The 127,524-nt window shown below is 38.0% G+C and overlaps 9 protein-coding genes across 19 annotated transcripts; 3 read left to right on the top strand and 6 right to left on the bottom strand.

Annotated features, from left to right (window-relative positions):
* Window positions 1-8,111: 8,111 nt before the first annotated feature.
* Window positions 8,112-21,161, bottom strand: gjd1a (gap junction protein delta 1a). The gene is made up of 2 exons (XM_079872617.1): window positions 20,200-21,161; window positions 8,112-10,139 (listed from the first exon to the last, which is right to left on the bottom strand). The coding sequence occupies exons 1-2, from the start codon at window positions 20,268-20,270 to the stop codon at window positions 9,311-9,313; spliced, it is 900 nt and encodes a 299-aa protein (XP_079728743.1). The 5' UTR covers window positions 20,271-21,161; the 3' UTR covers window positions 8,112-9,310.
* A 12,136-nt stretch (window positions 21,162-33,297) lies between these two features.
* On the top strand, window positions 33,298-35,811 carry h3f3c (H3 histone, family 3C). Its single transcript, XM_079871799.1, has 4 exons — window positions 33,298-33,409; window positions 34,301-34,444; window positions 34,532-34,685; window positions 34,833-35,811. Exons 2-4 carry the CDS (start codon window positions 34,317-34,319, stop codon window positions 34,959-34,961), a joined length of 411 nt encoding a protein of 136 aa, XP_079727925.1. The 5' UTR covers window positions 33,298-33,409; window positions 34,301-34,316; the 3' UTR covers window positions 34,962-35,811.
* Window positions 35,812-40,980: 5,169 nt separating this feature from the next.
* Window positions 40,981-44,556, bottom strand: crx (cone-rod homeobox). Its single transcript, XM_079872574.1, has 3 exons — window positions 43,982-44,556; window positions 42,937-43,088; window positions 40,981-42,553 (listed from the first exon to the last, which is right to left on the bottom strand). Exons 1-3 carry the CDS (start codon window positions 44,076-44,078, stop codon window positions 41,957-41,959), a joined length of 846 nt encoding a protein of 281 aa, XP_079728700.1. The 5' UTR covers window positions 44,079-44,556; the 3' UTR covers window positions 40,981-41,956.
* Window positions 44,557-48,509: 3,953 nt separating this feature from the next.
* Window positions 48,510-54,068, top strand: kptn (kaptin (actin binding protein)). Its single transcript, XM_079872576.1, has 12 exons — window positions 48,510-49,137; window positions 49,222-49,304; window positions 49,452-49,536; window positions 49,665-49,719; window positions 49,865-49,943; window positions 50,048-50,121; window positions 50,225-50,331; window positions 50,428-50,523; window positions 51,822-51,885; window positions 51,967-52,102; window positions 52,253-52,426; window positions 52,522-54,068. Exons 1-12 carry the CDS (start codon window positions 48,927-48,929, stop codon window positions 52,681-52,683), a joined length of 1,326 nt encoding a protein of 441 aa, XP_079728702.1. The 5' UTR covers window positions 48,510-48,926; the 3' UTR covers window positions 52,684-54,068.
* A 293-nt stretch (window positions 54,069-54,361) lies between these two features.
* Window positions 54,362-69,054, bottom strand: hnrnpl (heterogeneous nuclear ribonucleoprotein L). The gene is made up of 14 exons (XM_079872575.1): window positions 68,926-69,054; window positions 67,870-67,988; window positions 64,905-65,142; window positions 64,677-64,762; window positions 64,422-64,518; window positions 63,804-63,876; window positions 59,633-59,668; window positions 59,318-59,386; window positions 58,900-59,171; window positions 57,243-57,364; window positions 56,807-57,008; window positions 56,497-56,554; window positions 56,266-56,361; window positions 54,362-54,619 (listed from the first exon to the last, which is right to left on the bottom strand). Exons 1-14 carry the CDS (start codon window positions 69,007-69,009, stop codon window positions 54,561-54,563), a joined length of 1,611 nt encoding a protein of 536 aa, XP_079728701.1. The 5' UTR covers window positions 69,010-69,054; the 3' UTR covers window positions 54,362-54,560.
* Window positions 69,055-72,351: 3,297 nt separating this feature from the next.
* On the bottom strand, window positions 72,352-76,452 carry srsf7a (serine and arginine rich splicing factor 7a). 3 transcript variants are annotated; one of them, XM_079870429.1, is made up of 9 exons: window positions 76,341-76,452; window positions 76,146-76,229; window positions 74,711-74,935; window positions 74,166-74,345; window positions 74,012-74,080; window positions 73,886-73,924; window positions 73,157-73,276; window positions 72,961-73,053; window positions 72,352-72,857 (listed from the first exon to the last, which is right to left on the bottom strand). In XM_079870429.1, exons 3-9 carry the CDS (start codon window positions 74,926-74,928, stop codon window positions 72,806-72,808), a joined length of 771 nt encoding a protein of 256 aa, XP_079726555.1. In that variant the 5' UTR covers window positions 74,929-74,935; window positions 76,146-76,229; window positions 76,341-76,452; the 3' UTR covers window positions 72,352-72,805. The 3 variants fall into 3 exon arrangements, with proteins under 3 accessions (XP_079726555.1, XP_079726556.1, XP_079726557.1); XM_079870430.1 differs by having other exon boundaries at window positions 76,146-76,258; window positions 76,341-76,444; XM_079870431.1 differs by lacking the exon at window positions 76,341-76,452 and having other exon boundaries at window positions 72,365-72,857; window positions 76,010-76,167.
* A 769-nt stretch (window positions 76,453-77,221) lies between these two features.
* Window positions 77,222-106,692, bottom strand: slc8a2a (solute carrier family 8 member 2a). Of its 9 annotated transcripts, none has more exons than XM_079870871.1 (15): window positions 106,505-106,568; window positions 98,800-98,960; window positions 88,975-89,302; window positions 87,906-88,043; window positions 87,157-87,384; window positions 86,721-86,975; window positions 85,131-85,574; window positions 84,195-84,544; window positions 80,913-81,016; window positions 80,373-80,390; window positions 80,119-80,231; window positions 79,940-80,005; window positions 79,337-79,436; window positions 78,936-79,205; window positions 77,222-78,146 (listed from the first exon to the last, which is right to left on the bottom strand). In XM_079870871.1, exons 3-15 carry the CDS (start codon window positions 89,272-89,274, stop codon window positions 77,770-77,772), a joined length of 2,763 nt encoding a protein of 920 aa, XP_079726997.1. In that variant the 5' UTR covers window positions 89,275-89,302; window positions 98,800-98,960; window positions 106,505-106,568; the 3' UTR covers window positions 77,222-77,769. The 9 variants fall into 9 exon arrangements, with proteins under 9 accessions (XP_079726997.1, XP_079727000.1, XP_079726996.1 ...); XM_079870874.1 differs by having other exon boundaries at window positions 79,967-80,005; window positions 98,800-98,974; window positions 106,505-106,555; XM_079870870.1 differs by having other exon boundaries at window positions 98,800-98,974; window positions 106,505-106,555.
* Window positions 106,693-107,285: 593 nt separating this feature from the next.
* Window positions 107,286-110,323, bottom strand: nccrp1 (P1, F-box associated domain containing). The gene is made up of 6 exons (XM_079870881.1): window positions 110,013-110,323; window positions 108,990-109,076; window positions 108,658-108,754; window positions 108,225-108,320; window positions 107,695-107,833; window positions 107,286-107,610 (listed from the first exon to the last, which is right to left on the bottom strand). The coding sequence occupies exons 1-6, from the start codon at window positions 110,155-110,157 to the stop codon at window positions 107,461-107,463; spliced, it is 714 nt and encodes a 237-aa protein (XP_079727007.1). The 5' UTR covers window positions 110,158-110,323; the 3' UTR covers window positions 107,286-107,460.
* A 9,978-nt stretch (window positions 110,324-120,301) lies between these two features.
* On the top strand, window positions 120,302-124,855 carry ckma (creatine kinase, muscle a). The gene is made up of 8 exons (XM_079870886.1): window positions 120,302-120,617; window positions 121,976-122,184; window positions 122,313-122,467; window positions 122,684-122,816; window positions 123,098-123,269; window positions 123,844-123,967; window positions 124,057-124,246; window positions 124,355-124,855. Exons 2-8 carry the CDS (start codon window positions 121,992-121,994, stop codon window positions 124,531-124,533), a joined length of 1,146 nt encoding a protein of 381 aa, XP_079727012.1. The 5' UTR covers window positions 120,302-120,617; window positions 121,976-121,991; the 3' UTR covers window positions 124,534-124,855.
* Window positions 124,856-127,524: the final 2,669 nt, after the last annotated feature.

The raw sequence follows: 127,524 nt of genomic DNA on the forward strand, positions 1-127,524 counted from the left end.
ACAAATTGTAATGTTAGGTGCACTTAATTGCAATTAATTACAGAAAACAGTTCAATTAATTCATGCTTTTTTTATTGATCAACAGCCCTTACAATGAAAGAAAATCTACATATTATCTCTGTGTATATGTATTGGATGGGTGTTTCTCAGTATTAAGTGTTTCAAAGTTTATCTCACAGATCTTTCATTCTTAGCCTGCCTGTTCTGGCCATTCAAAAATGTGTGTTTGTGTGTATAGATGGAAAAAAACTGTGTAAAACCAGGATGCAGAACTCATTGATTGTGAATGTCTGATTTGCGTGTGAGTGAGAGATGAGTAGAGAGAGAGATGGGACAGTTCAGGTATTATCCTGTACTGTTCAAATTTGCTCAGGATGCCGATTATTAAAATGGAAGCGAGGCTCTGAAGGAGAATCCCTCACGGGTGGGGTTGAGCTTTGATGGGGGGCTGATGGTGAATGCTGAGCTGCAGACCAGATCTGCTGCCACTGCACTTTTCTCTGGTCATTCCTCAAGACACACACACACACACACCCACCCACCCACCGCTTTACACCCAGACTATAAGAGGCTCCTAATCTCAGTAACACTCTCAGTAATGTATTAACTCTGAACCAGCACTGCAGAGTGCTGCACTGCGCTATATCAACATTCCCACATACATGAAAGAACAACTTGTAAAAAAAAAAAAAAAAAAAAAAACCTTCCCAGCCCTGTAACTAAAGGGAATTGTAGACTGCACTAAAGGACCCCTTGCCTGGAGTGAAGTTTTATGGTATTTAAAAAGAATATTTTAAACAGCTTGGTTTGTTAACACTATAAAAAAGCCTCTGGACTTGGAACGATGTGCTAGCTTGTGAATGTTGAGTAGAGGAAAGATATGTAGAGCTCAGCCCACACAGACAGAGTCCATCACAACACTGCAGAGGAGACCCGAAAAGTTCATTTTGATAAACACCCTCTATTCAGGAAAACAGCAATCGTTGTTTTATCATCCAGGTGTGTGTACGATCAAATACTCATCACGTATGTTGCTTTCCAGTCGAATATTATTTTGTACAAAAGCTGCATTAGCTGCTTTATATGGTTAATGTTTAGTAAACGTGCAAAGCTCATAATAATCCGTGTGAGATAAGGTGAGCTGTATCTGCATTATGTAACTCTATTCCAGCTGCTGTTATACCTGACTGCTCCCATTCTCTTATTCACAAAGACGTCGCCATCTTGAGCTCTCTCTGTTTCTTCCTTGCTTTGCTTTCTTAAGTACACACTATTCGTTAGTGGGGATGTTCTATTGACTTCAGTTGTTTTGATACTGAGCCAGTGATATTTGCTCCCGACTAGGGGTGTCCGATATTGACAAAGATTTAGATCTTGACATTTTCTTTGTTGATAATGATATTTTGCTTAGTGTGTTTTTGTGCTGGTACCTTGGATGATTTTGGCTGGTCGTGGACAGCAAAGACTGAATCTTTTCATATTCTTCATTTTCTGCGCTGTGGTCAGTTCACAGCAGTGACAGAAAATAACTTTTCCCTTATGGACCGATATTTACTGCCTTAAATTGATTTCCAGGGCCATTTTTAACTTTTATATGTGCTTTTCTTTCTAACCTTATTAAATATGTTAACTCGTATTTGTAATTGTAACTCACAGCATAACATAACACATAACACAACATAATACATAACACACACACCTATTCCCTACTTGTGAACCACACACAAATCTTTATAAAATTTATTAATTTGATCTATTCCATACCCAGCATTTCAAGCATTTGCATTTGTTAAATTATGGCTCCTCTTTTTATTTTCTACCCCTGGAACCTTAATGAGACTTTAATTTATCTTAATGTTCATTAAAACAGTTGGTATCACTTTATTTCTATAGTCCACTGTAGACATTCTACTCACAAAAAGCAACTACATGTCAATTGGATTATTAGTAGACTGTCTGCCTAATATCTACTTAGCAACTACAGCTCAACTTATTCTACCAACCCTAACAGAAGAGTCTACTAAAGCTCTAATGAGAGTAGTAGTTGACATAGTTGTAAATGAATGAGAGTTAGTTGACATGTAATTGTGCAAAGTTGATAGTTGACAAAGTTGACAAAATAAAGTTTAACCAAATAGTTGATTTAAATCATTAGAAATATCATGAAACGTATATCCAGTGTACTATATATCTTCTCCACTAACCAACTGCAGTACCTACACATACTAATTTTATGCTAACCTTTATGGACCCTTTAGTCCTCAATAGAAGCTAAATGATAAAAAATAAACACATTACTCTGTTTCTGACAGGATGATTATAACTAAGGTCCCCTGAGATTAGAAGTGACCTAATTAAGACTGATAATGAGCTAAACATGACTAGTATCAACTTGACATGACTAGTCCACTCTTCAAAAACTTACCAATCACATCACTGCTCACAGAACTCGTGTTAGAAACTCTCCACGTGTTACCTTGCAGTGACCTTGCTCGGTTTATCGGTTTATGTTTGTTTGCAGTTGCACCTGCCAATAGGGCATCCATGTGCAGGTTATTCGGCACCATTGATAAATCAATCTAGCACTGAACAGCTAAGCCACTCTAGTCACCTTATTCTCACATAAGAGCAGGGGCCACATTTTAGGCTTGAATTAGCCATACAAATATGGTATCTTATGCTGCTTGATGTTACAAACTGGTATTATTTTGATTTATTATCATAATCATAAACACACTGGTTTGTAGCACAAATAGTTTTACCACTTACTGCACTTTATATTTATTTACATAGTGGCTAATGAATCAGTCTCGATGGGCCTCATCACTTATTTAATCCCAAATAAGGCTTTCATTGCATACTATAACTTCTAGATGATAAAGACTTTCATTTTGATTTAATGGGTTTTTTAAATGAATATGTATGTGGTGTTTGCGCGCGTGTGTGTGTTGTTGATGGATGTATAGTCTTCGCCTCAAGATCCCTTTCTGAATGTCAGGCATCTTTACTGTCTCTATCTATCATCTCTCTCTAAGTCAATCTCTCTCCAGCTCTCTCTTTATCATTCACATGAGTCATGTAAGGAACGTAACGTCTGGTTCTGCTGCTCAAGTACAGCTGGGCTGAGACTTTGCCACTCTTGCTAAATATTTTATGCTGTTTGCTATTATACACCAGCCTGAACACACTTTCATCACTCTGTTGTTCTTTTACCAGAGAATAAATATTTCTGGTGTTTGCATTCTGAAGGTTCTAATGTGTGTGGTAGAAAGGGATTGTGCTTATACTTCAGACTGAGATTCAGGAAACCATCTCAAGAGGACACTGGCAGTCAGAGGGAAAATCATGAGAAGTCTAGATTGCTTAAAGCACTGTACCTGTGAAGCTGAAGTGACAGTGTGTTAAGCGCTCTTGTGTGTGTATGCATGACTGTGCGGTTTTGTCTGGGAGTTGAAGCGCAGCAGATTAGCTGTGAGCACTTAGGTCTGCTTTCTTCCTCTGATGTGATTCTTTCTGATTCCCTTTCTTTTTCTTTCTTCCTTCATCTCTCTCTCTCTCTCTCTGTCTCTGGCGAATCTCCTCTTCTCAGATCACTTAGAAAGAAATTCTTTTTTAATAGTTTGCATCTAAATGTGGAAAAGACCGCATTGTATGTGTGTGTGTGTTTGTACTCTTATGTATGAGTATAAATATACTTATCGATTTCAATATATTGATTTATCATTTTACTGTGGTTCTCAGTGCATTGATGTTTTCATTAATGGATTTTTTTAGATTAATTTCATTACGGTTAAAGCCGAACATTATACTCTTCATCATATTGACATGAGTGAACCTCTTCCCCAGGTTTAACAATGTTTAGTTATTTGTATATCATTAATGGACAATGTTATATTATTATTATTATTATTATTGTTGTTGTTGTTGTTGTTAACATTTAATATTTGTTAAATACTCAACTCTCTCTCTCATAACTATATTATTATTAAAATTAATTGTCACTTATCACCGCGTGTGTTTTGCACTGGTTCATAATATATTGTATATTATAATTAAAGAGTTTTTGTCAGAAAGCATCAGGAAATCCCAAAGCAAAATGACATTGATGATCAAGTCTCCATTGCTCCTTCTGCTTACTGTTGCTTTACTGCTTTTCAGTTAAAGACCAAAATAGATTTTGCTTCACTGTCAAAGGTCAGCAGGATCAATGGTCAGATAGGTTCATGTTTTGCTGTGCATCTTTTATTCTCACTTGTTTAGCAGGCAAATGCACATACCACTCTCTCCATTTCATTTACAGCAGCACACGCCTTACTCTTTCACTCTCTCAGTAGGAGTTCATTTTTAATGCTGAGTCATTTGGTGTGTACAGGAGGATGTGATTGCAGTATCACTGTTGTAGTGTAAATAATAGATGTTTCTGGTATTATTGAAACTCTAAGTGTTACTCAGCACAACTTGGTGCTCACAGCAGCATGCATGTCTTGGTAAGGGTGTTAGTCACCAAAAAAAGAACCTGATGTCGTCAGTGTTGATGCAAAGTAGATTTTATACTAAGAAAACACAGCTTGAAATGAATTTAACAACTATTTATATAAAAGGATTTCAATGACTACACATTGCAGAGTTTATTTTTTGGGATCTGGATTTTGTTTTACAGTTACAAACCAGATTTAAAGAAGAGTTCTGTTAGAATGTGTGTTTGATTCAGGTTGTGGGGACCAAAGGAGGAAAACAGCTTAATAAACACAATAAATAATGCCGAAATGAAAGTAACAAAGGCTCTGTTTACACCTGGTATTAAGATGCGTTTTGGTCGATCGGATCACAAGTAGACGAGGGAGACACATACCCGTTTACACCTGGTTCTCGCATGTTCAACACGTTCTCACTCCCAACTCGTCACATATGGACACTACCGTAAATACTAGTTTCCTAGTTAAAAAATTGGACATTGACGCCCTCTCAAGTCAAAATTTGGATGCAACGAGCTCGTAATCACGACTTTAGAAGTGAAGAAGGAAATTTCCAAATAGCATGTGAAGGCAGCATAAGAACGTGTTGCTGGTTTTTTAATCCGTCTTTTTTGTCCACTTTCAACCACTTCTGTCCTGTTTTCTTCTTCAAGGGGAGGGTCTATGGGCGGGTAAATTAATGTTGTTGTTTTTTTTAGATCTTTTGATGTAATGGACAAAAATAATCTCAAGCTATTTACATACACGTCAACTGCTTTGAGTGCATGTTAGAAAACAGGAATGGTGAGAGAACATTGTGCTTGGTACATTTTTCATCTTCAAACCAAACTTGGGTCTTAGTTTAAATCCTGTTTGTCTAGCGTGCTTCCCATAATAATTACACGTTAGGTCAGTAGGCGGAAAGCAGACAATCTTTTGTGGCTGTTCACACTGTCAGTCCAAATCCGATTATTTGTGTATCCGATCGGCATCTGATCTAAAATTATTGACGTCCACATTGTGTTTCGCAACTGTTCAGATCCGATTTGTGTGTCCATGCAGCTTTTTCGTTTTCCAAAATATCTGCATTGGTTTCTATGGCAATGACATTGTTGGTTGGCATTAAGCAAAAATAACAACAACAACAACCTCAACATGGAGGGGTTTGCAATACAGATGTTGTCTTATTTACAACATGACAATGTGTAGCCGCCGTGCTGGACTACTGTGTCTTCTGAGGCAGCGGCAGAACCGTAGGAGGTTGGTATGAGCAGCTTTATTCCGTACTGTTGTCTCTGTCAAACCATGTCTCCATTAGGCTGTATTGTCATTTTCTGCTCGTCCAGGACTTTGCAAAAACATAACCTTGTTTCTGCAGCGACTTTTAGCATGTTTTTCTATAGCAACGTCTTACGTGGCGTGAGAAAGTCACTTAAACCACGCGAAATCTGTTCAATGAGATTTGAATAGAATTTCAAACCACATATGAATATGGCTCGAAACAGATTTGTAAAAAAAATTATTTCTTGTGATTTAGACTGACAGTCTGAACGTAGCCTATAGCAATCCGGTCGAATGCGTTTTCGACTAGGCCTACCTTATGGAATTGGTCGAAAGTGGACAGACCCTGTTTACACCCGTGTACTTCTTTAACCTACGTTGTGAGGACCAAATGTCCCCACAAAGATAGTCAAACCTGAGATCACCTACATTGTGGGGAGTCAGCGGTCCCCACGAGGGAAATGGATTAATAAACATATGCTTATTTGAAAATATAAAAGCAGAAAGTTTTCTGTGATGGGTAGGGTTAGTGTAGAGGATAGAAAATACAGTTTGTACAGTATAAAAAAATTGTCTATTGAGGGTCCCCACAAAGATACCGAAACTGTGCGTGTGTGTGCGTGTGTGTGTGTGTGTGTGTGTGTGTGTGTGTGTGTGTGTGTGTGTGTGTGTGTGTGTGTGTGTGTGTGTGTGTGTGTGTGTGTACATGTTTTTCTATCCCGGTGGGGACTTCAACCTGAATGCACACAGACTCATGGGGACTTGTGTCACAGTGGGGACCTATAGAGGTCCCCATGGGTACACAAGCTTATAAATCATACAGAATGAGTTATTTTTGGAAATGTAAAAATGCAGAAAGTTTTCTGTGATGGGTAGGTTTAGGGGTAGGGTTAGTGTAAGGAGATTAAGTCCATTAACCATTAAGTCTATGGAGAGTCCCCACAAAGATAGTGAACCAGACGTGTGTGTGTGTGTGTGTGTGTGTGTGTGTGTGTGTGTGTGTGTGTGAGAGTGAGTGTGTATGTGTGTGTGTGTGTGTGTGTGTGTGTGTGTGTGTGTGTGTGTGTGTGTGTGTGTGTGTGTGTGCGCGTGTGTGTGTGTGTGTGTGTGTGTGTGTGTGTGTGTGTGTGTGTGTGTGTGTGTGTGTGTGTGTGTGTGTGTGTGTGCGTGCATAATGCATAATATGACCAAAGCCTTAACTTTTTGTGGACGTCAATAATGATCAAATGATATGAGAAAAGATAGAAAAGAAAGGAATATAGGTATATCTATATTTATATATCTATTATCTATCTATATTAGCCTTCAGATTTTAATTTCATTTCATTAGAATTCTGAGAATGGCTACAATCGCCTAAAAGGAAAAACTATAAATATGATAGAATACCCATTTCCAAACATTAATTTAACAGTATTAATGATTTAAATAACTTTGAGGACAGCACTGATCCTGAATAAAACACAGTTGGAGTGCAGGATCATTTGTATTCCATGTATGAATAGAGATGCCAGCAGCACATACAATAGGAGCTATACTTAGCTTGTTTAACAGCTCTGACTCATTCCACATTAGTTAGTAACCATTACACTGTCTTACCTACACTCATTTTCATTTCATTTCGAATGTCTTAATTTAGCAGCTACTCTCTTTATGGTTAATGATTCAAGATCATGTTTGGCTATTCATGGCTAACACTCACTAGGTTTCTATCCAACAATCAAAATTAAGAAATCCTAAATGAAAAAGCTAGAAATGTGCATAAACTCGGAGGGGGGTTTTCTCATGTCAAAATGCACATTGAGCTGATGGAAAAATGTGTTTTTGACTGTTTGGCCATGTGTTTCTGCTGTTTCTTACAACAAAGATGGGTGACAGAAGAGGGTCCTTCAAGTATTGTGTGTAGTTGATAAAGACATGTAATGTTGCACATTTCAGAAATTCTGTTAAAACTGTGAAACATTTGGATGGAAACTCAACTAGTATCAGCCTATTTAGTGTGTGATGATTTTCCAACTGGGTCAAGGTAAAACACACACACACACACACACACACACACACACACACACACACACTTCCTCTCTGTGGTTAAGAGAACATCTAGGCTATGCAGGTGAGCAGTGCTGTGTATTGGTTTGAGAGAGTCTGTGATTTATGCTTTCACTGCCTTCATCCCTGCAGTGATTGCAGTCTGGTTAAAAACCCTCCAACAACATGCTCACTTGGATGGAAATTCATGTATATCCACACACAAACAAGTAAAGAAGAACTCTTTATGCTACTATATTTCATTGATTTTTTTAATAGTTTATTCATTTATTTTTATGACATATATTTATTTATAATTTATATATATATATATCTATATATTATTGCTGCACTGGAGCCGTACTCAGTATAGACTCTCTCTGTCATTCCCATAGAGCTATAGATCTCCTCCCGCATGCTTCAGAATACACCTCAAAAATACTGGGTGCAAAAAAGAAACAGTCTGTTTCTATACACAGCTCGTAACACTATCTAGCCATTCTAATGATGCATCGTAACATGCCTTTGTCTGGAAATGCCCATAGTATAAAATCACAATTTTTCCTGTCCATTGCAGAACAAATGCAGATAAATAACACAATTATTGTTTTTTCTTTCTTTCTGTTTTTTTTTTTTTTTTCTTTTTCTTCTTTTTTCTTTTTGGCAATCAATTCCTTTTAAATAATGGCAAAAGCTACACTTCAATGTGTTAAATACATGGATGTTGCGATATCAGTATTCTAAGATATATACAGTAATGATTCGGGGGTTGGTGAAACAAAGGAATTTGGACTGGGGACTGTGGTGTGTCAATGTTGATTTTTGCGTCTCTTTTAGCTCCCAGCAAACGTGGGGGTGGCTTATCAGAAGATGAATGTTCGTTTTCTCTTCTTGCCTTGTATACTTAATAGCTATATCTATAAAACTATGCAGAAAGAAAGAAATGAAAGAAAGCAAGTGGGGGAGAGGCATAGAGGAGTCTGTGCTGAGGTAAATTTTTATACTCTTTTGTTTGTCCTCCTTTTTTCTCTTTCTGGCTGTTCAAAACATGAGGGATGTCTCAGCGTTGACCCTGGAGAAAACTGTTCATATTTTACAATGCTTCTGAGTCACATGCTGAGCAGTCCTCTTGCTTTATCCCTCCACCTCTTTTGACAGCAAGCAATTAAATTTTGTTTCTTAAATTTCTCTTTTTCTGTTGGAAGACTTTTGTTGTTCAGCGGGGCTCAGGGATATCAGTATGTGTGTGTGTGTGTGTGTGTGTGTTTGCGGTGTAAATGTGTTTGTGTACCAAGTATGAGCCCTTGTTCTGTTCCCCAGCATTCATCATTAAAGTCTGAAAAAGCAGTATTCTCCATAAAGTTTAGAATCCTAAATCTGATTTTCTACAGTCCTCACTGGTTCATTTGCTTTTTTATTTTCACCGTACCCCTCTCTCACCCTGTCCGATCTATGCATAAAATTAGCAGTGTCAAGTATGCAGCACAGGGCGTGGCCGTCGCCTCATCAGCCACACCCAACCTCGTCTAAGCCCCTCCCCTATTCGCTGTCAGACATAGGCTGATTCGCTAGACTGGGTGCGGCCCAGGTTGGGCACAGATGAGAGGTGGGACACATCCTTTTTCCGGATCTCACAAATGGACTTTCTGCGAGCCTGGACGCCACGGATTGCCGCCTTAATCTTCCGCCAGCCCAGATGGTTGAGCTCGGCCAAGTTTAGGACCACGCAGATCCCGCTAACAGCGAACATAAACACCAGGAAAACTGTCTTCTCCGTGGGACGTGACACGTAGCATTCGACCTCCTTCACGCAGGGGTAGCGATCGCACTCAAACATGGCGGGAACATTGAATCCGTACAGGAAGTACTGGCCGGCAAGAAAGCCAATTTCCAGAACGTTCCGGAACACCACCTGTATGACGTAGAAACGGGAGATGCCCTCCTGTTGACGCATCTTGGCACTTTTGGAGTACGTGACCCCCTGCGGAATGTTGGGGATGTCTTTCAAATCCAGACATTCACGGTCGTCTTTACTTTCCGGGTGCACCAGGATACCGTTGATGTTGCGGAGCTTGCGGTTGTGTCCATGTCCGTGGTCGATGTAAGGGCCGTGCAGGAGGGTGTAACTGCGATCTTTGTGCTTGGCAGACTGGTGCACTGAGTAAGTGATGAAACAGAGGCTGGGCGTGCACACCAAGATGATCTGGAAAACCCAGTAACGGATATGGGAGATGGGGAAGGCTTTATCGTAGCAGGCCTGGTTGCAACCTGGTTGCAGCGTGTTACAAATAAACATAATCTGTTCGTCCTCATACACCTTCTCTCCCACTATACCCACGATCAGGATCCGGAATATCACCACTACTGTCAGCAGGATCCTTTGGGGGAGAGAAAGGAAGAGACACAAAGAGGCAAGGAAGAGGAAGGCAGTGATAGAGACAGGATTGAAGAGAGGAAGGAAGAAAAAGCGAGAAGAAAAAAGGATTAGAGTTTATTTCATTTTGAGGAGGACTGACAAACAACACATTGTTAAATTGCTTTTTCCCCTCTATCTCACAAATGCAGACACATGTGCACAAAATGACAAAATAGTGAGTAATTGATGTAAGAAGCAGAGGTAAACAGGCATTTAGCCCCCTTTCTAAATGACCTGATATACTGATTTAAAGCTGAAATGTTTAATTTTTTTCTATTTCAGCTTAATATGAAACAAAAACTTTAAACCATTCCTATATTCCTAATAAAAAAACATTTTACGTAAACACGTTTACACAAAAAATACCAGCCCGACATTGTTACACTAGTTTAACCAGTGGCGTGAGATTGGGGGCGGGACTATCTGTTTGTACAACCAATTGAGGATGAGTAACCTGTCTGAAAAAAAAAGTCATTAGGTGTGAAATTCATGCAGTGCTTTTGAATTCAAGCAGTGCATGTCGATTTGAAATTTTGTCCGACTTGAGAGAGTGCTGACGCCACGGTCAGACTCACCGGTAACAACAATGGCATTTGATGAACACAATGAATTCTTAACAGTACACCGCATCTTCTTAACAGTAAAAACTCTTGTGTGATCTTTTCATGTGATTTTAATGTTATATTGTGTAGGGAATGTCAAAATAACAATATAGACCCTTCTTAATCTATATTTAAATAGTAGCCTATTGGCTTATGTTTAACTTTTTTCTTGTACATAGGCACTGTATTAAGCCCTACAGAAAGTACTAAATGAAAAGTGTTTCTTTTGAAACTTGTTAATGTCTGTTATTTGACAAATACTACATTGTATCCACTTCGTCTGCAATAAAGCAAGCAAACACATGCGAGCATCGCTACAGGATGCAGAAAAGTGTCCAAATTGACGGCTGCAGTCGAAGTAGAACACACCTAATGTTTTTGGTGCTAAATGCTAGTGTCCCAGAAATGGCAAATTTCATCTTTAAGAATGTACTGAAATATACACATCTGAAAATATCTGTGTAGGCCATTCAAGAACACCTTTCATGTTTCAACATTCATTCACGTGTGTGTGTGTGCAGGCATATGTTCCCTGATGATGATGATAACTGGGGCATACTGCATCAAGGCCAGCAGAGTTTGTGTTGGGACGACTGTGCATGTTTGCATTTATATCCCCACCTCTGCTCTCTAATCAGATTTTTGCAAGTTTAAATCTGTACTCAGTGGAAAAATAAATGGAGATTCATACAAACACACACACACACAAATCTAGACAAAAGCACAGACTCATTTGATCTTTGTGATCAATGTGCTTGATCAAAGTTCAGACACCAGTCCCACAATCACACATGCAGGAATGTGACATACTGTAACACACAGTGTGAGTGTCCTGATGAGAAACACCTTGAAGCTTTACGCATAGCCGGGTCTCCTGTCAGTGTGCCATTTAGAGCGAAACATCTCCATCCTTCTGTCTCACGCACACTCTCTCTCTCTCTCAACAGATGCAGCTTGAGCACACAAATGTTCCTCAGTCTGTCTAGCTCTCATCCTTGCACACACCTATACACACACACACACACACACACACTTGTGCTGAGACCGTCCTTCACTCACAATAACCTTGCTCTAGAACCAGCCGCGACGTTATTCCATTGCAGGCTGGTCTCAATTCATGAGGACATACATTTTCTTACACACATCGTGAGAGCTAGTATTTTGCATTCAGTATTTTATAAGACTTTTAATGATGAAGTACTTCTTTGAGGCCCGATCGACTGTGTTAAGCTATTACCCTGCAACAATGGCATATAGCCCTCAGTCCAAGTCCCTCAGCTTATTTTTAGCATATTGGATGGTGTAGTTTAGTGGTTGAAGATCTGGGCTAGTAAGAAAAAGGTTGCATGGGGCGATACTTGAATTATAACCAGTATGTGTCCTTGAGCAGGTTTCAGACTGTCCTTGTAACTTAAAATTGTGCCATTCTTGTAGAAACGATGTGGACTAGCCTTGTTTTTGTGGAGATAAATAAATAAGTATGAATATTTTACATTGTTGTGATTCAGTTGGCATATTAAGATGTAAGATACAACACTAATGTTTAAAAGTTTGGGGTCGCTAATGTTTTTGAAAGAAGTCTAAAAATGACTGTTTTCAATTGTAATATTTTAAATGTGATGTCAAAGCTGAATTTTCAGCATCATTACTCCAGTTTTCAGTGTAACATGATCCTTCAGAAATCATTCTGATATGCTGATTTGGTGCTCAAGAAACATTTCTTGTTATCATCAATTTAAGTTGTTCAGCTTAATATTTTTGTGTAAATGCAATAGAGTTTTTTCGTGATTCTTTGATGAATAGAAAGTTCAAAAGAACAGCATTTATTTGAAATAACATTTTTGTAACATTTTAACATTGTAACATTTTGCTGTCATTTTTTGATCAACTCAATGCATCCCTGCTGAAAAAAATGACTAACTCCCCGTGACCCCAAACTCTTGAATGGTACTGTATTTTACAAGACTTCCATGGCACACTCAAGAAAGAGAGTGATTAAGGCAAACAGGTTTTGCTTTCTAGCCTTAAGCGCAGGTTCCCCCTCCTGGACTTAGTTAATTATAATGTGGAGTTGGAGGGGTGAAGGATTTCCTGATAAATTTTCAGTGTTACTTTAGCATGCTATTTATACATTATTAGCATTGTGTTGACTCAATGCTAAAAGTTAATATATAGAGCACAATAGACCGGCTTTGATATTTGTGTATATTTCAATACTCTGACATTTAATTAGATGAAAAGTCAGTCATTTAATGCCATATACTTTTTTTTTTCTTCAAATCAAGGTTTATAATGTTGTGATTGGTCCTGGAGGTGGTCTTAGAATTCTTCTTCTGAATTTTTTTGTAGAGAAAATGAATGCGAAAAGAATAATGAGAAATCATTTGTGCTCTAAATCAGAAAGGCTAATGTTAGCTCAGTGCTGTGAAGTTAGCAGTGGTTTTAATGGACATATGGTGAACATTTGCGCTGCGGTAAGTAGGACAGTTATGACTCTTGATCAAACTCAATGACAATTTACTGTAGTATAACAGCAAGACATTTTTTTTCCCGGTTCAAACGGCAGATGGTGTTACCTTTATATAACACTTATAATAATTAGAGTATAATACAAAAAAATCGAACGTAAATGTATCAATGGCTAACAGCCCTGGTGGGTCTTTAAATTAGCAGCACATCCCCCACTCCCTGCTGCCGTTACTATAGCAACCACATAGTGAACCACTCAGCACTCTGCACCGTACCAGAGAAGAGAGAGAGACCGATAAGGAGGGAGGGAGGAATGATTGATGGAATATTGGGAAAGAGAGCAAGTAGGCATACCAAGGGCACAGGGCAGGGACAAACCTGCATACCAAGAAAGAGGAAAAATGAGTGTGGAAGTGGAGGATGCTGAAAAACACATAGGGACTGAGAAAGTGAGACATCTCAAGGTGAACTAAAGAGAGAGAAAGAAAGAGCTTGGATAGGATGAGAAAAGGAAGGAGGGAAGAGGACACAGACAGATGGGCTGAGGCAGACTTGAGGAGCAACTAGACAAATAGACAGATACGGAGAGACAGATGGAGAGAGGCGACTGAGAGCATGCACCGAGAAACACAGCATATTTATGAAATAAAACATGAAGGACTCATTTACAGCACCTGGTGTGTGTGTGTGTGTGTGTGTGTGTGTGTGTACAGTAACACGCATATTGTGTGTAGTGTGTCAGTTTGCAGCAGAGTAATTTACAGTGAATGGAGCGTGTGTGTGTACAGTACGTTCAGACATAAAACTGTCAAGCTTTCTGTGCTTTTGTTGTTTCTGAAGTCACACAAACCTTTAAACACATTATTTTTTAAGCCATATATGCGTTTCTCATTTTAATTACAAAAAGTTTTTTTTGTCTTGTTTTCCAGTACAATCTAAACATTCTTGGCATTTACTTGAGATGCAACATGAAATATTAAGTGTTTTTGAAAAAAGTTGCCAGCCACCGCCAGCATTTTTGACCATTTTCATGAAAGTTTCAGAATATTTTGTTGTATGAATATCTCAATATGCAATATATCATAAGAAAGAACAGAAAAAATGTTTTATTCTAGCTTAATGCATTCTTTTTTTATCAACACTGTAATGTGGGTAAATAAATGAGAAAATCGCATTTTTGTCAAAGACTACATCCAGATCGGATTTAGAACGATGAAAAATACGGAATAGGAAAATCACTTTTTGCAGTGCGTATATGCAAACACACAAGAGGACACACCTGCAGATATAACAAGAATAAGCATTCTCTTTCCCAAATAAGCCTAGACACACACAAACAGAGTTTTATTTGGGTGAAATAACACTCCAAATGTTTTGTATTTATTTTTATGTATCGGAAGAACAAGGGAAATGTACTAAAACTAACAGTAACAGGTTATCAATTATTCATGAACTCCGAGAGCTTTTCAGTGATTTTCAGCTCACATTCTCTTTCCATCTAGTATCTTCTCTCTTTCCCCACACATCAAAACACACATTTGCTCTTCAAATAAACATTGTCCCTGGTAAGAAAGCATTTAAAACAGCCATGTATACAGCTGGGCCTGTGTCACGTCCCAGTCCCCCTGCCTCTCCACAGATAGAGCTCTGATGTGCCTAATATGGGTGTGAAACGTTTATGATTTTCAGTTAATCACACACATATAGAGACAAACACATATGGCTGTGTATTTAAAATTGTTATCAAAATGAGGGCATCATTCTTTCATTTTTATATAAAAGCTACCTGTTACTGTAACCCTAGCCCTACTCTTTTAATTTAATTAATTTAAATTTTTTTTTTAATTTAATTAAATAAAAAAAAATTTAATTTAATTAAAAATTCTGGGATTAAAAAAAAACCTTATGAATTGATTTTCCAAATCATGGTGTCCTCAAATGTCCTCAAAGAGAGGTTTTATCATATTTACATACCTCATGTAAACACACGTGTCTCCAAAGGATAGCTAAATAAACCACACACACACACACACACACACACTTATTCAAACATAGAAAACGAGGACACCAGGACAGATATGTGTTTGCAAATGACTACCACTCTAGAGATTTACCTTATGCTCTCTATCTCTTCCACTAACTCTCTCACTTTCTCCTCCTCTGTGTCAATAAAGACTTCCTACTTCAGACATGATACAACTAGTGATGCCCTACATCCTGAGTGAAAAAATTAAAGAAGACAAGGAATGAAGAACACAAAATCATAAATTCCCGAGAGACAAAACCAGCTAAATAGATGAAAGGATGAGAAAATGTAGGGTAATGTTAGCTGTGCGTGTGGACTATGACTTCAGAAAAACAATTTGTTCACAGACTTAATCAAAGCATTCTGATCTACACACTCAGAGAGTGTGTGTGTGTGTGTGGGGGGGGGGGGGGTACCATAAGAGAGAAAGAAGGGCTGCGCAGTGATAGTTTTCACTTTTAAATAGTGTTACCGTAGCTCGATCAGTAGAGTGTGCTGCTAGAAACAGCAACGCCATTAAATTCCCAGGGAATGTATGAATTTTTGGGTAACACTTTAGCACACTGTTCTGTCATTAATGTATAACTACACAGGAATAAATGAGCAACACGATGTTGACATTCTATAATAACAAGAAATTCTAAATAACGAATTAGTAACTCAGTTGAACTATAATTTACAGGTTCATAATTAATGATAATAATAATGATGTATGCTTAATTCTAAAGTGAAGATCATGGAGACCAACTATGACTGAAGTATCAAACCCTTCAGAAGGAATTACTAATTATTTGTATTCTAAAGTGAAAAACATAATGACTGAAGTCATTGTAAGCTTTTGAGATTTTTGTAAGGTTAAAAATAGTAGTTACTGATTAGCTAGTGAATAGTAACTAGAATTTTAATATTGTGTTTTTCATTTGTTAGTTATTCATTAATGACGGAAAATCCTAGTGTTACCGTGTATCAACTGCTTTACATTTTAATATACTGTAAAATGCAATTTATTCCTGTGATGCAAAGCTGAATTTTCAGCAGCATTACTCCAGTATTCAGTGTCACGTGATCCTTCAGAAATCAGAGAAATCATTCTAATATGCTGATTTGGTGCTCAAGAAACATCACATTGACATAATAATTATCAATTTTGAAAACAGTTGTGCTGCATAGTGGAATTTGCAATGGTGTTTGTTTTTTCATGATTCTTTGATGAATAAAAACTTTAAAAGAACAGCATGTATATGAAATAGATTTTTTGTTTACTTTGTTTTCTTTACTGTCACTTTTGATTTAACGTGTCCTTGCAGAATAAAAGTTTTTTTTGTTTTTTTTTACTTATTGACCCCAAGCTTTTAAATTGTACACTGTAAAAAGTGAACAGTTGGATCAACTTAAAAAAATTACTTCAATTGGTAACACCTAAAGAATTAAAGTTTTCTCAACTTAAATTATTGAAAACTTTTTTAGGTGTTACCAATTGAAGTAATTTTTTTAAGTTGATCCAACTGTTCACTTTTTACAGTGTATTATATGTACACAAATACTAAAATTTTTCATTTAGGAATGGGGCTAATGATATTGCTAAGTAATTAATGTATGAGCTAATGTTAATGTTGGAGATATGGGGCTTGTTTATTTCCCTCTCTCTCTAGCACTGCAATAAAGATTGAGTGATATGAGCACGCTCTACTTCCATCTCACAGGTGCCACTTAATCATCTGCATTAGCACAGGAGGTGTGTGCGTGTGTGTGTGTGTGTGTGTGTGTGTGTGTGTGTGTGTGTGTGTGGCAAGAGATTATGAAAGACTGAGAGATTGATGATTCTATATTTAATCTGTGAAAGAATATAGTAGATTTCAGCACAGATATAGCCGCTGACTATAGGGATGTGTTATGGTATATGCAAGGAGAAGTGTGTGGTTCAGGTACTCTCTACGACTACATAGTGATTGTTTGTACAATCATGTCTGTGTAATTTCCCCATAAAACATGAAAAAACAACGTGTGTGTGTGTGCGTATGTGTGTGTGTGCTGACCCAAATGTTGTCCTGACCAAACAGTAAATGGAGAACGGTATAGATTACAGTGTTGTTGTGACCATTCGAAAATATTGACTGGTTGAAACTACAACAGATCATCTATCAATTGCAAGCACAGACATACAACCGTACATACAAGTGTTTTTGCTAGGATCAGATCAGTTCCATTTAGACTCCCTGCAAGAAAGAGAATAGTGTGTGTGTGTGTGTGTGTGTGTGTGTGTGTGTGTGTGTGTGTGTGTGTGTGTGTGTGTGTGTGTGTGTGTGTGTGTGTGTGTGTGTGTGTGTGTGTGTGTGTGTGTGTGTGTGTGTGATCATAAAGCCTGGGACTGAACTTGGCTGAGCTGCGGTGTGTTTGTCTTTATGTGTGTTCTGAGGGAGGGAGGGATTGCAGCAGCTGATGAATGATAGTAGAGGATTTATTCATCTGTTCATTCATTTATTCATTCTGTCGCTATGATTCCGGCCTCAAGTGCTTGATCAGACCTCAAAGGAACAGAGAGAAGAATACGCAGATTACCTCACACTGAGAGACACATACATCAGTAGCACGTGTTTTCAACAACACAACACTGCCATGCAGATTCCAAAACAGCTCCAGTATGTGAAAAATAAGTGATTTTGTGTGCATTTGCATCAATCTATTTGTGTGTAAGTGGGTCAGGTTTTGCCTACATTGTGTAGATCAAATGTCCCCCACATGTAAACAGCAAGAACAGAAATCCTCTTCATTTTGAGAGCACTCTTAGATGAAAAGGTTCTGTATAGAGCCTTAAAGGGTTCTGTCAGGTGATTCATTGAACCTTTTAGAGGTTCCCGTTATGAGATTATTTTATAAATGTGGTTTTAATTCATTTTGTTTCTAATTTTAACTACATTTTATGAACTAATCAGCTTGTAAACTGTATCACTAGAAAAAAAAATTAAATACCTGGTTAAACATGATTATGCACAAGTATTATGCAATCATTTTAGACATTTCTCCTTAGGTAGAGCCTTTTTGGCATAAAGGTTCTTTAAAATTGAGTCAAAAACCCTAGAGTGCCAAAAATGGCTTAATAAACCCACTATATAATGTTGTGATGAAAATTAAAACATCCGTAAAGGTGAGTTAGGTTTAAGGCTAAAGGATAGAAAACATAAAAAAAAAAAAAATAAGTCAATAGAAAGTTCCCATCATGATGATGAGAATAACAAATGGCTATATGTCTTTGTGTGAGTGTTTGCATTTCCCTCACATAAAGTGTTACATAATATATTAAACAGTTAGCTAACCTCAAGACAACCCCACATTAAGGATTCATTAAATGAAGGCAAGTCTGCGTCCCAGTATGTGTCAGAGGTTTTGTGATCGATAGATGTGAAGTGATTGACTGCTGGTTAAAGCAGTGCTGGACTGATGGAAGTTTATTACATCACCTGAGGTGAAATCAGTATTCTTTTACAGGCTGAAGTTTCATTAAATGAAAAACACCTAAAGTCATCTCTTGAGACGCTAACACATTTGAAAAAAAATAAATAAAATACTGAGTAAAAAAGCACAATATTGAAAATTACTTATTTACTGATTACTTGAAACTTCAAAAACTATGAAGTTAATACATAACAGAAATTGATGTTGACAGCCCAGATGGAGTAAAGTGTCTGTTTATATATCCTTGTGTTGTAATTGACTAGATTATATGAACGTTCTTCTCAAAACCGCAGAATGTTATTTTCAGTATGTATGCGTAGAAATGAAATATATAAGCTTGAGCGTGTGCTGCCCACTAACATGCCCTCTGTGCCACAACCCACACACACACATCCTCTCACAGACGGGAGAAGGACGTGCCCTTGATTTGGGGCTACCTGCAGTTAAGGTTAATGAGCACAGCAGAGAGTAGTGCTTACTCAATTATGACACACACACACACACACACAAAGGTGCACACACTTTAGGCTACCAATCTCAACATGCCTTCATGACACACGATTAGTGTAGGTGGGTGCGTGTTTATGTGTTAATGGGAGTGTAATATTCTTCCTAAACATTTTTAATATGCTTAATATCAACCATTCATTTTCAGGAGCCATAATTGTAATTTCAATTAATAGCAAATCTCTTGGTCTGAGTCTTTAAGGCCCATAATGCAGCCTATTGATTACTGACCATTTACTTTGCATCAAAGAGAGAGACGGAGAGGAATGCATAGGCTGCAGTCTAAAATCTTATTTCTCTAAGAAGTCTATGATGCTCACCAATGATGCATTTATGCGATCAAACATACAGTAAAACAATAATATTGTAAAACATTATTACAATTTATAATAACTGTTTTATATGGTAATGTATTTTAAAATGTGATTTTTGCTTTGTGATGCAAAGCTGTATTTTCAGCATCATTTCTCCCGTCCTCACATGATCTTTCGGAAATCATTCTAATATGCTGATTTAGTGCTCAATAAACATTTCTTATTATTATCAACGTTGAAAACAGTATTTGTGTGAAAACTGTGTTACATTTTTTTTCTATGATGAATATAAAGTCCAAAAGAACAGCAATTATTTGAAATACATTTTTTTGTAACAATGTAAAAGTCTTTACTGTCACTTTTGATTTGATCAATTTAATGCATCTTTGCTGATTGAAAGAATTTTGATAGATAGATAGATAGATAGATAGATTACCTCATGTTAATTTATACATCTTGTTAAAATGTTTACAAAATGTGTTTGTACAAATTTCCATTCACCTAGATTGACCTAATGCATTTACTAATCTAAACTATTTGAACCTTAATATATAAAGTGTTATCAGCGTATTTGAATTGCACACTCCCGAGTCGCCACACATGCACACAGTCCTTCTGTGAGGGGTGTGTGTGCTGCACTACAGCTCTTACCTGCCGATCATAGTAGAGTGCTGCTGTACCGCAGCCTCCAGCAATCTCTCCAGTATAGTCCACTCGCCCATGATGCCGTGCTTTTTGCTCTCACTCCACCTCTGACCTTCAGGTATTGTCCCGACCTCTGCCCTCGGCAACTCTTCCAGTGTCCCCCTGTTGACCTTTGAACGGATATCTCGGGCTCCTCTTGAAAGCCGCAGCTGTGTGCGTCCGTCCGTGCGACCGTCCGTGTGTGTGTGTGTGTGTGTCAGGGTAGCGCTCTAGTGCGGAGATGAGCTAGTGTAGCATCTGCAGCAGAAAATCTGATGATGCTGAGACACAGAGACTTCAACCATACTGCATCTCTCAGTCGCACACACACACACTGTCCACATTCACTGCTTTTTCTCTCTTCTCAGGGTGTAGAACCCCCTACCTGCTCTTGCATCTCACCCTGTGCTACAAATACACACTCTCTATACACCTGTCTGACCTTTTCTACCCTTTCCTCCACATGCACACTCACACACACTCACTCACTTGACGGTCACTGCAGACTCTCTTTTCCCATTCGTTGAGCTGAACGCTAAAGGAACACACATGCAGGAGCAGACGGATGAAGATGCAGCTCTCTGAATCTCATAGCAACGCCTGAGCGCACCTTCACACACACACACACACACACACACTATCGCCTGTGCTCCAGTGTGTGGCGGCGGCAGCAGCAGCAGCAGACGAGGATCGTCAAGGTTATGTCCGGTTGAGTGATGAGCTCGTGGTCATGTCTGCGGCTCAATCTTCCTCAAACCTCAGCCTCTCCTCTCTCTCTCTCTCTCTCTCTCTCTCTCTCCACACCTTCCCCGTTCCTTTCGTCTTTGTGCTGCACTGCTGTTGCTGCTGATGATACCTTTCCCTCTGCTCCTCCTCCTCCTCCTCCTCTCTCTCTCTTTCCCTCTGTCACATGCCATAAGCATGCCACCCACCCTCCCTCCATCCCGGACCTGCTCTCCTCTCCCCTCCTCCCCTCTTCTTTCTCTTGTTCTCCTCTGCTCTGCTGACTGTTTCACTTGTGCTGCTGTTCAGGTTATCTGTGCTGCAGGAGGCAAACAGGTTTTAACCTTCTCTTATTCTGTCCCACAGCATGTACACATTAATAATAATGACACTTCTGCACTTTCAGGAACCTTTTTGATTATTTTGGCTTGTATTTACTGTAGTGTCAGACTATTAATGGGGAATTGTGATTCTGCGGTGCCTAACCCCATCTCTCGCATTCTATTATTTTGGTCAGCTCTTCTTTTCTTACCGTCATCTATCCAAGCCCAAACGGGTATCAGGCTTTAGAATGTTTGCTGAAAAAACTATTTTGAAGCACATTTTAGATTAACCAACAACATGTAATTAAAGTAAGGGAAAATGTATTGCAAAATGTATTTGAGTTGCAAAGCTGTATGTTACAGGTTTAGCTACAAAAAAATATACAAAACAATTAGATGAGCAACAAGATGAGCACTACGACAACATTACAGTAGTAGTCCTTTGAGGGAATTTTCACTACAATCAATAACTGAGACGCAAGATGACAACAGTTGTGTTTGTGTGAAACAGAACAGAGCACTGTGTGATACGAAAAAAAACAAGAACGTAGTGCCTTTTTCAGGTATCCGGAAGAGCGGTTTGTATATACACCATTGCCATGGACAAAGCAGAATATTTGGAAACATCTGACCGCTGAATGCTGGGATTGACCAGTCAGAACGCAGCATTTCAATTAACATTATTTTAACATCATATAGTATTATACAATATATTATTTTACATCACTGAATCAACACATAAAAAATAGCTCCTTAGGGACAGTTCAACCAAAAATGAAAATCATGTCATTATTTACTCACCCTCATGACTTTCTCTCTTCATTTTGAAGAATGTTGGTAACTAAACAGTTTTGATAACTTCCATTTAATGAACAAAATATGCTGAGACATTTCTCAAAATATCTTCTTTTATGTTCCACAGAAGACAGAAAGACATACAGGTTTGGAACGACATGAGGGTGAGTAAATGAAGGTTTAAGTTAAACATCGCAGGCCATCACTTTTTACAATGTAAAGTGATAGCTTTTTTATTTTATATAATAGGGGGAAAACGGCATGTTCTAAATAAAGGTATTATCCGATTTCTGAAGCGTGCACCCACATATTTAAAAGACTGGCTCCATCACAACCTGTCATGCACTTATATTTCATTCAGTTCATTTTCTTATGTCTCCCATCTCTTTCCTCATTCCTTGCACTGTCCATCAGTGCGGCCACATGACTCTGAGTGCTGCATTTATTTGATTAATATTTTGGGTTGATTCCCTCCCCCCTCCCCTCCTCCTGCACATTCCATCATTTCACCTCCGCCATGTGACTCAGAGACTAGGGGTGTGAAAACGGAAAAAGGGAAAGAAAACGATTTACAACCAACATTTAAAGGCTTGGTGTCCAATCAATTTTGATAGAGCACCTACTTTAACTGCAATTTAAATTATTGTGTTTTTGTTCGGCTCTTACCTACTGTGTGATGATGACTGATGCAGTTATACTGTGTGTAGGCATGTGCGTGTCAGTGTCATGGTAACATTGTGTATAATTACATTAGTCTTGTACTGCACAGAGAGAGGAGAGGAGTTGGCTATCCACATAAGCAAGCAGCTATTAACCTTTCCCGCACACTCACTGCCTGAGTAACTCCTAAATGAAATAGTTAATCACAGAACAGCGATGTCATTATCAGGGGGCATTATGGGTAAGGACACACTGACTTTGGCTATGTCAGCTGTTTATACTCTCATAATGCACGCGCGCACATGAACACTCAAGATGTCAACTGTGGAGGTGGAGGAGGGATGGTTTTTGCTTCATGGTTAAACTGTCTGGACTGCTGTTTGAGGGAATGCACACTTTTGGAAATTGTGGTTTTGTCAGGTTTCTGGCGATGTGTTGGCTTGAAGGCAAGAGGCACAGGTGTGTCATTTGTGACCTAGAAAAGCTATTTCTCTTTTGCTCTCTTTCAGACACACATACAATTAAATTACATAAACATGAGTGAACATGAGGGTATTCAATCTGGACTCACGCCTGCTCACACTCACGCCTGCTCACACTCACGCCTGCTCAAACAAACATGAGAAACAAACATGAGTTTAATTGAATTATAATAAATCTATCTATCTATCTATCTATCTATCTATCTATCTATCTATCTATCTATCTATCTATCTATCTATCTGTCTGTCTATCTGTCTCTGTCTATCTGTCTATCTATCTGTCTGTCTATCTATCTATCTGTCTATCTGTCTATCTATCTCTCTGTCTATCTGTCCGTCTGTCTGTCTGTCTTAAGGGTCAGTAAGTTTTTTTTAAAGGAATTAATATTTTTATTCTGCAATGATGTCCATGCGACTGTCTGTGTGTGTCTGTGTGTGTGTGTGTGTGTGTGTGTGTGTGTGTGTGTGTGTGTGTGTGTGTGTGTCAGAGTAGCGCTCTAGTGCGGAGATGAGCTAGTGTAGCATCTGCAGCAGAAAATCTGATGATGCTGAGACACAGAGACTTCAACCATACTGCATCTCTCAGTCTCACACACACACACTGTCCACATTCACTGATTTATCCCTCTTCTCAGGGTGTAGGACATCAGAGACCCGAGTTCTAGTCCCGGCTCTGACAGAAACACCAAGCCATCATGAACCCAGAGACGCACAGCATGCAATATCTCTTGGCTCAGCATGAGTCCTCAGTCCAACGTCATGAAGCAGTGCTAGTCCAACAGGAAGCCTTGATGGTTAAGCATTCCCAGTTACTGTCTGATGTCATGACCTCTGTCCGTCAGATCTTTGAACGGCTGCCTTCTACCAAGCTACTGCTTCGACTGCCGCTTCTGTACCACTTCCGGGTCCTCAAATTTCAGTTTCCCATGCAGAAACTCGCCTACCTCCACCACAACGATTCTCGGGAGACCCCAGTGCTTGTTGTGGATTCCTCAATCAGTGTTCCCTCACATTTGAGCTACAACCATCGTCCTTCCCTTCAGACAGGGCCAAGATTGCATATGTCATCACTCTTCTTTCTGGTAAGGCCCTCTCCTGGGCAACAGCTGTTTGGAAGGCCCAGAGCCCCTTCTTCTCAAGTTTTTCTGCATTTGAAGAGGAATTCAAGCGGGTCTTTGATCATCCAATCAGCAGCTGAGAGGCGTCTAAATGACTGCTGTCCCTCCAGCAAGGTAGTCGCACTGCTGCAGAATATGCCATCCATTTTCGCACTATTTCAGCCGGGAGTGGTTGTAACGATGAATCTCTCATGGTGTGCTTCCAGAACGGTCTTTCTGAGGCACTCAAAGATGACCTTGCAACACGAGAGCCTACCCATGATATTGAGACCCTCATTGACCTAGCGGTCCGGCTGGATAATCATCTGAGGGAGAGGAATCTGAGTTGCACGTTTGTTTTTACACCTCATCCCAAGGATTTCCAGAAACGATGCAATTGGGTGGTACTCGGATCTCCCATCAGAACGTGACCGCCGCATGAGGGAGTGGTGTTGCCTATACTGTGGACTGCCTGGACATTTCCATTCTTCCTGCCCAGAGCTCTAGGGAAATGCTTGGTCCCGTACAGGCAAGGAAGGACTGTAACGGGAATTACTCGCATTGCCCCACCTTCCAATTCAGGATTGATTCTCCCCATCACACTTGCTTGGGGAAATCATAAGCATCAACTTAAAGCCTTGGTGGATTCAGGTGCAGCCATGAACTTTATAGACTTATCTCTTGCTAGGAGTCTGCAGATCCCCTCTGACTCACTCGATACCCTTCTGTCAGTTACTGCACTGGATGGAAGACCTCTGGGCCCCGGGAAGGTAACCCTTCTTACCGTTCCCCTTCACCTCTCTATTTGTCAAGGGTTAGGTTTAGGAATTGTCATTCCATCTGATACAATCTCCAGAGTTCCCTGTGATCCTCGGCCACCCCTGGATTCTTCACCATAAACCCCATCTTGACTGGTCCACTGGCGCTATCCTCAGTTGGGGTCCCACTTGCCCTGTCACCTGTTTGATCCCGAGTTCCCCTGACCCCATTCTCGAATCTCAAGAACCCCTAGACCAGGGGTGCCCAATCCTGCTCCTGTCGATCAACTGTCCTGCACAGTTCATCTCCAACCCTAATCAAACACACCTGAAGCAACCAATTAATGTCTTCAGGATCACTTGAAAATTAAAGTCAGGTGTGTTTGATTAGGGGATGAACTGTGCAGGACAGTCGATCGGCAGGAGCAGGATTGGGCACCCCTGCCCTAGACCTATCTCAAATCCCTACTCAGTACCACCACCTCAAGGCAGTTTTCAGTAAAAGGAAAGCCATCTTTAATTTGTTAATAATTTGTTACATTTATATAGCGCTTTATCTGAGACCTCAAAGCGCTTTACATAGAAGGGGGGAATCTCTTCAACCACCACCGATGTGCAGCATCCACCTGGATGATGCGACGGCAGCCATATTGCGCCAGAACGCCCACCACACACCAGCTTATTGGTGGAGAGGAGACAGTGATGAAGCCAATCAGTATATGGGGATGATTAGGAGGCCATGATGGACAGAGGCCAAGGGGCAAATTTGGCCAGGATGCCGGGGTTATACCCCTACTCTTTTTCGAAGGGCATCCTGGGATTTTTAATGACCACAGAGAGTCAGGACCTCGATTTAACGTCTCATCCGAAGGACGGTGCTCTTTTGGCAGTATAGTGTCCCCGTCACTACACTGGGGCATTAGGACCCACACAGACCACAGGGTGAGCACCCCCTGCTGGCCTCACTGACACCTCTTCCAGCAGCAACCTGGTTTTTCTCAGGAGGTCTCCCATCCAGGTACTGACCAGGCTCAGCCCTGCTTAGCTTCAGTGGGCAACCAGTCTTGGGCTACAGGGTGATATGGCTGCTGGCAGGGTGATCTTTACCACCACACCACCCTTATGACTGTGCCATTGAGCTGCCCCCAGGTACCTGTCCCCCCAGAGGCCGCATCTTCTCCTTGTCTTCTCCCAAACGTGCAGCTATGGACAATTACACTGAGGAGGCCCTCAGCAGGGATCATTTGTCGGTCCACTTCCCCTGCGGGTGCTGGTTTTTTCTTTGTGGGTAAAAAGGCTGGAGGCCTTCGACCCTGCATCGATTATTGAGGCCTCAGCAAAATCACTATCCGGAACCGTTACCCATTGCCGCTTATGGCAACAGCTTTTTCGCCAACTTTTACCGCAAATTAATTTCAAACTTCAGCTCTGTGGTGGCTCCCCATCAGCTCTCACTAAAGGGAATAATGCTGGGTTATTGCTGGATTCCTGAAGCAGAGTTGGCTTTTAATGAACTCAAACTCTGCTTTACTTCAGCTCTCATTCTCACTCTCCCAGACCCAGACAAACTCTTCGTTGTGGAGGTGGACACTTCGGATGTGGGTGTTGGAGCAGTGCTATCCCAGTGGGGGGAGGATAACAGGCTTCGTCCATGTGCATTCCTTTCACACCATCTTACACCAACAGAAAGGAATTACCATGTGGGAGACCGTGAGTTACTGGCTGTTAAGCTGGTGCTTGAAGAGTGGAGGCATTGACTTGAGGGGGCCAAACACCCATTCCAAGTACTCACTCATGGGGCGTAGATTACGCGGGGGACGCGGGGGATGTGTCCCCCCCACTTTTTATAAAATGTAAATTTGTCCCCCGCACTTTTTCATAGGGCAAGTGTGTCCATGGCAAGAGGTTTTCGCGGGTGTGTATAGCCTACATCGAGATTTAAAATCCAAAGAGTCAAGGATAGTCTGTCTACATACGTGACTTTCACGTTTCCATGGTAATCAGTCACTCGTGCATCACGACACGCCCATGCTCGCACCCGCGCCCAATCCATTTTTTTCATAGAGGTCGCAATGAGTTCAAAACGGCAAAAAACTCTTCACTCCTTTTTCACGAAAAAGTCAAGCACTGTAAGTAAGTTGTCATGTGGTATCCGAATTGTGTTGCACAATGATGAATAACTCTGCCTATTTCTCTTGTTGAATAATTAACAAGTTTTGTTGTAAATTGAAAATATTCACTACCTGCACAAACGTGCACTTATTTTCAATCTTTTTTTATTCGTAATGTCTTTTATTTTCACAGATGTTATCAAAGCCCTTCAAATTAGAATAAACATGGTGATTGTTAATGCTGAATTTGTATTTTCATGCATTAACTGCCTGCTTGAATCAAGCAGCGTTGTAACATGTGTAGGCTACATGATGACAAACTTTAAGTTCTCTTGAAAAAGCCTAACCAGAAAGTTTGAAGTAGTTTTAAAAGCTTGAAGTTTGAAGGTTTTCAATTGGAAATTTTTAGTTTAGTAAGACAGACAGATAGACAGGCAGATAGATAGATAGATGTAATGAAACATTGACAATTTAAGTTTGAAGGGAGCCTCTGTTTAGTCTATAGGAAATGTAATTTTGCCAAAAGAAGAACTTTTATTTTAAATAAATGTTATTTTTAAAGCAGCCTACTTCAGTGTGACATTTTACCATATTATCATGCTAATACTGAGAATTTGAATAATTGTAATGATGATCAAATATCATAGGTTTGGGCGGTTGGCGGGTGGATTATTTATTTTTAACAGCAGATTTGAGTGACTCAAAGTGCACCAGATTAATGAATTTATCTTTAAAATGTACAAATTTTCTCCAAAAATCCAAAAATCTGAAACCTGATGCTCTGTCTCGAGTATACTCAAGCAGCAACCAAGAAGATCCTGTCTCACCCATTATCCCGAGCTCCAAGATAGTGCACCTCTTAAGATGGGAATTTGAAAATACAGTAAGACAAGCCCAGGCCCGGGAACCAGACCCATGAGGTGGGCCAGCCAACCGCTTGTTTGTCCCTAAAGCTGTTCGCTCCCAGGTTCTCCAGTGGGGTCACATTTCTCGTCTGACCTGCCATCCAGGCACTACTCGCACCCTTGAATTTCTCCAGAGACGGTTTTGGTGGCGACCATCAAAGGATATAAAGACCTTTGTAAGTGCCTGTCCCACATGCAGTCAGGGGAAGGTCTCTCATCGCTTACCTCAGGGGTTGTTCAGTGTTTTGCTTGTTATGTCATGTTTTGGCCTCTAGAGGTCCTCATAGTGCTCTCATGCCCTGTTTACTCAATTGATAATTAGTGTTATTAGGTTCACATGTGTCTCATTCAGATGTGTGTATTTAAGTCACTCTGTCTCATAGCTTCTTCGCTTGGTGTTTAGTTGTTCTAAAGCCAGTTGCCTGAGTAAGTGTTCTCTAACTCTGAGACATTTTATTTCCTGTTCTCTGTTTTATTTTTGTGGACTTTCTCCTCTGGAGTTTTTTTTCTTAAGATCTTTGGAATCTTTTTGGATATTTTTGTGGAAAGCCCTGTTGGACTGGTTTTGTTTTTTGAGGATTACCTTTTGCTGATTTTTGCTCCAGCTGTGGATTTTTGTTGCTTGTACTTAATTAAAACAAATTCTGCATCTCAATTTCTTCTGAGTGTGTCTTATATTGGGTTCACCATCCTCCAGTGGTATTTACTGGGAATTTTCAGAGATGCTCTAAATGCTGGGAATGTTCCAAATGTTGAGGCAAACCAATTACAGAAACCTCTGAAAGCAACTATCTTTTATTAACACTCAGCAATGGTAGATACACACACTTATTTAAAATGATTAAACAGGCCAATTATTTTCTCTTTCAATATTTGGATCACATGAAGAATAACGAAGACCACCGTTCGACAAAACAAATATTAGCATGTTAATAAGGTAATGTATTTGAAATATAAATCATATTTCTGTAAGAATCTGTAAGACATTCTTGGAAATGGAATAAGAGGGTTTATTTTTCCCCAGGAGCAAATGTTACAACACAGGCATTTCTCAAGGCACTGAGATTGACAGGCAGTTGTTCTCCTATAGCCATTGTACTAATCAAATGACATATAGGGATTTTAGGGTCACAGAAACACAATCTAAAGGGAGGATCAGTTGGGTCTTATGCTGAGTTAGCATGTGCTAATCTATACATTTACTTTAGTGGTAACTGCAAATGAGATTCACCTATAGCCTGCTACAGAGGTTATGTGAAGTTAAATATAGAGCTGGTTACTCTGCTGGGGTACCAAATCAGGTCACTAGAAGAAATGGGGTTGGAAGGAAGTGGACACATGTGCACAAGACTAAAAGGGGAAAACTAACATCATGTGGATAAGATTTTTAGGATTTGATTACATTATAGCAAGAATATCATTTGTCCATCATATATCATATGTCCTGAATCATTTATGAGGATTATAAGTATTCTGTCAGGGTATTGCTAAATTCTATTAATTCATTCTATTAATACAATTCTAGAAATGTAATGACTTTAATTGTTTCTGTTGCATGCGTGTATAACCATATAATATTAGCATTATTGAAATTGAATTGATATTTATTGCATCCCGTCAGTTTCTCTTTGAAAAGAGACATGACAATGACTAATTGCTGTACACTAGTGTACAATTTAGTATCATTGAGATACTCTTTGTTGTTTTGTTTTTTTTCATATTTGTTTGAAATTTGTTTTTGTTTTTAGTTGTAGTTTTTTTCCCCCCCATTTAAAAAAAAATGTCTACATAGTACATCATTTCAGTTTTATTTATTTTTGTACATCAAGTTAAACTAAATAAAAATGTTGCCTTTGGCAGCATAAAAGTTTTTTTTTTTCAATTAACGTTTTATTTATTCATTTATTTCAAGTTACAAAAATGTTTTTATGTGGTTTTAGTTTTAAATAACTAATAACCCTGTTGTACACACATAGTTTAGAAAGCCTCATGATTAATCCAATACAAGGTGTTAGTTTAGAACTCCTTACCAACATGGAAATTTGAACACACACAAAGGTCAGCAGCTTTGTACACATCGTTCAGACATTTTGAACATACAGGTCTCTTACCTGCACATTTGCATTCATCTTGGTTATTTAATGTGTGTGCATGTGATGATGTATCATAAGGCACTAAATGCTTAGCTTATCCATCATTGAAAAAAACGAATAATTTACCCCAAAATTGTTTAATGTATACCGTATAGTAATTTGAGAATACCAGACTCTGCAAACTAAGGACATAATCCACAACGGGTTTAGCTCTGAGACTAAGAACAAAGCTTTGTGTTTTTAAAATATGAGTGTTTGCAAGATAGAAACCAACATGAATGCTGCTGGGGGTTTTCTTACTTATCTTTGCCATTTAGCAGATGCTTTTAATCCAAAACTACTTACAGTTCACTAATTGCAGGCGCAGTCCCCTCCCTGGAATAACAAAGTGTTTGGCTTAAGGGCACAAGGAGCCAGATCCCATCTTTTGCTTTCAAATCTCCAGCTTCCGTTTTAGTAGTCTTCCATTTCGTTTTCCCATACCACCGCCCCAAATACAGTCTAATTGTGTCATACTTTCAAGGGGAAAGGATTTAAACCCGTGCTTAAATACACAACAGACTGGCAGCTCAGCAATCATGTCATTCTGTTTCTGTATTGCCGTTAATCGAGATAATGTAATTTAGAGCAAATTCCGGTTTTAAATGCAATTCAATTTTTGTTTTGAATGGAAGTTATAACTAGTTTTAACTATTAAACTATTAACTATGATCTAGTTAAAGCTGCTGGGATTGTGAAAATGGATGGGCTGTAGCAGTGATGGTTGTGCAATTTTTTACCACAGTGCTCTGCCAGCACTGATAGAGCAGCTGCCATACCACACTGCTATAGCTTCTGATCACGCTCATAAATCTGGTCATTGTTAAACCTTTTCAGCACTCCAGTGTTCTTGTTAGTAACTCGGCAGTATCATGCTGCCCAACTTTCAGTTTAGAAGGTGACTGTGTGAATACAGCTGTTTTGTGATACGCCTCAGTCAAAAGCATATAGTAAATAGTAAGTAAATGCTCACACTGCACACTGGAGGTTTTGGAATAAGCCTGATCCAGAACTGGGGGGATGGAAAAGGTGTTCTGTGTGGAGATGAGGACATATGGGCTGTAACTGTTTTCACACTGAGTCTCACCTTGCTGTGATACCTGGCTGACCTTTCAGAGCACACAGGCGATGAGTGTGGGTGGAGGATTAGGCTGGATTGTTGTTAGCCTTATTTGTGAGCTAAATCTGCGTATATAATATACTGTATCATTCTTATGATGTATGAGAAATGTTGGGCAGAAACTCTAAACATCACATTCAAAATAAGAAACCTTTTTTACAGTAATGTCAAGGTAATATGTCACCTGAGCGGTACCCTGTCAAAAGGTATTAATATGTACACTTTAAATATGCACCTTTTAGAGCTAAATAAAGTACCAAGGTGAACCTTCTGAAAGGGAACCGCTCCAGTGACAGCTTTTTCTGACAGTGATAGGTTATGTTTTAATTCATTAAAATTACACTTTGTCACTACTTTAAGGTTTCATATAAAAGATATTTCAAGCAAGATGTGTGCTAATATTCTTATAGAGCATATGTTTAGGCAATGAGGAAAAATAGCTACAATATGAAAAATATATTTGTCTGCCACAGAAAAGGCTGCTTGTTGAGATACATTTTTATAAATGAAACAGTGATATCTGTGTTCATTAAAGCTGGCTCTTCAACAGCATTGCAGTTTGTGAATGGGTCCATCAGAGTTTCTTCACTATTTCCCCATCCTTACCAAATCCGACTGTCTGTTTGATTTGATCAGGAGGACAGTGCTCTCTGTTGTTTGTAAGAGGAACTGCAGTTGGTTCCAGGAAAAAGCACTGAATGAGCCGTATATTGCCATTAGAGGAACAAGGAAGTGGAATGAAAAATACTGCAATAAAATTGCTGAATTTGCAGTATTACCAAACCAGCTGTATTTCCATTCTATGTTGTCTGTAATTAATCTCACAATAATAAGATGGTGGACATCTGCACTCATAGTAACAGTAACAGATTCACCATATAGTTGCAATTTTTTGTGTATTTCAAAAAAAAAAAAAAAGATTACAGGTTATGCAATTATTTATGTTTAGGTGTAATTCTATGATCTAAACTAGGTTTTGGGGAATATAAGAATATAATATTATGGCTGTGAAAGCTGCTACACCCACCACTTATGGGTATAATTCAGTCAGTACGTAAATAAGTAAATAAATAAATGCACCACGCTTCTACCCAGCTGCCATTGCTAATCTTATGTTTCTGATGCATTACCCACTTTATACATGAATTAGAGAGTGTGTCACATTAAAGACTTCAAAGCACTTTTAGCCTCTGAGACTCACTGATCCTTAACTAAAAGCTTTCAGGACCTTTGAGACAATTACTCAACACGCCACATTATATTACAGTCCAGTCAGACTTTATAGCCTAAATGCAAAACTACATTTAGTAGCAGAATACTGAGTGTTTTTCTGCATATGCAACTATTACAAGTGTTTTTTTTTTTGTTTTTTTTTGGTACATAGAAAATGGCACATCCTTTCTGAAATGTCATTGAAGCCTTAAAGATAGTGAGCGTTAGAGAAAGGAATGAAGCCTTTGGTTAAGATAGAGTTTCTACATGGCTGAAGGGTGGTTTTGAATGTCAGCCTGAAATAAGTAAAACATTGCATGACTGATCTGGGATCATCTGGCCAACAAGTGATGTCTGAACCATACATTAGGGGCCCAAAACAATTCTGTATCCATAAAAAAAAAATAGTATATCAGCTGAAATACCTTAAATCAAAGGGGTTGTGGAAAATGTTTAAGATTTGTAATAATAATATAAAACGTTGTTGTTGTTATTATATAACCAGCAGTGGATGAACCCATCGAAACCCGATGACCTCCATGGAAACAAAAAAAAAGCAGAAAAACAAAGGGATTGCAGTCAAACTTCATCTGAAACACAGTACTTCAAACACTTAATACTAATCCCTTTAATTACATGCTAAATAAAGCGAAAAATCGTAATTGAAATTGTACAGTAAAAATGGGTAATTTTGTGTTTACAGTTTTATTGAGGTGCATTCTGGGAGAGAATGATTGACATCGCGGCCATTTTGGCTCTGGCCAACCCGCTCCCATTGTGTGTGAGATAGTAAATACTGACACTGCCAGACAAGCCGAGCACATATTTCACTGCGCGAATTAAAACACGTTCACCTGAGGTAAGTGCCCCAATTCATCACTGTCTTCTCTCTGATATACTTTTCAACAGCTTTGTTAAACTTTCATGTAGAATAATGTTTATTTTGAGCGTTAAAACGTTAAAAGCGCATCGTCTGAAAACGAGAAAGCCGATGGCGAGACGCGAGAGAAAACAGGCTCTCCTTTTCGTGTCGGAGGACACACTGAAATCCGTCCCACTTTCGTATGTCTCTGTTTACTTCGGTTAAACGGCGTAAATTCGCGGCAGATATTACTTCTAAGCGACTATTTAGTTGCCCAAGGATGCCTGCTACCGTACTGTGTTGTTGGTTTTGCGGTGCATGCATTGGATTTTGAATTTTATTTCAAAGTTCACGTCCTCCCCTGTGCCTCAAAGCACGGACTCTCTCCAGTTGCCGTTCATTGCAGCCATAATCTTGCGGTTTAAGGCGGGGCTTAGACGGACCGTTTTGCCCCCACAACTGGCAGAACGGCCTGTGATTGGTTAGTTTTTTGGGCTCCTCAAATGCTACTGGCTTCTGCTTTACTGTTGTTCTACGGTCGTCTCTGATTGGTTGAAAGGTTATATCAGTCCACGCTGAGTGGTTGCTTTTATTTATTGGGTTTAATGTGACCTACTGGAGGAAGTGGCCTGAAATAGCATATGAGACAGGGAGTCAAATACCAAAACAAGTGTAAAACTAGAGACCTATTTTTAGTAGAGATTTACTCATTGTTATAGCTTAGTCTGTGCATGAGAATGAATACTTATTATTAAACAGCTAAGAGAAAGCACTGCTAAATTATTGTAAGTAAACTTTTTTACATTCCTGGCTTGTATGTCATACATCTGCCCATGATTTACTGACTTAACTGTACTCTAAAACAGTAGTTATTTTCCTTTTTCTCAGGTGATATTGACTAGCAATGGCCCGTACTAAGCAAACTGCTCGTAAGTCCACTGGAGGAAAAGCTCCCCGTAAGCAGCTGGCGACCAAAGCTGCCCGCAAGAGCGCTCCCTCAACTGGAGGAGTCAAGAAACCTCATCGCTACAGGTGATATTCCAGTCTTGTAATTGTGAACAGCAAAAAAAAAAGTTTTACTGTAATAAACCCTACATTAAACACCTTTACTGTCTGCAGACCCGGTACTGTGGCTTTGCGTGAGATCCGTCGGTACCAGAAGTCCACTGAGCTGCTGATCCGTAAGCTGCCGTTCCAGCGTCTGGTTCGAGAAATTGCCCAGGACTTCAAAACTGACCTGCGTTTCCAGAGCGCCGCCATTGGTGCACTGCAGGTGCGCATAGCCTGTTATCTGGTCTTGCTTTTTCTTTGTGTCATTTATTCATTATATGTCCAACATTTTTGCACACATTCCCATTTGAAGATTATTATTATTTGTTTATGCCTAATTAACATTCTGATTTTGTGTGCATCCTTGCAGGAGGCCAGCGAGGCATACCTGGTCGGTCTGTTTGAAGACACTAACCTGTGTGCCATCCATGCCAAGCGTGTCACCATCATGCCCAAAGACATCCAGCTGGCACGCCGCATCCGCGGAGAGCGCGCTTAAACTCTCCCCTTCTTTGTATCGCCCTCTTTATTTCTTTCTGTCTCTCCACTTGTTCTCCTCCTGCTTTTCTTGGTAGAGTTTAGAGTATCAGTGATGGGGAGTAACTTTGTCTCAGTCTGCTAGTGCTGTCTAAATTACGCGTAGGGTACCTATATGTGCATGTAACAGGTGCTGCTGATCACACACACACACACACACACATATGCACGTGCACAAACACATACACACAAACACATACTCTCACACATTCACATTTGGAGTGTAAACGAGGTCCACCTATGCCCGGTTTAGGGCTACACATTCAACATACGTGCAAGAAGAAGTCGTCTCTCTCACGCTGTCCAGAGAGAAAAACAGGGTGGTGTCTGGGGTCAGTCTGCTTAAGGGGAGCGGAAACTTCCACAGCAGGGTGCTACTAAAACTGCCTCAGTCCACCTTACTGAAACCTGTCCTGACCAATCTCCTTCAGAACCCCAACTATGTTGTAATTCCCACCCCTGTTTGCCCCGCCCCTTCCTGATCCATCCAGTCCTTACATGTCCTTTTTGAATCCTTACTTGCCCTTTCATAGTGGAGTCAGACTTCATCTATCTGTTAGTGTCTGTGGGTGATGTGATCAGCAAAGCAGAATCGTATTCAACTGCAAACCAGCATCTATTGGTTGAAAAGATGTTACTTGTAATATTGATGATTACTATTATTGTTGATATGGTGTCTTTTTTTTTTTTTCTTTCTTTTTTTCTTTTTTTACAATGTATACATGAATTGTTCTTTAGAAAAAAAGGATTAATCCGCCAAGAATCAGTTTGAATTAAGTTTCCTTTTTTTCTTTTTCATATTGTAGTGAAAGCCGATCCTGCTCCTCCTGTTATAACTTCAGGCAGCCACAGGAGGGCGCTCTAAACCAGCCTCTCATTCAACCTCACTGTTCAACTAACATCCTGATCTTCCTTCTATTTGTCTTTCGCCCTCTTTTTTGATCGTTTTTCACTCTTTCAATTCCAGTTTTGTCAAATTAAAGATCGGCATTAGAGTCAAAGAGTGTAGCAAAAAATATTCTTTACGTTTAGTACTCTAGTACTGAGTCTTTCACTTTGTTTGGGTAGAACTTTGCTCCTTCCTTCTCTTCGTGAAACACAATGTAACCTCATGTTTGTGCTTCTTTTATTTTTCTTATTCAGAAATTTAAATAAGCTGATCTTTGTATTTTCCAAATTTCTCATATTCTGGTGGTAATAAATAGATGTCACACAAATGGGCTCTTCAGTGTCTTTTATAAACACACCCAAACACATGGCCTAGTCCTATGCTAATGTTTATGGTAACTATTAAATGTTGCTTAAACGTCAAAACTGATTGAAAAATATCGAAAGTTTTTTAAGAAACAAATTCCAGCATTTAGAAGTAATAATTAGCCTACTTAAAAAAAAACATACTAAAGTTATATACTGTAGAGACACCCAATTTGTTTTCCTACTCCTATGGTTATACTGTGGTGGCAGCAAACAAAAATATTTAGGACAATCCCTCATTCAACAACTGTTTCTTTAACAAGCTGGAATTGTAAATGAATTACTGATGAACGAGGAAGTGAATCTTGATTGTGAATTCCCCTTGGTAGAGCAAAGCATCACAGTGTTTATAATCTTCAGAGAAGTCAAAGCTTCTGGGAAGTGACCAACTGTATTGACGTCTCGTCCTCTGTGATTTTGTCACAGCAGAGGGCGCTGTTTCTTTCCAGCGGAATTCATAAAGCATCCAAGAGGCAGACGGGTAGGAGGAGGACACGCTTTCGAAAAGACAATCAAACTTATTTTACATCCAACACCCAGTTTACTATTCGTCATCTGAACTTTTGTGTTTCTACTCCCATGATACACTAGTGAGGTTATAACAAACTTCAATTAGTTTACTGTACACATTTTGTTTACCGATATGAGCTTCAACAGCATATTTAAAGTGAGAATAGCTAGGCTATATGGTCTACTTTAAACGAACAAAAAAATTACTGACTTTGATTTGTCTTTCTTTCTGTCTGGTCACTTCACTCACCAGGTGTTTTTATACTGGAGCACTTAGTTAACTTCACCAGTAATTACATAAACACATTCCTATCATTCAAAACCTATGTTTCCCCTTAAAGGGGTTTCACTTTTAGCATTGTTTAAAGTATATTCACAGTTACAGAGTTGCAAGTGTGTGTGTGTGTGTGTGTGTGTGTGTGTGTGTGTGTGTCCTGGTACATTATGGGGACAAAATGTACATCAAAAAGATGGCAATATCTGAAATCTTTGTCCTTGGGACACTTTTGGCCCCCATGAGGAACACAGCTTATAAATTATTCTAAGGAAAAAATGTAGCCTACCAAAAAAAATGCAGAAAGTTTTCTGTGATGGTTAGTGGGTTAGGTGAAAGAATATACAGTTTGTACAGAATAAAAATCATTGTGTCTATGAAAAGTCACGAAAACACAACGTGTGTGTGTGTGTGTGTGTGTGTGTGTGTGTGTGTGTGTGTGTGTGTGTGTGTGTGTGTGTGTGTGTGTGTGTGTGTCCTGGTAAACCCTACATTATGGGGACAGAACAAAGATGCCAATATCCGAAATCTTTTCCTTGTTGGGACATTTTTTCGTAATGTATTTATACATTATGTATTTGTCTGATTAAGTATCATATGTGTCTGCATTGCTGCTTTGTGGGTTCTGAGTTAGTGTGTGTTTGTATGTGTTGTGTGTGATTTGTTAGAACTGAAGGCTCAGCAGCTTCTCCTTTTGTCTTCTTGTATGAACTACAGACAATCTGTCACAGAGAGAGAGAGAGATTAATATCTGGAGAAACAGGGGGAGGGTTAGAGGAAATGAGAGCTGACAGAGATAGATAGATAGATAGATAGATAGATAGATAGATAGATAGATAGATAGATAGATAGATAGATAGATAGATAGATAGATAGATAGATAGATAGATAGATAGATAGATAGATAGATAGATAGATAGATAGATCTAAGAGAGATAAAGAGCGGGTGAGGGAAAGAAACTGAACTATTGTGTAATTTTTTACTTAGGCTATTTATTAATTTCTAAGAGAAGTTACACACACAAATGTTTATATGAAGAAATTATGTTCACTGTGACGTATACATAAAAAATTGCAAACACACACACACACACACACACACACATCCCTCATCCTGGTAACAGTGCATGTGGTTTTATTCAGGTCAGAGTGGGATTATGAAGCACTCAGGAGGGGTTGTGGGGGTGTGTGCGGGGGGGGGGGGGGGGGTGGAGAGGGAACAAGTGAGAGAGGGCATGAAAGATGGCACAGAGGAGAGAGATGCCTGTGAGTATGTTTAGTGTGACAGAACTCCACATACTTCATACCGGGATATTATGAGAGACAAATAGGAATAAAGCAGACTGGGAAAAAATGGTGTAGAATAAGAAATAATGAGAGTACAGATGGAGAGGAGAAGTCCCGTTAAACAGATCACACTTAGTAAGTCCCTGTAGAAAGAACCATATGGGATATTCAGAAAATATTTCAAACATTAAGTTTAAATTGACCCTGTTACTAAGTGAAATTGCCGTGAACACTGAATGTTTGTGTGCTATTGTTGTATGCATCCATCATTTCAAACTGAGGACAATTGAGTGACTCAAACACAACTATTAAAAAAAGTTTAAACATTCACTGATGCGTCAGAAGGAAACACAATGCAAAAGATTGATCTCAAAATCATTCAGTCACTGCTGGAAAGGGTTCAAATATGCAAAAGATGCTGGAAAACTGAAGAATTTTCAGGACCTGGAGGATTTTTCTGAAGAACATTGGGCAGTTTAACTGCTCAGGACAAACAAGGGACTCAAGAACAACCATCACAAACAACAAAAACACTCTCAGAAAAAAACAGGTACAAAAGCTGTCACTGTGGCGGTACCTTTTCAAAAGGTACACCTTTGTACCTAAAGAGTGCATTTAAGTCCCTCAAAGGTACATACTGGTACCAAGCATGTACATATTGGTACCAAACGTGTACATATGAGTACCTAAATGGTACATATTAGAACCCTTTTGAAGGGTACTGTCCCAGTGACAGCTTTTGTACCTTTTTTTCTGAGAGTGAACAACAACAAAAAATCATCCAGGTAATGACACACAGTGTTAAGAATCAAGGGTATGTAAACTTTTGAAGGGGTTATTTTTTTTATATAAATTTTGTCTTGTGGATATGTAAACATGTTTTATGTAAAATTTCTTACTCAGGACAGTAGGCCTACTAAAAAAAAATGAACATGCATTTTGTATGATCCCTCTTATTTTGTCAAAATAATGAACATTTAGCTAATTCTGCAAGGTGTATACAAACTTTCGAGCACAGCTGTATATGTATGTATATATATACATACATATGCATATATATATATATATATATATATATATATATATATATATATATATATATATATATATATATATATATATATATATATATATATATATATATATATGTAGCCCCACTTCTGTCCAAAACTGTCACTACATCAGATACAAATAGCCTATCTGATACCAAACCAAGTGCAAATAAATGATTCTAAACCTTTTCTCACTTTTTTATTTTTCACTTTTACTATAGCCAGTTTTACTTTTAAGCAACAGGTTGTCTTTATGAAGTTCACAGCTGTAGTTCATTACATTAAATTTGGATATGTTGGGCTAAATTATGACAACCAGAAATTGTCCAAATACTTTTTTTTAATTACGGGAGGGGACCATATTTATTTAATTTTGTCATCCATTGTGAAACATTTCACCTTTTCATGAAACTTACCTAAACTTTGTAAAAAAAAAAAAAAAAAAAAAAAATCTTGAAAAGTAAAAAATTCCACAACAGGGTTCCAAATCCAGCATAGAATAACCATTTTTGGTTTCCAAAATCACTGAACCTTTCAGTGAGCACCTTTTTAAAAGTACCTTTTTTTTTCTTTTCTTTTTTTTTTTTTTTTTTTTGTCACATTCCGATAATCTAAAGAAGCTTTTGTACAAAGGTTCCATGGATTTTAAAGATTCTTAATGGAACCATCAATGCCAAAAAAGAACCCTTTATTTTTAAGAGTGTATGTTTGTGCAATTTATTTTAAATTCCAGTTAATTTCTTTTAATAAACCTAATGCAAAGACATTAATACATATAGGCAGACCGCTGTAACTCTTAATTTTGAATCTAATTTGGGACTGAGATAAAGAATGATGGAATAATCATAGCGGAGGAGTCGTAGCAGAGAGAGCTGGAACTGGAATCAACAGGAGGAGAGGTGTGGAGGAAGGAAAGAGAGAGAGGGAGGTTCAGTAATCCTGTTTAATTGCTTTAGGGTAGTGTTCTGTCAACAGTAAGGAGATTGAGGTGCTCTCTGGGTCATTGGCTAAAATAACCCCACACACCCGGCTTCATGGGCGGGGCCACCCTCACCACACCACACCATCACAGCAACACGATTACCAGACAACACCATCGCATCGCTACAACCTTGTGGACCCCAGATGCCTCCTCCATGTGGGCCACCTGTGTATCCAACCCCAGGGTGTCACAGTAAATCATGGAGAAGATGGTGGAAGTATGTGAATCTTTCCACTTTGTGTTTTTCAACCCAAAGCACTGAACCTTTCAAGGGAAATTCATCTTCTTTCAGTTTAGTTGGTTAAAGGGATAGTTCACAAAAAAAGAAACTTCTGTCATCATTTACTCACCCTCAAGTTGTTCCAAACATGTATGAATTTCTTTCTTCTGCTGAACACAAAAGAAGATATTTTGAAGAAAGTTGATGGACCCCATTGACTTCCAGAGTATGGAAGAGTATCTTCTTTTGTGTTCAGCAGAAGAAATAAATTTGAAGTTCATAGTTCTTGCTGATACCAGAAAATGATACCATGAATGCATTTGTTTTAATTTTTCAGTACTTTGTTTTATATTTTATATTCATAAATGTTAGTCCATATATTTATTTTTATTTGTTCTGCATGAGGGACCAATTTTTAAGACCCCCCCCCCCCCCCCCCCCCCCCCCCCTTTTTGTTCTCTCTCACGTAAATCATTTATGCTGTGCGCTAACTAAGTTTCCAGCCATGTTTTTTATTAATTGACAGTAGTACTTCATCTTGCATAATCAACAAGAAACAAAGTTAGACAACTCTTGTTTGACAATTCTTGTTAAACAAAGACACATTTAATTGTGTAGTTAAACTAAATGTAAAATTTAAAAACTTTAGTTCCCTTCTGAATGTATTCGGTCAAAGCAATATAACAACAATTGTAAACACCAACATTTTTCAACACAAGGTCACCCAAATAGAAAATATATATCAACAGCATGACTATACTGCCATTAAATGAAGTTTAATAAAGCAAGTAACGATTAACTCAAACTAACAGAAAACAACATTATTTGTTATAAGTTAACATAATTTAAAAATACATAAATAACATCAAGCTAAATGCACAACACAAGAACTCCTAATGCTTCCCAGTACAGACAAACCAACCAAACTTATGAAAAAAGTAGAAAGAACTTTGTCCAACAAGAAGCTTGTACCTGCAGAGAAACCGAGAGGTTCCACTCCAATTATGTGCATGTCTTTGTGTGGTGTGTGTGTGTGTATTAGTGAATAGCTAAATATCCCCAATGTGTTGAGAAAGCTATTTGATTGTATGTGTGTGTATGTGTGAGGTAAATGGTTAATAATGATGACTGATCAGTAGACTTGAGGAGTCCCTTCACTCTCAGCCAATCACAGAGCAGATCTGGACTACAGAGCCTTCACCTGTTCCAAAATGGGCCCCCTTTTTTACCTCTGAGATCACATGAATCCTGCTAAATCAGACCTGTTTCATCATCAAAATGTCTCCGGCACAATAGTTCTGTTTCATTTATTCTTCATGCATCGTCTCCTAATTCTCCTTCCCTCTTGCTTTTTTTCTTCACTTGCTCACTTTCTCTTCTACAGCACCTGGAATTTATGGTCGAGGCAGTCCATGGTGCTGAAGTTGAGCTTCCAGGCCTGCTGGTCCTTGTAATCCAGGCAATCTACGGAACTGAAACCCAGTGAGGAGGTGCTGTATCCTTGGGAGGAGAGGGAGGGTGACTGGCTGAGCGAGCCGCCCATGGAGGGCACGGTGAGGGGAGAGAGGGCGCCCCCACTCGCAGACAGCTGAGTGGTCATGGGAGAGAGGTACGGGCTGCAATCCAATCCACTGAAGTAAGGAGAGGAGCTGTAGCCCTGGCTATAGGTCGAGGGCTGACCGTAGCTCATGGGATAGGGAGCGGGGCGCTGCACGCAGGGCGTGCCGGAGCCACACAATGGATCGGGAAGGGGGGATAGAGAGGTGGGACTCCACACAGAAACGGGTGCTGTGCCGGCGCTGGCAATAGGGGGCACCGCCTGGGCGGGGGCAGCCGCCACCGAGGAGCTGGCGCCAGGGTCAGAGGTCAGCTCAGAAGGTGGGGAGGACTTCTTTTTGGGGGGACGGGGCTTGGGCTGACCGCTGGTCTGCTGTTGCTGTTGGCGGCATTTAGCACGGCGGTTCTTAAACCACACCTGAGAGACATAAGAGCGGGGTTGAAGCTGAAATACACGTTTGGCTCATTTCTCAATAGATCAAAAAGAATGTGTTTGTGATGGATGTGATGTGATGTGCATTAATAATGGGCATCACACACACACTGACTTTCACTGTCAGAGTTGTGGTCACTTTCAATGCTTGTGACTTAACAAATTAAAATAGATTCAACTTTAAACACAGCACTGTACATATTTAGTTGCAAGTGAGCGTTAGATGCTGGGATAAATGTATTTTATTTTATTTGAAGAGCATCGTCTGTTTCTGCTACATCCGACATTAGGCCAGGTGTGCTTGGAAAGATGTTATGCAGTCGGAGAGGTGTCAGAAAGATGTTTGTCTCAGTTTGAGGAAGACTCACCTGAACTCGGGACTCGGGAAGGTTGATTTTCAGAGCCACCTCTTCTCTCATAAATATGTCTGGGTAGCGTGTTTTGGTGAACAGGGCTTCCAGAATGTCCAGTTGGGTGCGTGTGAAGGTAGTGCGCTCCCGACGCTGCTTCCTAGGAGTGGCTATTTATAAAAACATCGACATCTACAGTAAGAAACAACTTTTTCCAATACATGTAGCCTAGGCCTAGAGAAAACTGTTTGGTTTTTACATGGTAGCATCATCAATGTTAATCGTTTCATATGAGCTTGTAACAGTAATTAATATGGTTGATGTTGGTGAGAGAAAATATTTGGACTATCCATTGTCACCATAGATAGATAGATAGATAGATGGTTGTATTTTAGAATATTTATTGTTTTTTTAGCTACACTTAAGTCCAGTCAGTGAGTGTGAGGTCCGTCACTAAGGCCGCGCATAAAAACATCGTTACGTCAGTATATATTTTTTTAATTAGTGATTTAGGCCGATTACATATTGATATTAGGCTATTTAACCCATTTAGCCTTTATTTGTATTCTTCACTCAGTAGCCTACTATTATGATAATTATTTTTATTTGGAAAACCGACGAAATATTTACATTAAAAAAAAGTAGCTTTTCATAATGGGCTAAAATAAACTTTTAATAAACAAGCAAACAAACAAACATACCATCACATAAAATTAAAATTTGACAACGAAAAAAACTCTGACGTTTTTGTAAAGACGAAATTTAAATATATAGGCTATCTGACATTATTTTTATGTTATTAGTTTTTGTTAGAACGTGGGCACTACGTTTGCTAGCCTACTACGTGAGCAAGTTCAGTTAATATGGCTATCAACTGGTGAGATGATGTTCGCTCTGACTAAATTGTAGGGGGGAAAGGGGTACAATCATGACAAATTAAACAGGAAGGATGAGGCTACCTTTTAGTTTTGTTTGTCCCGTCTCTTTTGACTTCAACGACCAACAAAATTAATAAAATGTCTGAAACAAACATATTGTAAATAATTAATGAGAAAGAACTGACCTGGGTAGCCGACGGCGGTGTGGAGCAGGTCCATTCCTGAGGCGGACAGTGTTAACCCGTTCACAGCATAATGGGGCTGCTTTATGTAGGACATCATTCTTGGGACGGCCGCGTCTCTCGCACACACTCTCTATTGCTCTCTCTCTCCCTCCCTCTCTCACCCCTCTCTCTCACTCTCTTTTTTCTTCTGTGACGCTTTTTTTTACGGGTCGGGGGTCGCGCTCTGCCCCTGACGGCCGCGTGTCTGTGCTCGCGCCTGGCGCGTGCGGTGCTCCTTCAGTCACGCGGCTCCAAACACCTGTAGATGTTTTCCCGGTCCTCAGTGCCTTGAACAAGCTTACACTCTCACAACTCTTGTCATTAATATCGTCCTGAATTTCAAAGATGAGCGTAGCTAAATGTGAGGAAATAGTAAAAGGTAAATTTACAATTATAGGCTATAGCTCAACAAAAATTTTGACGTTGGTTAAGGCGCGTGTCCCCTGGGCAAGACCGGACAGGAGCGGGACACTATGAGAAATAAGAGACCGAGCAGCTAATCAAGGGGCATCTCTCTCTCTCTCTCTCTCTCTCTCTCTCTCTCTCTCTCTCTCTCTCTCTCTCTCTCTCTCTCTCTCTCTCTCTCTCTCTCTCACACTCTCTCTCTCTCTCTCTCTCTCTCTCTCCAACTTTGACGTGTAGGCTAGCTAGCCTATCTCAACACATGCATATGACAGTAAAGAAATAGATTTTAAAAAGTGTAATCGTTGAAAACGATTAATAAATAAAAACTCTGAAGATACGGCTATCGAAATGTCGCGCAAATGACCAGGGATCGGAGCAAAAATGCCACGAGAAATGCCTCAAAATGCCGCATTTTTTCAAATCTAACATAATTTTTTAATAATAGGCATATTCTCTAGATTTTAGGATGGAACCGTATCAACCATTAATTAATTGATTCAGTGCAAACATTGCATGCTACAAGTTCGAAAAATGCGCCCTCACAAATGTAAAAATGTCCCTAAAAAACAAATTCAGAAGGCAGAACTCGTTTCTTTATAATATATGACGAAAATAATTCTGACACTGCCCACAAGCATTGAAAATAAATAAAATTCTTATGCTATTGAATGCTTGTGCATATTTGTTCGTAAAATAATTTAGATTCAGATTACAATTTGCATATCAAGAATTCGATTTTTTTATTTCTATCTTATAAATTGTGTACAAGCTGTAGACCATTATATTTGAATTAGATGAATGCTTTGTTTTTCGTTTATTGGCATTATATTTTTGCTATCTTTATAGAAACGAATGGCTCAAACTTCGGCTTTTAGACGCAACTGTAATTTGAATCTCATAAATAAGACGACTATACACTCTGAAATTTCATTCGTTAATCGAATTTTTTTTTTTTTCCGTATATGAGCTGGTTAAATGTTTCTTGTGGATATTTTCTTGTTCAGTCCTGTGTTAACAGTTTTGCATAGCAACTTGCATAATATTTATTTGTAAGAATGTAGTTGCATATCTGTTTATCGATTGAAATTAACTGATTAAGATCTTAAAAAAGGTGAAAAGAAAAAGAGCAAAGGAATGTATGGATAAATGATGAATTAAAACAAGATGAAGGACAAGTGTTATCTTGACCAGTGATGGAGGGCCTGATAAAAGAAGAAAGGAGAACGTCCATTTGGAAGGATGTTGACTATAGTTTGCTGTATTGAGCTGTTTGAAATAGAATGTTTTCTATAGAAAGAACATGTATGTTTTATTTGAAAGGATTGTTTGTTTGAGTGTAAATATGTTAGTGACAGAGAGAGGGAGAGAGGTAAGAGAAAGGCATCAATTGGCTCTCAAGATGAACTGAATGTGATAGGTTGGCTTTAAACAGAGAGAGCAGACAGGGTTATTTGGCTGTGACTAGACGTCATCCCTTTTAAGTACAGTACAAACTCCACAGTCAAGGGACAAAGGGCAAAAAAAGTCTTCAGATTCCCTAAATTATTATGTCAAGCTTTTCTCTAAATGATGGAAATTAAATATATGGATAAAACATACTTACATACTTATCAGCTTGCTTTACTAAAAAAAAAAAAAATGTTTTTAAGTAATTTGAAAAAGAAAAATTAGATGGAAAGAGGTTCTTCAAATCTTAGAAAGAAATTCAAATATCTTTCTAGTTTAGAATCAAGATTATTTAGCTATACACATACAGAAAATATTCCACCTCATCCATCCCCCCCCCCATCCCCCCAAAGTATCCAATTGTCCAACACTTCCCAGCAATGGCCTTCAATATAAAATATTTTTTATTAATATATATTGATGTACAATACGAATTAAATATGCAAGTAAAGAAGTGACATGAAGAATTAGGAATTAAAGACAATATCATTACCAAACAATAAATTATTATTTACTTGTTTGTCTGTTTATTTATGCATCAAACTAATAATCAGGCTACTTTTTATGTATTACATTTTTTTATACTTTGCTCAGATTACCACATCATACAACATGGCAGTTTTTCAGTGGTGGTTGTTTTTTGTGTAAAACCAGTAAAATTATGAAGAGATGATTTGTTGTTGTTCTGTGTCAGTATATGATGTTTGTATGTTTATGTGTTCAGGATCTGTGCTTGTGCGCTTGCAGAAGGCAAAGTTTTGTGGAGGGTGGTGCAGAGGGGGGTGGGGGGACCAGTCCGTCCATCTGGCAACAACCAGCTATGCAGGCACAAGAGCAATTATGGAAGTGGACTAAACTCTAATCCACAGGCGCACACACACACACACACACACACACACACACACACACACACACACACACACACACACACACACACACACACACACACACACACACACACACACACACACACACACACTCCAGAACACATTAGCATAGAAATACACAGCCAACACATTAACATTGCAACAAACATTTAATCTGAGTGGAGAGTAAAATAGATGAAATAAACAAAATGTTCCTACGCAAATAGAGGTAAAGGAAAGAAAAATGTGAAGATAGATTGGGGTGAAGAAGGTCGAGTGGGGTGACAGATAGATAAAAAGAAAGAAAGAGAGAGAGGGAAGGAGGGAGGGAGCGAGAGAGAGAGAGAGAGAGAGAGAGAGAGAGAGAGAGAGAGAGAGAGAGAGGTAGTGGGCCGCATCATTGCAGGCACACTGCATCAGTTAATCCAGATTAGGCAGTCTAAAAAGGAGCGGCTTAATCTGCAGGCCAGCCAGTAATACACAGACCGCTGTCAGCACCAATCACTCACACAATTCTAATCCCCTAAGAAACACACACCCTGGACACACACACACACACACATCCACTCATGCTCTCTAAACAGTGAGTTAAGCATGCATATAAAATATTCTGCACAATCAGACAACAGATTCATTAGAAACTTTGAATATGTGCTAAATATATGTACAAAACATGGGGCTCTTCTTCTGACTAATCCCTCACAAACCAGTGATTGTAATCACTTTATAAACAGGTATTTAAAACAACTGGTGGCAATTTATAATGCAGTGTATTGAGTGTAATGAGTGTAGATGTGTTTATATGGGAAGATGTTTTGATGAGGCTGTTATTTGCTGATAAGCACAATATGTCCCATGTGGACAGACTTTGGGTCACAGTCAGATTAAAAAGGGTTTTAATGTCAGTGGGGCTGTATGCTGAAAAGGGCCCCAATAACCAATTGACAGCTTGTCTGACCCTCTAGTGGAGATTCCGTCCATTTATTTCAAATCAATTCAGTTCAGGTCAAAATAAGTTTTACTGATAACAGACAAAAGTACGAATGTGTTTAAGCATTGTATATCTAAATGTGCAAAATGTAATGAAATTGATTTTTTGAGCTTTTTACTTTTGCAGTTTACTTGTATCAGATAGGTGTATGAATGCATCATAATATATGCTTTTCATTCATTTGATAGTAAGGTCTAATTGGTTCTAATTGAACAATAGGCCTACTGGGTATTTAGTTCTACATTTAGTTCTAAATGTAAAATTAATTTACATTTAGATGGCTTTTGTGATCATATTCTGCTCATTTTATTTGTTTTTGTTTGTTGGTTGGTTTATTTACTTATCTTTTTTTTTTTTTTTTTTTTTTACAAAATTGTTAGCCATTGTATTTAATTCCATTGCATAATTCATTGTGATGGCTGCCATAAATAAAGATTGTAAATAAAGTAAACGAATTAATGCATGTAATTTCGCCCCCTGCTGGAGGCCCCAGTTCTTCCTCATCGGGAATTTAACTAATCGAATAATAGCAATAGCCTCCCACTGGTTTCAGTTTAATGCATCTTAACCACAAAGAATAAGTTAAGACATGATCAATAAACAAACTGGTATGGAATATTTACGCTTAATAAAATTGAGTGTATTGGCAGAGATTGTCTTATTATTGGAAGATGAGAGGGTCTGTGGCTTACCATAGATATGTAAAATACACAGATAGACATAGAGCTAAACCGACTCATCTCTTCAAAGAAGAGGTGTTTTGATTGCTCGTCATCTAATCGTGGCTCATTTATATTTTTTCCACATTTTAGCCAGTGGAACTAGGACAACACAAACCGGAAGGAAGGCTGAAGAAAGCCTGTCAGGGGACTGTTCTCTGCATTTCCAAGATACTGCTCTACTCCTCTTCTGCCTATTATATTATTATGATATTACTATACGACTTACACTATTATGTTTGTACTATTCAATACTCTATTTTATTCGTCGGCGTATCACTGTCGACGACAGCCGATGTCGATGACGACAGCCTCATTTGGAAATCTGTGATTTGTCAAGCGCTTCGAAAAACACAGATGATTGGTTAAATTTACTCACAACCCGCCCATACCCGGATGTTGTTGTTTTTTTGTCACTAGTGTGGCAGTCCAGTAAGCTCCAGAGGAATTGTTTTATTTCTTTTGTGGTCATCTGTAAGATGTTGCCGGATGTAAAAGGCCTGTGTCCATTTGTGGAAGACAGTTTTAGTCGTTTTCCCTCGCAGAGTAACATATACGGACTGTGCCAGGCTGGCGAGCAGGAGTTACTGGCAGCGACTCTGAAGGGGAAAGTAGTGTGCTTCAGATACCAGGACCTGCAGAAGAAGATCAGACCTGTGGCCAGAGAGATTCAGTTCACATATATACCAGGTCACAACCTGTTCGTTTGCTTTGAAAGTCTTTTGTTTTAGCTTGCTGTCTAATGCAAAACTATTTCTTGTTTTGTTAATAAAGTTGATGCAGAAATCGTCTCCATTGACGCCTTCAACAAATCTGCCCCTAAAAGAGGACTGGTCGTAGGAATAACCTTCATTAAGGTGTGCTTCATCATTAACTGGTACAAGTAACTAGTTTCAAACTAGATGGAAAATTTTCCTCGCTCACTCACTTTCTCCATCCATGAGGGCTGACATTTTTGCTGCATTTTCTGCTTCATGCAATTATTTTGATCTCTTTCCTCTCAGGACTCAGGAGATAAAGCGACCCCTTTCCTTAATATTTACTGTGATTATGAACCAGGGTCAGAGTTTAACCTGGAGTCTATTGCACGTGAGTTTGTCATATGGAAAAAAAAATAAATAATTTCATATGGCTTAAACTATACTATATGCTACATATTTTAATCTGATTGAAATTGGTCCATACTGAATAATCTGACGGTTTCATCTGGTTGACAGAAAGCTGTCTGAACCTGGAGCTCCAGTTCACTCCCTTCCAGCTCTATCATACTGAGTGAGTGTGCCATTGTGTTGTTCATTTATGTTACAATGAAAGGAGCCAGTAAGGTTTTTGTATTTAAATAGATGAAATGCAGTGTGTTGTGGTATTTGAAATCTAACAAAGATTTAGGGTTCAGAAGTACATGTTTGTTTTGCAGGGTGCATTGTGTAGATGGATCCAGCGAGACTGTCTTTCTCCTCAGTGGGCATGATCAGCACATACATCTTTACAAAGAGGTCAGCCCAGCTGATAAATGTAGTTAGAATAAGGTTTTGCTTTGTCTCTCTCTCATACTCTCATACTAAAGATTTGAAGTTCATCCTCTATGTCTGATTGGTAGAATGCCTCTTTGCACCAGTTTGAGGAACAGCCAGTGGAAAGACTCTTTCCTGAACTGCAGGAGCTGCCAAGCAAGTGAGTGGTTTACTTTTCTGCAGTTCAGGTTTGGATGATGAGACGTGCCGTTACGTGAGACGTTTGATGGTAATTATTAATATGTACTTTGTGTGCATTGCAGTGTATTATGGTTAGATGTCTTAAGTATTGATCAAAACCGGCGTCTCACTGCATTTGGATGTCAGAATGGTTCTGTGGGACTTTCTCTTGTCAACCAAAAGGGACCCGGTGAGAAACACACTTGCACGTTTTTTCTCTTCTCTTCTTAGAATGTAATATAGTCTAATAAAAGCTCTGGCTTTCTATGCACATTTGCCTTATCAGAGATTCTCCAGAACTGGCGTGTTCAGCATGACAGTCCCATCTCCACTGTGTTGCTGTTCCCTTTGAAAGAGCAGCACCAGAACACAGAGGCGAACAGTGAGTGATACAGCTCATAGGATCACCAGTTGATGCATAAAATAACTGTTTTCTGTTTGAATATATTTAAAAATCTATTTTATTACTGTCATGGCAAAGCTGAATTTTCAGCATTATTACTCCTGTCTTCAGTGTCAAATTATCCTTCAGAAATCACTCTAATATGCTGATTTGCTGCTAAAGAAACATTTCTTATTATTATCAATGTTGAAAACAGTTGTGCTGCTTAATATTTCTCTGGAAACTGTGATGCATTTTTTTTCAGGATTCTTGGATGAATAGAAAAAAGCATTTATTTTAAATAGATTTTGAATGACTTGATTAATTATTACTCTTTATGCAAGGTTATTAATGCCTGATAAGTTCTCTAGAGTAGACCAGTGATCTCCAACCGGAGGTATGTGAGCAGGTTCCAAGGGGTGCGTGAAAATATTTAGATTTTGCTTGGTTTGTTCCGCATCTATGGATCTAGGCGGAATAAGCATGCCAGGAATAACGTCAATCGCCCCAGCATCAGCCTGACGCATTAGTCGCTGCAAATGTGTCCAATTACAACTTGATTTTGCAGCGTTGAGTATTGTAGCCAATCACAGACATGTCTTTTGAAAGTAATGGCCAATTAGAGGTGTTTAGTGCCAGTCTACGTTCTACATGCTCACAAACCTAACCCTAACCCCATTATCACAAACAAAGCATGTCATTGTAAGTTAGAGATTTATTGTGCACTTTAGTAAGATTAAATTATTAAAATTGGAGTTTTCACAAGTGTCCCCAAATCAGTGAGCTTGACTGACCGCTTATAAAGGGAGCGCTCCTTGCTCACTTTCTGTGTAATTCATTCGCAATTTGAGTCTTTGTGACTTTTCAACTTTTCAAAAAGTGCTTAACTTTTATGATAATTTCTTTAACGTTCTGGTTTTATAATGTCTTAATATAAATTAAAAAACAGAATGTGTGAAAAAACTATTTTAGGGAGTGGAAATGGCTAATATGAGCCAATAAGTGCTCCTCTACCACCATCTACTGGTTATAGTGGTAATTTCATCTATTTTTCATTTTTAAATATAAGATTTAAAGGTTTTGTTTTCCGTCAAATGTTGGATTTAAAATATTAAAATTTAAAATGTGTCCAGTCTTTATTTACTCACAACATTGATTCTTTAGTTTAGTGTTGATGAAGGGGTACTTGAGCCCTATTGATGTGGGTTGTGGGGGCTTAAAAGGCTAAAAAGTTTGTGAACCACTGTTCTTGAGACTATTGTTATTAATCTCTCTTTATCTGTCTTTTTCCCCCACAGGTAGTCAAAGGGAAACATTTAATCTGTTGGTAACCAGTGCGATAGAGATGGCTGTTGTTTACAGGTTAGAGCCTATTTAGTATGTTGCTTGTTGTGCACCATGTGTCTGGTTGGGTGTAAAATAATTGTGTGTGTGTGTGTTCAGGGATGTAGAGCAGTATGGACTGAGCAGACAGCTGTGTTTGGCAGAAAGCGACCAGTGTGATGCGGTTCTCTGTGCTCTCGTAGTTGATCTGGACTTTGACGGACAACATGAGTTGCTACTAGGAACGTATGGACAGGTAGAGTGCTGGATTCAAAATACATACGCATAATAGGGAACAAATGTATGCCACAATGAAAGAGTTCATAACACTGGTGGTAATTTGAAATTTTGAAATATAAGCAGCTAACCAGTATACACAATGATGTATTTGATTTGTTATCTGTAGGACCTGCTCTGCTACAAATTTCCCCAAACAACAGGAGCTTTTGAGGATAAGTTACAGCTGCTGTGGAGACGGAGTTTTAAAAGTCCCCTTCTGTCACTGATTTATCTTGACCTGGCAGGAGACGGACTAAGAGAGTTAGCAGTTCTTACCTTAAAAGGCCTGCATATACTTCAGGTGACTGTCACTGAACTGTTTTATTATTATTATTGATTACTGATGTTTTTAGTTAATTGAGCTTCTGTGTTTTTTCCTGTTCTCCTCCCAAACAGCACAGTCTGAAAACAACAGCAGATCTTGTTCTTCACCGATTGTCCACTTTAGTATCAAGACTGCCTGTTTCTTCAAAAGAACAGCTGATCAAAAACCAAGATGCTGAAGAGCAGTTCACTTCAATCAGCAATGAACAGAGAGCTGCAGCCGCTCAACACTGACTTTTATGTGGAAGATATTTATTTGCATTTCAAGTGGTTAAGGAAGAGCTAAATATTTCATTCTGTTTGTGTATGAATCCAAGCCATCTAGCAGGCAGTTTTTTAACACTGAAATTAAAATTACTTCTTGCTGCTGGTACCATGTTTTGTAGCCAGACTTATTCAATCTTACTTCCTAGTGGTCACAAGTAGTTGTTGTTGAATTTCGGATGGGACATGGGGTGTCTTTTTTTTTATTTACATCATAACCTGGCAAAACCATGATTTCATACATTGCTGTTGCTAGTCAGTAGCAGGTTGTATTAGAGTCAGGGGACATTCGCATTTTATCTGTCTTAGTTACAGGGGTATATAAATCTTTGAAAAGTCTATATTTTTGGTCCGTTTTTAATCTGCTAAGAGAATTTCTAAACCCAGGCTTTGGTTTCATAAGATTTCAAAGTTCTTCAGGCAAGACGTGCATTTCGCCATATCCCCAGTAGAGGACGCCCTCAGTCAGTTAACACTGCATCAGTGAGTGCATTCAGAAATCCTGAGGTCTTTGACGTGGTCTGGCCTAGGGCCGCATTTATTAAATGTTGCGTAGAAGGCGTCCTACATTTGATAATATGGTCATTTCTTAAATGTGCGTACTTGTGATTCAAAGAACGAGCGTACGCCTCTCTTACAGATGCGAAATCTATAAATCACAAATGTTCTTGAAATTGTACGCAGCTAATGGTTCAGATCTCCGCCTTGCAAACGCCGCCTAATTAATGTCATATTAACATAAGGGCAACAGTCAACGTCCAAATCCTTTACTTGAGCATGGCAAGCGCCAAGAATTGATTAGATTTCTAAATACCTGCAGTACTCCAACTCTCACACAAGGAAAAGTGCGTCTGTTTAGAATCTCAAGTGGCGCGAAGCACCTTCTCACGTCAAACACCGTTGGCGTGGATTTTAGGGTACACACACACGTTTAATAAACGAGTCTCATGGGGCGAGAAATGTCAGCTGCAGACCCGCAGCACAACATATGACAGCAGTCTCTTCACTACTGAAAGCCAAAACCCATCCTTAATGAGGCTATAATCTTTCCTAATATTAATACTACATAAATTACTTTTACAATGTGAATATATTGTCATATACAGTGATGCAAGAGGCCGCAAGTATGGCCAGTATTGACCATATCCTACAAAGATAATAAAAACAATAACACATTATGCATTCTGTAAAGGACTGTTAACAAAGAGCAAACTTAAACTGCAATTAAGACAACTACTGTTCAAAGTCTGGGGTTGGTAATAAGTTTTGTGTTCACCAAGGCTGCATTTAATTAATCAAAAGCGTAATAAAACAGTAATATTGTGAAATATTACAACTTAAAATAACTTTTAATACATTTTAAAATGTAATTTATTCCTGTGATGGCAAAGCTGAATTTTCAGCATAATTACTCCAGTCTTCAGTGACATATGAAACCATTTACCACAGGAGTATTGATCTCCATTCTGTTTGATTAAGTAAAGTTGGTATTCATTTTGTGTTAAGGTTAGTTGCTTGGCTGGCTGTTTCCATAGCACACCAGCAATCCCACTGTTTTGAGCCAAACCACATACACAAGACACAAACTGGTTCACAATGTTGCGTTACTAATTTAATACATTTTCACACAAATTTACTGTTATACAAGACCGTTCCAAAAAAAAAAAAAAAAAAAAAAAAGTATATTAATATCAATTAAAAAAAATTCTTTAAAATGAACAATGATACAAAACATTGAGTCCAGTCTTATTCTGGAAATAACAGTCCCATTTCTTTCCCTCCAGGTCAAGAATTAAGACATGCTATGGTGCTGGGATCACCGGGAAGGTTAGTGGGCGTTATAGGTTTCAGTTGGCGTGCTGTGCGGTTGAAAAACACAGTTTAAGAGTGTATGGGTAAGGCCCACCTGAGGAGAAAAAAAAACAGTATTTAAGGAACATTATGATTTACTGTGTTACAGCTTATGTCTTTTTGAAGTATGTGTTTAGGGTGTGGCCTGCACTCAAGCCAGCAGAGATCCTGATTGGTCTAATTTTGGTTCCACTGAAAAGGACCACCCCAAACACTCTATGGAGGCCGAATGCATGCCATTTGTTTTGCTCTGTCTTGAATTCCTCTGTGATTGTGTGCCTTTTGTGAAACTTGCTTTTGTTCATTCGATTTATAACTCTTAGGTTGTTTTGAATTACTTTGGCCTTCAGTTATATTGTGTAAATATTATTTGTAAATACTCAATTTAGGGGAAGTAGGGAGTGTGACACCATTTCTTTCGCATATGTTTATTCTATGTTTTGGGTTAAGGAGTTAGGGAAGTTGCGTTGTATTTTTCTTTTGATGCGTTTTTTATTTTTATTTTTTTTAGGGAATATAGAGGGTATTAAACTAGTTATTTTGTTTATTGTCCTTGAGTCCAGTCTTATTCTGGAAATAACAGTCCCATTTCTTTCCCTCCAGGTCAAGAATTAAGACATGCTATGGTGCTGGGATCACCGGGAAGGTTAGTGGGCGTTATAGGTTTCAGTTGGCGTGCTGTGTGCCAACTGAAATTCACTCCTGAATTTATCCCCTTTGTTTCTGGTTTTCACTATATTTTTGTTAATAAATTTATATTTGTTTGAACATTATCTTTGTGAGTGAGCGCACATTTATTTAAAATAATCAATCTGGAAACTCAGCGCGCAATCCGACTGAAAGAGCTGGAGCTCGAACTTAAAGTCCGCGTGAACCGGAAGTTGCAAACGACTTTTCTCCAGTGTTGTGACGTATTTCCCAGTGAAAAGGAATATTGAACTGAGGGCAGGGTTTTACTCTAGCGCTCCTCCTCTCCATCTCTGCTCATAACAGACTAACGGTTTGAGGGGATGGTTAAGCGTTTCCCAACCCAAGCCGTCAAACCTACATCAGAGAAGGAACGCCATTCCAGACCGGAAGTAACTTTTCAGACTTTAAAGATTACGACTGCAAACAATTTTTTTCTGTGTATTAACTTGCACGGATTAATTTTTCACCACAAGACTAGTAATATGCGCTAACAAAGTAAATAGGGTCAATTTTGATTTCAGTTGGACTTTAAAACTACGTTTCCCAACATGTCTCCAACTACTGGTCCACCCGGCACGAGTACGCCTGTGTCTTCTCCAAGCAGCACTTCCACTCCTGGTTCTGAATTTGTCTCTCGACGCAATTTGCAAGTAAGTCCAAGTTTTGATATTAGTAAACAAATCACGTTAGTCCCATTCTTCCGTGAAATTGAAGTGGATACATACTTCACTGTGTTAAAACGCATCGCCGCCACGCTTCAATGGCCGCGAAATGTTTGGCCGCTGCTGTTGCAGTGTAAACTGGTTGGGAAAGCTCAAGAAGTTTGTGCCGCGTTGACTCTTGAACAGAGTTTAGATTATGATGCGATGAAGAATGCTGTGTTGCACGCCTTAGAGCAAAACAGCTCCGAAATAACTCACACCAGTACAAAAACGTGTAGCTGCCATAACTATAGTAGTCACATTGCAGTAGCGTTAAAGTGTGCTGGCTGGATGTAAGCTGAGTACTTACTAGGGTTCTTCATCTGGAAGTGGTTTATCAGCGCAAGAGCCTCCATAGCATCGTTTACTGACTCCCACTCCAACAGACCAGATGAACTTCTCTCACCTGCAGTTCCACCAACACAAGAGCACACACAACACAAGTGTATTTACATAGAACCAAACATACACCACCTATATACACTTAATTCACACAATAAATTGACTATTTACAAACATATTAAACCAATTAGTAACTCACTCTTGCCAGTGAACAGTTTGACGCTGGTTGGGCTCTTTATTCCCAACTCATCACAAATCTGTAGATGAAGATACAGAAAAGACTGTTAAACTGAGCCCACACACACCCAGATCTTTAAAGCACAAAACATCTTTGTCCCAATGACTCTATTATGGCGTATATTTGAGTAAAATGGAAAACAAACGAGAGAGCCAGAAGTTGTAGCGAGTTAATGTTTTTGTTAAAAGTGCAATGCAAAAAAAAAAAAAAACATGCACAGATATCACTCAGAATAAACACTGCAACCTTAAAATGACATACGATTTCTGACCTGACTGAAAACTTCAACAGTACTGTCTGGTTGACTGTTGAAAAAGTGCAGTACGTTGCTGGGCTGCTGGATGCGGTTCTTGGCTGCCTGCTCAGCAGTGGTGAAACGGTTGTTTCTGTTGCCATGAAAATCCTTAAAACTACAACTGCCATCTTCCAGCTGGTATGACTGACCCGGCATTATGGCCTGCTGTTTGGATACACTGCAGACCAATAGACAAAAAAACTAAATAGTAGCGCACACAGACAGAAATCATGCAGATTTAGTTTTACTTGTTTTGAATGGAAAAGATAACTTTATGGTCAAATCCTTTTACATTAAATAATTAGAAAATGGACTAATTTTAAAATAAAATAAAATTAAGAAACAAAAGTAACATAATAAAATAGATGTATAATGGATATGCATGCTCTAAAAGACATTCTATTGTACACACCAGACATTGAGTTTTTGTCCAAACAGCATGTTGTTGTTAAGGTGTGAAATGGCTCTATCCACGGCATAGCAGTCTCCCATCTCCACCATCGCAGCACCTGGTTTACTCTTCATAAACTTTATCTGAGCACAAACACACACAAATATTCAACACATGAGGAGACTCTCATTTAAAAGTTAGGAATCAGCTAAATTTAAGAAATTAATATCTTACTCCGCAAGGACACGTTAAATTGATCAAAAAGGATAGTTTTTTTTGTACCATTAAATGTCTTTGCTATTTCAAACAAATGCAGTTCTTGCAATAACTGCAGCCTTGGTGAGATTAAGAGACTTATGCAGTATGCAGAAGCCTCTTAACTTAAAGGTAGGGTAGGTAGGAATTGTCTAAAAAACTTATTTTCCAAATTTGTTTAAACTTTATTTATATATCAATACATAATTAAAATGCAAGTACTCTGAAAAAGAAAGTATAAAAATCGAGTGTCTGTAGACCTCTCACGACTGTTTTAAAGACAGCTCATTATTTCCATTCACTCCACCCCCTCCCTTCTGGGCTCCTTCCAAAGCCACGCCCCCAAAACACATGAACGCGCGACTCCGACCGCTGAGCTGGAGGACGCATTATTTACCTGCATGTAGTGACATCATGTCAGAATCACATGTAATAAAAAAATCTAACTTTATCATTATGAATATAAACAAATAAGATGTATTTTAGTACTCACTATCAAGCTAGCATATTGATATTGGTAAAGTTTAAAATATTTTTTTTTTGATTCGCTAACGAGCTAGTTATATCTACAAGGCAAAGCTAAAAACAGGTTGTATTGATAGACGTTTTCCCATTACCATCAGTTACACTGTGATGAAAATGAATTTCGTGTAAGATTCATAACATATATGGTGTTCTGCATGTAAGAGTTTCCATGATGAAAGCATTGTTGACTCTGATGAGGACTAACGTTACACTCCAGAGACAAGTACCGCATCGTCAGCTCGAGGACAGGTCCGGGGTCGAGGGCGAAGCACAGGAGGTCGTGCAAGAGGCCGTGCAACTAGGGTCTGAGGATATTAACACGCGTTGTATTTCTTTGTTTCTCCAAAGACTTATAGTTCATTACCTTTTCTAGTACGGTCTTCCTTTTTTTGCCTTGTTTGCCTTCGCTAACTGCATATGCCGGTAATGTGAATTTTGATTGCTCTTTATCTGCAATTGTTTTGCTATTCCTAGGTTCCGTGCCTCTTGAATTCCTCAAATCAAACGGGTTCATGCAAGTGGGCAGATCCTGTGGCAAAAGGGTGGTTGCCATGGTTGCGAGAGAGTGACAGTCGCCTAAGCCAATCCTTTGTTTCGTCCCGAATGGAAATAATGAGCTGTGTTTAATGCAGATTAAACGGTCTAGAGTCACTCGATTTTTATACTCTTTTTTTCAGAGTACTTACATTTTAATTATGTATTGATATATATAGAAAGTTTAAACAAATTTGGAAAAAAGTTTTTTATAAAATTCCTACCTACCCTACCTTTAAGGTCTGCTTGACAAATGCTTTCAGCCATTACTTGGCAAATTCTAAGGCGCAGTTGAACCTCCGAGTTCTTCATTTGAGGATCATAAGCTCCACAACGCCACTTATGTAAAGAATCACCCACTCACCCTTTCCACATTACCGTAGAGACAGAATATGTTAAACAATCTGTCTGCATTGATCTTGTTGGGCTCAAGACCGTACACCATGACCACAGGAGAGTCAGCATGAGCGTTGTAGTCTGGTGGAGGAGGTCCATGTCCGTACTGTGCCCCACCATACCGGGGTCCGCCACGGCCACGCCCTATTGGGGGCCCCATGCGCCTACCCTCGTAGTGAGTGGGTGGAGGTGGTGGTCCATAAGTGTCATCATAGTGACCATAGCCACCCTGAGGACCAGCTATAAAAAAAATAAAATAAAGTATCTAATAATTAGAGAGAGAGGGGACTGAGAATGAAATATACACAATAAGCACCTATAAAAGCAAGAGGGACTGATTCCGTGCCTCTATTTGGGTCATTTGTTAATGTGTGTAACAAACTGACCATATTCAGGTGGATGATCCCCCAGCAGTGCTGGCTGCCTCTGCCGCTTGTTTGTGTTAGCGTTGGGGTCTGAAAGAGACAAAACAACAATACAGCATCACAACTGCTGTGATCACAAACAAAAGAAAAGGAAGGGCTGTGCAGTTCAGTGAGTGACATGCAGTGAGAATAGGGTGTTAAAACTACAAAAATCCCGATTATTGCAATACTAAAGGAAACCATAATGGAGATTTTGAATGACGTCAGGTTATTCAAAGAGAAATTCAACTATTTACATGATCCAAGAAAATCTTTCATACACAACCAAACACACACCTTGTGTATTGTTCCAATTGCCATCTGCATCGGTATCTGCACAGACAGGTATACACACAAATCAGATTAAAATAAGAAATAAAAATACAACATGAACATGATTAAATAATCATACTTCGAAAACCAAATATGCATTTATTAATTTCACTTGGGTCAGAATGTAAAACCACAGGTTCCAAGAGGGGATCAAAAGAACAATATGTATTGATTAATTGAATGAAAAATAAGCACATAAGTAGCCTGGTTCTAGATATGTTTTATCTGTGCCTGTGAGACCAAAATAAATGGTCTTCTCCAATTAAAATACACTCAAATTACATCAAAGTCATAATACAAGATTTCACAGAAAAGGAGAGCAGAGACTACTAAAACAATACAGTGATGTTTATTTACCTAGACAGGGATTTCAATAAACAGAATTAATGTCTCACTTAAACTGATAAAATACCAAAAACTTTAGGAAGGGGTTTAAGGCTTTTCTAAAAGGGTGGAGTTGAGTTGAAGTGAACATTAAAAACTGTTTGCAACCAGTTTTACTTTCTTTAATCTGACTTATCCCAATGTTCTCATTGAACATCATATTTCATGTGAAAATAAATGTGTATTTGGAACAGTTGTAATAATACGCACAAATAAATCAGGGACAATAAGCTAAGAAAAAATGCATTAAAGTAAATGGGGATCAATTTCAAGTTGACTAGACAAATGAACATGGCTGCCAAATGATAAGGTGGTAGGTCTTTTAAGAGTTATGTTATGTCGTGATGAAATTGAAGGATCTTTTCTTCTGTATTGTGACACCTAAATGAAACAATCGAGAGAGAGAGAGAGAGAGAGAGAGAAAAAAAAAAAAAAAAAAAAAAAAAAAAAAGGTAGGACAGGCCAGGGTCTTTCATCCATTGGTTGTTGAAAGGTCGGAGGCAGATCTGAATGCGAGTTTTCAATCGACTGTAATTACGGGACGGGGCCTAAGCAGACTAAATGCTTGGAGAGTCTAGCATACATCACCAGAAGTTTGAATAATAATATTGATTCAATCATACAAGGTCAAAAACAAGTGGTCACCGTGTTTTTGCCAAGACACGTTTCTGGATCAACATATTTTGTTGATCCTGGAACAACATTCTTGTCCGAAAATGTTGTCCTCACCCCATCCATAATTTATCCCTAAAATCAGAGGGAAATAATAAGTAAACACTGAGGTAGAAGCACCTAAGCCTGGTTGTAAACCTAAACTTGACACACTGTAAACTTGTCCCTCAAATCTGATTGGTTGACTGGAATGTTGTTCCTGGATCAACTTCATGTTGTATTTGGTGAAACACCAAAGTTCACACAGTTCTCAAGATCCATAACATGCATTTACAAAATGTAACATTTTAATTGAATATTTTCTGACTTAAAAACGCAGGACTATAAAGAACATTCACTCCCACAGGAAATGTTACCTTCTAAAGACAACACAATAAATATCAGTCACTTGTGGGAAAACAACCTTACTCAAATGGTCCCAAAATAATAATAATAATAATAAATTAGAGCTACATGTATCCACCACCAGGGGGTGAGGATGGGTGAAAGTATTCTTTATTTAGGCTTAAAAGGCCACATTCAAGGTCTTCCCTCCATGCCAGAAATGGCGTAAAATATCTTACCAACAAAGTTCTAGCTGATCCAGCTAGGACGAATAGTTTAAATGAGCAATGTGCTATATGCCCATTTAAATAAATACATAAATAAATGCAGCAGGCACCATGGTGGAAGTGTGATATTCTTTACCAGTCGCTCTTTTCCTGATGATTTCGTTTTCATTCAGTTCTTTAGGATATTCCTCCCAGTCCACTGCATGTGCTTTTGGTGCATTCCAGGCACATAGGTGCTTACCGTAGTAGCAAAGGTGGATAGCAGACAGCAGACGGTGTTGAGTTTAGAAGAGACGCCACATCAGCAATCAGACTTATCCACACCTGCGTCACACAGGGGGCGTAACACAGGGATCAGAACACGGTCAGCCGTGCCCAATGAATAAAACAGATTTAACATAGAGAGGAAGAGGAAGAGGGATGAAGAAATGAGAGAGAGAAAGCACTTCAGTCCACAAAGAGACAGGGCTTGGGGAGGGAGAGCTGAGGATCTGTCTGTGTGATCGGTGGGCAGCTGCGGTCCTTCCCGTGTGTTACAGCGGTGTTTTGTCGCTATTGTCACCCATAGTGTCTTGTCTGGTGCATTTCACTATTGTTAGCAAGATGGCGAAAGGATGTGTTTGCAACAATCTCACGTTGATGTCAGAGCATGTGGCCTGTGATCATGCGGTTTTGGATGTGTCACGGTGTAAAGTCGATGTCATCTGTTCGTTATGTATAGACAAATGTCTGTTCTTGGCCGGGTGAGTAGTGACGATCTCAACTTGTCGTGCTGTGCGCAACGAGACCACCGCCGCTGTGTTGAAGCACTCTTGACTTGTGTCATGCTGGTAATGTCAACTTGCCGTGTTGTCATGATGATCTCTGCATAAATCTCAAACGATTTGTCTGATAGTATGTTGTCATGACAATGTCAGCTTGGCATGATGTCATGGCGATCTCTGACCAACCCAAATCTCTGACCATGGCACTTGTGTTGTAGCAATCCTGATCTGGTGTTGTCACTTATGTCAGTGCGGCATGTTCGCATGATGTTCTCAGGAAAGAGGAGAGAAGCGAGAGCAAAAGTAGCCCAAACACCCAAGAAACATGACTGCATTAGGCAGGGAACGAGAAGAAAATATCTATTCTTCTGTCATTCTGTGTATCTGTACCACTTCCCTTCATGTGTTTGCTGCTTGATCAGTCGCTTGGTCGGTGTTGATATGTGAAAGTCTTCGGTGATAGTCTGTAATGTGTTATCCAAAGAGATTAGACTCATGTCCCTAAAATGTGTCGTTAATTCAGAGATGTCCGCCACCTTTGTAGAGAATGGAAGGATATCTTGAGTGTTTTGTATCCGTGCGACCTCGATACGAGTGAAACTGCAGACTTTGAAGTGTTTAAAGTTGCCATGAGTTCCGTTTGGCTGTTCCATGTGGCCTGCTGAAGTGCTGCGAGTGTGCCTTGCAGAGAAACTTAAGTACATGGAAATGTTTTGTTGGATGTAAAATGTGTTCAGCAGCTAGTTCAAGCACATGAGCTTAACGCATCACATCTCAGGAGTAAAAAATGCTCAGCAATTTTACCCTTTGAGACCTGATAGCAAATACAAACTCTGGCCAAAGACAAACAAGCTTTAGTCTTCAAAAAAGATAGAAGAAGAAAAAAAAAGTATTCTGAATGCAAAAATGTATTATAAAACAACTTAATCTGGGTAAAGTTGGTTCCTGAATGATCCATTAAATATTGCCTGGACCATTGTGAATCTTTACGTTCACGAATCAACCTGTTATATACAGCCTGGCTCTACAGCCCCGTTCAGTGAAATTCTGCTCCTGGAGGGACAACGTCCTGCAAAGTTCAGCTTCAACTTGCCCCAACACACCTGCCAGGAAATTTTTAACGATCCTGAAGACCTTGATTAGCTGGTTCAGGAGTGTTTAATTTGGGGTTGGCGCTAAACTCTTCAGGAGAGTGGCCCTCCAGGAGCAGGACTGGATACCCCATCTCTATTGCAAAGCAAAAAACAAATCTCCATCATGTAATATTTGCTTGATGCAGTGTCATGCTCAGTGACTACAGGTGAAAGGAGTGCCTGCTTCTAAGGAATTGCTATATGAGAAACACTTGTGCTTTAACAGGTGGCATGCGCAACAGACCAGTGTACGTCAGTATTAGCTAAGAAGAATGTGCGCTTCTGCAGTCAGTATGACAATCATGCCCTCTCAAGTGCATGTCTTTCCATTAAATAAACGAATGTGCGGTTTTTTTTAAAGGCGGATGTTCTTTTTGCGTATGTGCAAGAGTGCGTGTCCATGTAAGAATGTCTATTTACTACTACAACCATGTAAATATTTTGTATTATAATCTAAAGTGAAGGAACACAAGAATGAAGCAGCATCACTGAAGTGACGTAGTTGGGAAAAGATCCACTATTGAAGTTACTTCAAACTTCCCAAAGGCGTCACTTGAGGAGGCCTGTCCACACACCCATCCCCAAAAAACATAAGGAGCAGCACAGACAGAGTGCAACGGCTGTACAGTACCTTGGCCACTGAGATTGGGGTTGGTGTAATCCCATGTATCCTGATCGTTTTTGAAGACGTTGAGACGGGTTGGCTGTACAATAAAAAGTGATATTTCATTAGGAATAAGTTTTTACTGGGGTAATTAGTCACAATCATTTGAATTGTCCCTGCTCATTTAAAGTGTGAGTGTGCTACATATAAGCCTTCTGCAAATGTCAAAGCACTCATTCTGAAATCTGAATTCAGATATGCGTTTATAAGATATATGCATACAACTTAATACAAATAGTAGCTTAGTTATTTATATTTGTTATGTAATTGTTATGTGTTAGATAATATAGATTTTTTGGTACAGTAACTTTAAATGATTGGCACTCGTTTTGCCGTGAAATGAATGTTCCATGTCTTTATTAAAATGAACGGTCCAAAAGAGTCATGACTTTTCACTTTTCAACTTACCTTTGACTATGTGTGAGATTTAGTTACTAGCTTAGTCACTAGCCCATACCTTTTAATGAAGAAAAATAATAATAAATGCACCTATTACAGAATGACTTAATTTGCCATATTGACTCCAGGCCTGTAGAAGGCACTGTACAGCACAAACAGTTTGATGTCATTTTATGGGGTACTAACCTTGGCATACTCAATTTTAAGGGTGCAGCAGCCCGAGTAGATGTCAGCTCCGTTGAGAGAGGCTTTAGCTCTTTGCGCACTCTGGACTGAGTCAAATGTGACCAAGAGTCAAGGAGAACAATATTTCTAATGTAAATAAGAGCATGCAGTCTAAACTACACTTGTACAGGGTTTGATCTTTGTTCTAGTGAAAAGCCCCATACTCTAATCTTAAAACACATTAGTGAAGGTTGAAGTCATTTTGTTCAAGGATATTCGATCATGGCTTGAACTCCATTTTTCCTGAAGATCACAATCCTTTGCACGGGTCCACAGTTATTGCAGATGGTGTACAGAACGTCCTATGGACAAGAAATGACAATAAACAGAGGCACAAAGAATGAAGACAAGCTCAGATGCAGTAGTAGACAGCTAGACAGTAGAGTCTACACAGCTACACCATCATAATATATGACCATGATGATCAATATCTAAACAACTTACCGTGGTAATGGGGTAGATGGGGTTCATGATTGTGAGTAGTAGTACATTGTTGACGCTCCTTGTATCATCAGAGTCGCTGGGCCGAGAGATTTTTTGACTGGTAGAGTAATTGATGTAAGATGGCCGGCCAGCAATGTAGATTTGATTATTGTTAGCATATGTCACTGCGTTAGAGGAGCCGCCCATATCCTCAAACTCCACCAGTGCCTGACGCTTCTTTGGCATCAACACAACATAACTGAAAGACAAACACATGCACGCACACTGAATAATGACTTTGAATTCCTCAAACAATTTTGCTGAAATGGTGCAAAATGCAAATCAATTAATAGAAGGAAAAAAAAAAACTCCCATCCCCATCTTGAATAATGGATTATCATCATGGGATTAGAAACACTTTTTGGTATACTATTTAGTGGTCGACCGATATATCGCCGAGGCCGATATATCGGCCGATATTTGGAATTTTTTAGATATCGGCATCGGCCGATAAATCTTTCCGTTTGGCCAATATATTTCAAAACAGTTTGTGACTGTGCATTCGCGCTTTTTTCCACTGATGCGAACAGAGCGAGCGTGAATGAACTGAATACACTCGCTCTGCTCCGCCCAGCACCGTAAAACAAGCCACTCAGAAGTGAAGCAGACATCTGACAGACACAGTAAATGACCATTCGCATTCGCTTTCTAACCTGACGCTACATTGTGTTACACACAAAAACACTCCGGCGTGCAGCAGAGTCTATTCAAACAGTACCATGATATGTCAGATCCGCAGCCCAGCGGTAGCTCCAGTGGGGGTCACAGATGTGATATAAACGAATTCAAACACAACTGAAAACATTTTACCTCACAAACAGTCAAAAATCCTGTGACTGGCTGTTCCTCAGATACGCGCGTTGTTCTCGGGTTACATTTAAACTAGACGCTGTTTTCCAACGGACTCGCGTGCACGGAAAAGCTGGGTCGCGTTCATTACAGATCAGTTGGTCGCGTGAGGTGGATGAGAAGAGAACACTATGTAATAATATTACGTTTGAAAATAAATCCTTGAAAATGTTATTCACTATCTACTGTATTTATTTATCCATGATTGGCGTAATATCGTGTGTAGTATACATTTTCATATGTTCATGTATGTCATGCAAATACATGTGACGGCTTGCAACTTTTTAAAGAAACACACAAGCAAGTGTTTTTAAAGAAACACATAAATCATTATTATTTAAATATACTTGAAGTAAAACAACCTTAAAAAAAGGTTGAACTATTTAAACTATTTTAAAGTAAATAGTGTAAATAAACTATGTGAGATTTATATTTAACTATGTTGTACATAAAATGTATGTAATCTCACATACTATTTTGTCATTATGAATATTCTTTAGATTGGTTCATTAATGATAAATGTTATTTGTTGTAACCTGCAGTAAGCAGCAGTAATTATTTATGTGACTGAAAAAATGACTGCTGCTTACTGCAGGTTACAAATAAATAGTTTTAGTTGCACTAAAACTTTATTTATTGAAGTGTTACCTTAGCTTTTTGTTTACATTTTAATTTCTTAGTAAATATTTTTTATTGCAAAAAGAATTTTGCATAAATAGTATGTACAATAAATGTTCATTTAGTTTCACCAATATTCTTTATGTCTCTCATTTACTGTATTCACATGTATTGTATCGGCCTCATATCGGCCAATCGGCCAGATTGCTTTCTCAATATCGGCATCGGCATCGGCCATTAAAAATCCCATATCGGTCGACCACTAATACTATTATTGGTTAAACAAGTTTTCTCTTAATACCAATGAAGACATTAGTACTGTTTATCTTTTATTTAGTCAGATATAGGGCTGCACGATATGAGGAAAAGCTGCGATGTGCGATAACATTGTTTAATATTGCGATGACGATATGACTTGCGATAAGTATTCAAATGTGAATGTTAGCTATACTGTTCTCCTATGTCTTAGTGCTTTAATAGGTTCTTTGCGTGTTAGGTCAAACGTTTATTACCTGCCTGGTTCAGATTACACGATTTTAGAGCGATTTTGGCACGATCTGTTTGACGTAGGGTGTCGTGGGGATTCGTAAACGACAATGGGCGTCGGGACGCAATATTCGATCGTTTCATCTCGTATAGTGTGTCATAGTGGGCGACAACCTACGTCGCGTCTGCGATGCTTCAGGACATCACGACAGAGAGACTAGCATGTTTAATTTTTTAACGTTCCTCCACGACGGGTTGAGTATGTGAGCGAGAGTGCGAGCAACAGTGAGTGTGTGTGTGCGCCAGTGAGCGAGTGTGTGTGTGTGTGTGTGTGTGTGTGTGTGTGTGTGTGTGTGTGTGTGCGCAAGTGAGTGAGTGAGCGAGGGACAGTGAGTGTGTGTGTGTGTGTGCGTGCGCGAGTAAGCGAGAGTGTGTGTGTGTGTGTGTGTGTGTGTGAGTGATATTTAATATTAAGATATTAAAATTTGTTTAATTTAAAGCAGCAGTTCTCAACCGAGAGGCCTTAAACTTTCTAGAGGGCCACAGGATAACTTAAAATTATTTAATTCTATTTTTTTTTATTAATTGAAATGCAAAAAAAAGAAAAAAATGAAATCCTTTCTTTTTCCCTGTGTCATAAAAAACACACAGAATCATAATCTTGAATTAATATCAACACTCCCTTGTGTAAAAAAGCAGCGCTTTCATAATTACAGCGGAAATACCAGAGGAAATAGCTCTCCGATATCAGGGGCCTTTGAATATTGTGTTGGACAATGGAGGGCCTTTGAGTCAAAAAGACTGAGAAGTGAGAACCACTGGTTTTAAGGAATTTTTGTAATAGCTGTTCTAAAGTAATGAACCCTTTTGTAACGTAATATCTCTGTCAACAAAGTAAGGACTAGAATGAGAACCACAAGGGCTGAGGATAGCATTTGGGACAGGGACAATTCTTATCCACCATGAACATTACCTTATTGTGCCAAATTCCTGTAGCGCCTCCACCAGATCAGACTCGGCAATGCCGTCAATAAGCCCCCTTATATGCACCACAAGCGAGGGCAAGGTCTTGTGCGGGTCACTGTAACCCTCCTGCACATACAAAGGAAAGAACAAATGGTTAAATTAAACAATAGTAGAAAACTAGAATCCTTGTGAATGCTTAAAGCAAATATATAAAATATTCATATATATATATAAAATATTCATATATATATATATATATATATATATATATATATATATATATATATATATATATATATATATACATATATATACATATACATATACATATATATATATATATACATATATATATATATATATATATATATATATATATTCATTCATTTGCTTCTCTACGTTAGCCTCTCGGTAACTAGTAATATATATATATATATATATATATATATATATATATATATATATATATATATATATATACATATATATATATATATATATATATATATATATATATATATTCATTCATTTGCTTCTCTACGTGACTACGTGACTCAAACTAGTGAAATTGATCCAATTAAGTTACCAGCATCACATTCAGAGTTCAGATACCATGATCTAACCAGAGTTAGTGTTTCGCGCAAAAACTGAAACTCTACGGCTTTTGAATTGTCTCGTGCACTTTCCGACATTTTCCATTCGGCTAAATCAATGAAAAGAAGTCTGTTAACAAGCAGTGTGAATGGCTTATCAGAGGCTGATCTGACTGAACAGAACAATGAATGCGCATTGAGGAAAGCAATCCTAGCCGAACCACAGGGACAAATTAGTTGTATTAGATTATGTATATTATATATATATCACATTATATGTAATGCTTATATCCTCCACAATCACATAATTATTTCTCATAACTAAACAGACTAACAAACTGGTGTTAGCTACAAGCTAGCCTTATTAGCATCACGTACTGAATGGAGAAAAAAATCGTTTCAAGAAAAAATGAATGTCTAGCACCACAAACCTAAAAAAAAATGCAATAACATGAATTGAATGAAAGTACCGTGGCCATTCCGTCGCCGTCTGTTTTCTGTCTTTTTGTTGCTCTGCCTCCGTCACCGTAATAATGGCCAGCCGCAGCAGCCATGTTGTCTCAAATGAAATGTTATAAAATGGAACACACACCACTGCTGGAGCTACGGCAACCCGCAGGAGGAGGGGGAAACGCGAGAGGAAAAGGAATTTTGGGAATGGCTGCGCTTCAACACTTATTAAGCTGCCTACCTAGACAACATTTTTAAGGCTGCGACGTCGCGTTCGAATGCGTCTGGAGCACCAAAATGACGTTTACCTAAATTAGAATCAGAAAGAGCTTTATTGCCAAGTGTGCTTGCTCACACAAATAAGTTTTCTCTGTAGGCTAAATGAAGCTTAATTTCCAGTGCACACATAAATACAACAAGACACATAATAACAAAATTAAAGAATAAAGATATTAAAGAATAAAGAAAAGTAAATTGTAATATTTACAGATATGAACATATTTACAGTTAACAGTATTATGGATAATAAATAAAAGTGAATTAACAAGAAATTGCACTAAACAGTGGGAGTATTGCACTAAGATTGGCCTCGGAAGGAATTGAACTGTTCAGTAGGGAGATGGCCTGTGGGAAGAAGCTGTTTCTGTGCCTAGATGTTCTAGTGCTCAGCGCTCTGAATCGCCAGCAGGAAGGCAACAGTTCAAATAAGTTGTGGCCAGGGTGAGTGGAGTCTGTGATGATTTTTACCTCCCCTCTTCCTCACTCTGGAAGAGTACAGGTCCTTGAGGGTGGGCAGGGGAGTACCAACAATCCTTTCAGCAGTCCGGGCTGTCTGTTGTGGTCTTCTAATGTCTGATTTAGCTGAACCAAACCAGACAGTTCTAAAAGTGCATAGAACAGACTCAATGAGTAGAACTGTGGCAGATTGAACTTCTTCAGCTGGCGAAGCAAGTACAACCTCTGCTGGGCCTTTTTCACAATAGAGTTAAAGTGTCCCACTTCAGGTCCAGAGAGATGGTGGTGCCCAGGAACCTGAATGCCACAGTGCTGTTCATGATAGTAAGGGAGGGGAGTGAAGTCCACTATCATCTCCACAGTTTGGAGTGTGTTCAGCTCCAGGTTGTTGTGACTACACCAGATAGTCAGCTGCTCAACCTCTCTTTTGTGTGCAGACTCAAGACTGGCAGCAATACTGCTGTTATAATATTGTAGTTAAAAAAAAAAGAAAAAAAAAGAAGGATTATATATGATTCATACAGACACACAGTGCACACATTTGTGTAGTCATTAAAAAACCCATGGTTTCGAGGCAGCCAATGCTTCATACTAAAGGACATTTAACTTTAACTACAAAAATATTTGGTCTGTGCGAATTTGCCATGTTTCCATCCACTTTTTGGTGTTCACATGTTTTGTTGCAGCCGTTTCAGTTTGCCTAGAATTTTGATCTTTGTATTTTTTCCCTATAACAGTAATGAGTGTACTACAATTTTACGTAAAATGGTTTAACAATTTGTAACTGCTTTGACTCAAGAATGGAGTGAATCCAAAACACAACTAAACAGCTTTATGTTTGAGCACTGCAAACACACACACAAAACAAAATCAGACCTCCAGGAGAGATGCATTTCATTCAGGACATGACTAAAAGCTGTACACAAAAGCAACTAAAGGCCCAATTAAAAAACAAAACAAAAAAACAATCCATTCTAATTGTATTTTGCAGTAATAATATCATTAATTATTTGTGCTGTAAATGAGGTCATCACAATACAATTTTATATACCAGCAGAATGTCAAAATTCTCAAACAATTTTGACAGAGCAGCAAAAACTAATACCAGGCTAACTAAAGTAAAAAGACCTAAAAGAATTACTGAAGGCAAGTAAAGAGTAACTTGCAGCAACTTACAAACAATAAGACAAATTAATAAAAAAAACATTATGGTTAAAATTGTGCCATTTTTAATTTAAAACAGTACACCCTCTATCCCTTGAAGATTAGAGTTGAATAAAGAATTCTTTCATTGTGTATGGGAGTGTGAAGAGATCTTGAAATTCTGGAAGTCAGAGCAGACTATGATAGATAAAATAATCAATGTTACTATTTCTCTTGAAACATTTTTTTATATAAAATGTATGTCCTAGTAATGTTAAATTAAGAAGAGGAGAATATATATTTGTCTATGGCCTGGTTTCATGGACAGGGTTTAGATTAAGCCATAGTTCAATCAGGGCATTTAAGTAGCTTTTATAGACATGCGCTAGAAAAAACAAAACATTACTGGTGTAAATCTAGAGGCAGAACAATGACACTTACATATTTCAAGATACCAGTGCAAGTTGCAGTTGCTTTTAATGAAAACAGCTCAAACATGCATTTTAGTCTTGGACTTAAGCCTTGTATGTAAAACCGAAAATTTATTTAGTAAATGTGTATTCTACAAGCTTATAGCACTTTGGAAAAAGTTGGAGGCACCAATTATAGGGAGATGAGATTGAATATGCCATTGGAGAAAATAACGTATATATTATTAAAGGCAGGTATAAGGCTTTTGAAGATGCTTGGAAACCCTTTATGATTTTCTTAGAAAAAGAAAACAATAGGGATATATTTTATGGGATTTTATAAGATATGCAAGAAAATAAGTATTGTTGGATGCATCTTGTACTAGGAGACCTAATTTTAGTTTGTTTGTGGGTGTATATACAGTACTGTGCAAAAGTCTTGGGCATGTTAATAAAACAGAAAAAACTGATACAGACTGAATCCAGAAGAACTGCGGGAACATCTCCAAGATGATTGAAGAAACCTTCCTGCAAAGCTACCCGAAAAACTATGCGCAAGTGTACCTGGACAAAAGCCGTTTTAAACGCAAAGGGTCGTTACACCATATATTGATTTGAATTAGTTAATAGAAGTTAAATCATATCATCATTTTTGAAAGCATTCTCACTTTACAGCATTTTAACACAAGTGACAGTACTTTTCAAAGTACTGTAGCTTTGCAGGAAGATTTCTTCAAGCATCTTGGAGACGTTCCCACAGTTCTTCTGGATTTAGTCTGTCTCAGTTTCTTCATGTAATCACAGACAGACTCGATGATGGTGAGATCAGATCATCCTGGCTGTTGTCATATTCTTTGTGCATACAGAAATCTCACTGGATTATTACAATTAATGGCAAAAAGAATGTTTGGAAACGTAAACTGATATTTCCTACTGACACACTACAGCAAAAGATATAAACTGACTTAAAACCATTTTCTTTGGGGGGGGGGATGGATATTAACATGCCTAAGACTTTTGCACAATGCTGTTTATTTTTCCTTTTGTTGATTATCCATACGTGAATATATGAGAGTGTTTATGCTATAACATGTCTTTGTTATGTAATCTAATAAGCAATAAAAGATGAATAAAGAAACCTCAGGTCAGCAAAAAAATGCACTGAAACCGTTAGGTTTGTAAAGCTTTACTTTATTAAAAAGATTGTTGCCATTTTCAATGAAAAAAAAAAAAAACCCTTCTACAACAAACAAATCACAGCGTACTTTTCCATTCATATAATACACTGACTAAATCACAACATAGCTCATTCACCACCTTACCCACAAATCACAGGACACTGGCTCAACACTGAAATTAAAACAATGGAGCTCTTAAAAAATGTTTAGAAGTAAAGGGGATTTTGAAAAAGGGAAGGGAAAAAAATATTCATGAGCTGCTTGAGATGATAGTGATGTTTTTACAAGGTGGAGGAGCTTTGTCACTGAACTGTGGGGAGGAAAAAAAAGCTTTGTAGCTACAGTAGAACCAGAATTGAAATCATGGGGAAGATAAAATGTATTTTAGCCCTGAGGCATAGGTGGGGAATAGGGGTGAAGCATCAGTATTCAGATCAGTCAGCACCCGGTGTTGGACTTCTCCTTGGGCTGGCAGACCTGGAATGACTAAGAACACACACACAGACAGACAGACACAGTCAGTCAGCATCTACAGATTTTCAACCTTGAATGACAACTGAAATGTGCTAACGTGTAAATTTGCATTTACCCGTCTTTCTTGTGACTGATCGAACGAGACCGAGAGCGAGATCTGGACACACTACGTTCCCTCTGTCTGGAACCAGATCGTGAACGGGAGCGACTTTAAAAGAAACAAATAAGATTTTAAACTGAGATGCATGTACAACACGTATATCGTGAAACTGAATTAACAAATTAGCATATCTAAATTGTGCATGCAGTACCTGTCTCTACGGACAGGCGTTCTGGACCTGGACCGCCGGACAGGGCTTTTTGACCTGCGTACAGGTGAACGCGAGCGCCGCACAGGGGTTCTGGATCTGGAGCGGGCCGGGGAGCCTGACCTAAAACAGAGGTGAAGTTTAAGAAAAATCAAAAGCCTAGAGATCAATGACAAAATTTAAGTCCCCCTGTGGTAAAAATCAAGCGTTTAATGTTGTTTATATGTCTATGTGGTGTTTTTAATATGAATTTGCACATGGTTCGTCTTAAAAGCATAAGTCAACACCATTGCTGAGTATTTTCTCCTTAAAAGCAGTGAAATAAAGACAGTTTCAAAAACGTGTTTCGAAATAGCTGGTGTTTCTGACATCACAAACTACCTAGTAACCAATCACGACAATGTGACAGAGTGGATCTCTGAGCTGGTGTGTGTGAGTGGGGGCGGGGCTGATTTGCATATTCATAGAACCGCATATACTAAATGAAGGAAGGGTGTAGAGTTACATTCAAGCTATTTTAAGGCATGATGGAAAAGGCATTAAGGAAAAAAAAAATGTTTAAATGTCATTTTGGTGTTTTAAGGGATAACATAAACAGGGGGACTTTCAGAAAATCAAAATGTCCCATAGAAAGATTGTTTCTTCAACAGTGCTGAGGCAAATCAATGTGTTAAGAAGACTTATTGCAATTAAGAGTTGTTAGAAACAGGACTGTGAAAAGATAAAGCTCACCTGCTTCTGCGTTTTGAGTATGAAGGTGACCGGTACTTTCTGAAAAAGGAGGGCATGAAATCAGACTGATACATATTGACAAAAAAAATGTAATTCAAACACAACTGGAACAGTGCGTGGTCTTACCTTTCATTACTACGGCTCCGAGAACGGTAGCGGCGCCCTCGAGATCTGGACCGAGAGCGAGATGTTGATCTAAACGCAACAAAAACAATATGAAAGTTTATGAACAACAGGCTCAAGTATAAAGGCAATAAAAATAAAACGTTTATTTACGTACCTGCTGCGTCGGCTTCGCCTCTTGCTGAAACGATAACAGTCATAGGCATAATGACCACTCTCCCCACACTGGTAACAGCGGTCGTTGGGGTCAAATTGCCTGCGGCTGGGACGGCCATAACGGGACTTTCTTGACATACCAGTAGACAGCTCAACTCTGACACGGGCTCCACAAAGCACCCTGGGATATTATAGATCAGAAGGTTATTTGTTCCCTATGTCAAACAAAGGCGTGTACATATGTGATCCAGCTGTTTGGACATCCCAGACTCCCCCCGTTAGCCTTTTTATTTCTGAGCCATACATTTCACCTAGATGCAGATAAAGTCCAGACCAATTAAAAACAACTGAACTCAAAAACAGGGTACAATTAATCTGCATCTAGGAAAATGCCACAAAAGTTGGGGCCTTTGTGAGCGGAAAGAGAACAGTGAAACCGCCGACACTCACCCCTGCGGGTCTGAGCTCCCTGAAGAGGTCAGGGGGTTAAATGTGCTGCAGTAGCATCATGGCAAATGTAGGCAGGTAGAACTCAAGTTGACTCACTTTCCATCCATCCCCTTTACGGCATCCTCTGCATCTCTGGCATCCTCATACTCTACGAAGGCGAAACCTGGAGGGTTCCGGGCGACCCATACACTCCGCAATGGTCCGTAGTAACTGAAGGCCCGTTCCAGCTCACCTTTGGCTGCACCATTGCCAAGGTCACCTACATAGACCTTACAGTCGGTGGCACGAGAGGAACTTCGGGATGAATAAGACATCTTACACCTGTAGTATTGACAAAGTAAAGAACTTAATTTAAACTGGCTAATGTTTGAAGCAAAATACAAGTAATTGATTCCCCAAATTCACTGACACTCAAATGAATGTTTTCAACCAGGGGTTCATGGACCACTGGGTGTCTCTGATGGTACTCAAAGTCTGTGGAGACTATCATAGAACACATTTATAACTATCAAATATCAAACTCATTCAGTTAAAGGGACAGAACACCCATAATAATAATAATAATAATAATACATTTATTCGCCTTCGTACAGTTCCAAATCTGTATGACTTTCTTCTGCAGGGCACAACCAATGTATAATGTTTTTCTCTCTCTCCAAATACAACGAAGGTCAATGTCACCGAAACAGAAAGTCATTTAAATTTGGAATGACATGAGTAAATTAAAATTTTCAGTTTTTGGTGAATGTTTCCATTATGCATTATATAATGTGGTAAAGTAGCAGCCCAGGATTGTTGTAAATTGTTAAAAAAAAAAACATTTCGTCGCACACTACAAGTCTCTAGTTCTGTAAAGGCTGAAAACCTCTAGCTTTCTTCTAATATAAACTACAGTGTCTAGTGTACATTGATCAACCAGTGCGCATGCAAGTGCGTTGGTCTAGAATGTAGCACAGCCCTGCACTTGTTAAAAACATAGCAACTCGCGGTCAGCTGTTCCCGTATAACGTGCATGCATCTACATTCGTTAAAGCTAAAGATGAGAGTGCTGCTGTTAGAGCTTCGTTGCTACACAATGTAATCGTATAAATTTCTCAAGAATTATGTTTTGGTTTCGTTTTCATCGGTCTGTAACACCAGTCACGTAACGTAACGAACTACGGCCATGATAGACCGCTCAATCATGTTTATCAACATGATATTGGAATTAGCAAGACTCAAACAGCCAAAACCAAAACAGACAATAGGATAAGAAATTATAAGCATGATAAATTTGAGAATGTAGCAACTGGTTTGATTGTTAGCCAATTAGCAAGATTAACGCCAATAATAAGTGCGCCAGAAACGCAGGCCGCTCTTTGTTTGGCACATTTTTGAATTAAACGATACACCTACCGAAATACAAAGATCCACCAGCTGGCAGCAACATTTAAACCACGATCTCTCGTACAAGATATATAATCGCATGTGAAAAGAAAGGCCTTTGAAATAATACCAAATAAACAACACCATATGCAGCACGCGGACTTACTGTGTGACTCGACGTCCTCGGTTCCGTCGTGTGAGGGCGCGTGGACGCTTCTTCTTCCGGTTGATTAAAGGCGCTCAACCAAACCTTGGCCGACAGGGGAAAACCGCTAATGACTACAAGTACAAATTCGATACAAATCGAATTCATCTAACCGAATAAACAACGTGAGAATGTAACTCAAAACAGAGTCCTCACCAATTCTCTTATCTCATGCTCCTGACTCGCGCTCTTGGCCCGGAAGCGTCACCCGTCACCGGCTGAGAGCACGGCCTCGGGCCTTGACGACTTCTCTTACTTCCAAGAAGGGGCGGTGTCTTTAATGCTTAAACATGATTGGCTCTCACTGATGTAACTCAAACTAAAGGCGCGTTTCCTACTGGTTCTTACTGGCGGGGATTTTCATTCATTCCAGTAGTTTGAATCTTTTGAATATGTTCACTAAAACGATTCATTCATTAATTCAAGCAATCATTTCTGCTTCAGTTGTATCATAAGTCGTTGAATCTTACACTCAACCGATTCGTTAAGAACACAGAACAGTTGATGTAACTAATAAATTATTTATAAACAAATCTGCCAAGAGTGAATCATTAGGGTTGCCAAATTCAGCAAAGCAAAATATAGGCTAGCTCAATGTTTGGCCAACAGTGTAAGGGACACTCAAAATAGTTTATAGTTCATTTGCATACAATACCACAAGATGTTTTCTGTAAAATGTTCCTCTATTTTCATTGTTGTGATATATCGCCTCTCTGTCTGGATTCTATAAGCAACCAAAGCAAGATTCGTCAAAGGAATAAATTATTATTAATTAGGCCTAGTGTAATCTGTTGATGTTTAATGAATGAAATAACAGTATTTCCACTTTTCATTTCTGAAAGCAGCACATTCCAGTTAGAATACAGAACACAATAAAACAACCGTTTCAATTTATTAAGGATTTTACTTAAATTTAAATACTGAAAATATACATTTGAGTGAATTCATGAAGAGACATATGACATAGACTCGTGAGAGTTTGTAAATATATGAATGTGAATTCTGATTATTGTCACATACATTATTTCCTTGACCAACTTTGCAAGGTACCTCCCATAAAGTATAACATCCTAATGTGAAACTAGCAAACGTTGTTCAGTTTCACTTGTCAAAGTGTTTTTTGTGTGTGTGTGATCATTTCTATGGAGAGTCATATGTGGCTTCTCTCTCAGAGAGAGGCCTAGCATCTCTTCACAGGTGCATCAATTACTGTAATGAGTCAGCATATAAATCACATAAAAGTGCTACATCTTGCCGTGTTAAACTCCTCCATGTCTTTGAGGGTCTGGTGGTGTCAAAAGTTCATAATACCTCTAATGTGCTTTGAAACCAAAGCCGAACAACAGTTAGAGATGCCCCTGATAGCCGTGCAGTCATATATTGCTCTCTCTCACTCACTCTCTTATTTTAGGTATGTGTGTTTATACAGAAAGTGCAAACCTATACCTACTTCATGTACATATTACCATGGAATAGACAGTACTTCGTACATTTCTCTCACAATTTTCACAAAACTCATTTAATCTGAATGCCATTAGTGTTAGTGTGTATGTGTGTTTATTGAGTCTGTGTGTCTTCTCTGTCCTCAGAAGCCGGTGATGTGACAGTAGGCCTCTAGGCTGGAGAATGTGATGTAGAGAAGCCACAAACCGATGAACAACGCTGAAGTCAGAACCTTCAGCGTTTTGGGCCCACCTAGCTCTCCGCCCACCGATTTCCGTCGCCGTAACATCAGCACACCAATGTTGATGAAGGCGAAGATGGTGAAGAGTGTAACAGAGAACGCAAGCGAGCCAGGGTCTACATAAAACACCTGACCTTTGACCTCCCAGTAAATGGCTGAAATGGACCAAGCCACGCCAATCCCAAGAAAAACATTAACGGCGTTGCTACCGGTTACATTTCCAACTGAAGCATCTGCGTACTGATCCTGTTGAGCAGCGACCTTGCTTGCAAATGTATCTAAAAAAGGAAAGAAGGGAAGTGAGAAATGCCTGGTTGGTAAAATGATTTTGCAACAAAGACAGTTGTCAGTCCTTTTTTTTCTTCTTTCTTTATTTATAAAGGGACCATGTACAATTTTTAACATAAATGTTTCCATTTCATGCATTGTACCGGATTTAGCCAAAGGCTAATTTTCATCCGTATTGGAGTCCTTTAATATGGTTACGTTCACACACAGTTTCGGTATTTACGGGACTGACAACTTCTCAGAAAACTTATGCAGTATGAACAGAACTGGATTGGACAACTAGTTGTCTGTCATGTCATACTGTGTGAGAGAGCCGCTCTGCACTGCACAAATGCTTGTCTACCGTGTGTTGCGGGTTTTGGTGTGTGGTTTTACTTTCAGTAACTTGCAGCGACGGAGATATGAGCTGTGTGTAATCTGAAGGCTCAGTTTTGTATTCTATGAGTGACTCTCCACCCAGATATAAAAGCTGCAGTCAGTTGATGAAGATTTGACGGATAACCTTGTGGCTCGATTGGACTTGTCGTCTCAAAAGTGATAAAACTTTTCAGTTTAATGGACGTTGCCATAATGTCAGTGTCTCTATGGTTAATGGAAAGAGAATACAGGCTTGACACCCGTTGCAAGTTCACACAGACAGTATTCGAGACGCTACTGAAAGTTGTTGTGTGAACGGGACATTTCGAAACTCACACCTGTAAGTAAAAGCGGCTGTCAATCCCAAAAACTGGCAGTGTGAACGTAGCCTTTGTTTCACACAGTCTAACATACATATTTACCTGGTATGGAGGTTCCTAAGGCGACGAACACTACAGCAGTGACAGTGTCACGGAGGCCCACTGTGCATCCGAAATGAGATGCCAAATCTCCGATGACAGCAGTTAGCATCCCAATGACCAGAATGCACACAATGAAGCAGGTCCATCCGTTCCCGTACTCTGTGGGTGGAACAAACGCAAACAGAATCTTCCAGAACACTGTAACCGCGTGCATGAAATAATCACAGCACGAAGGCTGCTGAGGCTCCCCTCCTTCCTCATCACCTTCTCCTGAGAAAAAGAAAAAAGGTAGGAATAAAACATTATCATCACCTGAAAGAATCTCTCGTGAGTTTTTGTGCACACAAACACAGCATAATTCATTTCATATATATACAAACACACAAATGATTTGATTTTACCTGCACTGACTGTAACAGCCTCAATGAATTGTTCCCTCCAGGAGTGTGTGCCAATTACTTCGGCAAGATTGGTATCCTTCAAAAGGCGGTCTACTGTATTCTAAACACATATGCACACCATAGTAGAGCTTAGTGATTGAGAAATATATCCGTTAAACAGCAATCAATCAGACTTCATCAGTTGCTCTGTATAAGCCATTACACTTTATTTTTAATTCCTGTTATTGACTGTATTCCTGATTCATTTGCACAAAAGGACTGTTCTTGTGTAACGGAGGCCAGCAACTGATGCCAGAGGCTGTGGTCTTTAGCGCCCTTGTTAGCGCATCCCTCTTGAGGCCAGCGAAGTGAGGTTTACCTGCACAGCTCTTAATAGCTGGCCTCCTTTACACTTGCTCAGCCAAATGAACATTTTGTTTCATTGAAAAATCATATGATGAAAAAAGCTTTAGTTTTAATCTAGTTTTAAAGCTTTCAATTAGCAAACATACAGATTAAAACAGAAAGAGTTGAGATGAGATCACAATCTTCATGCATTTAGGTGGGATTAATTCAGTCAGAGAGTGTTTAAAGGTTGAAGTTAAGGGCAATCCCAACACACACTTCACACTGAGGCAAGTGGTCTACTACCGCATCTAAAACTCCATTAGGGGCCATTCCCTGTCGGACCTATATGAGAGGGAAGGAATCACAGCTTATACAGTTTCTTCCTGCATGTGACAGACTAAATTGGGCACTGAGTTTCATGTGTTTGTTAATGTATGCATGCATATGATGTATACCTTGAAAGCCATGCTCTCCTCTATAATGACCTCTAGCCTGCTGTGTTTTCCCAGAATGGGCTTCCCCTTCTCTGCTATACGCCTGGCATCCTCCACTTCTGGACCAGGAGTGGCTGGGGAAAATGAACAGGAGAGCAAAGGATAAATACTGAATGCTAAGATGTGAGGTGTAACAATTCTTTATGTGTAGACATACAAAATTGCATATACACTGCATAATATATGTAGAAAGAGTTTAAAAAAAATCATCTTACCCTGATTCAACAGCAAATCTACTTGCAGCATGTGAGTAGAGAATGAATGAATGAATCATTGACTGAGTGATTGATTATTTAAATTATTGATTGATTGATTCATTCATTCATTGTTTGAATCAATCAATAAATCAATCAATCTACACTACCGTTCTACACTAGTTTTTTTATGTTTTTCAAAGTAGTCTCTTATCCTCACTAAGGCTGCATTTATTTGATTAAAAATACAGTAAAAACATTTTTATTTGCACACATCGGCTCATATTACGTACACACACACACACAAGCGTGTGGCTGAAGTGTGTGCGTAGGTGAGTTGGATCTAGTTACTATGAGTGACGCATATCTAGTTTGTCCCCCTGTTGTGCTGTTGTTATTGATCTGAAACTGGACACTGGTCATAGAAATGTGTGTGTCTGAGAGGCGAGTAGGAGGCTATTGAGGCTATTAACAAGCATTCATAGAAATCTCGCACAATGAGAAAATATGAAAATACTATAACATATGTGATGATTAACAAGAATAGGTACACACACAGACCTGAGATGCCTCTCTTGAGCCAATTGGGTTCTTCAAGTACAATGTAGAAATTTTCTCGCTTCTCATATTCCTGCATGTTAATGATGCGCACCTGTAGTGTCTTACTGTGGATACACGCACACAAAGAGCAAAGGTCAAATAATCATTTCCTCTTGGTTTTACCTCTGAAATATTAAAGGAGACCTCAGCATTTAAATCACATCAGAGTTGGGCCAACATGAATACTTTAACACACAGTGCATAAATAATTAACCCACACACTGATGAACTGAGACTAGCTTTCGGTTGTGTACATGCTCTCCTCTCCACAAACCACTGCTTTATTGAGGGTTAAAGATTTATCTAATTTGTTTTAACAATAAAAGGTACATTCATTCAGTGTGTGTATGCGGTATGATTTTAGTCTTTGCCATGTACTCGCTGCAAGCTTCACTTTACAGACAGCAGAGATTTCAACCTCATCAGATTTCGCATACACATGTATGAAGTAATAAAATCCTGTCAAAAGTGGATTCTAACTGCCAGAAAAAAAATGTGAATGTGAATTTGAACCACATTGTTCATCAAAATACTTGTACTTTTAAAATACAACCTATCATAAATGCTCTACTTTAAGCATATAACATAATATAATGTTATAATATAATATTTATAATATAATTATTTATATTATAATGTTATAAAAAGAATATTTAATGATACTATCGCTAGATGTACTGAAGATCTATATGAGATCTAGATATGGATCAATGGATATGCTGTATGGAATCACCTTGTGTCAACCTTAAACCTTCTAGCCCAGGATAAGTTGTTTACAAAACAAAAAAAAGACATTTGCTGCTCAGAATCCAGTATTAGCATAACAGATTCAGTCTGGAAGCCCACACGGGACACTAGAGAACATCTCAGAAGTGAACACATTATTCCAGGCATTATAGACTAAACAGCATAAATGTTAGTACTGGGGAGAAAGAGACCTCTAGTGTCTCAAATGAGAAGTGAGGGCATAGTGACAAATAATAGAGGTTGTTTGTATGCCGATGGGGATGTAATACGAGGTTTAATATCAGTGCATTAGCTACAAAACTACAACTAAACTAGTGTTTCAGAATTTCAACTTAAGTCTTTAATAATGTTTACTGTGCATTTTGAAAAATGGTAATTAAATCATAGATAGTAAATGGATATGATAAATAAATTGAGATACACTACTGTTCAAAAGTACGATTTTTAAAATAAATGAAATATTTGTATTCAGCAAAGATACATTCAATTGATCAAAAAGTGTCAGTAAATACTCTTACATTGTAAAAAAAAAAAAAATCTATTTCAAACAAATGCTGTTCTTTTGAACTTCATCAAAGAATCCTGAAAAACACATATCATGGTTTCCACAAAATTAAGCAAAACTATTTTCAACATCGATGATAATAACAATAAGAAATGTTTCTTGCACACCAAATCAGTAATGTAGAAATAGCTGCTGTAAAATGAGCTTAAATATAGTAAAATAGAAAACTGTCATTTTAAATTGTAATAATATTTCACAATATTACTGTTTACCTGAATTTTTGATCAAAATAAATGCAGTCTTGGTAAGCATAAGAAACATCTTTAAAAAAACGATTTAAAAAATCTTACAAACCTCAAACATTTGAACGGTAGTGTATGTTAATTTATTATACCTTTATAATGCATTATAACTGCATAACATATATTAGTAAAGTATATTAATGGGCTGTAATGGTCCACAATTGTCCATAAATAGAGATTTTTAAGTGCTACTGCCAGACTGCTTATTGAGATACTTACCAAAATACTTCACCATCAACAGAGCTGGATTAGTACCCCCAGGGGCCCCTGGGCACTGAAGCTCATGGGCCCCCCTCCCCTACCTGACAACCACACTCTCCAAAGGACCACACACACACACACACACACACACACACACACACACACACACACACACACACACACACACACACACACACACACACAATACTAAGGCCCACCAGGTGTGGGATTTGACATGCCATCACTGTTGGTCAAAAGCTGAATGACAAGTTCACAAGACAATGATACAATTTTTTTTCCTGAAAAGTAGGGCTGCACGATATGGGGAAAATGTCATATTGCGATTATTGAGGTCAATATTGCGATTGCGCTATGCTATTGCGATATAATAAACAAATGGTTTCATGAGTCAACTTACTTGGTTCCCAAGTAAAATGCACACACAGATTAGTGATAATGCTGAAATGTGTATTTCTCGACTCAAACTAGCAACAACAACTAAATGCACTGTGTTTTCAAATTAAAATAATATTTTTTACAAAATTAAATATTGACATCTTTGCAAACTTGTTATTTGTCTCAATAATACAATAGTAAAAAAGAAATGTCATATTTACCAGTGCCCTTACTGTCTAACAGATAGGCCTAGGACATATACCGATATTGAATAAAGTTATCAAACAGTCTGCACTGCATAAATTATAAATTAAATATAGACTAATCCTTATTAAAGCTAAAAACGTTCTTTAGTCAAGAGCAGTCATTTTCTCTGTTCTTTTTGTTCTTTGATTAACTTTACTGACAGAAAGCTTTATTGGCTGCTGTCTCTTTAAGACCAGCCGCTGCTGACAGAGACGCGGATCTCACACGCGACTCGTTCTCTCACACCTCTTCACGTTCATCATAAGACTGCTCTTATGTTATGAAGATACTCGACGAAAAACTGACATTTTGGTATAATTGTGTGTGTTATTGTAAGTTCAAGCACGAAAGAGAACTGTATTCTGGCGTGCTGTCTGTGCGCACGATACTGGCGCGTCTTTCTCTGTGTGTGTGTGTGTGTGTGTGTGTGTGTCACAGTCACACTTTTGTCTTGTCACACATGAATTGTTTAAAAGCATTTGCATGAATAAAAGTGGGATCATATAATGTAATATACACTTTCTGATAATTATCAAGATCGAGGCCAAGCCTTGTGTATACTATTTTTATGTAGTGCACAAAAAAAACCTCTGATCACGGAGGGCCCCTCTCTGCGCAAGGGCCCCTGGGCACGCACGTGCCCAGATTGCCCGTATGGTAGATCCGGCCCTGACCATTAATATAACACATGCATTAAACCACACTACAATTACCTAATTTCAAACTTTCAAACTTTGTGTGAATGTGGCAGGGTTTTGTGTGCATGTGAGAAGTGAATACTCAATCGTGTAGGTAAAGTTAAAATAACAAGGTATTTGAATTTAAAACCTTCGTGTGGACATTTACCTAGTCTGCTCATTGGCAAACTCCAGCTCTCCTTGTGTGTGCTCATAGTCAACACCCTGTCGAGCAGAACCGTCCTCTGTGTGATACGGAATTGTTACAATCCCACGCGTACCTGATGTCCGGTTCACAGGCACCTCCACCACACCTGAACATTCACCCACGCAGAGCTCCTGCTGACCAAATGCGAAGACTCCCGCATGGTCATCATCCAGAATGGTTACTGTGGTTACGAGGGGTTCAACCAGTCGGGCACCGTCGGTGTTGGTCCCACCCTCTCCCTCTCGCAGGTTTGAGAGACGCACAAAGAAGTGTTCATCTTCTTCAAACACATCATCATCAATAATGCCCACCTATAAAAAGCACACATGCATTTTAAGACAACTCTCATATTCAACTCGAATGCATACACTACTGTTCAATAGTTTGGGGTCAATACGAATTTTTAAATGTTTTTGAAAAAAATAAATACTGTAAAAACATAATATTGTGGGATATTATTACAATTTTAAATAACAATTTTCTATATGAATATATTTTAAAATAGGAATATATTCCAGTCTTCAGTGTCTCATGATCCTTCAGGAATCATTCTGATTTGACAATATGCTGCTCAGCAAACATTTCCTATTATTATCATTATTAAAAAAACAGTTTTTCTGCTTAATATTTTTGTGGAAAATGTGATATATTTGTTTCAGGATTCTTTTATGAATAGAAAGTTCAAAAGAACAACATTTATTTGAAAATATTTGACAATTATACATGTCATTCCTTTTATTTAACAAGGACACACAAAATTACAGATGAAAAAAAATCTTTTGTGGTTTCACTTGCTATTTTAATCATTCACATCATTCAACTGATTTTTTTTATTGAATCACTTACAAATCAATGATTCTTTTTTTGTACATGGATCAGACATCACCACTTTCTCACCTTTATTTCCTTGCGTGTCTCTCCGGGCTGAAATACGATCGTTCCCTCACAATACTCATAATCTGCCCCAGAACTGGCTGACCCATTCTCTGTCCTGTAATCGACGTGGAAGGTTCTGGTGCCGGTTCCTCCCTGTAAACAGACCCATAGACTCACGTTCCCACAGTTCTCACTGCAATGATACTGTGCCTGCTCAAAAGCTATCTGAGAACAGGTGGCCAGGTCACTCTCAGACGAATCTCCAGTGACTCTCTTTGCCTGTTCGGCTGCGGCATGTTTCTTCAGTACGTTCCCAGCACCAATCATCATGCGTGTTGCCTGTACGCGGTAAAAGGCCCGGCTCTTATGCTGTTTCTGCATGGTGGCATAGTTGGCCATCTCAATCAGCTGATCCAGGTCTTTGTCCGGATGCTTCTCTCTCAGTTCCTTCAGCATACGGATCACCTACAACCATAGACAGTCTCAGTTACATCCAATAATCTTTCATTTCAATGTTCAACATCTTTATATGTAAGGGATGATATTTAGTCGATCAAAATTGTAAAAAGCTCTGGTAGGGCAATCAGTGGCCAGTTGCATAAACTGCTTAGACTAGTCTCAAAAGTTAGTCATCTAATTTCATACCTTTTTAAAGTCAGTTACCTAAAAAGGTATACTGGTATAATTTGACTTGTAAAAGTAAGACTGTTTACCCTTTAGTTAACTGCTAGTTGGTCAAATTAGTTTTTAAGACAGTCTTAACATAGTGGCTATTTTTATGCAACTGACCCCAGGTCTTGTATCACCCTGTTTATTTTGAGATAATAAATGGTTTATATATATATATTTAGAAAACAAATTAGTAAATAAATGGACATGAAATATTGATTTGAGTTTAAAATATGTGAGATAATCACATATTTTATTATTGTTTAAAAATTTGAGATCAGTAAGAATTATTTTTATTATTCTCTTATGCTCACAGAGGCTGCATGTTTTTAAATACAAAAATACAGTAAAACAGCAATATTGTGAAATATTATTTCATTTTAAAAGAACTGTTTTCTAATTGACTATATTTATTTCTGTGATGGCAAAGCTGAATTTTCAGCATCATTACTAGTCTTCAGTGTCACACGATCCTTCAGAAATCATTTTAATATGCTGATTTGCTGCTCAATAAGCATTTCAATGCTGTTCAATATTTTTGTGGAAACTGTTTTTCAGGATTCATTGATAAATAGAAAGTTAAAAAAGAGACAAATATTTGAAAAACTTAATATTTAAAAATAAAATAAAATATTTTATTTGAAATGGAAATATTTTGTAGCATTATAAATGTTTTTACTATTATGTTTAATTTTTTATTTATTGAGTTCCATTTAATGTGTCCTTGCTGACAGTATTTATTTATTTCGGAAAAAACGAATCTTACAGACCAACGTTTTGAACAGAACTGTATGTGAGGAAGAGGAAACTGCAAAGTTCTATGAGAAATATAAAACTGTCAAAATGTAGGAGATTGGTTGCAGGAGAGAATGGTCAAATATACACATTTGCAATCAATATACAAAGATATTTGACCATAGAATCTGTTTTGTTTTTTCTCACCTCCTCTCTCTCCTGTTCGGGTTCTTTGGCTTTCTCCATATCGATGCTGGTGGTGCTGTTTTGATATTTGTCTGCCATGATGGCATCAATGCCTCTGGGTGCTAGCTCACCCTCCATCTCCACAATGATACCATGACGTTTATCAGCACGGTATCGTTTGTGCAAATACTTGTAAAAGAGCAGGCGCCGGTCAGCGATCCACGCCATTAAGACACACACAGGGAAGAAGAACAGAGTGACCAGAGCCTCCCAGACCTCACACACACACACACACACACACACACACACACACACACACACACACACACACACACACACACACACACACACACACACACACAAATGAAGTTGATAAAATTAGCCACAAAATTGACATCCACATATAATTATTAACATCCACACTATGCAAACATGTTCTGCTTATGAACACACACACCTGTACAACGCCAGGACTTATGACTGCCAGGATGAGGTAGAGCCAGATGTAGGCAAAGATGCTCCAGCTTGCAGTAATGAAGAAGACTCTGAGGTGTTTAATCTTCCTCACCTCTCCATCAGGTATAACCCACACACACACTCCGATTATCACGAACATGTTAAATGCGGCACTGCCCACTATAGTGCCAGGACCCAGTTCTCCTGACTCAAAACCATGTCCACACACCTGTTACACACATACAAAGCCGAGAACAATACTACCAATACTAATACTTTACTTTCCAAAGCAATTAGTAATGCACAGTAATGCGTTTTTTCAAGACTATATTTTTTTCTATCAATGACAGTTGAATGTCACTGGCCGATGTAGGTTAGTATGATTTCTACTACCCCACAGGTTGCTTCATTTCTTCAGGTTATAGGAGAGACGGAATTCTCGTACAAATTAGTCATTTCTGGAGAATGATTTCTTAATTTTCCAGAATAATTTCTAGAGAAATAAAAATGAGCCATGAATGACAATTTAAATATTTAACTGACCGTCACTGTGTTAAACCACACTGAGTTAAATGATATGTCTTTACATGGATGAATAGCGTCTGAAGTCATCACTTTAAACTGATGAGGTGTGTGTGTCAGTCGTTTAATAATTAACCTGAAAAAAAAAAAACCCTAGGCCTTCACTTTTCTTGTGACAAACCACTGAGCAATGCGAGTTGCTGGTTTGTTTTGAAGTTGTGTGCGTACCTCTATTACGGACAGCAGGATCTCAGGGGCTGATGAACCCAAAGCCATGAGTGTGAGGTTGGAGACAGTTTCATTCCAGACTCTTACTGTCATTACTGTTTTCTCTCCATTAGCACCCGTCACAGTCACCTCCTTCACCTAGGGAGAAGAGACGCATTAAGTTTATAGAAACAACATCATATGGGTGGGCTGAATGACCAAAATCTTATTTCACACTAGTCATTTTTAAAACAATAAAAGTATATCACAATGTAGTAAATAGTTTATATTTTAATAACCATGTAGTATTGCCTATTTTTGGACAGTCAAGTGAGTTTACTTTATAAATAAAGGCACTTCATCTCATTTGACTATTTTTTCTTTCTTTTTTTGAAGTAGATTGACACAAACTACAACAGTAAGGACTTCAACCATATATTAAATCACCTAGTTTTTCCTCTTCTTGAAAGCAGTTCTGCTCACTAATGTCTTTGCCAATATATCTACCGTGGAATAAAAGAATATCAAATTCTCTGCTGGATTTGTGTGGACACACACCGTCATACCGTACCATCATATTGTCATACTGGCCAGCATAAGAGACTTATTTTAAAAACATACAAAAAATCTTATATCTATATATATTCTTATCTTTCTCTCTCGTTATATATATATATATATATATTAGGGCTGTTAAACGATTAATCATGATTAATCGCATCCAAAATAAAAGTTTGTTTTTACATAATACATGTGTGTGTACGGTGTATAATTATTTTCTATATATAAATACGCACACATGCATGTATATATTTAAGAAATATTATATATAAATATTTTATATATAAATAACACATTTTCTTAAATATATATATGCATGTGTGTGTATTTATATATAGAAAATAATTATACTCCGTACACAGACATAAATTATGTAAACACAAACTTTTATTTTGGATGCGATTAATCGCGATTAATCGTTTGACAGCCCTAATATATATATATATATATATATATGTATATATATATATATATATATATATATATATATAAAATACAGTACTTATTGTTTTTGTTTTTTTTGTCACACCTGTGAAGTGATGGTCTCGATGGCAGACATGAAACGATCAGCAATGATAGACACACCCAGGAACATGTAGAGAAGACATGAAAAGTAGATCACTGCTCTCATTGCCTGCATTGCCAGTGAAGGGTTTTGTGGCATCCACACAGGAAGTAGAATCCCTGGATGACATTTGACTTTATCAGAACAGGATCCTTTGGGGCCATCTGCACTACTGTTGCTGTTCCCATGAGCACTGCCACCCAAACACACCTGCGGAGAGAGGAGGAGAAGGAGGAGAAGATGGAGGAGTAGAGGAGGAGCCATGACCACATATGGCGAACAGAAAGGTTTTCTTGAGGTTGGGAGATTGAAAGGGAGAGAAAAAGAGAGTGGGGATTATTCATACAAAGCATGATCAATCAATCATGATACATTTTACAGTCTATGATTTGATCATATAATGCAACAATGTAAATAAGAATGTTTTTTACAAATGATTTACACAGAAATTCTGCTTGTGTTTTATGAATGAGGCCCAATCTCTATATGTGGATACAGTACATCGTTGTGAAGAACAGTAAATGTGTGTGAGGCCATTTCAGTCCTAATCTAAACCACAGGACTTATCAACGGTTCATTAATCATGCCTGGCCCACACTGGACACAGGCAGTCCAACCTAATGGATCCATGAGACTTAAGGTCCTTGCACACTGAGTCCGAAATTTTCTTATGCGTTTTTTCATATTCGTCATTCGGTGGCTCTGAATTGTCAAAACACCTCTCAAAAGGCTTGCTACGGATGCGAAAAACACAGAAAATCGAACCCGATCCGAATTTTTTTATGACGAATGAAAGTTTCGCAGGCAGCGTGTAAACGTGATTGACACAAAGTGAGGTCGTATTTATTTTTTAACATGCGAAATTTTCGGACAAAAATTTCAGACTCAGTATGCAAGGACCTTAATACTACAAGTGGACTGGCAGCAGTGGAACCATAAAAAAATGAAAGAAAGTCATAAAAACAGCATGCTTTCAGCTTGAATAAGTATATGATTTATAAACTATTTACACTTTCTAAAGAAGATACCAATGGTTGTGAAGTAGCAAATGAAAAGTGTGTTAGGTAAAGAATTACCATAAGAAAAGTAACTATGGGCACACACTTGATTGTCTTTTAACCATGATTTTAAGTTAATTTTAAATGACCAATATGAATCACAGTCTCTGAAAGACATAGGCAAACCATGTGCGAGCTGCTCTCACAGAAAAAGCATGTCCAAAGGCAGTCCTCCTCATTTGTATTACACAATCACCTCTTGACACAGACCTGGTGTGTCTAACAACAGTTGTTTTCTGCTTTATAAAAGCAGTAAGTGGGGAGCTAAGCCATGTACAATTTTATAAACAAGACAAACAACTGTAAATTTGATAAGATTGTCCCAGGTCATTAAATTATGTTTTTTTAAGCAGTAACAGTGGTGATAGGTATTTGGCTTCCTATCAAGCACCTTAGAAGCTTGATGGTAAAGTAGCTGCACAGGTTTAAGTGTTGTACTGGAGGCTTGTGCCCAGCTAGTCAAACAGTATAACAGATGTGGCATGATCATGGCACTAAAATATATTGTATCTGCCTTTGTAGTTAAACAATTTCTGATATGACGGAAATTTGACAAGTTGAATTTTACTGTATTTATAACTTTTTTAATATGTTTTTTAAATGTTAGATTAGAATCAATTATCATACCTAGATATTTTAAATCAGATACCGTTGACAGCTGTTCCCCTGCAATATAAATATTGGGTGTGGAATTATCTGTTGACCTCTTCATAAAAAACATACAAGCGGTTTTCTTTATATTTAGGAATTTAAATACAGGATTAAATACAGGATTATTACTTCATATACAGGAATTATTAAGCCATTGCATGACATCGGCCATCACTGCTGTAAGCATTTTTAACTTTCTATTTTTCAAAGTATCCTAAAAAATCCATAAAAATATGAAGCAGCACAACTGTTTTTAACATTATTAATAAGAAATGTTTCTTGAGCATCAAATCAGCATATCAGACTGATTTCTGAACGAAACATAAGACACACTGAGGACTGGAGTAATGATGCTGAATATACAGCTTTGCCATCACAGAAATAAAGGACATTTTTAAATGTCAAATACATGCAGCCTTGGGGAGCAGAAAATTCTTTAAAAAAATCTATTAACCCTACATTCTTGAATGGTGTATAATACAGATAAATATATAAACTGTAATAATATATGTAATAATAAAAATAGACTTAAAGTACTACACCATGGTACAACAGTATTACTCGTGCTTTCGAGAGAAACTCGTAACCTAGAGCACAAATGGCAACAAACTCATTTAGAGGTCTTTAGAATCGCATGGAAAGACAGCGTGTCCCGCTATAAAAAGGCTCTAAAAGCTGCCAGGGCCGAGCATCTCCACAAAATAACCAAAACAAGTTTTTTATTTAGCACAGTAGCTAGTTTAACAAATAAATATGCGTCACCTGAACTGAATATTCAAAGTTCAGTAGTAAGGACTTTATGAATTTCTTCACTGAGAAGGCATCAGAAATACAATATGTACAACCTTTGACAGCGTTTTATGATTTAGCCTCAATTATCGTCCCTCAAGAACAATTGCAGCGCTTTACAACTATAGGACAGGAAGAGCTAAATAAACTTATCACTGCATCTATACCAACAACATGTTTATTTTAGATCCAATACACCACTAAATTACTGAAAGAGTTGTTACCTGTGGCAGAAGAATTGTTACCTCTTCTCAATATTCACATCTTTATCTCTCCCAAGACCGTTCAAGCTGGCATCTACTAATCCTCTTATTAAGAAACAACAACTAGATCCAAATGAATTGGCAAATTACAGACCCATTTCAAATCTTCCAATTATGTCTAAAATACTAGAAAAAGTTGTGTCCGCTCAATTGTGCTCCTTCCTGCAAAAAGGAAAAGAAAAGAAAAAAGAAATAAAAAGATATCTATGAAAAATGTAGGCCCCATGATAGCACAGAAACTTACTTCTAACTTCTGACCAAGGCTGTATCTCAATACTAGTTTTACTTGATCTTAGTAGTGCACTCGACACTATAGATCACTTTAGAATTCGATTACAAAATTACATCATACCGTAAACATTTTGTTTATTTAAAAAGGAGATTATCCAAGTTAATGTAACCAAAAGGTGAAAAGAAATGCTACAGTTATTAAATAACATTGTAAAAGTTATTAAAGAACATTAAAATAGAAAGAAGTTGATTTAAGTTATTAGCTGAATATTGATTTGACCAACGAGAGCTCTTCCTCATCCTGCGAGTGTCGGCGTGCATGTATAACGACAGGAGAGAGAGCCGAGCATGACGGAGGAAAGACATGAGCTGAAATTCTCTGAAAAGTGTACAGAAATAGTAGTTAAACGTGTTCAAGTTCATTTATTCCGTACCTTCCAGGATCTGAAAAAGCCAATTGACTATTGTTGAGTCACATTTTCTCCGCATTATATATATATTTTTTTATAAAACTGCATAAAGATTGCGGCAGCATCAATAATGGTTATTTAGTTGCAGTAAACAGTGTTTATTCCCTTTTTCATGTTGTATTTCGGATAATTTAAAAGAGGGTTATACATGTGGTCATAGAGAACCGAGGGGTTATTCCTTTTTCATTGCAGTTCACCGACGCCATTGTGCCTGTGTAAGAAATAAACTATTAATATAGAGGTAAATGACTACAATATATAATTTTTTGTAAAATGGTATTTGTATGTGTAATTGGTTTAATTTGGTAATTTTGATCTTTGATGTGAAATTATTTTTGGATCCACAAAATGAATGCTCTGGTCTGTGATCAGGCCAATTTTTCTTCTTCTTTGTGTTTATCTATTTTTTGGTTCTATGGATTGTGTTACTCCTGTGATCTGAAACTTCACATTTGATGGCGAGCCACCCAAATTCTACACTGGCACAGAGAAAAGAGGACAACAAATCATAAAGAAGAGGATAATTTTCTTTCTTTTATTTATCAGCCCTGCTTTATGGAAGTAAGACAATTCCAATTTAGAGAACTATTAAGCTCCCTTCCTGGAGGGAATTGACAAATACAGAAAAAGAGCAGCATTTTACAGAACATTGAACTATTGATGGTGTATATGGTTACCCAATATGATTGATATTGAGGTTCTTACTCATTGTAACAGCTCCTTCACGGTCTCTAAATCCTCTGATAAATGTTTTTGGTCCTGCAGCATTTAATTTAGAAATCCCAACTTGTAATAATTGCTTTAATAAGATAATTGTTTCTGCCTAAATAAATTCATGATATTAGCTAAGAACTGTACATTTTTGACATATGGGCAATACTTTGAGACAGTCACCTCTGATAACAGATTACTCTAAACTGTAATGTAGAAACATATGTATTATGAAAAGCGCTATACAAATAAATGTGAATTTAAATAAATGGAGCCTTGGTGAGCATAAGAGACTTCTTTCACATTTTTAAAACATTTTACAGACCCCCACAATTTTGAAAAGCAGTTGTTCAAAAGATGTAAAAAGACGAGACCAATTACTATTTAGTATGCAAATATTACAACAGCATCATCATTGTTGGTTATATTTTAGTGCAAGAGATTTTACTTTAATTTTAAGATAGAATAGGCCTACAACAAATTTCAATAGAGTGCTGCCATGCACCAAAAGCTCTGACATAACACATCCATTTATAGATTTGTAATCTTAATTTCTCTCCTTCTCCTTCTTATTTTCCTCTGATTGTTTCTCTGACCGTCACCTGTGTGGTAGAGATTGAGAGTGACGTGCTGGATTGAACCGTGTGTTCATATTTCACTTTCTAATCTGCGCTATGGTTACCTGGACATCAGCTTTGCTGTGTTACTCTACACCACTGTCCAAAAATAACCTGCCCATCACACATGGCCCTACAACTAAAACACATACTCATATGTACATGTGTATGAAAGTGTCTTGTATGTTATTGTAGATGTTGGGTGACAGTGTGTGTTTGTTTGTGTGTATTTGAATAAGTGAGTATGTGTTACTCTGTGTTACAGTTATGTGTGTGTATGTTTCTGTGCAGGTGTGTGCGTGTGCCTGAAACTGAAATGTCTCCGATTACCACGATGACACTGTTTCAGTCTGTCAGTGCCGCTGATAAGTGATTGGCCGGATTGGCTTACACACAGAGCTCTGACAGCTTAATAGGAGTTAGCACCTCTTAGTGGTTAAGATTACCACCACCAGAGAGAGAAAGTGACAGAGGGAGATAGAGGGAGAAAGGCAGAGGATCCGTTCTTGGAAACGTGAGAGTGACAAAGAAAAATGTAGAGGATGGTTAGGTAAAAAGAGAAAGAAGAAAAACATCAACATATTTAGGAAATGCCTCATTTTCAGCTGATTTGCCAAAATACACATTTATTTTATTAACTAATTAAAACTGATAATTAAAAAAATATATATTGTAACGTTAACACTACTCTTATTTGACCCAAAACTTTAAGGTACTTTACAGCATCCATCTGATTTTTAATATAAATTCCATGAATTGATTTTAAATTCTCAGCCACAATGTTTGTTCCAGCAGACTGACAACTACTAAGCTGTTGCCCTGTGGAATGAGAGGCGTTTATGAGAGCGAGTGTGCTTTAACACCTTCTCTCTCTCTCTCTCTCTCTCTCATGAGTGTGCTTTAACACCTTCTCTCTCTCTCTCTCTCTCTCTCTCAGTATTTGCCATCCAATACTGATTACACACACTCACACAGACTTGACTACATAATAGTGGATGGACAACGTGGAACAATTGACCTGGAGTTGTCACATACGCAAACACTCACAGAATGCACAATATAGCTCGCCATAGTATCTAGTATAGTAAAATAACAGCAATGCTCTCGTTTATGAACACTTACACAAACAAAACAAATCCAAACACACAACTAATAAAAATGAAAAGTAATTTTATGCAATGATACTTTTTATTTCTGTTATATCTGAGATTTTCTTAGGTATTATTCAAAGGTATTGTAGAAGTCGGTCACTATTCTAATTATATCTAATGTTATAGTTATTACTGAACCTTTATTCGGTCATAAAATTCTCAACAATTACTCACAATGACACTTAACCATAGCCAATAAACTTCACTTGAAGCTGTCCATGTGTGACCCACAAACAAAACACCATTTAAGTCAGCCTTTTAAAAGTGAGTCCAGCACACAGTGTTCCAGCTGTCTTCAAGGAGCACTTGCCAATGAGACATGCACACGCGCGCACACACACACACACACACACACACACACACACACACACACACACACACACACACACACACACACACACACACACACACACACAGATCTCCTTTCAGTATCTATACACAATAATCTCAGTACTTTCCCCCCCTCTCTTCTGCTCTCTCTCTACTCACCAGAACAAACACACACACCTAATTATCAGCATCTTATGGTCATCTGTAACTGTTACTAAAGACACTACAACCAACATGGTCACGCTTTATATTAATTACATAATTTTTACATAAAAAATATTGTTTGGTACAATGTACTTATTATGTTCATGTTGTATTGCAAAACACTTTTGATACTAATGAGTTGGGATTCGGGTAAGGTCAGGGACAGGTTTGTGGTATGGTTAGGTTTAAGGGTGGGTTAAGAGAAGGGTCAACAGTGTATGCACAACAAACTTCCATATTCTGTAAAACAGGTTGCATCGCTTCCGGTTCAGGTCTTTTGTATGTGCTTTTATAAATATAGAGCCGTTTACTCATGATACCTTCAAAGAAGCGAGCAGAGATGAGCATATCCGATGTCCATCGCATATGCATTTTGATATCTAAAAGTTTTTTATTTTTCTTCTCACTAACATTGAGATATTTAAATCGAATAAAAGGTTAGCGGATTACCTTAAAAGTCCACAGATATCGGCATCAGTACTGCTGTTAACACTTTCTTGGACAAGCGGATGCAATGAGACCAGCTTTCCTGTTTGTTCATGTGACGTTTGGCATAAAGCCTATTATAGATGTAAGTAATTATAGAAATTAATTAATTACGGCTGTAATTACATGCACAGTACAATACAAAAACATGTATGTATTTAATAAATGCATTGTATCAAATGGTTTATTTAAATGTTAGTATATAGTAAAGACACTTAATATGAAGTGAGACCGTTTTTTTATATGAAGAATTTTTTTTTTTATGTATGTATGTTATATCTAATGTATGTTAAATATGACATCAGCTTGTTACATGGTCTTACAGGCCCATTAAGTTACAGTTTTTCTCGATTGCTTAAACACATTTCTTGAAACTATGCCTCGTATTCTCAAAACTATAAACACAAATCCATAACGTCTCACCCAATTCTCCAAACACCCTATTTTCAGGTCAAAATGAAGCTCTACACTCAAAACCGTTCGCTCTTGCTGAAAAAACAAACTTTGCCCTCAGACAGGACACACAAGCCCTCAAAATCACACACACTACAACATAGTCTAAAACACTGGTGCAATAAATTCAAAACAACATTTCCAAAACTGGTAAGTTATGTTGCTTGTGGTTCCGCCCTCACAAACCTTTTCACATGATGAACACAAAAGACACAATCAGTGGATACATTGGCACATTTTTATTCATACACAGAAAACACACACACACACACACACACACACACACACACACACACACAAAAACATTTTTTTTCCTGTTTTACTCTTTTTTTTTTACTCTCTTTTTTTTTTACTCTCTCCTCAAAATTTTTTTTTATATTTACTTACAGTAAGATGTGTGTGACCAACATATGACAGTAAAAGAGCACACACAAACCATATTCTAATATGGAATTCGAATCGTATTGGAATGGTAAAGAGTGTTGGTCGTGACAGGAGGGCCTCCACTCAAGGAGACAATATGATGGACACGTCTAAGAATGTTCCACATATGGTTGAAAATACCATCATTGGCCTATAAAGATAACATTCTGGGAGTCAAGACTATAAAGGAGAAAGGATGCCCTCCCTTCACTGTCACACTCTGCAGCCACTCTGTCTGACTGTACGACTGCTGGCCTTTTCTTGCAAGAAAATAAACCTCATCAAAGACTATTGGAAATGTTTGTCTCTTATTCAGTGATAGAATTTTGTTTGCCACCACTCCTCCCTGAAGGTTCTCGAGGCGACGGTAAAGCGACTCAAATTTGGCCTTACTCGTAGCCGAGCCTCCCTCATAGTCATACCATTGATAAAGACATGGGCAACTAGAGTGGCTTGAATTTCATCTGAGACTGCTTGTCTTCTTGTCCTTGCCCTTCCTCCTCCTCATTCTTATCCCTCTTCCTTCATGTCTTTCTGGATCCATTGTTCCAAAACTCAATAAACTGAATTGGGCCCTTTTATCTATCTATTGAAGGTTCTGATTGATGTGTGTTAAATTTTGACTTGGGTAAAAGTTTCCACTTGGGTAATTGTGTGCTAACTGAGCTGAAGCTGTGCTGACTTGAGTGAACAATTTTGAATGCTAGTGCTTTCTAAATGATAACATGGTCTAAGCAATGAGAAATGAAGGGATTTGTGTGTAGAGTTTTGCAGTGACAGTTCAACAAATCTGACTCATGTGTCAAAACAGGGAATAGTGTTTATAGTTTAGTGAAATGGGTGTGCTTTTTGATAAATGGCGTTATGGTTTTGAAATTTTAGTTCAAAAGCCTGGTTATAGTGTTTAAGCAATCGAGAAAAACTGTAATAGAGATTAAGAGATTAAGTTAATTTTCTTGATATTAAAATAACAAAGGTTTTTTAACAACACTATTTTATAAAAATGGCTGCCCTTGGGTCTGTCCTGGTATTTCAAACACAAGAAGACACAGTCACGAGTACACACTCACCAGGACACATGCACAAAGACGGTGCAAGTGACTGACACACTAACATGGGCGTTTGGATTGAGAAACTCTACTCTTACTTTCATGGTCTCCATCCATGCATTAAATAATTAACCTATTGCAGATCGATCTAAGATCAGGTGGTTAACTAATGACAGGTTTAGATCAAGTGTTCGGAACGGAGACTTGTGTGATCATTTGACCTGGAATCACATGATTAACCTGTTACAGTTTTACATGTTACATATTACATGCTCCCCTATAAGTGGAATGTACAATACAGAGACAAACAGATCACCTCACAGACCTAAAATAAGACAAAGGTGAAGCAGATCGACAGAAATGTGCATGTGAGAGAGGCATACGTGCTCACACATACACAGAGAGACAAATAAACCAGACTGCATGTGTACACACATACATACACACTCATCAGACTGTAGCAGGAAGGCTGAGAGCTCAGGTCTTGTGGTGTGTGTTACGGTGGCCCCTCATCCTGGCCAGCGTTACTCTAGAAGGATCCGCAGTCTCAACTTCACCCGCCACTCATCGCGACACTGCCGTTATGCAATATTTAGCACAGCACACACACCAGGTACACGTTCATTCTCAGACAAATGCTGTCTAAATCACATTTTGTCTTTCTGACACACATGATCATAAACTTCTACGAGTCTGGGTTACTAAATATTTGTGGTGGGATGACACTTTTTAGTGAATGTTGTGGACGGTTTTAGGCTGAGATTCATGTGCACCAGTACAGGTATGTTGTTGAGTTTACTTAGATGACCGACACCTTGATTTCCTCCCAGATTCTTCACAGAAATACAGAATATGGAAATGCAGTTGAGGCAGCTCAAGTCAAAACAATCTCAAATGACTTACTAGTGCCTCATGGGGTAGTATTTTGAGGTGGGTCGACTCAGGTAACCTCGGGAGGTAGATTCAGGTAGAGCTCTGTGTGAGAGCCAAAGCAATGGCAAGACTTCAGCAGCAGCAGCTGCAGAGCTTCAGCTCAGAACCTGCAGTTTCATTATCATCCCACACTGAAACAGAGCAGCTGGAAGTCAAGAGTGAGTCTGTGTAAGAAGCTGTGGTAGAAGCACATCAAAAAATGTAATTTAGTAAACAACAACCTGCATGTCACATACACATTAAATTAATCAATCTGGAATATAGAATGATGAAATGTAGAGTACAGACACAATACCGTTCAAATGTTTGAAGTTTGAAAATTAATACTTTCATTCAACAAGTATGCATTAAAAAAGTGACAGTTTTTTGTTTACAAAAAAAAAAAAATTAAGCAGCACAACTATTTTCGACATCGATAATAATATTTTTAGAAAATGTGTGGAAGTAAAATAATGCCAAATGTTTTTGAAGCAAAAAAAGCCTTTTGAATTGCACTACTTGAAAAAAATATGCATTGCATTAACCATGTTTGCATGGTTGAATATTTAAAGGGGGGGTACCATGGTGTTTCATGTATTCAGAGTTGTTTACAGTGTTAAAGAGATGGATTCTCATGTTAAACATGGGCAAAGTTTTAAAAAAATATTTTGGACGAATAACGGAGAATTTCTGTGCTGAAAATCTTACTTCCGGGTTGGTACAAGTTTCGGCTGGTTTTTTTTTTATCGTGGATCTAATGACGTAGATAAGAGTGACTCCTTATATGAGCATTTCTCTCGGAAAAGCGCGCCCGCGCGCACGTCGACCAGAGGAGAACGAGACCGCGCACATCAACAGGAAATCATCGGCAGCCAGCGCTGCATAGGATTTGTTCAAGAATGTCTCCAAAAAAGTGTGTTTTTGGATGTGAGGGAAAGCTTACCGTGTCCAGCTTTCCAAAGAACCCAGTGTTACAGGAACAGTGGATGCCGTTTGTTTTTCCGGGGCAGCAACGGAGTGTAGGAAGTGCGGTTGTGTGTTCTGGCCATTTCAGTGACGAATGTTTTATTAACAAGGCTCAGGTCGACGCTGGATTTGCAAATCATTTGCTATTAAAACGTGGAGTGGTCCCAGTGATAAAAGACCCCATTCATGTAAGTACAACTGGATCAGATTTCTCTCTTTTGCTGGAAATCAAGCACTACCGCTTGACTCTATAGCTCCGCCTCCAGGACCTCGGCTTTTTCCGGAGAGAATCGGAAAGCTGTATTTTTCTTTTATAAATTTAATAAAACTAAACACTTTTTTGAGATATTAAGGATGCACTACTACTCTATAGGTACTCAAGATTAACATGAGATTAGGTGAAACTGTGCATGTTATGTACCCTTTAAGCTGTGAATATTTCAATTGAAAACATTTCAAACACATTTTCATTATTAAAAATTCAATAATCCATATTCACCTTTCATATTTCACTTCAGAAAATATTAAAACTGTTTAAAAATACAACCTATAATATTCAACAAGCAATTTTCAGTCCATTTTATTTCGCTTTGCAAATTCGCTTCCACAAATTCAGTGGTTCAAATTCGACTGTAAATTCAACGCTGACAACGAGGAAAAGCAGTAGATTACAGAGCATACTCTCCATCTGCTGATAGTCGACCTCTCCAGCAGGTGGTGCAAAAGCGCGTGTTGTTGACGAAGACTGAACAACAGTTAGAGCAAGCCATTCATTCAAAATTCAATAAAAACTCATTTACAGCAAAAATTTGTTTTATGTTAAAGGGGTGGTTGATTATGATTTCACTTTTCTAACTTTAGTTAGTGTGTAATGTTGCTGTTTGAGCATAAACAACATCTGCAAAGTTATGACGCTCAAAGTTCAAAGCAATGGGAGATATTTTCTTTTAAAGAAATAATTTTTTAAGGACTACAACAAACGTCTGGTAGGGACTACACAACATTCCTCCCGGGTTAGTGACATCACTAACGCTAAAATTTACATAAACCCCGCCCCCGGAACACGATTTATAGATTATCAAGACAGAATATGCTAATCAATGACTAGAAGATAACTACACATAAGATACATAAATTCATCAACTAACCATTCAGAAACGTCCTGTTGCATTCTACATGTTGTCACCTCTTCTTGAGTCTCTCCATCATTGTCTGAATCCAGTTTGAACATAAAAGGCTAAAAGTTTTAGAAATTTTCAGTGCATGTCAGTGTGAGTGCAAGCTGTTGAAGCTCCACCCTCTGTGCCGGGAACAGCAGCTCATTTGCATTTAAAGGGACAGACACAAAACGAGGCATTTTTGCTCACCCTAAAAAAATGGCAATTTTAACATGCTATACAAAAATATCTGTGGGGTATTTTGAGCTAAAACTTCACATACACAATCTAGGGACATCAGAGATTTATTTTACATCTTGTGAAAAGGGCATTATAAATTCAGTGTCTTGACGGTTATTTTTTCCTGTGTAGCCTACATGCATCTTTCTCTACCGTGAACGAGATTATAATGTTATTCCCCGAAGCAGAGGTACAGATCCAATGTTACATTTGAGGTTGACATATATTTCTCTTGGTTGTTTAGTTGCCTTAACTTTATATTGCGGTGATGCTGCATGCAATAGGCTACTAGGGTTTCCCTCAATACTTCAGGATTCCCCTGCTGGACATATAAAACGCTTAACGTTGCTTAATGGACTAATACAGTGGATATAAAAGACAAAACTCGCAGGACAGCAGATGGACTCAGAATATGAGCGTTTCCCAGTGATATACTGGCATAAAGTTGGCTTGACATTGGACATTTGCATATTTAGGGACCATCTCTAAAGTTACACATAACATTGGTACATGTTTCTAAGTGCTATGACCCTTCCCAGTTTAATCTAATGCACTACATGTAGGCATACTTATATATATATATATATATTTATATAGAATAGAAGAGAAAGTGTTAGTATTAATTGATCAAGTGTTGATTTTATACCAGTATATCACTGGGAAATGCTCAGCATGAAACTTTGCGCATTAAATTCATATTCTGAGTCCATCTGCTTGCCTGTAGCCTATATAGTACAGCCTACATCCCCAATAAGGTGCGAGTTTGGTCTTTTATATCACTGTATTGGTCCATTAAGCTACGTTAAGCGTTTTGTCCTGACGGAAGGGGAATCCTTGAGTATGATAAGGTATTGAGGGAAACTGATTATAATCCCATTCATGAAAGCTGATAACATGTAGACTACACAGGGAAAGTAACAATGAAGTTATTGAATGAAACATACACACAGCTTTTGTGTCTTTATCATCTTCTCCACATATATACTGACCCAGATAATCATCACAAAAACGTAATGCATGCTTAATTGCAGTAAATTAGTTTTTATGAATGAATGGCTTGCTCTGACTGTTGCTCGGTCTTCGTCAACAACACGCGCTTTTGCACCCCCTGCTGGTGAGGTCGACTAACAGCAGATGGAGAGTATGCTCTGTAATCTACTGCTTTTCCTGCAGTTCCTGGATGTCAATGTTGAATTTACTGTCAAATTTGAACCACTGAATTTGTGGAAGAGAATTTGCAAAGTGAAATAAAATGGACCGAAAATTGCCTGTTGAAAATATATGTTGTATTTTTAAACAGTTTGAATATTTTGGAAGCGAAATATGAAAGGTGAATATGGATTATTTCATTTTTAATAATGAAAATGTGTTTGAAATGTTTTGAATTGAAATATTCACAGCTTAAATATTCAACCATGTTGAACTTCAGCCCATAAAAATGCAAGCCCTAAAAATACAATGCATTAAAATGCAAGCAGGGTTAATGCAATGCATATTTTTTTCAAGTAGTGCAATTCAAAAGGCTTTTTTGTTTCAAAAACATTTGGCATTATTTTACTTCCATAAAAATGCTTCTTGAACACCAAATCAGCATAAATGTTAATATTAGAATGATTTCTGAAGGATCATATGACACTGAATAAATGGTTTATTAAAATAGTATATTAAAACATAAGTTATTTTAAATTGTAATAATATTTCACAATATGCAATATGCAGCCTTGTTAAGCATAAGAGACTTAAAAATCTATATCTAAGAACTTTATTATTATTATTTATTATTATTTGTTGTTTTTATTATCAGTAAGGGTGCTGACATTCTGGCCAACTTTATAAGTCTAATTAGTCTATACTACATTGTTAAAAATGACAAAAAGTGAGTTATAATCCACATATATGAATGATTAGGTGTTATATAATAAAGTTTGTGTTACTACAAATATCAACGTAGCGTTAAAAATACTTTTTTCAAGAAATTTACTTTTTTTCACAGCTCTGTTATCACTACAATATGCACAGCAATTTTTTTTTTTGCCATAATCTATCACCATCTCTTTAAGTTGTAGATGATGTTCTACATCTTAAAATACAAATAGGCAGAAATAATTGAATGTCCAATATCAGGTGATTATCATTAAATACTCTTCCTGACAATCATATCTACATGAGGAGCACAAATCTAGAGTAAAGAGAAAAGCATAAATCACTTACTCTCACAAACACACTTCTTCCACAATACCAAACATAGTGAATCACAGTGCAAATACACATTCTATCACAGAACATCATATTTTTCATGTATATTTATTATGTATTTGAGTGTTTTATGCAAACCGAACCACCATCTAAGTACTTATTTATTCATAACCCTTCACTCATCCCTTCTGTCCATATTCCTCCAGTGCAGGTGAACTCTCCAGAGCACCATTTCAGTCTTACCTCACTCCTAGAGTATCACATTCTGCAGGCAATGCATTACCTGTCCAAAGAGCAGAAAAGCACCTGGCTGGCTGTGCTACTTTACTGTGTGCTCTAAATCCTACTTTACAGCCCTGAACAGAGAGAAATAGGGAATGTGTGTGTGTGTGTGTGTGTGTGTGTGTGTGTGTGTGTGTGTGTGTGTGTGTGTGTGTGTGTGTGTGTGTGTGTGTGTGTGTGAAACAGGGAAAGAGAGAGAAAGAGAGAGAATGGTTTTGTGAAAACTGTGCAACTTCACTACCAAACAAGGTGCATGGAAGTAGCAAAACACATGTAGAGAGGGTAAACCAGCAACACTTTCTTTAAATGTATTTATTAATCTCAAAACTGGGGTGTTTTGGCACACACGTTTTCATCAGAAAACTTAACAGTGGGTGAAAATAAATCCTTTCCATTGACCAAGGAGGTAAAATCATCTGCTAGAAAAAAAGACTGACAATATCGGGAAGAGGAAGGAGGACTTTGGGTTTTTTCTGTTCTTAAAGGTTTATTAAAGTTAAGTTAAAGTTGCTTTAAATTTAATTTAAAGGATTTCTTTATTTCTCCTAACTCTGCTGAAGGTCTGTGCACCAAAATGCGTTAGTTTAAATTAAAGTGTTTATAAATAAATATTAATAAAGTGTTGTTGGTTTACTTTTTTGGAAGGAAAGAATGGATGGAGATATTAAGTTTTCATCACCATTCTCACATACACACTACCGTTCAAGAGTTTGGGGTTGATAGTACATTTTTGAAAGTCTCTTATGCACACCACACCTTCATGTATTTGATAAAAATACAGTAAAAAATATTATTATTATATATATAGTATATTATAGTATATTATTACAATTTAAAATAACTTTTTTCTATTGTAATATATTTCAAAATGTAGTTTATTCATGTGATATGGCAAAGCTGAATTTTCAGCATCATTACTCCAGTCCTCATTCAGTGTCACATGATCCTTCAGATATCATCTACTGATTTGCTGCTCAAGAAACATCAATGCACATCTTTGGCTCAGTTTGTTCATGGTATATGTCTACAGTATGAATGTGCTGCTGAAAAGATGGTCTGAAATACTGGACACATGCTGAGTCTCATGTTTCTGTCTCTTACACAACTTCATGGATACTTTACTGTTTAGAATTGCCCCTCCATCCCAGGGAGTTTAACCTGTTTTTGTGTGTGTGTGTGTGTGTGTGTGTGTGTGTACACGTGTGACCATGTGAGATATGCTGCTATTGAATAGTCTGCTTTGCTTGTATTTCCATGTGAGTGCTCTAAAGGATTTTCTCAGAAACAAAACAAGAAAATGGAAGACATTTGGGACTGCAGATTCTGGGACTAGAGAATGTTATAATTAATTAACTAGAATAAGTAAGTGAAAGTATAAGTGATTAAGATAACTGAACTCTTGTATTGACCTGAACCCACACTTTCTCTGTAAAGAGACAGTCTTCAGGGCAGAATCACTTCTACTCAACCTTCATCATCATCATCCTCACCACAACTCATTCATGTGTCCGGTCTACTTGCAGTCACATTTATCCAAGTTACTGACTGACCGCACATTGTAACTAAATATTCTGTTTCTTTTTTCCATTTCGAAAGACAACACCTTTTCTGAGCTAGACGGGTTACCGTTTAATCAGTTCCACTTTGACCGCGCACAGACTTCCACCAGACAAACGTGACTTTCATGTAATCCAAGACTTTAAGTATTACTCTGCTGTAGGAATTTTTAACAGACCACTTTATCAGTGAGACACAAGATCCTCCAACTGAGAGGAAATAAAAAAAAAGAAGAAAAAAAAAACAAAACTATTGAGCTATTCAAGGGGATTGAGGGGGTTGGTCTGCAAAATATCCTAAAAAAAAAAAAAAAAAACATAAATTCACACTACTCAAACTCGCATCATCACAAAAATTGTTTAATTAGCACTGCAAAAATGTGCTTCAAAAGGTAAATTAAATGATTTACAGTAAAAAATTGTAAATCAAAAAAGACTGAATCAACCCGAATACATTAAGTTAAGGCAAAGAAAGTTATCTTTAAAAGTAAGATCTGTTCAAGTGAACAACTGCTTATTTTACATTGCATTTTCAGTTACATTAAGTTCACTGTTAGATCACATATAGCTTTCTTGAAATATACTGCCAAGTGAATGGATTGAAAAAGATACTTCAATCTATCTCTGTTTTCTATCTGTGAATTTTTAATTGATTAAAAGGCAAGCAGTGAGCTGACTGGGGGTATCTCAGGCCATCTCTGGGTTTGAGGTACCAATAGGGGGGCTGTATGTATATACCCACAGCATGTTGTCACGTAACCTATATGGTAACATCTAAATAAACTGGATTTATTATGATTTGACACGAATGAATCAAACTACATTCGTTTACACCAACAATAGTAATTTTAAGGGTCAGTGCCAAAAGAAATAACTCTTTCAAGGTAGCAACTGCCCTTTTGCTCTTTTTCCTGAGTAGGGTGAAAACGACTCTCGTTTTTTAGCTTTCATCGACTCTTAAATAATACAAAAGAAACCTAGCAGACACAAGGTTGAGCGGCTCATTAATAACTTGTGTAAAACAGCCACAGACTGAGGCACATGCGACTGCTATCAGATGCGACTCTATGAGGTAACAGTATAAAAGACAGCTAAACACTAGCAAACATATAAAGAGTTCATTTCATTCCTCGGTTTATGATGCCAAACGCAAAGAAGCTGTCAAGAGCGTATTCGGTACTGACAGATGTAGTGGTGGCAATTAGTAAACCAATGTGCATGCATGAACACTAGTAATAAAGTAGACTCATTTGAAGCCCAAGTGAGTGTGATTTATTAAAGTTATTCAACAGAACTTACCTTAATATCTATGACAGACCTGGAATGGTTGGGACGGACATGACCGGAGGCAGTAGAGGATGCTTTTCGAGAGCTCAGGAGAATCGCGCCATTAGTTTTCGTGGTGTATCTGTTTCTGTCCTGAAGTGTGCCAGCATCCCAAACATGCGCGCATCCTCCACGCGCACAGCACGCGATAGACTGCTCAACAGCTCAACGCGACGCTCTGATTGGTGCGTCAAAGCGTTTCCCTCTCAAAATACCTGAACACTGGCTGGCCTTTGCCTGAGGGTAGAATCACCCAAATCCGAAGCAAATATAAAGCTATTTATAATAGAAATATATTCAATAAAAGGCTACTCTTAGCTATTCTTACAGTAATTGTTAAAAAAAGGTAAAACTTATTCAAATGTTAGTAGTTATTATATAAGTTATCTAATAGCCTGCATACTAATATATTTATAGTTATTAAAAATAGTTACATATTGTTTGTTAACTCCCCTTTCAATAAATTACCAGTTTACTGTCACTAAAAAACAAATACAGCCACTGTCAAGAAAAACAGAAATTTCTAGATTCTAAATTAGAGAGATGATTCCATATTAATTTATGATTTTACAGTAGTAAAAATAACTGTAGTAACTATTGTATTTTCATAGAAATTACTTCTCAATTATCAATTTCACAGTGTCTTATTTGCAATGAGTGAGCGCCATCTGCTGGCCTGAAATACTCAAATATAATAGCACTATCTGTGGATCTAGTGCTATTGTGAATACATGAAAGAAACAGTGTCACAAAATGAATGAGGAATGTTTTATTACATTATTAAGCTGCTGGATACATCTTATGAAAGTGCAGTCAATTTATAAAGCATTTGAGACTATAGTGCTTTGTTCTAAATAGTCTACATCTCAAAGTCTACATCAACTGGCAGGGATGCATCAACTCCTACCTGTTTATTTTAATGTGTTGCATTATTTCACACTGGATTTGCTGGTCTTGACAATAATCGAGCTGCCTGTGACTTTGGTATTAAAGAATTCAACCATGAACTGGTTCTTCAGTCTGTGGAGGAAGTGAATGTACCTCACCCCGGGCCCATACTTGGAGAATACATGGGAGACCTATACACATTCAAATGTTATGTGGACACATGTATATAAAAAAATGAATGAATATAAATGTATGAATATGCGCGTGTGTGCTACCTTTTTCCAGGTGTGTGAGTAGTCCTCCAGGTTCTCTTCAGGGTTGAATGAATGATGCTTGATGACTGTCTTAGCATCAGCACCCAAGAGCTTCACATCGAGCTGATAGATAGATTTATGAAGCTGGCTTTCCTCATACCTACACATGAAGGGAAACACCCAGACATTAAAAGTGAAAGGGCATATTAAAGCTGCCATTTAGGCTGAAACGACAATGTCTAAAGCACTATGACCAGCACAGACATGACATATGTAGCAATTGCAACAATGCAACTGTTTCTAAAATACAATATATAGTTATGTCAGAGATTAAATTTTCAGATAAGTCAGAAATTCATTCAAATTCATTTGTGCTTTTTGTCCATTTCTCTTTAGCTGTAAAACATTCGAATGTGTGGACACGGATAGATTGCATAACAGCTAACTTTGTTAAAACAGCTTAACTGATATCCAGTATAATTTTTTAACTCTTCTTTGCAGCTCAGTTTGCAATTACTGTAAACTGCAAATATAACTAGTTCATAACTCACCAGTCCTCAATGACTATCTCAGGCTGAAACTCATCCAGAAGTTGGTCCCACAGACCCACTGCCTTCAGGTCCACATGCTGCTCTAGAGAAAACCACCTGAGGTAAAGATACACAAAGGCCATATCAGACAGAATATATGACCTTCTGCTTACCCTGACGAACTGACAAGCCAATGTCTTTCTAATATCTGATTCAAATACAAAGACATATAGCAACACTTATTATGTATTGCAATTATGGGGTCCTACTGCATTTAAACTACTTAAGTTACAAAAAAGTTATTGGAACAATTATATTGTTTTGTTTTTTTTCTTGAAAGTTTTTGCTAAATGACAAGTGACTAAATAAAATCACCTCTATTGTACTGGAACATGACAAATGTTTTTATAAGTTTTTGAGACAAGGTCATTTTTCTCACAAATCTGGGCTTCACCTGTACTGAGGCAGCTGGCAGACCACAACCCCGGCGGGTATTCCACTAGTGTCGTATGGCAAAACTTCTGTACTAGTTTTCCAGCCAGAGAAATTGCCTACAATTAACATCCAGGTACAAGATTAAATTCTCCATCATCTTTTTTTTTAATTAGAAACCAAAGATATTAAGAATGGCAAATGTTTTGGGTGTAAAGTTCAACCAATTAACAATTAATGTTCTAGTCAAATGTCAGATATAATATAACAAATTTCCATTGCATTGGATGTAATATTCAGCAGTGGTGAGCTTTTTAGGCAGCAAATATATTACTGTGTTGATTGCTGACTCACCATCGGGCTCTAACTGAGGTGGCCGGTCTGGAGGAGGAGGCATTCCCGACCGATGGGGTTCAGGTGGTGGCACGGTGTGGTTTACACCTAGTTGTTGAGCAAGAAAAAAAAGATGAGTTCAAAAGATTTGCATGAAAATATTACATTTCTATTACAGTAAAATGTAATTGCAAATACTGTCTTTCAAGTGTATATGTAAAATATCCTTGTAGGCAAATAATATAAATCCATATATAATCCATAGGCTATAATTTAAGGGCAACATTTGCAGTACTAAATAGGCCACATGTAAAAGTATGGGAGGCAAATTGTTTCATCGCTGCACAGATTCAATACTTTGAAAGCAGCTTCTTTCTCTTTTACATACACAACTATCAATCATCCCCATCTAGATTTAAATAAAATGTATTGCCTTCTTCATGAAACATGACTTTGTTACTACAAAGGTAATGCCACTCTATACCAACTAGCCCTGTGAATTTTATAAATACATTTAATTGTATATCTTCTCTGTATCTTTAAAAACATAGGGAACATTTTATTCTAAAACAGCAATCCATTTGGAAAAATTAAGTAGGCCTATAGGCTACATAAAATTATTGATTTAATTAACAATAACAACAATATAACAACTAAAATAGGCCTAACGTTACATAGGCTAATACAAAACATCGAGGATATCTCATTTTAGAAAAGTAACCATTGTAAAATTGCATGTTATTATTCGTTGTGTGGGGTAAATTACTAGCCTATAATTTCTTTTCTTAGGCTACTTTGGAATGTAGCCTAATAGTGACTTTTCAGGGCGCAACCTGAGCAATGAGACACAGCAGTGTGTATGTCGCCGCTATAGTTTAACTAACTAGACCAACATCATCGTTCCCCTCCACTCCATCTCAACATAACAGTGTTACATTCTAAAGTTACAACAAAGTTCAAGCAGAGATCTCCAGTAGTAGCAGAGATTTCATCAACACTGTGAGCTAGCAGCGCCAGCGTTACACGTCTGTGTGACGTCATTACCGTAAGGCGAGGGGTTCTTCAGTAGGTTGCGCTGAAACGGCTTCTTCTCGTACACCGATTTCCAGTCCACGCTGGCGGGCATGGGGACACCGTGAGCCCCCAGCTGCCACTGCGAATCGCACTTCTTTTTCCAGTCCGTCGCCATTTCACACTGTCTCCCTCGCAGTCAGCCACGCACCGAAAAACACGGGAAGTGTTTTATTATGGTCTGCCCCACCCAGAAAACTGGTTCAGAGGAGCCTTGTGCAAGAGCCTACTTTCCAGTGCACAATCAGAAGTGAGTCACACCAACTACAGACCACCTCTGTTTCACAACATGAATAGTGTGTCAAGATACTTGAGACTTGATATTTGATCATTTTTACGGTAACACTTTAGAATACTGTTCCTTCATTAATGAATAACTACACAGGAACAAATGAGTAATGCATTAGTAACATTCTAGTAACTACTATTAACTAACAAGAAACTCTGATTAACGAATTAGTAAGTAATAGCGCTCAGTCGGATGTGGTAGTTCACTATTAGCTAATCAATAACTACTATTTTTCATACCTCACTGAAGACTATAAGAACTAGGCTACTATATACAGGTTAATAAATATTTATGATGCACAATGTTTAATATAAGGTAATGGTAGCCCATTAGTAATGAATCAAGTGTTACTACATAATTCTAAAGGAACTACTAATAATTTGGATCAGTATTCTAAAGTGAAAAACATGATAACAACCTAATATTGACTGAAGTCACTGTAAGCTTTTAAGGCTTTTGTAAGGTTTTGGATAGTAATGAATCAAGTGTTACTATACATCTTTCTAAAGGAACTACTAATTATTTGGATCAGTATTCTAAAGTGAAGATCATGGGAACACACTAGTAATGACTAAAGTGTTACCAAATCCATTGGAAGGAATTGCTATTCAAAATCTTACAAAAATCTGAAAAGCTTACAATGACTTCAGTCAATATTAGGTAGTTATCATGTTTTTCACTTTAGAATACTGATCCAAATAATTAGTAGTTCCTTTAGAATGATGTAGTAATACTTGAGTCATTACTAGTGGGTTACCATCACCTTTTATTATAAATTATGCATTATTCATGTTAATTATGAACCTGTAGATCAGGGTTCACCAATCTCAGTCCTGGAGGGCCGATGTCCTGCAGAGTTTAGCTCCAACCCCAATTAAACACACCTGAACCAGCTAATCAAGGTCTCACTAGGCATACTAGAAACTTTCAAACAGGTGTGTTGGAGCTGGTTGGAGCTAAACTCTGCAGGACAGCGGCCCTCCAGGACCGAGATTGGTGAACCCTGCTGTAGATAGTAGTTCTCTGGGAGGTATGAAAAAAATAGTAGTTCTTGATTAGCTAATAGTGAACTACTACATTCATCTGAGCGCTATTACTTACTAATTTGTTAATCAGATTTTCTTGTTAGTTAATAGTAGTTACTAGAATGTTAATAATTTGTTACTCGTTTGTTCCTGTGTAATTATTCATTAATGAAGGAACAGTATTCTAAAGTGTTACCATTTTTACCAATACACACAGCAAAGAGTTGACAATAAGATAGAACGCAATTATTTATGAGTTAAGAATAGCCTATTTCAGTCACTTCATTCGTTATTGATGGCCTTGTTTTACTCAAAGACTAATAGGTTGGAGTGCTATAATATAGTTAATGAGCAGCACACAGGTGGTGAACTATATAGTAGGCCTACCACACCCATAAAGACAACATCAAGAGCTTATCATGTCAGCAAAGATTTAAAGTTCAGTCCAAGGCTGCCTGAACAAGCAGGGTTCAATGCATCAGCCACATCCATCAGTAAATCTTTCAAATAAATGTGCAGTGTCTTGGAAATGCACATGCATAAACTCTGGATTAAAAAAAACACAAAACAAAACAATAATAATAATTAAAAAAAATGTTAATGAAACAAATCTATATTAAACAGTGAAATTATCTAATTAAAATAAAGCTTTATTTGTTAAAATAATGTATTTTTCTATGTTACACTTGCAGCCTCAATGACTAATGATTAATTTATATAATACATGAACAATCTATGAAGTCTCAGAGAAGATATTTGACAAGAGGCTTGCTTATTTCTTGATATATATATATATATATATATATATATATATATATATATATATATATAGGAAATTTTGTTGCTAGAGGTTTTTGTTCAAACTCGAGACATTTAAAAGCACTGACAATGCATTTAGCCACAATGAATCTTCACAAATCTGATGTATTTTCTTCCTCACTTATCCTTAGCTAACATCGGAAAAAAACACTTTTGGATGACCCTCTCAACCACAACTATGTCAGTTGCTGTGGTTTGTTTCAAATGGATTACATAACTTAACATCTAACCTCCTTGTCAGCTGAAATCCTGAGCCCTGCCAAACAAACAAAGGCCTGGGACTTTTTAAATAATCTGAAGAAAAACACCAAACCAGCTGCTCCCACAGACATCCAGCCCGTCCCTATTAATCATCTATTAAACAAGCAATCCAGAGAATTGAACATTGTCACATTGTTACAGTGTTAAGTCAGTTTACTGTTGCTCAATGATGTCACAACTCACTCAGCAGAGTCGATGTTAGTTCTGCAGGCTGTATTTAATGAAATGTGTTGGTGCATTTTCTAGAGTTAAAGCTTAAGAGATTCTATAGAGAGCAAAAGGGACCAAAATCATATGAACCACAGACACGTTTTGTTGTGATAGCCAACTCAGAACACAACAGGAAACAAAATATTACTGCTCTCTGAGCAATTACTGACACAAAAGCCAATTATACTCAGCTGGTATTGTTAGAATAAAATATAAATATAGCTTATATAAACCTCAAATAAAACACATAAACAGTTATCTAAAAGCAAACTATGTATTGAGAAAAGATCTGGATAATATGAATGCATTGTCAGTGCTTTTAAATGTAGTTCAACAAAATTTCCTCATTATTTAATTCTTAAATCAGTAGTTATTTATTGATTAATAAATGATTAATGATGCACTCTTTCATCTTATTGATTATGTTACATTCTCATAATCCTCACATCTCTCCCCTTTCTTGTTTTCAGATGGCAGTGGCAGGAGGTGGCCATCAGGGTGAGTTGTTGGTTGTTCTGTCTTTGAGGATTGGCGGCTATAGAATTGATTATCTACAGGTTCTGAAACACAAACAGGAACTCATCACTTTACGTGGTTTAATTCACACTCATCTGCGGTCTGAGCTCAGAACAACATTCCACATGCAACTGAAGCCACACAAACATCAGTAAAATCACACGGATGTGGTAAACCAGCAATCGCCGTCCAGTCATTAACTCATTTCATGAGGAAAGTCCACCAGCTACACTATCCAGCCAGTGAGAAAAAGAATGTTCACAAAAGAAATGAAAGGAAAATAAGCATATACTTCAAACAAATTAATTTAAAATAAATTCTTTGTAAATTCTTTGTAATACACTTTTCAGACATTTTCAATTTGGGATATAGCTTAAAATAATTATGATTTCAATATTTTCACCAAGCAATATACACAACAAATTTCACAAATGTTCTATCTTTTAAAGTCAATTTTTAACTAAGCTTTATAAATACACAAATAAAGCTGTAATTTTGTTTCAAAATCTACAAAAAAGATTATAGTATTTCATATGCACTTAAATTATTTAGAGAGCGAAATCCTGCGTAATTATGTAAATAATATGTTGAGTTAGTCAGGCACACTGTCTACTAGTGGCCTCACTGAGTTGCAAATTAATACACTCAGTCATATTGCATTTCATACAACACATGGCAAATGTACACTGATACACTCCTTATGTACTTATGTAAGTGGCTAGACAGTCACACAAGATGTGAATCTGTATAAACCATGGTGTTAGAATAATTATCTGTGGGTTCATTAGCAGACTCGCACTACTATGAAAGGGGAATATCTCACTCTCTGTATGTGTGTGAGAATATTCTTGTAACGTATGAGGCATTTTTAGCCTGGCTTCACCTGTACATGTGTTTAAAGAAATCTACACTCGAAATAATTAAGTAATTTATACTATTATTTCTTTATTATTATAAAGAAATAATAGTAATTAATATCAATTTATTCCTTCCTTTCTTTCTCTCTCTCTCTCTCTCTCTCTCTCTCTCTCTCTCTCTCTTTTCAACCCCCTTCCATCTCATCCTCCGTCTCTCTCTCTCTGGGTTGTATTGCATTGACTCAGCAAAGAACTCAATCAGTGAAATTGATATAAATTACAATCTGATGCTTATGATTAATGGCTGAACTTAGTATAGCCTACATATGAATACAGTTTAAGTAAACTAGTATTTTTTATATGCAAACTGATTGCACACTATTCAACTGAGTTTCAAATAACTGTATTACATTATATTTCGAGTGTAGATTTCTTTAAACACATGTACAGGTGAAGCCAGGCTAAAAATGCCTCATATGTTATAAGAATATTCTCACACACATAATTACTACTACTAATAATACTAATTAATAATAATTACTAATAATAAAGGGAGCGCTCGTTGTACGCTTTCTGTGCTTTCTAATATCCATTCAGAATTTGTATAAAACTTGTTTTTCATGCTGCTAGGACCAATGGCCATGTACATGCTGCAAAGTTTTGGGAATTACATCCGCATTTCACTCTTGAAATAGCAATGATTGACATTGATAGCCATAGCATTGTTTGTTCCTGAATAAAACAGCCTTTTTCACTGAAATGGTTGAATAGTCTCCTGACTGACTTATTCATTCATAACAGTCCTTTGCCGCCGCCTGCCACCTATACTGGATGTAACTACGTAACAATCGTATGTACTGAAATCGTTGAAAAATCCCCACCAACACAAAGACTGACAGCCTGTTTTGTCACAATTTATATGTTTAATATCTAATAGCCTAAACTTGTTTATGCACTTAATCAAGTCTTTTGGAACAAACATTGTTATCACAGTGTCACATCAATCATCCAGTTGTTTTTAGGGTAAATACTACTTTGGTAGCCTAAATAAAGCTAGAATCATTCTGTTGGACGTACGTACACTACTGTTCAAAAGTATCTTTGCTCACCAAGCCTGCATTGATTTGATCCAAAATACAGTAAAAACAGTAATATTATGAAATATTATTACAATTTAAAATAATAATACAATAAAATATAATTTATTTCTGTGATTAAAGCTGAATTTTCACCATCATTACTCCAGTCTTCATCACATGATCCTTCAGAATATGATTTGATGCTCAAACATTTATGATTATTATCAATGTTGAATTTTTTTACTTTGATGAATAGAAAGTTAAAAAAACTAAATTTATCTGTAATAGAAACTTTTGTAGCATTATACACTACCATTCAAAAGCTTGCAGTTAGTAAGCATTTATAAAAAAAAATGTTGGGAAAGAAATGAATACTTTTATTCAGTAAGGTTGCATTAAATTGATCAAAAGTGACAGTAAAGACATTTATAATGTAACAAAATATTCTATTTCAAATAAATGCTGTTCTTTTGAACTTTCTATTCATCAAAGAATCCTAAAAAATAAAATGACGGTTTCCACACAAATATGAACTGTTTCCAACATTCAACAATCAAACAAATCATCATTTTAGAATGATTTCTGAAGGATCATGTGACACTGAAGACTGGAGTAATGATGGTAACTCACTGAGTAAAGCACTGTGTGGGGCGTGGTGTTTGGATCACGGCACATCTGTCTGTTTGGTTTCGGTTCTGTGTCGGGATCATGGTCGGGATTTGGACATTCATGCTCCGCGTGTTTGTCCTCTGTTGTGAGCGCACAGGATGAGCTTGTCGTGTGAGCGTGCGGTTACAAGTTGTTGTGTTTTGTGTAGCACGTGGTTCATGTTTTCATCGGCCGTGTGCTTTCATGTCATGTTTTTTCGTATGGTGTAGCACACATCTTGTGTTTTACACTAGCTGTGTGTGCTTTCATGTTGTCATGTTTTGTGTGAACACGTGGCTTATGAGTGATACATAATGAATGTATGTTCATTTTGTGTGAGCACATGGCTTGTGATTTGCTTTACTTGCCATGTTCTTGTTTTTGTTATTTTTGACAAATTTTTCTCGTTTATGTTTGGTGTGAGCACATGGCTTGATTAATTTGCCCCAACTGTCCTCCCTCCCTCCTTACCTGACTTGTTTGCTACCTATTTATTCTCTCTGTGGTTGCAGTGTCTAGTCGAGTCATGGGGTGCTTCTCGATTCTCATTTTGTGCATCCTCGTTTCCTTTCCTCGCTTCTCAGCTCCACCCCCTGTAGGATGCGAGGGAAGGCTGCAAGGAAAGAAAATGAGGATGGAGGAATCGAATAAAAGCTTTTTATATATATATATATATATATATATATATATATATATATATATATATATACATACATTGGAATACTTGATCACTCGAGCGTCATTTCACAGCGTCATCAGCAGCACTCAAGGATCTGCCCTTATGTCTTAAAGTTTGGTTATTTAAGAAATTCATAATAAATAATAATAAAGCAAGATACCCTGTTGAAATATGTTAGATGTGTGGTTTATATAAACTGCAAAGGTAAAGTACAAATTAAAATTATTGTGGCCGATGTGAAGAGGGAGGAGAATTTACGTGCGTCACGTTTAGTCGATTAAAACACTTCCGCAAAGGATACACCCGTGTATCCTCGCTCTTGACTCCTCAGGAAGCCTCCTCGATCCTCGCCTCCTCGCGGTCGGTGCAATTAGAGAATGGAGATGTCCTTCAAGATGGCTGAGCTCGATCGGTTTCCGGGTCATAGGATGGAGGAGTGAGGAGACGAGGAGGGATATTGAGAAGCACCCATGGTTTCCCCCTTGGTGTAGTTTTTGTTTTAATTTTATGCTTAATAAAGACCCATTGTTCTGCACTTGAGTCCTCGCTAGGCTACTTCCACCTCCTACCCAAACCCTGACACTAGTTTTAAATTAGTCATCTATTTCTTTTTAATTGATCATTAATTTTTAAAATAAGTTGCATAAAAATGTAGATTGGTCTAATTTGAATCTGAAAAAGACTTATTTAAAAGGCTTATTGCTAGTTGGTCGAACCAGTTCTTAAGACTCAGTTTTAACATAGTGGCTGTGTTTGTGCAACTTGCTCCTGGTTAGCATAACAGGTTAGTATTGGTTGATTAGCTCATATTTATATCTTCTCTCACATCTCAGACTCAACTGAAAAAACTATCCAAACATTTAATAGAAAAAAAATTGAAGTAAATTAATTTACTTAATGCAATTAGACACTATTAGTGCATACTGTTGTGCATATTTCATTCCTACCAAAATAAAATTGAAAATAAAATGTAACACCATCCAGGTGACCTGTGAGACCTTCAGCTCATTCCACTGCACCCAACCGCCTGTACAGGCATGCAAGCACACGCATATTTACACATATTCATTATAATTATTGACAAATGAAGTATGCAGGAAGTGATTCATTCCAAGGAGACAAAACAAAATTGTGCAAAAAAGTACAAGCTAGAACAGACATGCATACATGCTCTACCTTAAAATCAAGCCTTGGCTGAAGGTCATATGGAGTGTTTAGACTCAGATTACCTGCTGCCCTTCCAAAGGCCAAGTATATTCTTAGCCGCCACTGCTTGTTAACTTGCTACTCTCACCAAGACTACAGAACATGATGATGACTTGGCCTCCCCAGACCCACAGACACATATACGCAACATATAATTCTTCATAGAGACTCCACGAAAGACATTCTCAAGTCAAAGTCTCACTTCCACTTCCACATTCTGTATGTGTAATAATGTGTCCTAAACAACATTCTAGTTCGTTAGCAGTTACCCAACCATGCATCTTACACCACTTGATGACTGTTTTTTTAACAGGCCATCATTTGACACAGATATTTTGAGGCTTTGGTGTGGTTCCATGTTTACATGTTCCATGTCCACTTTGCAAAAATGTATACCATGTTATTGCACACTATGATTTTATATCATGTTCAAAAATAGTACCTAGTAAGAACTGCAAATGAGAAAGAAGACTTTTTAAAAACTCTCTCTCAGTCCTCACTGTGTTGTGTAACTGTCCTGTAGTAACTGAAGCTGTAATGAGGGTCTGTTCTTTCACTCTAGACTCTGTGTAAGCACACTAATGTTACACAACCTACCCTCTCTCCCACATGCACACCATTCTGACACCACCTCACAGACCTAGAAAGATTAGACATAACTATACACACCCAACTCAAAGAAATAATATTCAAAGATTGGAAGGTATCATCACATACCATTCAAAAGTTTGGGGTCAGTAAGATTTCTTTTTAAAGAAATAATACTTTTATTCAGCAAGTATGCATTACATTGATCAAAAGTGAAAGTATAGACTTTTATGTTACAAAAGATATTTCAAATAAATGCTGTTCTTTTGAACCTTCTATTGATCAAAGACAGCATTGCAAAAAAGTATCGACATTTCCACAAAAATATTAAGCAGCACAACATGATAAATGTTTCTTGAGCAGCAAATCAGCATATTAGAAGATTTTGAAGGAACAAGTGACTTCTTTCAAAAACATTAAAAAAATTCTTACTGACCTCAGACTTTTGAATGTCAGTGTACCTCTAAAATTCTTCTTAATAGTTCAAAAGTAAATAGATAGATAGATAGATAGATAGATAGATAGATAGATAGATAGATAGATAGATAGATAGATAGATAGATATATAGATAGATAGATAGATAGATAGATAGATAGATAGATAGATAGGACAAACAGAAGACAGCTGGGGACATGGGGTGACACCAGAGGGCAAGGCCACAGTGAACGACCCTTCCCAACCAATCAATCTTAAAATATAAATATCCCTTGAATCTTTTTAAAAAAAATATGTCTGGCGCCACATTAAAGTCACCATGAAATCAAAATCAATAATTCTTTTTTTTTTTTTTTTTTATTCATGTGCCCTCAATCTTAAATCTAAATAAATTTCTCTCCCTCTTGCAGCGACATCTCTTCTCTGATGACATGTTTACTGGAGGCAAGAGGGCGGGACAACCCGTCACTCACATGAGATCACAGCAATAGCAAACCATAACAATCCAACAAATGCAATCGATTACCGGTGGACAAAATCAAGTCCCACACAACATTTTTTCTTGTTCGAGAAGCCGTTTCACTCTTATATACGGGGAAAAAAAGACTATCTCAACTTCTGTTTCATGCCGACTTTATATCTTGAAGTCAGAGTAATGAATTGAGCATGAGAAGCAAATGAAAAACTGTAAACGTTCATCTCTGTATAATAAGCTGTGCTGGTATGTGTGTGTTGCATGCTTGACAGCTGCTGGGGAGCATGTGAGCCATGACAGGCCTGTTATTCACAACTGGTGCCATGTTGGAGACACTTAGACTAGCTTTAGAGTCCTATGTAACCTATAGCCATGGTACAAAGATAAAATGAAACAATGCTGTTACGTTTAAATCTTTACAATGCATTACTTAACAAAATGTATGTATTACGCAAGTTGCAGCTGAATGGATTACTAGACAGATACATTAGGGGAGGGGGTTACCCATAATATCCAGTGAGACTCTATTACTGGGGACACTAACAGTGCCTCCCTGAGTGAGAACATGTATGTGTGCGCGTGACAGAAACTTGAGAGAGGGAAATACCTCTCTTTGAATTACAAAAAGACACAACAGTGTCTGAATAAAACAAACGCTAAGAGTTCAAGATATTTTGTGATATTGATGGTTTTCATATAAACACTCACATGGCAACATAATTAGATCTGTAATAATTTTGCAAGATGGCAAAATCGTATGATATCATCTGAATTGGATCATACAAACAATTTTATAGGTTTTTTAATTTACAATCATGGTTAGGGTTAGGGGTTGGGCTTTAACGGTTATGTTTAGGTCTGGGCTGTATGTCCAATTAACTTTCACATGATAAAAGATGATGACCTTTTACCCCCAAAGCATAAATATGGCGTCCAACATGAACAGATAAATAAATTAAATGTGACACCCTAGCAAACTTAATCTGCAAAACTGCTAAGTGAATTTGCACCAAGAATTATGAGATGGCCGGAGCCTACCAGGTGATTTTTTTCCAAAGCCATCGGCCTGACGTGAGCACTTCTGATATCCATGGTATGTTTGGCAAAAGTGCTGCTCAGCCTTTTTAGCATGGCAGACCCTCCATGTCCCATCACCCCTCCTCCAACCTAAACCCTACTGGAAAGCTATGTATGGGGTGGGTAGTGTAAATGGATATTCGAGTGGAGGGGGACACAACCCACAGCTGCCACCTCATTTAAGATGCCCGGGATCTAAACTGAAGCTTTTCTTACACTAAACAGGGCATAAGAGACTGGGGCCAGCCAATCAGATTTCAGCGAACTCTAAAATGGGCCAGCCAATGGCTTGAAGGGGTTGGAGGTATATAAACCCAAATCGGACTGTTCTAGCTTGGGTGACCCCTATTTCGGCTTTGGTGAACAGGATCTGATCCCAAGGACTGTTACCACTTTTGTTGTCTTTTTTGCAGGTAAAGACATCAACATTCTTGAATAACCATCATTTACAGCAAGGAGAGTCTTAAAAAAAAAAAGCAATTATTTGATTAAATTAGATAAAATAATTGAGAGAAAAATGTAAGTATTGTAGTGTAATACTCCTTAAAATAGAAAAGCAAAATAGAAGTGATTAACTGGGCTGCATACATTTTACAATTTGTAAATCCTTTTAAAATCTTTATAAATGTATTACGATAATGATACACTCCAACATGATAGCAGATGCACAATCTTTTTCATGAAAAAAATACTGGAGTGTTTATTAAAGGCATCTGGATTTACTATGAAAATGTTAATATATTTTTAAATTTTGTGCATGTTTAAATATTTTGTGATGAGGGACTCTTGGTTTGGTTGACCTGTTCTTAAATGTGGGAGCAGATGTCAAACATGTGATATACAGCAGTTCTGAGAGCATAATCGGATACAGCCATAAAAAATCCTGAGATGTGCTTATGTTTCTCATACTGACACATATGGGACAGGTTCCCTTTGCTGGCTTTTCTTAAAATAAAATCTTGTACTAATCATGCGAGTATCTTCTGATGGGTGTATTCCACAGAACAGAAATTAATACAAAATAATTCAAATGACAACGTTATGTTTTGTATGTTACATAAAACTTGATTTCATCTAAACGATATCATTACACAACCATGACATGATTAACATGTGAGTCTGAGGAAACTGGTCAGAACATGTGGGAATACTTTAATAACATATACAAAGCTATGTGACTATTTATGTGGAAAACAGTGCAATGTTTTTTGGAGACGTTCGAGATTATGTGCAAGTAATGGGAGGGAGTGAACACCATAGTAAAAATAGATCTGTCTAGATTTAGACTGGGGAGCGTCTCTCCTATTCCTGGTACAATCAGACATCAAATAACAAGTGAGGACCTCCAGTGGAACTTGCTAGTATACCCTGTTTTAATGTGTGCAGCTGTGTTTCACATGTGTATCATTCTTCTCAATTCAATGGAAGCTGATGATTAAGCAGTTATGGTTCTGCACTGAATACGGTTTCATTGATTTCAGTCAGCATGCTGTAAACACATTTTGAAACTATTTGGTAAATGGTACATTTCTTTTTATACATATAAACTTGAAGCTATAGTGTTTGCAGCAGTTGGCGACACAGTCATGTGGCAAGCCTTTAGACGTTTGGTTGAAGTAACTCTTTCCAGCCTAACTGACTAAGCAGAATTAATAAAATTAAGTTCAAACAGTTGAGGTCAGAGACAAGTGCGTGTGTGGAAGTAATATATGAAAATTCAAGGAATTAAATGCAAATAATCTTTCTCACTTTCTCTTTGTCCAATCCGCAGTGTTAGAAACGCAACCATGCCTTTCGGAAACACCCACAACAACTTCAAGCTGAACTTTTCAGTTGATGATGAGTATCCAGACCTTACCAAGCACAACAACCACATGGCCAAGGTGCTGACTAAGGAAATCTATGCCAAGCTTAGGGACAAGCAGACCCCCACTGGGTACACCCTGGATGATGTCATCCAGACCGGTGTTGACAACCCAGGTGAGTAAAGACATCAGTTTTACATCCTTACCACATACAGTATTTACCCCAATCAAACCTGGATTTGTTCAGGAAGCACAACATGTTTGCTTCTGTCTATATACTGATGAGATAACACTTTTCTCCAGGTCACCCCTTCATCATGACCGTCGGCTGCGTTGCTGGTGATGAGGAGTCCTACGAAGTTTTCAAGGATCTCCTCGACCCTATCATTTCCGACCGCCATGGTGGATACAAGGCAACTGCCAAGCACAAGACCGATCTCAACTTTGAGAACCTGAAGGTGCAAAACAGAAATTACAAATATTTTATAAAGGCTATAGATGCTCTTAATTGATCCTTGACAGGAGACAACAGTAAACTCCTTGACCTCAAATGTTAATTTACTTGAATAATTTGAAATATGAGCTTGTCCCAAACCACATGGTAATGCTAAATTAATCAGAATCTATTGTTTAAAAATAACTGGGACTGAAATGAATTAAATCTCTGTTTGTAGGGCGGTGATGACCTGGACCCCAACTACGTTCTGAGCAGCCGTGTGCGTACAGGCCGCAGCATCAAGGGATACGCCCTGCCCCCCCACAACACCCGTGGAGAGCGCAGAGCTGTGGAGAAGCTTTCTGTTGAAGGTGTGCACACATCAGCGTTATTTCAGTATTATTACATATGATTATTGTATTGATTCATATTTTCAATACGCTTTGAATTATTTTTATATTTACAGTTTTAATTTTAATTTAAGTTTTAGTACTTTTTTATTGTTTTTCATGTAATATTTATAGCTTATTTTATTTCACACCTTACAAACCCCAACAACAGTTCAGAATTGTAAAGGTGAATAGCACAAGAATATAACTGAAGAACGAGAGTGTGGAATCTGTATAAGTTTGGGATATCTTTATTCCTCCAGCTCTGAACAGCTTGGACGGAGAGTTCAAGGGCAAGTATTACCCCCTGAAGTCCATGACTGATGCCGAGCAGGAGCAGCTGATCGCTGATCACTTCCTGTTTGACAAACCCGTCTCCCCCCTGCTGCTGGCTGCTGGTATGGCCCGCGACTGGCCCGATGGCAGAGGCATTTGGTAAGTCGAATCATAGTTATCTACTGCTGTGTCTCATTTCAAAGGTTGCGCTCTGCATTGTCGGCCGTATTAGGTTGTCTCATTTCAGAAAAGTAACCATTATAAAACGGACATATTTCTTTCTTACTTTGAGACTCCCTCATTTCAGAAATTCAACCTTTACATCCCAGAGTAATGGTTACTTTTCTTAAATGCAGCCTCAATGACATATGAGGCCAACAAATGCGACCTTCGAAATGAGACGCAACACATGAGTTAAATGACTGGAGAAAGGTAATTTATTATTTAATTAATCAATATCACACAAGCAAGAAAGCAGTTTTTCAGAATATCCACGATGATAGCCACACCAACAGCATGATTGCAAGTGCAACATCGACATTATATTAGCAAGAAGTTAATATTGAGTAACATTTTAGACAATATATTCCCAGTTACTTTGTTTTTTCTACATCATTGAAAATAGTTCTGAACAACTCCATGTTTGGTGTCTTCAGTAGAAGACAATTTATATTAGCTGGGTAATATAAATTAGGTTTTGTATTGTAAATGGATGCCTATGCTTCAATTACAGGCACAATGAGAACAAGACCTTCCTGGTCTGGGTGAATGAGGAGGATCATCTGCGTGTTATTTCCATGCAGCCGGGTGGCAACATGAAGGAAGTGTTCAGGCGCTTCTGCGTTGGTCTTAAGAGGGTATGGAGAACATGCACAAATGAATGCACACACATAACTGACTGTTGTCACCTGGAGCATGTGAGCATGTGTGTGTTCTGCTTTGACAGATTGAGGAAATTTTCAAGAAGCACAACCATGGATTCATGTGGAACGAGCATCTTGGTTTCGTTCTGACCTGCCCCTCCAACCTGGGCACAGGACTGCGTGGTGGTGTCCACGTCAAGCTGCCCAAGCTGAGCACACATGCCAAGTTTGATGAGATCCTGACCAGACTGCGCCTGCAGAAGCGTGGCACAGGTATACAAACACTGAACATAGAAATGTTTATTGATGTTAATGAAGATGTGTAGTTAACATCTCCATTTGTTGACCTCCACTTGTTCCATCTTTATTTATTTCTCTCAGGTGGTGTGGACACTGCTTCCGTTGGTGGAGTGTTTGACATTTCCAATGCTGACCGTTTAGGCTCTTCAGAGGTTGAACAGGTGCAGTGTGTGGTTGATGGCGTCAAGCTGATGGTCGAGATGGAGAAGAAGCTGGAGAAGGGCGAGTCAATCGACAGCATGATCCCTGCCCAGAAGTAAAGCGGGAGCCCTTCTATTTTTTTTCCTCGTCTTTGTATTTTTTTTACAGTCCATCAAGCAATCTTACATCAACGCAGAGGAAACTGCTGCTCGAAAACACATAGACAGTCTAGCCTTTGCATCTGTCTTCCTTTCCTTTTTCCTTTCTTCTTTATTTCTCATGTCATTTCGCCATCTTTTTTCAGTTGGTAACATCTTGGGATCAGATTGTCGGCGCAGGTGTCAGTGCCTGACGTCGAGGCTTCACCTCAATTTCAGACTTGGTTGTAAAAAGTGAATCAATCAAGTTGTATTTGAATAAACATACCCCATAAAACACCCACATCTTGTATTTTATCATATTTGTGAGCATATATATATTTCAGTTTAGATGAAAGTTAAAAATAATTTAATTTAAATTCCCCCTGTGGTGAAAATGTTGTTTATAAGTTTATGTGGTGTTTTTTTTTAATGTGCTTTAAGTTAAACCATGTGCAAATTCATAAATTCATTTTCTCCTTAAAACTGCAGTGAAAAAAAGACAAGTCTCGAAAACACGGTTTGAAATTGCTGGCGTTTTTGACGTCACAAACTACCTTGTAACCAATACATCAATGTTCCGGTGGGCTTTAGCATATCATTAACGGCAAACTAGCACGGGAGTCTCGAGAGATGCCAGGTTATCCTGGTATATTTTTCTGTTGATATAAAAATTTGGTAGATTTAGCAATATAACGGGTGTATGATGTATATTACAATGTTATGGTTAACTATATGCCTTTCTCCACTGACTTTCTTCAAAGTTGTTCAAAGCGTTTCTGATGATTGTTAGAAGGCAGACTGAGATGGTGAACGGGAACATAGTTTGTGTAACATTAGCAACACATTATTAGCTGTTTGATAACATAGTCAAGCAAAAGACTAATTTTAATTACCATTATGTGTCTGACATTTTGGTGAGATGAGTTTTAAGGGATAAAATGATTGACTACAGGGGGACTTTAACATATTCATGATAATATAAATTCATGATAAATAAATACATAAGTGATATTCTATCTCTTCTAATCAGACACCAAATAAAGTCCCCATAAACAAGAGGGACAGACTTTGCCATAAATCCGGATAAAACACAAATACACCAAACAATAATTGAACACAAGCAAAGATGCCAACATCAGTGAAGTTTATTTTCTCTCAAGATTTTTTGTTTCCATTTTAATATTTGGCCAGAGGTGCAAACACCTCTGGGGGGGGAAAAAATTACTTTCTGCAAACAGCATCAAGGTTTTAATCTCTCTGTCTCTCTCTTGCTCTCTCTCATATATATATATATATAGTTTGTCCACCTGACATCTCTCTTGTCATATTGCATATTAGCTAAATGCATCATGAGAAACCCAATATCATAGCAGACAGTTTACATCAGACAGCACAACACTGAACTGGAGGGATTTGTCATTCAGACGTGTCACGCCCGGCACACCAACGCACAATTCTCCCTAATACTCTTTTTAATGCCTTTAAATGACATTACGAAAAGCTCATTCATACGGACACACTTTCACTCCAGGTCAAGTATGGCTGCCATAATCCTCTCACACAAACATTTCCTACCAGCAGAGAGAGAGAGAGAGAGAGAAAGGGAGGCAGGGCAACAGAGTAGCGCAATACACAGACGCACACATTCACACATACATGCACACGCATACACGCTCTCTCTCTCCCTCGAATTCTTTTGCCCGTTCTGTTATTTCACATATGTAGTCTCTCTTTCTTCATCCTTGCTCTGAATCATGCAGGATTGCAGGTTAGTGTTTCACTTCAGCACACATAGAAACGTCTGGAGAGCTAGCAGAGGGTCTCTGCTCTAGCTATGAATTAACCTGGAATTCTAAAATACTGTATATACTATACTCACAATATTATCATCAGTATCATAATCTTTATATACAGCCAGAATCTGACTGATATAAACCAATAATTTTTTTCTCCCAAGATAATTATTCTAGAAAATAAATTAAGTACCTGTGCAAATATACACAATTCGAAGTGTTCACATTTAAGACATTGGCGCCTTCCAGTGGCCAAACATGGGTACAAACCCACAGAGCCGTAGGATGCAGCTGATTCAAGTCAACATGAGTGCACAGAGGTCTTAATGGACGTCGAACAGATACAGATCTTAGCAGTCCAAACCAGACAGAGCCGGTCTGATGCGGAGACCGGGTCAGACTGGTCCAGGACGTGCAGTCTTTAACCTGTTCAGTTTGAAACAGGAAGAGTCTCCACAACAGGAGTCCAGTCACAGAGCAGACAGAACAATGACACGAGGATTTCCAGTGATTCAGCAATTGGACGAGGAGAAACTAGGTGTCTTTGCGAATGTGCGGCACAAAAGCAGAGAATAAAGTGAACAACAAAAAGTGGATGAATGATGAGATGTCAGACTTGCAAGGTGGGCTAGCAGGCTCACTGTCTGGCTAAAGGTCAAGCACCACAGTGATACCTGTGGAGTCAGTCATCACAAGTGAACTTTCAAGCATCTCAAAGCACTTGACATACATAGCAGACAAAACCAAAATCAAGAACCAAGCTTGTTTTCTGTACCACAATCCAATACCCTCTCATGAACAGAGGGAGATGCCATCACAAACATGGAGAAAGTGGCATATAATCCTTTAGTATCTAGAATATATTTCACACATGACAGCACAATGACTCCCCAATCAAAAAATAACAGACCAACCATATTAAATCAATCCAAACTGAACTAGCAAGAAATGTCCTATACACTATGCCCTCATTGCTCAAACCATGTACTTGATCAATATCTTACTGTCTACGGGCTGGCAGCACCAACAGGGTCAAAGCATGGCTTTGCATTAAGATAGAAACAACTTCTAGACATGACAGTAACATCTAATGCTATTGCACAATTATCACCATTCACAATTACATTTTGATCACCATCGGTTGTGAATTGCTTATGCTTGGCAAATTGACAACTAT

Source organism: Squalius cephalus, assembly GCF_949319135.1.
Source record: "Squalius cephalus genome assembly, chromosome: 5".
In the NCBI taxonomy this organism is placed as follows: domain Eukaryota; kingdom Metazoa; phylum Chordata; class Actinopteri; order Cypriniformes; family Leuciscidae; genus Squalius; species Squalius cephalus.

What these genes read in the sequence shown, in the direction of transcription:
- gjd1a (XM_079872617.1), bottom strand. Translation starts at nt 20,270, where the DNA reads ATGGGCGAGTGGACTATACTGGAGAGATTGCTGGAGGCTGCGGTACAG. An exon ending in CACTCTACTATGATCGGCAG is followed by an intron (nt 10,140 to 20,199) that starts GTAAGAGCTGTA and finishes TCTCCCCCAAAG; the next exon opens with GATCCTGCTGACAGTAGTGG.
- h3f3c (XM_079871799.1), top strand. Translation starts at nt 34,317, where the DNA reads ATGGCCCGTACTAAGCAAACTGCTCGTAAGTCCACTGGAGGAAAAGCT. An exon ending in AAGAAACCTCATCGCTACAG is followed by an intron (nt 34,445 to 34,531) that starts GTGATATTCCAG and finishes TACTGTCTGCAG; the next exon opens with ACCCGGTACTGTGGCTTTGC. An exon ending in CCGCCATTGGTGCACTGCAG is followed by an intron (nt 34,686 to 34,832) that starts GTGCGCATAGCC and finishes GCATCCTTGCAG; the next exon opens with GAGGCCAGCGAGGCATACCT.
- crx (XM_079872574.1), bottom strand. Translation starts at nt 44,078, where the DNA reads ATGATGTCCTACATAAAGCAGCCCCATTATGCTGTGAACGGGTTAACA. An exon ending in CACCGCCGTCGGCTACCCAG is followed by an intron (nt 43,089 to 43,981) that starts GTCAGTTCTTTC and finishes TTTTATAAATAG; the next exon opens with CCACTCCTAGGAAGCAGCGT. An exon ending in TTCCCGAGTCCCGAGTTCAG is followed by an intron (nt 42,554 to 42,936) that starts GTGAGTCTTCCT and finishes TATGTCTCTCAG; the next exon opens with GTGTGGTTTAAGAACCGCCG.
- kptn (XM_079872576.1), top strand. Translation starts at nt 48,927, where the DNA reads ATGTTGCCGGATGTAAAAGGCCTGTGTCCATTTGTGGAAGACAGTTTT. An exon ending in TGTCAACCAAAAGGGACCCG is followed by an intron (nt 50,332 to 50,427) that starts GTGAGAAACACA and finishes TTGCCTTATCAG; the next exon opens with AGATTCTCCAGAACTGGCGT. An exon ending in GAGATGGCTGTTGTTTACAG is followed by an intron (nt 51,886 to 51,966) that starts GTTAGAGCCTAT and finishes GTGTGTGTTCAG; the next exon opens with GGATGTAGAGCAGTATGGAC.
- hnrnpl (XM_079872575.1), bottom strand. Translation starts at nt 69,009, where the DNA reads ATGGCTGCTGCGGCTGGCCATTATTACGGTGACGGAGGCAGAGCAACA. An exon ending in TTAAAATTGAGTATGCCAAG is followed by an intron (nt 63,877 to 64,421) that starts GTTAGTACCCCA and finishes TTTATTGTACAG; the next exon opens with CCAACCCGTCTCAACGTCTT. An exon ending in CAAACTGTTCACTGGCAAGA is followed by an intron (nt 56,362 to 56,496) that starts GTGAGTTACTAA and finishes GTGGAACTGCAG; the next exon opens with GTGAGAGAAGTTCATCTGGT.
- srsf7a (XM_079870429.1), bottom strand. Translation starts at nt 74,928, where the DNA reads ATGTCTTATTCATCCCGAAGTTCCTCTCGTGCCACCGACTGTAAGGTC. An exon ending in CGGAGCCGTAGTAATGAAAG is followed by an intron (nt 73,925 to 74,011) that starts GTAAGACCACGC and finishes CTCCTTTTTCAG; the next exon opens with AAAGTACCGGTCACCTTCAT. An exon ending in TACTCAAAACGCAGAAGCAG is followed by an intron (nt 73,277 to 73,885) that starts GTGAGCTTTATC and finishes CCTCTGTTTTAG; the next exon opens with GTCAGGCTCCCCGGCCCGCT.
- slc8a2a (XM_079870872.1), bottom strand. Translation starts at nt 89,274, where the DNA reads ATGGCTCCTCCTCTACTCCTCCATCTTCTCCTCCTTCTCCTCCTCTCT. An exon ending in TTTGCCAATGAGCAGACTAG is followed by an intron (nt 81,017 to 84,194) that starts GTAAATGTCCAC and finishes GTGTATCCACAG; the next exon opens with TAAGACACTACAGGTGCGCA. An exon ending in GGCTGTTACAGTCAGTGCAG is followed by an intron (nt 79,206 to 79,336) that starts GTAAAATCAAAT and finishes TCTTTTTCTCAG; the next exon opens with GAGAAGGTGATGAGGAAGGA.
- nccrp1 (XM_079870881.1), bottom strand. Translation starts at nt 110,157, where the DNA reads ATGGCGACGGACTGGAAAAAGAAGTGCGATTCGCAGTGGCAGCTGGGG. An exon ending in TGCCAGCTGCCTCAGTACAG is followed by an intron (nt 108,321 to 108,657) that starts GTGAAGCCCAGA and finishes TCTTTACCTCAG; the next exon opens with GTGGTTTTCTCTAGAGCAGC. An exon ending in GAGATAGTCATTGAGGACTG is followed by an intron (nt 107,834 to 108,224) that starts GTGAGTTATGAA and finishes CTTCATGTGTAG; the next exon opens with GTATGAGGAAAGCCAGCTTC.
- ckma (XM_079870886.1), top strand. Translation starts at nt 121,992, where the DNA reads ATGCCTTTCGGAAACACCCACAACAACTTCAAGCTGAACTTTTCAGTT. An exon ending in CCCGATGGCAGAGGCATTTG is followed by an intron (nt 123,270 to 123,843) that starts GTAAGTCGAATC and finishes CTTCAATTACAG; the next exon opens with GCACAATGAGAACAAGACCT. An exon ending in TCTGCGTTGGTCTTAAGAGG is followed by an intron (nt 123,968 to 124,056) that starts GTATGGAGAACA and finishes CTGCTTTGACAG; the next exon opens with ATTGAGGAAATTTTCAAGAA.